The 139,340-nt window shown below is 35.2% G+C and overlaps 1 protein-coding gene across 2 annotated transcripts; it reads left to right on the top strand.

The window, feature by feature from the left end:
• Positions 1 to 49,035: 49,035 nt before the first annotated feature.
• Positions 49,036 to 132,970, top strand: LOC100368723 (uncharacterized). 2 transcript variants are annotated; one of them, XM_078008508.2, is made up of 3 exons: positions 49,036 to 49,170; positions 73,001 to 74,154; positions 130,153 to 132,970. In XM_078008508.2, exons 2-3 carry the CDS (start codon positions 73,056 to 73,058, stop codon positions 131,376 to 131,378), a joined length of 2,325 nt encoding a protein of 774 aa, XP_077864634.1. In that variant the 5' UTR covers positions 49,036 to 49,170; positions 73,001 to 73,055; the 3' UTR covers positions 131,379 to 132,970. The 2 variants fall into 2 exon arrangements, with proteins under 2 accessions (XP_077864634.1, XP_085360534.1); XM_085504408.1 differs by lacking the exon at positions 49,036 to 49,170 and adding an exon at positions 68,772 to 68,982.
• The last annotated feature ends 6,370 nt before the right edge of the window (positions 132,971 to 139,340 follow it).

The following is a 139,340-nucleotide window of genomic DNA, read 5'->3' as shown; positions in this document are numbered from 1 at the left end:
TAGTAAATCTTACACTTGTATTCATATAGTGATAGTGAATCTTACACTTGTATTCATATAGTGATAGTAAATCTTACACCTGTATTCATATAGTGATAGTGAATCTTACACTTGTATTCATATAGTGATAGTAAATCTTACACTTGTATTCATATAGTGATAGTAAATCTTACACATGTATTCATATAGTGATAGTAAATCCTACACTTTTTACACTTGTATTCATATAGTGATAGTGAATCTTACACTTGTATTCATATAGTGATAGTAAATCTTACACCTGTATTCATATAGTGATAGTGAATCTTACACTTGTATTCATATAGTGATAGTAAATCCTACACTTGTATTCATATAGTGATAGTAAATCTTACACTTGTATTCATATAGTGATAGTAAATCTTACACTTGTATTCATATAGTGATAGTAAATCTTACACTTGTATTCATATAGTGATAGTAAATCTTACACCTGTATTTATATAGTGATAGTAAATCTTACACTTGTATTCATATAGTGATAGTAAATCTTACACCTGTATTCATATAGTGATAGTAAATCTTACACTTGTATTCATATAGTGATAGTAAATCTTACACCTGTATTTATAGAGTGATAGTAAATCTTACACCTGTTTTCATATAGTGATAGTAAATCTTACACCTGTATTCATATAGTGATAGTAAATCTTACACTTGTATTCATATAGTGATAGTAAATCTTACACCTGTATTCATATAGTGATAGTGAATCTTACACTTGTATTCATATAGTGATAGTAAATCTTACACTTGTATTCATATAGTGATAGTAAATCCTACACTTGTATTCATATAGTGATAGTAAATCTTACACTTGTATTCATATAGTGATAGTAAATCTTACACCTGTATTCATATAGTGATAGTAAATCTTACACTTGTATTCATATAGTGATAGTAAATCCTACACTTGTATTCATATAGTGATAGTAAATCTTACACTTGTATTCATATAGTGATAGTAAATCTTACACTTGTATTCATAAAGTGATAGTAAATCTTACACCTGTATTCATATAGTGATAGTGAATCTTACACTTGTATTCATATAGTGATAGTAAATCTTACACTTGTATTCATATAGTGATAGTAAATCCTACACTTGTATTCATATAGTGATAGTAAATCTTACACTTGAATTCATATAGTGATAGTAAATCTTACACCTGTATTCATATAGTGATAGTAAATCTTACACTTGTATTCATATAGTGATAGTAAATCCTACACTTGTATTCATATAGTGATAGTAAATCTTACACTTGTATTCATATAGTGATAGTAAATCTTACACTTGTATTCATATAGTGATAGTAAATCTTACACTTGTATTCATATAGTGATAGTGAATCTTACACTTGTATTCATATAGTGATAGTAAATCTTACACCTGTATTCATATAGTGATAGTGAATCTTACACTTGTATTCATATAGTGATAGTAAATCTTACACTTGTATTCATATAGTGATAGTAAATCTTACACATGTATTCATATAGTGATAGTAAATCCTACACTTTTTACACTTGTATTCATATAGTGATAGTGAATCTTACACTTGTATTCATATAGTGATAGTAAATCTTACACTTGTATTCATATAGTGATAGTAAATCTTACACCTGTATTTATATAGTGATAGTAAATCTTACACTTGTATTCATATAGTGATAGTAAATTTTACACCTGTATTTATATAGTGATAGTAAATCTTACACCTGTATTTATAGAGTGATAGTAAATCTTACACCTGTTTTCATATAGTGACAGTAAATCTAACACCTGTATTCATATAGTGATAGTAAATCTTACACTTGTATTCATATAGTGATAGTAAATCTTACACCTGTATTCATATAGTGATAGTGAATCTTACACTTGTATTCATATAGTGATAGTAAATCTTACACTTGTATTCATATAGTGATATTAAATCCTACACTTGTATTCATATAGTGATAGTAAATCTTACACTTGTATTCATATAGTGATAGTAAATCTTACACCTGTATTCATATAGTGATAGTAAATCTTACACTTGTATTCATATAGTGATAGTAAATCCTACACTTGTATTCATATAGTGATAGTAAATCTTACACTTGTATTCATATAGTGATAGTAAATCTTACACTTGTATTCATATAGTGATAGTAAATCTTTCACCTGTATTCATATAGTGATAGTGAATCTTACACTTGTATTCATATAGTGATAGTAAATCTTACACTTGTATTCATATAGTGATAGTAAATCCTACACTTGTATTCATATAGTGATAGTAAATCTTACACTTGAATTCATATAGTGATAGTAAATCTTACACCTGTATTCATATAGTGATAGTAAATCTTACACTTGTATTCATATAGTGATAGTAAATCCTACACTTGTATTCATATAGTGATAGTAAATCTTACACTTGTATTCATATAGTGATAGTAAATCTTACACTTGTATTCATATAGTGATAGTAAATCCTACACTTGTATTCATATAGTGATAGTAAATCTTACACTTGTATTCATATAGTGATAGTAAATCCTACACTTGTATTCATATAGTGATAGTAAATCTTACACTTGTATTCATATAGTGATAGTAAATCTTACACTTGTATTCATATAGTGATAGTGAATCTTACACTTGTATTCATATAGTGATAGTAAATCTTACACCTGTATTCATATAGTGATAGTGAATCTTGCACTTGTATTCATATAGTGATAGTAAATCTTACACTTGTATTCATATAGTGATAGTAAATCTTACACTTGTATTCATATAGTGATAGTAAATCTTACACATGTATTCATATAGTGATAGTAAATCCTACACTTTTTACACTTGTATTCATATAGTGATAGTGAATCTTACACTTGTATTCATATAGTGATAGTAAATCTTACACCTGTATTCATATAGTGACAGTGAATCTTACACTTGTATTCATATAGTGATAGTAAATCCTACACTTGTATTCATATAGTGATAGTAAATCTTACACCTGTATTTATATAGTGATAGTAAATCTTACACTTGTATTCATATAGTGATAGTAAATCTTACACCTGTATTTATAGAGTGATAGTAAATCTTACACTTGTATTCATATAGTGATAGTAAATCTTACACCTGTATTTATAGAGTGATAGTAAATCTTACACCTGTTTTCATATAGTGACAGTAAATCTAACACCTGTATTCATATAGTGATAGTAAATCTTACACTTGTATTCATATAGTGATAGTAAATCTTACACCTGTATTCATATAGTGATAGTGAATCTTACACTTGTATTCATATAGTGATAGTAAATCTTACACTTGTATTCATATAGTGATAGTAAATCCTACACTTGTATTCATATAGTGATAGTAAATCTTACACTTGTATTCATATAGTGATAGTAAATCTTACACCTGTATTCATATAGTGATAGTAAATCTTACACTTGTATTCATTTAGTGATAGTAAATCCTACACTTGTATTCATATAGTGATAGTAAATCTTACACTTGTATTCATATAGTGATAGTAAATCTTACACTTGTATTCATATAGTGATAGTAAATCTTACACCTGTATTCATATAGTGATAGTGAATCTTACACTTGTATTCATATAGTGATAGTAAATCTTACACTTGTATTCATATAGTGATAGTAAATCTTACACTTGTATTCATATAGTGATAGTAAATCCTAAACTTGTATTCATATAGTGGATAGTAAATCTTACACTTGAATTCATATAGTGATAGTAAATCTTACACCTGTATTCATATAGTGATAGTAAATCTTACACTTGTATTCATATAGTGATAGTAAATCCTACACTTGTATTCATATAGTGATAGTAAATCTTACACTTGTATTCATATAGTGATAGTAAATCTTACACTTGTATTCATATAGTGATAGTAAATCCTACACTTGTATTCATATAGTGATAGTAAATCTTACACTTGTATTCATATAGTGATAGTAAATCCTACACTTGTATTCATATAGTGATAGTAAATCTTACACTTGTATTCATATAGTGATAGTAAATCTTACACTTGTATTCATATAGTGATAGTGAATCTTACACTTGTATTCATATAGTGATAGTAAATCTTACACCTGTATTCATATAGTGATAGTGAATCTTACACTTGTATTCATATAGTGATAGTAAATCTTACACTTGTATTCATATAGTGATAGTAAATCTTACACATGTATTCATATAGTGATAGTAAATCCTACACTTTTTACACTTGTATTCATATAGTGATAGTGAATCTTACACTTGTATTCATATAGTGATAGTAAATCTTACACCTGTATTCATATAGTGATAGTAAATCTTACACTTGTATTCATTCATATAGTGATAGTAAATCTTACACTTGTATTCATATAGTGATAGTAAATCTTACACCTGTATTTATATAGTGATAGTAAATCTTACACTTGTATTCATATAGTGATAGTAAATCTTACACCTGTATTTATATAGTGATAGTAAATCTTACACTTGTATTCATATAGTGATAGTAAATCTTACACCTGTATTTATAGAGTGATAGTAAATCTTACACCTGTTTTCATATAGTGATAGTAAATCTTACACCTGTATTCATATAGTGATAGTAAATCTTACACTTGTATTCATATAGTGATAGTAAATCTTACACTTGTATTCATATAGTGTTAGTAAATCTTACACTTGTATTTATATAGTGATAGTAAATCTTACACTTGTATTTATATAGTGATAGTAAATCCTACTCTTGTATTCATATAGTGATAGTGAATCTTACATTTGTATTCATATAGTGATAGTAAATCTTACACCTGTATTCATATAGTGATAGTGAATCGTACACTTGTATTCATATAGTGATGGTGAATCTTGCACTTGTATTCATATACTGATAGTAAATCTTATACTTGTATTCATATAGTGATAGTAAATCCTACACTTGTATTCATATAGTGATAGTAAATCTTACACTTGTATTCATATAGTGATAGTAAATCTTACACTTGTATTCATATAGTGATAGTAAATCCTACACTTGTATTCATATAGTGATAGTAAATCTTACACCTGTATTTATAGAGTGATAGTAAATCTTACACCTGTTTTCATATAGTGATAGTAAATCTTACACCTGTCTTCATATAGTGATAGTAAATCTTACACTTGTATTCATATAGTGATAGTAAATCTTACACTTGTATTCATATAGTGTTAGTAAATCTTACACTTGTATTTATATAGTGATAGTAAATCTTACACTTGTATTTATATAGTGATAGTAAATCCTACTCTTGTATTCATATAGTGATAGTGAATCTTACACTTGTATTCATATAGTGATAGTAAATCTTACACCTGTATTCATATAGTGATAGTGAATCGTACACTTCTATTCATATAGTGATAGTAAATCTTACACCTGTATTTATATAGTGATAGTAAATCTTACACTTGTATTCAAAGAGGGATAGTGAATCTTACACTTGTATTCATATAGTGATAGTAAATCATACACCTGTATTCATATATGGATAGTGAATCTTACACTTGTATTCATATAGTGATAGTAAATCTTACACTTGTATTCATATAGTGATAGTAAACCCTACACTTGTATTTATATAGTGATAGTAAATCTTACACCTGTATTTATATAGTGATAGTAAATCTTACACTTGTATTCAAAGAGGGATAGTGAATCTTAAACTTGTATTCATATAGTGATAGTAAATCTTACACCTGTATTTATATAGTGATAGTAAATCTTACACTTGTATTCATATTGTGATAGTAAATCTTACACCTGTATTTATATAGTGATAGTAAATCTTACACTTGTATTCATATAGTGATAGTAAATCTTACACCTGTATTTATAGAGTGATAGTAAATCTTACACCTGTTTTCATATAGTGATAGTAAATTTTACACCTGTATTCATATAGTGATAGTAAATCTTACACTTGTATTCATATAGTGATAGTAAATCTTACACTTGTATTCATATAGTGTTAGTAAATCTTACACTTGTATTTATATAGTGATAGTAAATCTTACACTTGTATTTATATTGTGATAGTAAATCCTACTCTTGTATTCATATAGTGATAGTGAATCTTACACTTGTATTCATATAGTGATAGTAAATCTTACACCTGTATTCATATAGTGATAGTGAATCGTACACTTGTATTCATATAGTGATGGTGAATCTTGCACTTGTATTCATATACTGATAGTAAATCTTATACTTGTATTCATATACTGATAGTAAATCTTACACCTGTATTTATATAGTGATAGTAAATCTTACACTTGTATTCATATAGTGATAGTGAATGTTACACCTGTATTCATATAGTGATAGTAAATCTTACACTTGTATTCATATAGTGATAGTAAATCTTACACCTGTATTTATATAGTGATAGTAAATCTTACACTTGTATTCATATAGTGATAGTAAATCTTACACCTGTATTTATAGAGTGATAGTAAATCTTACACTTGAATTCATATAGTGATAGTAAATCTTACACTTGTATTCATATGGTGATAGTAAATCTTACACCTGTATTTATATAGTGATAGTAAATCTTACACTTGTATTCATATAGTGATAGTAAATCTTACACCTGTATTTATAGAGTGATAGTAAATCTTACACTTGTATTCATATAGTGATAGTAAATCTTACACTTGTATTCATATAGTGATAGTAAATCTTACACCTGTTTTCATATAGTGATAGTAAATCTTACACCTGTATTCATATAGTGATAGTAAATCTTACACTTGTATTCATATAGTGAAAGTAAATCTTACACTTGTATTCATATAGTTTTAGTAAATCTTACACTTGTATTTATATAGTGATAGTAAATCTTACACTTGTATTTATATAGTGATAGTAAATCTTACACTTGTATTCATATAGTGATAGTAAATCTTACACCTGTATTTATATAGTGATAGTAAATCTTACACTTGTATTCATATAGTGATAGTAAATCTTACACCTGTATTTATAGAGTGATAGTAAATCTTACACTTGTATTCATATAGTGATAGTAAATCTTACACTTGTATTCATATAGTGATAGTAAATCTTACACCTGTTTTCATATAGTGATAGTAAATCTTACACCTGTATTCATATAGTGATAGTAAATCTTACACTTGTATTCATATAGTGATAGTAAATCTTACACTTGTATTCATATAGTGTTAGTAAATCTTACACTTGTATTCATATAGTGATAGTAAATCTTACACTTGTATTCATATAGTGAAAGTAAATCTTACACTTGTATTCATATAGTTTTAGTAAATCTTACACTTGTATTTATATAGTGATAGTAAATCTTACACTTGTATTTATATAGTGATAGTAAATCTTACACTTGTATTCATATAGTGATAGTAAATCTTACACCTGTATTTATATAGTGATAGTAAATCTTACACTTGTATTCATATAGTGATAGTAAATCTTACACCTGTATTTATAGAGTGATAGTAAATCTTACACCTGTATTCATATAGTGATAGTGAACCTTACACTTGTATTCATATAGTGATAGTAAATCTTACACTTGTATTTATATAGTGATAGTAAATCTTACACTTGTATTTATATAGTGATAGTAAATCTTACACTTGTATTTATATAGTGATAGTAAATCTTACACTTGTATTCATATAGTGATAGTAAATCTTACACCTGTATTTATATAGTGATAGTAAATCTTACACTTGTATTCATATAGTGATAGTAAATCTTACACCTGTATTTATAGAGTGATAGTAAATCTTACACCTGTATTCATATAGTGATAGTGAATCTTACACTTGTATTCATATAGTGATAGTAAATCTTACACTTGTATTCATATAGTGATAGTGAATGTTACACCTGTATTCATATAGTGATAGTAAATCTTACACTTGTATTCATATAGTGATAGTAAATCTTACACCTGTATTTATATAGTGATAGTAAATCTTATACTTGTATTCATATAGTGATAGTAAATCTTACACCTGTATTTATAGAGTGATAGTAAATCTTACACTTGTATTCATATAGTGATAGTAAATCTTACACTTGTATTCATATGGTGATAGTAAATCTTACACCTGTATTTATATAGTGATAGTAAATCTTACACTTGTATTCATATAGTGATAGTAAATCTTACACCTGTATTTATAGAGTGATAGTAAATCTTACACTTGTATTCATATAGTGATAGTAAATCTTACACTTGTATTCATATAGTGATAGTAAATCTTACACCTGTTTTCATATAGTGATAGTAAATCTTACACCTGTATTCATATAGTGATAGTAAATCTTACACTTGTATTCATATAGTGATAGTAAATCTTACACTTGTATTCATATAGTTTTAGTAAATCTTACACTTGTATTTATATAGTGATAGTAAATCTTACACTTGTATTTATATAGTGATAGTAAATCTTACACTTGTATTCATATAGTGATAGTAAATCTTACACCTGTATTTATATAGTGATAGTAAATCTTACACTTGTATTCATATAGTGATAGTAAATCTTACACCTGTATTTATAGAGTGATAGTAAATCTTACACTTGTATTCATATAGTGATAGTAAATCTTACACTTGTATTCATATAGTGATAGTAAATCTTACACCTGTTTTCATATAGTGATAGTAAATCTTACTCCTGTATTCATATAGTGATAGTAAATCTTACACTTGTATTCATATAGTGATAGTAAATCTTACACTTGTATTCATATAGTGTTAGTAAATCTTACACTTGTATTCATATAGTGATAGTAAATCTTACACTTGTATTCATATAGTGATAGTAAATCTTACACCTGTATTCATATAGTGATAGTAAATCTTACACTTGTATTTATATAGTGATAGTAAATCTTACACTTGTATTTATATAGTGATAGTAAATCTTACACTTGTATTCATATAGTGATAGTAAATCTTACACCTGTATTTATATAGTGATAGTAAATCTTACACTTGTATTCATATAGTGATAGTAAATCTTACACCTGTATTTATAGAGTGATAGTAAATCTTACACCTGTATTCATATAGTGATAGTGAATCTTACACTTGTATTCATATAGTGATAGTAAATCTTACACTTGTATTCATATAGTGATAGTAAATCCTACACTTGTATTCATATAGTGATAGTAAATCTTACACTTGTATTCATATAGTGATAGTAAATCTTACACCTGTATTCATATAGTGATAGTAAATCTTACACTTGTATTCATATAGTGATAGTAAATCCTACACTTGTATTCATATAGTGATAGTAAATCTTACACTTGTATTCATATAGTGATAGTAAATCTTACACTTGTATTCATATAGTGATAGTAAATCTTACACCTGTATTCATATAGTGATAGTGAATCTTACACTTGTATTCATATAGTGATAGTAAATCTTACACTTGTATTCATATAGTGATAGTAAATCCTACACTTGTATTCATATAGTGATAGTAAATCTTACACTTGAATTCATATAGTGATAGTAAATCTTACACCTGTATTCATATAGTGATAGTAAATCTTACACTTGTATTCATATAGTGATAGTAAATCCTACACTTGTATTCATATAGTGATAGTAAATCTTACACTTGTATTCATATAGTGATAGTAAATCTTACACTTGTATTCATATAGTGATAGTAAATCCTACACTTGTATTCATATAGTGATAGTAAATCTTACACTTGTATTCATATAGTGATAGTAAATCCTACACTTGTATTCATATAGTGATAGTAAATCTTACACTTGTATTCATATAGTGATAGTAAATCTTACACTTGTATTCATATAGTGATAGTGAATCTTACACTTGTATTCATATAGTGATAGTGAATCTTACATCTGTATTCATATAGTGATAGTAAATCTCACACCTGTATTTATATAGTGATAGTAAATCTTACACCTGTATTTATATAGTGATAGTAAATCTTACACTTGTATTCATATAGTGATAGTAAATCTTACACTTGTATTCATATAGTGATAGTAAATCTTACACTTGTATTCATATAGTGATAGTAAATCTTACACCTGTATTTATATAGTGAAAGTAAATCTTACACTTGTATTCATATAGTGATAGTAAATCTTACACTTGTATTCATATAGTGATAGTGAATCTTACACTTGTATTCATATAGTGATAGTAAATCTTACACCTGTATTCATATAGTGATAGTGAATCTTACACCTGTATTCATATAGTGATAGTGAATCTTACACTTGTATTCATATAGTGATAGTAAATCTTACACTTGTATTCATATAGTGATAGTAAATCTTACACCTGTATTTATATAGTGATAGTAAATCTTACACTTGTATTCATATAGTGATAGTAAATTTTACACCTGTATTTATATAGTGATAGTAAATCTTACACCTGTATTTATAGAGTGATAGTAAATCTTACACCTGTTTTCATATAGTGACAGTAAATCTAACACCTGTATTCATATAGTGATAGTAAATCTTACACTTGTATTCATATAGTGATAGTAAATCTTACACCTGTATTCATATAGTGATAGTGAATCTTACACTTGTATTCATATAGTGATAGTAAATCTTACACTTGTATTCATATAGTGATATTAAATCCTACACTTGTATTCATATAGTGATAGTAAATCTTACACTTGTATTCATATAGTGATAGTAAATCTTACACCTGTATTCATATAGTGATAGTAAATCTTACACTTGTATTCATATAGTGATAGTAAATCCTACACTTGTATTCATATAGTGATAGTAAATCTTACACTTGTATTCATATAGTGATAGTAAATCTTACACTTGTATTCATATAGTGATAGTAAATCTTTCACCTGTATTCATATAGTGATAGTGAATCTTACACTTGTATTCATATAGTGATAGTAAATCTTACACTTGTATTCATATAGTGATAGTAAATCCTACACTTGTATTCATATAGTGATAGTAAATCTTACACTTGAATTCATATAGTGATAGTAAATCTTACACCTGTATTCATATAGTGATAGTAAATCTTACACTTGTATTCATATAGTGATAGTAAATCCTACACTTGTATTCATATAGTGATAGTAAATCTTACACTTGTATTCATATAGTGATAGTAAATCTTACACTTGTATTCATATAGTGATAGTAAATCCTACACTTGTATTCATATAGTGATAGTAAATCTTACACTTGTATTCATATAGTGATAGTAAATCCTACACTTGTATTCATATAGTGATAGTAAATCTTACACTTGTATTCATATAGTGATAGTAAATCTTACACTTGTATTCATATAGTGATAGTGAATCTTACACTTGTATTCATATAGTGATAGTAAATCTTACACCTGTATTCATATAGTGATAGTGAATCTTGCACTTGTATTCATATAGTGATAGTAAATCTTACACTTGTATTCATATAGTGATAGTAAATCTTACACTTGTATTCATATAGTGATAGTAAATCTTACACATGTATTCATATAGTGATAGTAAATCCTACACTTTTTACACTTGTATTCATATAGTGATAGTGAATCTTACACTTGTATTCATATAGTGATAGTAAATCTTACACCTGTATTCATATAGTGACAGTGAATCTTACACTTGTATTCATATAGTGATAGTAAATCCTACACTTGTATTCATATAGTGATAGTAAATCTTACACCTGTATTTATATAGTGATAGTAAATCTTACACTTGTATTCATATAGTGATAGTAAATCTTACACCTGTATTTATAGAGTGATAGTAAATCTTACACTTGTATTCATATAGTGATAGTAAATCTTACACCTGTATTTATAGAGTGATAGTAAATCTTACACCTGTTTTCATATAGTGACAGTAAATCTAACACCTGTATTCATATAGTGATAGTAAATCTTACACTTGTATTCATATAGTGATAGTAAATCTTACACCTGTATTCATATAGTGATAGTGAATCTTACACTTGTATTCATATAGTGATAGTAAATCTTACACTTGTATTCATATAGTGATAGTAAATCCTACACTTGTATTCATATAGTGATAGTAAATCTTACACTTGTATTCATATAGTGATAGTAAATCTTACACCTGTATTCATATAGTGATAGTAAATCTTACACTTGTATTCATATAGTGATAGTAAATCCTACACTTGTATTCATATAGTGATAGTAAATCTTACACTTGTATTCATATAGTGATAGTAAATCTTACACTTGTATTCATATAGTGATAGTAAATCTTACACCTGTATTCATATAGTGATAGTGAATCTTACACTTGTATTCATATAGTGATAGTAAATCTTACACTTGTATTCATATAGTGATAGTAAATCCTAAACTTGTATTCATATAGTGATAGTAAATCTTACACTTGAATTCATATAGTGATAGTAAATCTTACACCTGTATTCATATAGTGATAGTAAATCTTACACTTGTATTCATATAGTGATAGTAAATCCTACACTTGTATTCATATAGTGATAGTAAATCTTACACTTGTATTCATATAGTGATAGTAAATCTTACACTTGTATTCATATAGTGATAGTAAATCCTACACTTGTATTCATATAGTGATAGTAAATCTTACACTTGTATTCATATAGTGATAGTAAATCCTACACTTGTATTCATATAGTGATAGTAAATCTTACACTTGTATTCATATAGTGATAGTAAATCTTACACTTGTATTCATATAGTGATAGTGAATCTTACACTTGTATTCATATAGTGATAGTAAATCTTACACCTGTATTCATATAGTGATAGTGAATCTTACACTTGTATTCATATAGTGATAGTAAATCTTACACTTGTATTCATATAGTGATAGTAAATCTTACACATGTATTCATATAGTGATAGTAAATCCTACACTTTTTACACTTGTATTCATATAGTGATAGTGAATCTTACACTTGTATTCATATAGTGATAGTAAATCTTACACCTGTATTCATATAGTGATAGTAAATCTTACACTTGTATTCATATAGTGATAGTAAATCTTACACTTGTATTCATATAGTGATAGTAAATCTTACACTTGTATTCATATAGTGATAGTAAATCTTACACCTGTATTTATATAGTGATAGTAAATCTTACACTTGTATTCATATAGTGATAGTAAATCTTACACCTGTATTTATATAGTGATAGTAAATCTTACACTTGTATTCATATAGTGATAGTAAATCTTACACCTGTATTTATAGAGTGATAGTAAATCTTACACCTGTTTTCATATAGTGATAGTAAATCTTACACCTGTATTCATATAGTGATAGTAAATCTTACACTTGTATTCATATAGTGATAGTAAATCTTACACTTGTATTCATATAGTGTTAGTAAATCTTACACTTGTATTTATATAGTGATAGTAAATCTTACACTTGTATTTATATAGTGATAGTAAATCCTACTCTTGTATTCATATAGTGATAGTGAATCTTACATTTGTATTCATATAGTGATAGTAAATCTTACACCTGTATTCATATAGTGATAGTGAATCGTACACTTGTATTCATATAGTGATGGTGAATCTTGCACTTGTATTCATATACTGATAGTAAATCTTATACTTGTATTCATATAGTGATAGTAAATCCTACACTTGTATTCATATAGTGATAGTAAATCTTACACTTGTATTCATATAGTGATAGTAAATCTTACACTTGTATTCATATAGTGATAGTAAATCCTACACTTGTATTCATATAGTGATAGTAAATCTTACACTTGTATTCATATAGTGATAGTAAATCCTACACTTGTATTCATATAGTGATAGTAAATCTTACACTTGTATTCATATAGTGATAGTAAATCTTACACTTGTATTCATATAGTGATAGTGAATCTTACACTTGTATTCATATAGTGATAGTAAATCTTACACCTGTATTCATATAGTGATAGTGAATCTTACACTTGTATTCATATAGTGATAGTAAATCTTACACTTGTATTCATATAGTGATAGTAAATCTTACACATGTATTCATATAGTGATAGTAAATCCTACACTTTTTACACTTGTATTCATATAGTGATAGTGAATCTTACACTTGTATTCATATAGTGATAGTAAATCTTACACCTGTATTCATATAGTGATAGTGAATCTTACACTTGTATTCATATAGTGATAGTAAATCCTACACTTGTATTCATATAGTGATAGTAAATCTTACACTTGTATTCATATAGTGATAGTAAATCTTACACTTGTATTCATATAGTGATAGTAAATCTTACACTTGTATTCATATAGTGATAGTAAATCTTACACCTGTATTTATATAGTGATAGTAAATCTTACACTTGTATTCATATAGTGATAGTAAATCTTACACCTGTATTCATATAGTGATAGTAAATCTTACACTTGTATTCATATAGTGATAGTAAATCTTACACCTGTATTTATAGAGTGATAGTAAATCTTACACCTGTTTTCATATAGTGATAGTAAATCTTACACCTGTATTCATATAGTGATAGTAAATCTTACACTTGTATTCATATAGTGATAGTAAATCTTACACCTGTATTCATATAGTGATAGTGAATCTTACACTTGTATTCATATAGTGATAGTAAATCTTACACTTGTATTCATATAGTGATAGTAAATCCTACACTTGTATTCATATAGTGATAGTAAATCTTACACTTGTATTCATATAGTGATAGTAAATCTTACACCTGTATTCATATAGTGATAGTAAATCTTACACTTGTATTCATATAGTGATAGTAAATCCTACACTTGTATTCATATAGTGATAGTAAATCTTACACTTGTATTCATATAGTGATAGTAAATCTTACACTTGTATTCATAAAGTGATAGTAAATCTTACACCTGTATTCATATAGTGATAGTGAATCTTACACTTGTATTCATATAGTGATAGTAAATCTTACACTTGTATTCATATAGTGATAGTAAATCCTACACTTGTATTCATATAGTGATAGTAAATCTTACACTTGAATTCATATAGTGATAGTAAATCTTACACCTGTATTCATATAGTGATAGTAAATCTTACACTTGTATTCATATAGTGATAGTAAATCCTACACTTGTATTCATATAGTGATAGTAAATCTTACACTTGTATTCATATAGTGATAGTAAATCTTACACTTGTATTCATATAGTGATAGTAAATCTTACACTTGTATTCATATAGTGATAGTGAATCTTACACTTGTATTCATATAGTGATAGTAAATCTTACACCTGTATTCATATAGTGATAGTGAATCTTACACTTGTATTCATATAGTGATAGTAAATCTTACACTTGTATTCATATAGTGATAGTAAATCTTACACATGTATTCATATAGTGATAGTAAATCCTACACTTTTTACACTTGTATTCATATAGTGATAGTGAATCTTACACTTGTATTCATATAGTGATAGTAAATCTTACACTTGTATTCATATAGTGATAGTAAATCTTACACCTGTATTTATATAGTGATAGTAAATCTTACACTTGTATTCATATAGTGATAGTAAATTTTACACCTGTATTTATATAGTGATAGTAAATCTTACACCTGTATTTATAGAGTGATAGTAAATCTTACACCTGTTTTCATATAGTGACAGTAAATCTAACACCTGTATTCATATAGTGATAGTAAATCTTACACTTGTATTCATATAGTGATAGTAAATCTTACACCTGTATTCATATAGTGATAGTGAATCTTACACTTGTATTCATATAGTGATAGTAAATCTTACACTTGTATTCATATAGTGATATTAAATCCTACACTTGTATTCATATAGTGATAGTAAATCTTACACTTGTATTCATATAGTGATAGTAAATCTTACACCTGTATTCATATAGTGATAGTAAATCTTACACTTGTATTCATATAGTGATAGTAAATCCTACACTTGTATTCATATAGTGATAGTAAATCTTACACTTGTATTCATATAGTGATAGTAAATCTTACACTTGTATTCATATAGTGATAGTAAATCTTTCACCTGTATTCATATAGTGATAGTGAATCTTACACTTGTATTCATATAGTGATAGTAAATCTTACACTTGTATTCATATAGTGATAGTAAATCCTACACTTGTATTCATATAGTGATAGTAAATCTTACACTTGAATTCATATAGTGATAGTAAATCTTACACCTGTATTCATATAGTGATAGTAAATCTTACACTTGTATTCATATAGTGATAGTAAATCCTACACTTGTATTCATATAGTGATAGTAAATCTTACACTTGTATTCATATAGTGATAGTAAATCTTACACTTGTATTCATATAGTGATAGTAAATCCTACACTTGTATTCATATAGTGATAGTAAATCTTACACTTGTATTCATATAGTGATAGTAAATCCTACACTTGTATTCATATAGTGATAGTAAATCTTACACTTGTATTCATATAGTGATAGTAAATCTTACACTTGTATTCATATAGTGATAGTGAATCTTACACTTGTATTCATATAGTGATAGTAAATCTTACACCTGTATTCATATAGTGATAGTGAATCTTGCACTTGTATTCATATAGTGATAGTAAATCTTACACTTGTATTCATATAGTGATAGTAAATCTTACACTTGTATTCATATAGTGATAGTAAATCTTACACATGTATTCATATAGTGATAGTAAATCCTACACTTTTTACACTTGTATTCATATAGTGATAGTGAATCTTACACTTGTATTCATATAGTGATAGTAAATCTTACACCTGTATTCATATAGTGACAGTGAATCTTACACTTGTATTCATATAGTGATAGTAAATCCTACACTTGTATTCATATAGTGATAGTAAATCTTACACCTGTATTTATATAGTGATAGTAAATCTTACACTTGTATTCATATAGTGATAGTAAATCTTACACCTGTATTTATAGAGTGATAGTAAATCTTACACTTGTATTCATATAGTGATAGTAAATCTTACACCTGTATTTATAGAGTGATAGTAAATCTTACACCTGTTTTCATATAGTGACAGTAAATCTAACACCTGTATTCATATAGTGATAGTAAATCTTACACTTGTATTCATATAGTGATAGTAAATCTTACACCTGTATTCATATAGTGATAGTGAATCTTACACTTGTATTCATATAGTGATAGTAAATCTTACACTTGTATTCATATAGTGATAGTAAATCCTACACTTGTATTCATATAGTGATAGTAAATCTTACACTTGTATTCATATAGTGATAGTAAATCTTACACCTGTATTCATATAGTGATAGTAAATCTTACACTTGTATTCATTTAGTGATAGTAAATCCTACACTTGTATTCATATAGTGATAGTAAATCTTACACTTGTATTCATATAGTGATAGTAAATCTTACACTTGTATTCATATAGTGATAGTAAATCTTACACCTGTATTCATATAGTGATAGTGAATCTTACACTTGTATTCATATAGTGATAGTAAATCTTACACTTGTATTCATATAGTGATAGTAAATCTTACACTTGTATTCATATAGTGATAGTAAATCCTAAACTTGTATTCATATAGTGATAGTAAATCTTACACTTGAATTCATATAGTGATAGTAAATCTTACACCTGTATTCATATAGTGATAGTAAATCTTACACTTGTATTCATATAGTGATAGTAAATCCTACACTTGTATTCATATAGTGATAGTAAATCTTACACTTGTATTCATATAGTGATAGTAAATCTTACACTTGTATTCATATAGTGATAGTAAATCCTACACTTGTATTCATATAGTGATAGTAAATCTTACACTTGTATTCATATAGTGATAGTAAATCCTACACTTGTATTCATATAGTGATAGTAAATCTTACACTTGTATTCATATAGTGATAGTAAATCTTACACTTGTATTCATATAGTGATAGTGAATCTTACACTTGTATTCATATAGTGATAGTAAATCTTACACCTGTATTCATATAGTGATAGTGAATCTTACACTTGTATTCATATAGTGATAGTAAATCTTACACTTGTATTCATATAGTGATAGTAAATCTTACACATGTATTCATATAGTGATAGTAAATCCTACACTTTTTACACTTGTATTCATATAGTGATAGTGAATCTTACACTTGTATTCATATAGTGATAGTAAATCTTACACCTGTATTCATATAGTGATAGTAAATCTTACACTTGTATTCATATAGTGATAGTAAATCTTACACTTGTATTCATATAGTGATAGTAAATCTTACACTTGTATTCATATAGTGATAGTAAATCTTACACCTGTATTTATATAGTGATAGTAAATCTTACACTTGTATTCATATAGTGATAGTAAATCTTACACCTGTATTTATATAGTGATAGTAAATCTTACACTTGTATTCATATAGTGATAGTAAATCTTACACCTGTATTTATAGAGTGATAGTAAATCTTACACCTGTTTTCATATAGTGATAGTAAATCTTACACCTGTATTCATATAGTGATAGTAAATCTTACACTTGTATTCATATAGTGATAGTAAATCTTACACTTGTATTCATATAGTGTTAGTAAATCTTACACTTGTATTTATATAGTGATAGTAAATCTTACACTTGTATTTATATAGTGATAGTAAATCCTACTCTTGTATTCATATAGTGATAGTGAATCTTACATTTGTATTCATATAGTGATAGTAAATCTTACACCTGTATTCATATAGTGATAGTGAATCGTACACTTGTATTCATATAGTGATGGTGAATCTTGCACTTGTATTCATATACTGATAGTAAATCTTATACTTGTATTCATATAGTGATAGTAAATCCTACACTTGTATTCATATAGTGATAGTAAATCTTACACTTGTATTCATATAGTGATAGTAAATCTTACACTTGTATTCATATAGTGATAGTAAATCCTACACTTGTATTCATATAGTGATAGTAAATCTTACACTTGTATTCATATAGTGATAGTAAATCTTACACCTGTATTCATATAGTGATAGTGAATCTTACACTTGTATTCATATAGTGATAGTAAATCTTACACTTGTATTCATATAGTGATAGTAAATCTTACACCTGTATTTATATAGTGATAGTAAATCTTACACTTGTATTCATATAGTGATAGTAAATCTTACACCTGTATTTATAGAGTGATAGTAAATCTTACACCTGTTTTCATATAGTGATAGTAAATCTTACACCTGTATTCATATAGTGATAGTAAATCTTACACTTGTATTCATATAGTGATAGTAAATCTTACACTTGTATTCATATAGTGTTAGTAAATCTTACACTTGTATTTATATAGTGATAGTAAATCTTACACTTGTATTTATATAGTGATAGTAAATCCTACTCTTGTATTCATATAGTGATAGTGAATCTTACATTTGTATTCATATAGTGATAGTAAATCTTACACCTGTATTCATATAGTGATAGTGAATCGTACACTTGTATTCATATAGTGATGGTGAATCTTGCACTTGTATTCATATACTGATAGTAAATCTTATACTTGTATTCATATAGTGATAGTAAATCCTACACTTGTATTCATATAGTGATAGTAAATCTTACACTTGTATTCATATAGTGATAGTAAATCTTACACTTGTATTCATATAGTGATAGTAAATCCTACACTTGTATTCATATAGTGATAGTAAATCTTACACTTGTATTCATATAGTGATAGTAAATCCTACACTTGTATTCATATAGTGATAGTAAATCTTACACTTGTATTCATATAGTGATAGTAAATCTTACACCTGTATTCATATAGTGATAGTAAATCTTACACTTGTATTCATATAGTGATAGTAAATCCTACACTTGTATTCATATAGTGATAGTAAATCTTACACTTGTATTCATATAGTGATAGTAAATCTTACACTTGTATTCATATAGTGATAGTAAATCTTACACCTGTATTCATATAGTGATAGTGAATCTTACACTTGTATTCATATAGTGATAGTAAATCTTACACTTGTATTCATATAGTGATAGTAAATCCTAAACTTGTATTCATATAGTGATAGTAAATCTTACACTTGAATTCATATAGTGATAGTAAATCTTACACCTGTATTCATATAGTGATAGTAAATCTTACACTTGTATTCATATAGTGATAGTAAATCCTACACTTGTATTCATATAGTGATAGTAAATCTTACACTTGTATTCATATAGTGATAGTAAATCTTACACTTGTATTCATATAGTGATAGTAAATCCTACACTTGTATTCATATAGTGATAGTAAATCTTACACTTGTATTCATATAGTGATAGTAAATCCTACACTTGTATTCATATAGTGATAGTAAATCTTACACTTGTATTCATATAGTGATAGTAAATCTTACAATTGTATTCATATAGTGATAGTGAATCTTACACTTGTATTCATATAGTGATAGTAAATCTTACACCTGTATTCATATAGTGATAGTGAATCTTACACTTGTATTCATATAGTGATAGTAAATCTTACACTTGTATTCATATAGTGATAGTAAATCTTACACATGTATTCATATAGTGATAGTAAATCCTACACTTTTTACACTTGTATTCATATAGTGATAGTGAATCTTACACTTGTATTCATATAGTGATAGTAAATCTTACACCTGTATTCATATAGTGATAGTAAATCTTACACTTGTATTCATATAGTGATAGTAAATCTTACACTTGTATTCATATAGTGATAGTAAATCTTACACTTGTATTCATATAGTGATAGTAAATCTTACACCTGTATTTATATAGTGATAGTAAATCTTACACTTGTATTCATATAGTGATAGTAAATCTTACACCTGTATTTATATAGTGATAGTAAATCTTACACTTGTATTCATATAGTGATAGTAAATCTTACACCTGTATTTATAGAGTGATAGTAAATCTTACACCTGTTTTCATATAGTGATAGTAAATCTTACACCTGTATTCATATAGTGATAGTAAATCTTACACTTGTATTCATATAGTGATAGTAAATCTTACACTTGTATTCATATAGTGTTAGTAAATCTTACACTTGTATTTATATAGTGATAGTAAATCTTACACTTGTATTTATATAGTGATAGTAAATCCTACTCTTGTATTCATATAGTGATAGTGAATCTTACATTTGTATTCATATAGTGATAGTAAATCTTACACCTGTATTCATATAGTGATAGTGAATCGTACACTTGTATTCATATAGTGATGGTGAATCTTGCACTTGTATTCATATACTGATAGTAAATCTTATACTTGTATTCATATAGTGATAGTAAATCCTACACTTGTATTCATATAGTGATAGTAAATCTTACACTTGTATTCATATAGTGATAGTAAATCTTACACTTGTATTCATATAGTGATAGTAAATCCTACACTTGTATTCATATAGTGATAGTAAATCTTACACTTGTATTCATATAGTGATAGTAAATCCTACACTTGTATTCATATAGTGATAGTAAATCTTACACTTGTATTCATATAGTGATAGTAAATCTTACACTTGTATTCATATAGTGATAGTGAATCTTACACTTGTATTCATATAGTGATAGTAAATCTTACACCTGTATTCATATAGTGATAGTGAATCTTACACTTGTATTCATATAGTGATAGTAAATCTTACACTTGTATTCATATAGTGATAGTAAATCTTACACATGTATTCATATAGTGATAGTAAATCCTACACTTTTTACACTTGTATTCATATAGTGATAGTGAATCTTACACTTGTATTCATATAGTGATAGTAAATCTTACACCTGTATTCATATAGTGATAGTGAATCTTACACTTGTATTCATATAGTGATAGTAAATCCTACACTTGTATTCATATAGTGATAGTAAATCTTACACTTGTATTCATATAGTGATAGTAAATCTTACACTTGTATTCATATAGTGATAGTAAATCTTACACTTGTATTCATATAGTGATAGTAAATCTTACACCTGTATTTATATAGTGATAGTAAATCTTACACTTGTATTCATATAGTGATAGTAAATCTTACACCTGTATTTATATAGTGATAGTAAATCTTACACTTGTATTCATATAGTGATAGTAAATCTTACACCTGTATTTATAGAGTGATAGTAAATCTTACACCTGTTTTCATATAGTGATAGTAAATCTTACACCTGTATTCATATAGTGATAGTAAATCTTACACTTGTATTCATATAGTGATAGTAAATCTTACACCTGTATTCATATAGTGATAGTGAATCTTACACTTGTATTCATATAGTGATAGTAAATCTTACACTTGTATTCATATAGTGATAGTAAATCCTACACTTGTATTCATATAGTGATAGTAAATCTTACACCTGTATTCATATAGTGATAGTAAATCTTACACCTGTATTCATATAGTGATAGTAAATCTTACACTTGTATTCATATAGTGATAGTAAATCCTACACTTGTATTCATATAGTGATAGTAAATCTTACACTTGTATTCATATAGTGATAGTAAATCTTACACTTGTATTCATATAGTGATAGTAAATCTTACACCTGTATTCATATAGTGATAGTGAATCTTACACTTGTATTCATATAGTGATAGTAAATCTTACACTTGTATTCATATAGTGATAGTAAATCCTACACTTGTATTCATATAGTGATAGTAAATCTTACACTTGAATTCATATAGTGATAGTAAATCTTACACCTGTATTCATATAGTGATAGTAAATCTTACACTTGTATTCATATAGTGATAGTAAATCCTACACTTGTATTCATATAGTGATAGTAAATCTTACACTTGTATTCATATAGTGATAGTAAATCTTACACTTGTATTCATATAGTGATAGTAAATCTTACACTTGTATTCATATAGTGATAGTGAATCTTACACTTGTATTCATATAGTGATAGTAAATCTTACACCTGTATTCATATAGTGATAGTGAATCTTACACTTGTATTCATATAGTGATAGTAAATCTTACACTTGTATTCATATAGTGATAGTAAATCTTACACATGTATTCATATAGTGATAGTAAATCCTACACTTTTTACACTTGTATTCATATAGTGATAGTGAATCTTACACTTGTATTCATATAGTGATAGTAAATCTTACACCTGTATTCATATAGTGATCGTGAATCTTACACTTGTATTCATATAGTGATAGTAAATCCTACACTTGTATTCATATAGTGATAGTAAATCTTACACTTGTATTCATATAGTGATAGTAAATCTTACACTTGTATTCATATAGTGATAGTAAATCTTACACTTGTATTCATATAGTGATAGTAAATCTTACACCTGTATTTATATAGTGATAGTAAATCTTACACTTGTATTCATATAGTGATAGTAAATCTTACACCTGTATTTATATAGTGATAGTAAATCTTACACTTGTATTCATATAGTGATAGTAAATCTTACACCTGTATTTATAGAGTGATAGTAAATCTTACACCTGTTTTCATATAGTGATAGTAAATCTTACACCTGTATTCATATAGTGATAGTAAATCTTACACTTGTATTCATATAGTGATAGTAAATCTTACACTTGTATTCATATAGTGTTAGTAAATCTTACACTTGTATTTATATAGTGATAGTAAATATTACACTTGTATTTATATAGTGATAGTAAATCCTACTCTTGTATTCATATAGTGATAGTGAATCTTACATTTGTATTCATATAGTGATAGTAAATCTTACACCTGTATTCATATAGTGATAGTGAATCGTACACTTGTATTCATATAGTGATGGTGAATCTTGCACTTGTATTCATATACTGATAGTAAATCTTATACTTGTATTCATATAGTGATAGTAAATCCTACACTTGTATTCATATAGTGATAGTAAATCTTACACTTGTATTCATATAGTGATAGTAAATCTTACACTTGTATTCATATAGTGATAGTAAATCCTACACTTGTATTCATATAGTGATAGTAAATCTTACACTTGTATTCATATAGTGATAGTAAATCCTACACTTGTATTCATATAGTGATAGTAAATCTTACACTTGTATTCATATAGTGATAGTAAATCTTACACTTGTATTCATATAGTGATAGTGAATCTTACACTTGTATTCATATAGTGATAGTAAATCTTACACCTGTATTCATATAGTGATAGTGAATCTTACACTTGTATTCATATAGTGATAGTAAATCTTACACTTGTATTCATATAGTGATAGTAAATCTTACACATGTATTCATATAGTGATAGTAAATCCTACACTTTTTACACTTGTATTCATATAGTGATAGTGAATCTTACACTTGTATTCATATAGTGATAGTAAATCTTACACCTGTATTCATATAGTGATAGTGAATCTTACACTTGTATTCATATAGTGATAGTCAATCCTACACTTGTATTCATATAGTGATAGTAAATCTTACACTTGTATTCATATAGTGATAGTAAATCTTACACTTGTATTCATATAGTGATAGTAAATCTTACACTTGTATTCATATAGTGATAGTAAATCTTACACCTGTATTTATATAGTGATAGTAAATCTTACACTTGTATTCATATAGTGATAGTAAATCTTACACCTGTATTTATATAGTGATAGTAAATCTTACACTTGTATTCATATAGTGATAGTAAATCTTACACCTGTATTTATAGAGTGATAGTAAATCTTACACCTGTTTTCATATAGTGATAGTAAATCTTACACCTGTATTCATATAGTGATAGTAAATCTTACACTTGTATTCATATAGTGATAGTAAATCTTACACCTGTATTCATATAGTGATAGTGAATCTTACACTTGTATTCATATAGTGATAGTAAATCTTACACTTGTATTCATATAGTGATAGTAAATCCTACACTTGTATTCATATAGTGATAGTAAATCTTACACTTGTATTCATATAGTGATAGTAAATCTTACACCTGTATTCATATAGTGATAGTAAATCTTACACTTGTATTCATATAGTGATAGTAAATCCTACACTTGTATTCATATAGTGATAGTAAATCTTACACTTGTATTCATATAGTGATAGTAAATCTTACACTTGTATTCATATAGTGATAGTAAATCTTACACCTGTATTCATATAGTGATAGTGAATCTTACACTTGTATTCATATAGTGATAGTAAATCTTACACTTGTATTCATATAGTGATAGTAAATCCTACACTTGTATTCATATAGTGATAGTAAATCTTACACTTGAATTCATATAGTGATAGTAAATCTTACACCTGTATTCATATAGTGATAGTAAATCTTACACTTGTATTCATATAGTGATAGTAAATCCTACACTTGTATTCATATAGTGATAGTAAATCTTACACTTGTATTCATATAGTGATAGTAAATCTTACACTTGTATTCATATAGTGATAGTAAATCCTACACTTGTATTCATATAGTGATAGTAAATCTTACACTTGTATTCATATAGTGATAGTAAATCCTACACTTGTATTCATATAGTGATAGAAAATCTTACACTTGTATTCATATTGTGATAGTAAATCTTACACTTGTATTCATATAGTGATAGTGAATCTTACACTTGTATTCATATAGTGATAGTAAATCATACACCTGTATTCATATAGTGATAGTGAATCTTACACTTGTATTCATATAGTGATAGTAAATCTTACACTTGTATTCATATAGTGATAGTAAATCTTACACATGTATTCATATAGTGATAGTAAATCCTACACTTTTTACACTTGTATTCATATAGTGATAGTGAATCTTACACTTGTATTCATATAGTGATAGTAAATCTTACACCTGTATTCATATAGTGATAGTGAATCTTACACTTGTATTCATATAGTGATAGTAAATCCTACACTTGTATTCATATAGTGATAGTAAATCTTACACTTGTATTCATATAGTGATAGTAAATCTTACACTTGTATTCATATAGTGATAGTAAATCTTACACTTGTATTCATATAGTGATAGTAAATCTTACACCTGTATTTATATAGTGATAGTAAATCTTACACTTGTATTCATATAGTGATAGTAAATCTTACACCTGTATTTATATAGTGATAGTAAATCTTACACTTGTATTCATATAGTGATAGTAAATCTTACACCTGTATTTATAGAGTGATAGTAAATCTTACACCTGTTTTCATATAGTGATAGTAAATCTTACACCTGTATTCATATAGTGATAGTAAATCTTACACTTGTATTCATATAGTGATAGTAAATCTTACACTTGTATTCATATAGTGTTAGTAAATCTTACACTTGTATTTATATAGTGATAGTAAATCTTACACTTGTATTTATATAGTGATAGTAAATCCTACACTTGTATTCATATAGTGATAGTGAATCTTACATTTGTATTCATATAGTGATAGTAAATCTTACACCTGTATTCATATAGTGATAGTGAATCGTACACTTGTATTCATATAGTGATGGTGAATCTTGCACTTGTATTCATATACTGATAGTAAATCTTATACTTGTATTCATATACTGATAGTAAATCTTACACCTGTATTTATATAGTGATAGTAAATCTTACACTTGTATTCATATAGTGATAGTGAATCTTACACCTGTATTCATATAGTGATAGTAAATCTTACACTTGTATTCATATAGTGATAGTAAATCTTACATCTGTATTTATATAGTGATAGTAAATCTTACACTTGTATTCATATAGTGATAGTAAATCTTACACCTGTATTTATAGAGTGATAGTAAATCTTACACTTGTATTCATATAGTGATAGTAAATCTTACACTTGTATTCATATAGTGATAGTAAATCTTACACCTGTATTTATATAGTGATAGTAAATCTTACACTTGTATTCATATAGTGATAGTAAATCTTACACCTGTATTTATAGAGTGATAGTAAATCTTACACTTGTATTCATATAGTGATAGTAAATCTTACACTTGTATTCATATAGTGATAGTAAATCTTACACCTGTTTTCATATAGTGATAGTAAATCTTACACCTGTATTCATATAGTGATAGTAAATCTTACACTTGTATTCATATAGTGATAGTAAATCTTACACTTGTATTCATATAGTGTTAGTAAATCTTACACTTGTATTTATATAGTGATAGTAAATCTTACACTTGTATTTATATAGTGATAGTAAATCTTACACTTGTATTCATATAGTGATAGTAAATCTTACACCTGTATTTATATAGTGATAGTAAATCTTACACTTGTATTCATATAGTGATAGTAAATCTTACACCTGTATTTATAGAGTGATAGTAAATCTTACACTTGTATTCATATAGTGATAGTAAATCTTACACTTGTATTCATATAGTGATAGTAAATCTTACACCTGTTTTCATATAGTGATAGTAAATCTTACACCTGTATTCATATAGTGATAGTAAATCTTACACTTGTATTAATATAGTGATAGTAAATCTTACACTTGTATTCATATAGTGTTAGTAAATCTTACACTTGTATTTATATAGTGATAGTAAATCTTACACTTGTATTTATATAGTGATAGTAAATCCTACTCTTGTATTCATATAGTGATAGTGAATCTTACACTTGTATTCATATAGTGATAGTAAATCTTACACCTGTATTCATATAGTGATAGTGAATCGTACACTTGTATTCATATAGTGATGGTGAATCTTGCACTTGTATTCATATACTGATAGTAAATCTTATACTTGTATTCATATACTGATAGTAAATCTTACACCTGTATTTATATAGTGATAGTAAATCTTACACTTGTATTCATATAGTGATAGTGAATCTTACATCTGTATTCATATAGTGATAGTAAATCTTACACTTGTATTCATATAGTGATAGTAAATCTTACACCTGTATTTATATAGTGATAGTAAATCTTACACTTGTATTCATATAGTGATAGTAAATCTTACACCTGTATTTGTATAGAGATAGTAAATCTTACACCTGTATTCATATAGTGATAGTAAATCTTACACTTGTATTCATATAGTGATAGTAAATCTTACACTTGTATTCATATAGTGATAGTAAATCTTACACCTGTATTCATATAGTGATAGTAAATCTTACACTTGTATTCATATAGTGATAGTAAATCTTACACCTGTATTTATATAGTGATAGTAAATCTTACACTTGTATTCATATAGTGATAGTAAATCTTACACTTGTATTCATATAGTGATAGTAAATTTTACTCTTGTATTCATATAGTGATAGTAAATCTTACACCTGTATTCATATAGTGATAGTAAATCTTACTCTTGTGTTCATATAGTGATAGTAAATCTTACACCTGTATTCATATAGTGATAGTAAATCTTACTCTTGTGTTCATATAGTGACAGTAAATCTTACACCTGTATTCATATAGTGACAGTAAATCTATTTATTTTATGAGCTCACATTCTTGTATAGTCACCAACATGTTTGCCTTCATCATTCCCGTGATTGCCCTGATATTCATCACAATAAATGGAATGACATCTGCCACCAGCAACATAGTGGTCTTCGTCGCCATCAACGTGGTGACTTCAATGGTCATCATTCTAATCATAGTGGTAGGCTACTGTGATAGGTATTTTTGATGGTTAAAAACCTTTCACTTAGGTAACCGGGGTTCGGTTGTTTCCACGCTAGGCTAACAAAAGACACACACAAGCTTCGTTCATGTTCCCAAAACGATTCTCTGCCAAGTCCCTGGTTTTCACCCGAGACAGCATTAAATCCATCTTTATTTCTTGTCACCCCTTAACCAATTACAATCAGTATAAGAGACTCCAAGGCCTTGCCTTCAAACAAACAACCAATCACATGAAAGTTTTACACATCATAATCAATTAATTACTCGTCAAGCTGTCTGGAGAAAACATTTCTATACATTGTCAACGCCAACTAATATTGATGGGGTAATAATCTCGCACTAACATTCCACAAAGATACCACCTTAGTTAAACTCGCAAACAACATTGGTTTAGAATTACAGCTACTGTCTTGTATCTTAAAAACTGCAGAGTCATAAGATGTTTTTGGTTGATTTCGACCAGCTCGCCATCTGGTCTTGTCATTAACCTTTATCAGTATATGTCATGGCAACCACTGTCAAACTGACTGAAATATAAATCATGATACTACACCAATATCGGCTGTGGTGGCCTCCACCTCCTTTCACATTGTGGTCTCTATACTTTGAATACGATGGCATCTGTCGTCATAACTATCGTAACATGTGTGGTCGTCTATATGTGGCCTCCCGTTTCATCACCAATAATTAATCTTAAATGCACACTGAATACATCCAGTAAGCGTGACCTCTGCAAACTTAAGTGAACAAGTGTGTCAGGAAATGTCGGCATCAGATTTTTGAAACAAGGACAGCTGGTTAGAGTGGATGGTGCTATAACTTGAACCATTTAGATTTGTATGCGAGACAGTACATGGCTTAATATTCTAGTACATGGCTGTGTTTTGTTTTATTGTATCCCATGTCTTTGTTCTGCATTTCTTACATCAATATGTTTCGTGTTAATTTCTCGGTTCGCTGCGATTCGCAATAATGTAATGTGCAATATGCGTTCTCATTACACTAAGCCTACTCTTCGCATTTTTCACGCACTTCTCAAATATTATATATATTATAAGGAAGAACACGCGTTGTCCTCAATCTTCAGCGGTCAAAGGTCATCGTATCCCACATGTACGTTTCCATGAGAAAAGTGTCACACTAATAGCTGATTAGGCTTTCAAATATAGTACCATTGCCGGCGTACAGTTTAAAGGTCAGTCTTGACGCTTCGTCATAAACCAATAAAATTCAATAATCGTTTGTGCTTTCGGATCACGTAATTGGGAACTGTGTTGTACCTGCCACTTTGTCTGTTTTTTTTTTCTAAAAACTGCTGCGCTCCTCCACTTTTAAGATTGTACATGATTGACGGAAGATTACAATTAACTAACAACAATCTGCAGGCCAATAACCTGGAATAACCATTGTTCATTTCGTCTGAGAATGTAGCCTTTCAGCGTAATTAAAGTTAGGCAGACATATATCAATACGGTTTACAACTTCGAGTTACACCTCGTATCATTAAAATAAATGAACTGAAGCCACGAAAACACGAACAACATATATTATTTAGTTATTTAAAAAAAATTACTTCACGATATCAATAAATCGGTAAAATATTGATACATAATCATTTCGAAGTTTATAATTTGTTCGTAAATGTGATTGCACGGGGGTTATATATCGAAACTCATAACCAATATAAGTAGTCGAAAGAGCATTTCCTTTATAACAGCGTTAATTATAAAAAGACACATTGTAGAAATTTACATATATAAACACCCTAAAGTGATGTGGAAATTGAAAGACAATGTTGCCGTTTATATGTATATAGTCGTTCTTAACTAGCAAATGATATATGTACCAAATATATGCGTCTCGTATGTGTGCAATGTGTATGTTACAGGCAGACGAGTCACACAAATGTATGGAGTGTATGTGTTCTATGCATATGTATCAGGGATGCGTACCTTCATTCTAGTTTAGAGAAAATCCTGAGTACAACGAAAGCAGATGGCGATGCAAGCGTTGGTTTATTGGTATATTTGCTAATATAACGACGTGTGTGTTTTTTTTTTCAACGCCATTGCTTTGGTTGTAACATTCAAGCCACTCAAATGCCTGTTTGAAATTTAAGGCAAATAGTTGTTATTAAAGAATAAGATTAAAGATGTATTACCCGTTGTCACAAAGTACTTTTAAATATTAATCAAGTTCATTGGCAGAATCGGGATAACCCCATAAGCGATATGCATCTACATATGCCAACTATATAGCGCTAGCCTGGGGGTAGTATTTATAAATATATTATTATATTTCTGGTTTCAATTGGTTTTTAGTCACTCAAACCGATGTGTTCCTTTTTTATTAAAGGGCGTTAAACCGATACGGCGCACATTGAAAATGTTCAAAGATGATGACCCAGTGTGGAACGCTTACAGGGTAAGCAGAATAACCGCGCTGTAGCTTTTCGTGCAACGTTTCAACGTCTGTGGAGATATTGTCTTGCCGGGAGTCTTATTCACTTTGGAAGGTAAGAACCTATATATATGTAAATTCTAACTTCTACTGAAATAATTAAAAATGCTAATTTTTCATGTTGATTTGCGGTAGTTGACTGACAGAGCTCGCATGCTATAGGGCTTTTTCTGTACGTAAACATTGAAAAGATACGCCTACACGTGTATTCACTTGAGATGTTTGGTACCTCATTAAAACTCTTGTATTGATTCGAATAATTATTGTATACGGAATCTGTTATTTTGCTGTCGCTTGGCTACTTTTATTCATTGTTCGACACGATCGATGGCCGGGCGGTGAACGTTTCTCTCGCGTGAAAAAAACGGCGTATATTGTATACGATTACAATCATTGTATTCGAGGATACGGGAGTTCGTAAACCGATATCGGCTCATGTCTATTGAAAATAATGTCTGGAACTGGAAAGCAATGACACCGCATATAAAATATCATTTACTATATCAGTGACAGCTTTCTACCGTAGTTTTGCATTTTCAAGAGAGATATTTCATAATACTGCTGCTGTCTCTTAAGTACGTCAAAAAATACTCGGATTTTTGGCAGATATAGTTTCCAGGCTTTCAAGCAAAATTACGAACAGACGAGTTCATTGACATACTCAGGTTTCCATAGATTTGGTGACAGCCGCGAGTTTCTTATCAATTTCCAGAAAACAAAATGCGTTATTTACAGGTATTCTCGCTTTTGATGTTTATAAGTATTAATGATGTTGATAATATAGCAACAAAAACTATGTGATTGACCCAATAACTTGACATGCATAATGCCACATTCGTGTTGTATACGTCGGGTGGGACTCACATACGAACACGATTTAGAATGACTACTCCGTCGCTTTAACAGAATGCGCTACATGATGATGCAATGTCATATTTCACTACTACATTTATTAACATTGCGCATGGTAGATATCATGAATCGAATACCCTCAGATACGTACATCAATGGCGACAACGTGCGTACAAACTTCATTTTTTTCTTTAAAATATCAAATCCCTATGGGCCATAACTACGTCGAGTGGCCCCGTTACCCTATATACAAGCCACTGGAATATCATGACATATTTTCCAATTATGGCGTACAATGCAATACGCCATCAGTTGTTTTTAGTCTCGTTCGCAGACAATCTTACAGTGATCTCTAAAATGTCTCAAATTATCTATACTACTTAGGAACAAATTTTTAAATCTGAAATGCAGAAAAATCATGTGATAGTTGTAGTATGTTTGCCAAATTCTGTGCATACTAGATCTTGTGAACAAGCCTGGAACGAGGCTAAAATTTACTAACGTAACCAAGAAGCTACACACAGTCTACCATATGTGTTTTTTTTTCGTTACCGGGGTACTAGTATCACAGCTTTCTTTCCTTTTTCTTTTATGAAGTTATAGTTTACAGTTTTTAGTGAATACAATTGTCGATTGTGTAAAATGCGTGTGGTATCAATGAATATTTATTATCCATACCTTGAACGCAGTACGTTTTAATTAGATTCAAAATGTCATTAGAAAACGTCGCATTTCGGTTAAATATAGGTTCAACTAAGATGTGCGTATCTAGTATGTGTCCTGAGCGAGACCAGACATGAATACATTGACAACATCTATGCTCTATAGTACATACAGATAATTTTGAGCTTTTATAATAGTTCTTTGGGGCAAATACATTTCACACTTATTGCGCAGTGTCCTCCGTTACCCTGATCACTTAGATGACTACCCAAGTGATAGTAAATGAATTAGCGAGTTCCGAGTTACGCATAAAGCTGGCAGCCATATTGAATAATACATACACCTTTATGTCGCACTGAAGGCTATATCATTTTTGGAAGCATTTGCATCGATGCACGGTGGAAATCAACACGGGTATCACGTGTACTAATTACAGCCCGAGGTCTAATCAGATCTGCTTGCGATAGTAGGTCTATGCAGCGTGAAACAGGCTGCGTTATATTTCCAATGCAACAGTCCATTCAATGGCGCTTATGAAAGCTAGAATAAGCGTCAAGCGTCGAATGAGTTATTTGCATCACTGTCTTATCAATGAAACTGCACAATACATTCGCATTTGGATTCCATTTTAGATTTTGGTGGATTTATATGATTCTTTTAACGTGCGCACTGTTTTCGTTCGAAGAATAAATATCTTTTCATATTCCGTATAAAAAAAGAACCTGTACATTTAATTGCAGAAACTAACACTTAGTCATTGATATGGCTTCATCGCCGATTACCTGTCAGATCCATATACACCAAATATAGACAGTCATTATGTAGTTTGAGCAGCTAGGTGTGATTGGATTGTGTAATCGTGATTACTCTTTTCAATTTCCATGCCTTAGGGAAGTTTTCACATTAAAATCAGGTGTTTTTGTTCCCACAATTGAAAGGAGGGTGTATTTCTTGTGTATTGATTATTTGTTTATATTCGCAGAGAGTATACCTGCCAATGGCATTACATGGCATACGTGTCGAGCATTTTTTATCACAGCCAATCGTGTAATCAACGTAAAAACTTTTTTGAATCAACTAATCGCAATCACCGCAGCCTGTCATCATTTCACCCGCGTGTACATACTTTATTCCCAGCTGCCTCTAATTCAGTCGATCCGCATTGCACCCGAGTGTCTTGTAAAAACAAATCTATAGGTCTCCCTTTACAAAGTGGCGTATGCCTCGGTCTGGGTTATGCGACATGAATAAATTAAGCTAAGGATTATTTTATAAAGTTTGTCAAGCTGAAAAGCGGGGGATTTTCTCCATGGAATCATATAGTTTTCAGGAACGTCGATTTCAGGTACAACTTATTTATTACTAGTGTTTGCCATACACGGAGACACGGAAGATAATGTGACGGTATAGAGTTGCACATCACTGATATATTTAGTTTATCCACCACACAGTTCTACGACTCGCAAGTAACAGATACACGTGAACTAGATGTACACTTATGCGTCGAAGTTAATATCCGAAGATCCTCGCCGATTAAAAGATTTAAATTCTACTTCACGCCAAGTTCCATTTATAATTGAGCCTGATTCGCTGAATCCCAAAGAACTTTCTGCAATATTTACACCAGCGTGATAATAATACTCATAAATGTTCTGTTCTAATACATGAAATGCGAGGTTTTTTTTTTTCAATTACTTCAAATCCATGAAGTTAAGCGCTATAATTAGGTTTGTGACACCAAATATGTTTAATGGAAATGGATTTTTTTGTTCGAACAACAAATAATTTTCTATCTGTCTGGATGTTGTATCCTGACATTTGTCCCCATGTGTGTACATTTGGTACCACCGCGGGTTTTTGAGGCGGGGGTTCAGGATTATTTGTATTAATTCGTAAAAAGTATGCACAAACACAGCTTGCAGACATGCAACTCCCCTCAACAAGGATTTCCATGCAATAAGCATTAGATGTCACGTCAGATTACGTTTAGGTGACACGTGCGTAGGCGATCGCTAGATGCTTTAGGCAGCGATTCACTATACAAAACCTCTGAGTTGCATATAACATAATTTCAAGTTTGTAAATCGCAATCTTCTCCAGCAATGACACTCGGTTTACAAACAATTTATTAGCGTAAAAAAGCACAATTAAATACAAATACTTTCAGTTAACGTCTCGTTTGCTTGGGCCACGTGGTAAGAAGTAGAGCTCGGTGTGGTTAATGGGTAGTGGTGATGAGAACACGACAATTGATTTCAAGAGAAGTACGAATCTTGTCTTCAAGACGAAACTCTCTGCCTCTAACACACCGACTGTGTCATCGACAGACGGTGCATTCACTTCAGAGTATTAATCTCTATCAAATATCTGAACATCCGTTATGAGATGTGTAGTGAACACTCCACGGAGCACTAGAGGGCAAATTTGGTTATGTAGAATGCTGATTGGGTCTTTGACATTTCAGCGCGGTAGAGATGAGATTAGAGCAGAGCGACACAGTCATATTGAGTTCATCTTGTTCTTTGTCAGAATTACATACTTTCGTAACCTGAGCTGGGTTCTTGAAATTGGAAATATAAAGGGAATTAAGTAGACTTTATGAGATTCCGTTTACATTGCATACCAATATCTGTCTCATTGATTGTTAAGTTAATGTTGAAAACATTGCAATTGACTGAAGTGGCGTCTTATGTAGTCTATCTGCCGAGCCGCGCAGCATGTATTATTTATGGCAGTAAGAATTCCGTAATAGCGGCTCAGTCACGCTTGTATGATCTGGAAACGAAGCATTGTATGTGCTAGAATTATAATATGTATTAAAAACTCAGACTTAATTGCGACGAGACTTCAGGTCATAGAATTCCCGTGTACGCGAACACAGCATGCTGGATTTTAATATGAAATAATGTGTTTTACCTAGTCTAGGACGGTATGTAATACAGGTAAACAAAATCCACTCGCGTATAATCATGAAATCGTGCGTAGAATGAACATTTGTGTCTTTTTGTAACTTGTTTTCGAGAGTGATATAAAGTGAGAATAAAAGTTGTTAAAATTCATCATTACGTCAAAGGTGAAAAAAAAAAAAAAACGTAAACGTGACTACGCTTTAATCGGGCCAATAGAACACACATTTTCAACTGAACGGTATTTGCCCAGCGTGGACGAGTCTTGTGAAATATGCGATATGTCCAAAGCATTCAACGATGGGTTAGTAGTAGAATCGGGAAAAAAGTATTTGTTTATCAGACGCCAACTTCCGCTAAAAAAGAAACTTGTTTAATGATACTATTCTCGTTTACCACCCCCGACGATGTCAGCAGACGTATCCATGTAGGTGACCCGAGGAATTCCATTTATTTCTAAAATACAGAGAGGTCTTACAAGATCGTGATTACACAACGTTTTAAAAATAAATGTAGTCAACGCTTGGTATTCTACTTCTTGGTCATGTTAATACGTTCTCCGGATGTAAACGTAAGAATGTTATATAGCGTGATAATGGTTTAAATATATTGACAGCAGTTTTTTTTTCCAGGAATTAAAGCAGCAGCCCATTGTATATTTCGGCACGTGCTTTGTACACATACGTTCCATGCAATCACACGTATTTACAAGCGAGGTTCTTCGCTTTTATGATTATTTAGTTCATTCGTACCAATAGGCAACTGGAAGATAATGAAGATTTCTAACACAGTTAACGTAAACTCCATCATGTCTATAGCGATAACATGTAATCACGGGCTAACGAACACAAATGTATAAGTTACAATACTTAATACGGAATTCGAAATCGCGATAATTGCCTCCCCACGTGCTCTCTTCCACAAAGCCACACTGCCTTGCCAGAAATAGAGCAACTAAAATGGCATATATTGGTTACGGCTGCACAGTAACTAGGTGGAAAAACACTCGTTGATTTGTCGGACGTAACAAACAACATATATATTACGTATAAAACTACACACACACGCGTAAGCCATGCGCTCATGGTTCAGTACAAACCTATACAGTTAAGACTGCTCTTGGGGATAATTCTGTCCATCAGGTAACTATCACTGTTAATAATTAATGTAATTACATGCAGACAAATGAACATAAAGTCGGCCCACCACCAGTGACCTTCACTGTGAATATTTAATGCAAGAACAGAAAAAAACGATCAAACAACATTGTATTCCGAGATTCGAATTGGCAATAATGACAAGCGCCTCGTCGCCGCAGAAAGACGTGCTCTCTACCACAAGGCCACGTTGACTGTTAAAAAAAGTATCACATTCGCGTGTTTTATAGAATTGTTCCCATCATGCATTTTTTTTATAATGTGGACCACATAGAAATGTATTTTTAGTATATACAACAATGGAAAATAATCGTTTGTTTCTGTTTTCGGTGATATATTTAGGGTTTTAATTAATGTAAAATTGGGAAAAACACTCTGGGGTGGATATTTAAGTGTAGAACTTAAATGCATTCCACTGTATCTTTTTTGGGTTTTACTTCGATGACGAGATTTTACCAATCTATCATTTGGTCTAACACGATTGTAAAAGGCGTGTTTAAGTTCACCAAAACATAGTAAATGCTGTACCGGCTATGTGACAATCGTAATTCACGGTCAACCAAATGTGTAATATTCGCTTTTCTTCCATTTTCCCCGATTCATGTGGAAAGCGGCTGAAACAAATTAACCAAAATATACAAATTTCAGGTTGTTGAGATATTGAGTAGGATATTGAGAATTACGTGGGTTGCTTGCAATTTCGCACTATGTAGGAAATTAATACAAATTGACACAAAGTTGTGAGAATTTCGAAAATAAATAAATGAATGTTTACGTTGATTATTTTTGTTTTCGTTTGTGTTTTTGTCATTCAAACTTAAGTGTATGGTGAATTACAATCGTCAAAAATGAAAGTACTGTATTTCCGAAATATCAAGTTTAAGTGACCATATTGCAAATACAAATATGGCAAAAAATATCAATATTGAATGGGTTATATATTAGCGTGGTTGTAAAATATCACGCTTTACTGTGATTTATCAAAAACAGAACACGCGGTTCTTGAATCACTCAACTGAGTAGTTATTCAAATAAATAATGGAATTCTCTAATGCACATGCGCACAAGTTATTTTGGTACGTACAATAACAATTACTGCACATGCGTGAATTCGTTTTTTCATTCATCGAGTACTGCTGTGTGTCCTATAAACGTAACAGTTTTAGTCTATAATGAATCGTAATCCGATTTGGTCTACAAGATGGCGTATTAAACAACAACATTAGAAAATACGTTTGTTCGACAACATTTCATCTGCAAGGACGAATGTTTATGAGAAATATCAGGGTGGGTTGCACTTAAAAAAAAGACCGACGTTAAAATTTGCATGTTTGTCATAGAAATATGAAATGTTAAGGATTGGTTGCCCCATCCAAACAAAAGCCATTTCACGAGACCCGGTTGCCATGGAAACGGGAATTTGGGAAAGGTTTATTCACCATTGCAAGATGACTCAACATATTAGGACGAAAATGTATGTACTATTTAGGAGGCTTGCCTTTGCGAAAATTATCAATCTATTAAATTATGGAGTATGTTTTTTGACATGTTTTTTTAGCGTGAACAGAATAACTCAAAATTTGAAATATTGAAATATTCTTCACCGCTGACAGACAAGTCACAAAGTTGTGAACGAATTTTAATGAAATATTAGGGGAGGTTACCCCAGAGACAGGGCATGGTCAAGTAGAATTTGAGAAAGATCTGAGTTCGATTTCCATGTAGACTGTCGTATTGTTGTTTGTTTGTTTGTCTGTCCGTCCGTCGTTTTATTTGTCTGTATGTGAGCATTATAATTAAAAAGTTATGGACAATTATTATGAGGTTCAAATGAGGAGATACCATACCAACACATATGGTAGAGATATACTGAGGATAAGTACTTTACAGTTGTGAAGGAGGTTTATGCTCCCGTAGTGTTTACTTACCGGTGAAGTGGTTTTGTGCCTAAGTTAACTGTCTGTATGATATTATAAACGCTACTTGTGTTATCGTTTTGATTATATCGAACATCCACAAAATCAAATATAAGATTCCCGAGAGTCGCGTGTATCTAAGTTTACATAATGGACAAGCAAAGACGTGACTCATGAGTGAACGATACTCACCCCGAGCGCACTGTAAGCTGTTGATGCGTGTACGTGTTATTCTACAAATCAATATAATCCTGGATTTATATCGGATATTAAGTTAACTTTAATCACGGAAATCTAGCGACGCAAGCTCTTGAATTTCAAAAGGTTGAGAAAAAACTGAAATATAGTTAGTTATGTCAAAATAATGGGTTTACCAGTCTTTAGTGATCTCATCAAATCAAAACGTCGTCATTCAAGCAGCCAAATTAAACAGATTTTAGATCTAGTTTCAAAATATATTGCTTGATGTCTCATTAACTAATATTCACTATATTATGTTACCCAATTACCAAGTCTGAGATTATGTTACCCGATTAACCAGTCTGAGATTATGTTACCCAATTAACCAGTCAGGGATTATGTTACCTGATTACCCAGTCTGAGATTATGTTACCCGATTAACCAGTCTGAGATTATGTTACCTGATTACCCAGTCTGAGATTATGTTACCAAAATACCCAGTCTGAGATTATGTTACCCGATTAACCAGTCTGAGATTATGTTACCCGATTAACCAGTCTGAGATTATGTTACCCAAATAACCAGTCTGAAATTATGTTACCCAATTACCCAGACTGAGATTATGTTACCCGATTAACCAGTCTGAGATTATGTTACCCGATTAACCAGTCTGAGATTATGTTACCCGATTAACCAGTCTGAAATTATGTTACCCAGTCTGAGATTATGTTACCCGATTAACCAGTCTGAGATTATGTTACCTGATTAACCAGTCTGAAATTATGTTACCCAATTACCCAGTCTGAGATTATGTTACTCAATTAACCAGTCTGAGATTTTGTTACCCGATTAACCAGTCTGATATTATGTTACCCGATTAACCAGTCTGAGATTATGTTACCAAATTACCCAGTCTGAGATTATGTTACCCGATTAACCAGTCTGAGATTATGTTACCCGATTAACCAGTCTGAGATTATGTTACCCGATTAATCAGTCTGTACAATAAAATACAATAAACGGCGTTTTTTGTTATATATTTCGCTGCCATGGCTTGAATTGTTTTATTACTTATTTTGTAGCCTCGCTGAAAAACCACATTGCGCTTCAGATAATGTATTATGTTTACGACTCCAGAGGTCCAAACATGTATTTAAGACTATTGTTAAAATCTTTTTGTTACAGATAGAAGGGATATTGTTATTGTTCACATCCGAAAGATCATCCAGTTTATGTAGTGGTGAGATAATGGCGTTACACCAAGTTACGACTTGAGAGTATGTTATTGAATAAAAGCGTTAAGACAGAACAGATGTGACGGTGTCCAGCTATGTTTAAATAGCTCTATTACAAGGCCATCGTGACCTGAATTCATGTTATTTGGCAAGCGCCCAACATACTTCTCAATTTTAAATATATTTGCATTTAAATATTGCTGCACATTGTCAAAACATAGTTCTCGTCGTGTAGTTTTAGGTTCCAATTAAAGTTTTTTCTTCTCAATTCATTGGCAGGTGAGCTTGGCCAGGCCATATAAAACAGTTGCGCCATCGATCAGATTTAATTTCATTGGTTGAGGGCGCTTTATACTTAATATTTCGCAAAAGACTTTTTCATAGAATCTTGTTTTGCCTTTAAAACATTATGTTCTAATTTGTCTAGGAATGACCATTTCTTATTTCGACATATTACTGAAACTTTTTTAGCAAATCTATAAGTGGTCAAGTCACTTTTGTGGGGACTTTATATTTGTCTAGTTCAACACGTTGCGCTCTTTATCCTACCACGGTTGTTGGTATTGGTTCTAGACTCGAGATCGATTAGTTGACTTCATTTAAAGCGGAAGGGTCGTCACACGCACACGCGTGTGAATTGAGTCCCAAGCGACGATAACAACACACTCTAAAAACGCAGAGGCTCATGGGTAGACATTGACACGCTATGGCCATCTGACGCATGCGCAGTTGACGACACTCACGCTTTACATTGTGGCTTGATTTAGATGCTTGTGCAAGCTGATGTGTGAACTCGTCTTCCGTACGATTAATGAATAATTCAAGACCGCGTGGGTTGACAGATTTTTTAAAAGAGTGAAAACATCCTGCTCCATATGTGGCACTTACCCGATTACCCAGGCTAAGAGTATGTTACCCAATCACCCAATCTGAGAATGTGTTACCCGATTACCAAGTCAGAATATAGTATACCCCGTGATTTATAAATCTTAAAGATGACCCAGTCTGAACAAATACCTAACCCGATTAATCAGTTTGGAAAGTATTATACCTGACTAACCATTCTGTAGATATATTTACCCCATTACCACGTCTGAAAGTTTGAGTTACAAATCTTCCTGGTATGCCTATCTGATTAACCAGTCTCAAAGTATATACATTACCATAATAATGTGTATAAAAATAGTAAATATACGTGATTACCCAGTCTGAAAATACTTTACTTGAATAACCATTTTCAGACTATGTTCTCTGATTACCCAGTCAGAAAGTTTGTTACCAGAATGAGAGTATGTTACTATTTTGAAAATACTCGGTTAACCTGTCTGAATGTATTTCATCTGTTTAACCAGTGAGCCAGAGAATACAACAACCTGAGAGTATGTTACCTATTTAACCAGTCAGAGGGTATTTTACTCGATCAACCAATCTGAGAGTATGTTACCCGATTAACCAATCTGAGAGTATGTTACCCGATTAACCAATCTGAGAGTATGTTACCCGATTAACCAATCTGAGTGTATGTTACCCGATTAATCAGTCTAAGAGGATGTTACCTGATTAACCAGTTTCTAATTGTTTTGAAAATGTGACCAGGTGCATCGGTGTTTGATTAATTAGTATCGAATGATGATGCCTATTTAGTTAGCAGGTTATAAAGACGCTGCCTCACATCCAATCAAACATTTCCTTTTTGATATTAACAAAATTCCTATGATTTACTCTGGTTAACGCGTCCATTTCAGCGGATTAAAATTGCGATAGATTTTGCTGCTTTTGAAATATATACTTCAGCTTACATGTCAATCAAACTGTTATTAGCATTATGTTGCTATGGCAAAACCAGGATTTTGTTCTTAGCAACTACCAAATACAAAGCCGTTGTATAACGGAAAGCGTTTATGAGATACAACAGACTGTAGTTGACCAATGTTCATTCTTGTGTATCTTACCGGAGCAAGCTGGCGCGCAGACAACAGCTATTTTAATACCACAATAATTAAAATTTCACTCACGTTCACCAGTTAGTAAATATTCTGATTTTTTGTGAGCTCGAGGGGGAAATGGTGTTTCATAACTGTGTACATGTGTTATTTCATTGCGAGGTAGGTATAAGATTTTTATTTCCAAGTCGGGTAAATGTAACTAATACGTATATATATATATGTATGTGTGTGTATGTGTCAGAATGTGATTGTTTTGAAGCGCAGTAAAACGACATTAGCCGCATAAATGCGTAGAATTCAACAGCTGTGTGTTAGTGCGTGTGGGGAGTATGGAGCAGAGTAAACAGAACCGCGTCATATATTAAGTGAACACTGATCACACCATTTGATTTAATGGCACGGATATAAAACAAATGTCGTCTACAATTCTCTCGGGTATTAAAAAAATGTTAAAATCATACGTAATAGTGTATATCAAACTCGTAAAACTATTCTTCTTTTGGTTAAATAGCATCGAGTCAGCTGCCTTCTCCATAATGTTGTAAAAATATATAAGATATTTATCACTCGTGTTCGTGGAGAAAAAAAACGATTGTGTTCAATGAATATTAAATATTTACTAGTTCGTGATACACTTTGTTATTAATATATACCGACCGCCAGAGTAATGGCCTTAGAAGGTCATCCTGTTAAATTAATCAATGGCGAAATGGCGAACTGCGTCCTGATAACAAACGTTGCCATATATTTGCGTTCAGAAGTAACAACTATGTGTTTTATTTATCTGATAATAACTAGATAAATGAGACTGTATGAATTTCTCTGAACTACAGTATTAATGTCACTTTTAAGGATGCGATGCGTTTTCTAACCAAAAAGATGATATTTAACACATGCCATACCCTGGGTATGATAGTTTATTTGAAATGCTGTTTATTTTGTAATTCATGCAATGGGCTTCAGTTTTGCTTTAAAACCTGTTGGGTCAAACGTTTTTTTTTTTATTAGATTTGGCGCTAAATAGTGTTATTTAAAATATAAAAGATAACAATTTTGTCGGGATAAGTTTGTATATTTTCTGTCGTTCTGGTACAACAGTCAACGGACGTTTTGCATAAATTACACCTTCTTGTGTGTCTTACGTCGGTTCATTCTTATCGTACCTTTTAAGATATGAAAAATGCAGACATTAGACACATGAGGAGAACACTAAACACTAAAAACACTAAACAAGATGCGTTGAAGATATTTCAAATTGAATTTCGTATTGAGTATCCGTTATTAATTTGTATAATCATTCTCTTTTGTTCAATGTATAGTTTAAAATTGTGTCTGTTTTTAAACTGGGTGACGACATTACTCATACTTCTTTTCAGCCCTTATTAATTATGCAAAACACATGCAGCTATGTATACAAAGTTTTTTAAAAATTAACATTTGTCAATAAAAACGACTTGTTTTAATTGTGCTCCATAAAGTTCAAAGTGCTCACAGCATAATACTCTTCAAAATGTGAATTTTAAAAGTTCCCAATAAGTCACTTCCTTAATGTAAATATCAAACTGACCAATTCGTATATTCAAACATACATATGGATTGAATCTCGCGTTTGAGATATGTGAGTTTGTTTGCGCTAAGTATAATAGACATCTCCGACATAGCGGTGCCATTGGAGTCGTATCGTATTTATCGTGGCTCTGAATTGACTGGACGTTAGTATCTTGCTCATCCTAATAAAGGAAGGTGTTTTGAACAATGTAAGGTGGTAATGCACGTACAGTTGAGATGCCATTATGGTGTCAATGGTATCAGTTAGTCGTAAGAAATTTGGGTCAAATCGAGTTATGTTATAATTTCATAATAAGTAGGTCATGGTTACAAACATATGTATGGCGTATGTTTTCTCAATAATATACTGGGCAAGTCTCTTTTGGAAACAATATCCAACAGTAATAAACAGATCGACTACTCAAGGCAAAACAGTGCGTATTCTGTTATTACATTAACACGTCGAAAGTAATTGTGTATTGTACTGTTTCGTACGCGGGAGATTGATGCGTATTGTCGTGTTCAGACCTGTAGCGACAGTCTGTATGGGTCGAAATATTGCGATATGTATACTTGTCGTTGCAAGTGCTTGCCACGTCTAGATGAGCGTACTTTTCGAAACAAGTAGCGACAGTGTGTCACGAATTGAAATATTGTGATTTTGATACAAGTGTTGGATTTACCTGTGACAGTACGAATTCAATACATGCAAATATCATCGTGTGATAGATTGATACGTTATTTTTCCCAACAATTGGTGAAAATATGGCCCAATTGTTCTCTGGTCGACGACCTGAAACTACGTATTTTTGTATCAGTACGCGCAAATTAAACTCGGATTAAATTCCACGTAGGCGACAATATTAAGACACTTGAATACACAATGATTCACGTGTGTTCGCCATTTCAATTTCTTTTTGTAAAATTTTCACTCACAATGTTCATCGTATTCTGCTATCATGTCTAATAACAAAAATGAAATACAGGCAAGCCGTCGTTTGTGAATAGGTGTTTTGCAGATAAAGGGTAGCATTAGTTACGCGCCCTGATAACAGTTACAAATGTAATGTTAAACCTATACATTATATATAGTAAACAAGACAGTTTTTAGAGGTAGAATATTTAATAGTTCAAATTGAGTATTATCATTCATAATACAATCATTTCCATTTACGCCTGGGGTGACCCCCTGTGCCGTAGACGTGTTGGCAACTTTATATACTTATAATATGTGTTATCACAGTGGCATATGCTGGATTGCAGCGCTAAACATTGTTTTTACAAATGTAATTGCTTTCTCCAAATTGAAAAATATCGACCGGGAAATCACGTGTTTTTTGTGTAATTATTCATGACATTCTCTAGAGCACGTGTATAATTTATATAAATGTGCCATATAAAGTCAAAATTATCACATTCGAGGTAACGCTTCGTACATGCGAGTGGTCCTGCAAATATTTGACTCTGACTCTGAATCGCTACCTAACTAAGCATTTATGAATTCATCAACCCCGAGGATTGCGTTACAAAATTGCTTGAATGATCCTGTGATCTCATCAATAAAATGATTGATACAAAAAATTAAAATTCCGCTTGGCTTGTTTGATTCATTTGAAGAAAAAAAACTTGTTTTCATTTATTGATACGCCAGTCACAGCTGATTCAACTCATAGTGTTGTGGTGCTGTTCAATTTACACATCAATCGACCACCATTGTATTGCAGTATCCCGTGGCAGTAATAATGTGCAATCACGATGTTCAAAGAGGGGGCCATATTTCTAATATTCAACTCTGTAAATGAAAATGTTATTGATGATATCAGACGTGCACATATTGCGAAAATTTCATTTTGGCTTTTCAATCATTCTTCATTAAGCACGGTATAATGCCCGAGAGCGTGGGTTTTGATTGAATTCTTGTAGTTCAAGAAATCATTGATGAAATGAGAAATCATTATCAAATATCATAGTTTGCATCACGTAGGTTTCATAGAAAAAAATAATATTAAAAAAACAGAATGAAAACTAATACGGAATCTTGCGTTATATACGGAAATGGTATGAGCAGCAGGACGAGGATGAAGTAGCAAAATCACTTGATTTAAAACATATGTTTGGGTAATATAACAGATCCTCAAATCGTCCTTCCAAATTCCGAGACATGCCGCCATGTTTACGCTTACTGCGTATTCTGTCATTCAGATGATATATTGTCACCTCGCGAGTAAGTTTGATGTTCAACATTCATAACGTTATACGCTGGTGGTATCAGATGACACGACGTTGACAAATCCATTATTTTTGCCACTAACCATATATATATCGTACAATCTTCGGATCTGCCAAGTTAACTAAAGACTAAACGCTCGCAAACAGATACTCGCTGCGTGAGATAATGGGATGTCTGAGCATTAAATCAACTTTGGCAAATGAACACACATCAAATTGATTTTATTTGTGTAGAAGTATAGTAATGCTGACTGATACTTCCAGGAGTATCTCCGCACGAAATGAATATATTCAACAAAAGAATATGTCTGTCAGACCAATATAAACTGATTGTGTATAATTAAATAGCACAACATCGCCTGTAGATATACTTGCTCCTGTTTCCTAGATTTCTGACCCAATTTGTCTCCTTTGATTCACGAGGTTTGCGAAATGTAAGGACTAGAGGTTGCCTCTTATAAAGACAATTTTAAAATGCAATGTTTAACAAATGAAACAATTATTACAGAATTGTGGAAATGAGTTCTCATTGCATTCTTTCTTTCTTTTCTTTTTTCTTGACCTAAAGCCCAATCTTTGAATGAAATTACATATAATTTGATATGATATTAAGGCATTTCATTGACGGGACGTTCCAAGACAAATACTCGGGTAAGTGATATTTATTTGTTTATATTTATTTTCACTAAGAACATTTGTGAATACGTTTACAACAATATTAGCATGTTTCATTCTCAGATTCGTAATTGCTATTGGTTTATATTGCTACTGACTTATTGTTCACTTTATTAGTGATAAATAAATTAACAATTTTAAATCGCTGGTGTCTTTGACTAAAATGCTATATGTTAGTAAAATGCCCTGTTTGCATGATATGTGTAGTGATTGATTCACGCAGTTAGACTTTTCATCAAAACAAAATGCAAAATAATTCTAATTGTGTTGAATCCTTAGTGTCGAAATCTTTGTTAAATACGTTGATGTATTACATGTATTATGATGTAACCTGAGTTTAAAACCTTGCATTCACTATTCACATAGAAGAATACCGCTACCAACACATGACGTAAGTGTATATATTTGGACACGCCCTAAATACGTGATTGAAATACGCGATTCAGCAATTAGTATATTTCATCGAACGCTCTCGAAATAGAAACGAATCAATCCTCAGAACTTTGTTAACGGTAATTTCTTAAACATATCTACATTTACCATTATGTAGTGTTGTATATTTTTCAAAGCAGTAGTGTGTAAGTTATTGCTAAATGTTTTCACATCTTGCTAAATTGATAATGCAATTTAATAATTTACGCAAATGACGAAATGTGATGCGGCTATCGCTGCTTTTATTATCACTACAGTATTCCCATGATGCCTCTCTTGCGTTTTGCGCTCAATATACCTTAGAAGTAAATGGCCGTCGAGATCTCGTTGACAGTTAGAGAGTTGCGAGATTGACTTCCATTTTCTCCCGTCATCATATGCACTGTTCCTCTGACCAATGTAACAGGGAATGCAACACTGTTTGAAAAGCAACGGCAAGTCTCGCGGCCCTCTCGTTCATGGCGAGATCTGAACGGCCATTTGCATTTAAGATCTATACTGTTATATGAAAGACAATGTAGTGTTATATATGAATACTTCTTTTGCGTTTCTGAGTATAGTGGTTATAACATTTCTCTATTGTCCTCATAAATACACTATGAGAGATATTTAAGGTAGTAACAATGGAAAGACGAGATAACAAATAATATCTGATTCAGACATTCTTTAAAAGTTACTGAGTATTCTACAATTATAACAATATATACATCATCTGAAAACATACATATGGAGGTATGGAGGTTACCTGCTGCTATTTTTGTATGTCAAAGAAATATAAAGTCTGTTTTATGCTTTGTGAGGTTTTCGGCTCCAAATTCAATCTGGATTGTTGCTTTTTGTGAGCAGTTTGTTCGTGATAATGCACAAGAAATTTCCAATTTTGTATGTATGCTTCAATTTTGTAATGACTACAGCCTGTCAAAACTGCCCAACTGTTCAGTGGATTGTTGCTATTTGGAGATCGCTATAAAAACAATAGCAGATAAAGAAGAAAAAACGAGACGCAATATATAAGACATTCGCGTGAATGAAAGTGTTAGAACAAGGTATTTTCATTAGTCGGTATATCCAAAAACGCCAGCAGCGAAATAGCCTTCAGGTAATCCCCTAGATATACATTGGTACGTATGTACTACCGTATTCGCATATATCTAAGCTTTCAGATGTTATATAGATTGTTATAGTGATATACTTGGTACTTTAGCAGGATGTCTGAATTACATGTTATATTTTTCCCCTATCATAGTTAGACATTTACAATGAAGTTGTTGCATGTTTCCTCCAATTATAATATATTCAGAGTACATTCACCTACACGCACAACTTCTTTGACTCGATAGGCTTGAATGTGTTCACGGCGGTCGAATGGCAACGTGACGAACTTACTTCTCAATGTAAAAAGTCTACTACATATGGTACTCGATATTTTTCAGAGAAAAGATAAATGATTTTATTGATCGCGTTAACTCGTCCCCATATGGATAACTCATTAAATAGCGTTGAAATATATCTATATGTGACGCTGTCCTTGAATATTATCGCTGCCATATTTCAAGACCGGACTTTATATTCACCTGCAAAACATGATTGACTACGGTCGATGAATTACAAAAGCACTCTCGTGACCTTCGTGGCCGTTGTTTTGTCCTTCCGTCGTTGTTCTATCGCCAGAGTAAGTTATAACAATGCCAACAAAAATGATACATTTAGAGAAACCATTAATGGGTAATTACTTCATGGTCCATTCTTGCAACAATAAGGTTAGTAGACGTCATGTCGGCGTCATGTTCTATCCTGTTCACCCAAATCGTTTTTCGACTGAATCAGCACGTATTTTGGACTATGCCGTCAGTATATATAAATACAGATCGGCGTGATTTATCTGACAATTGTGTTTTTTGATTTGGCGTTAGCCACGGTGGTGAGCAAAGATTACATTTGACACGTGATTCGTGGTATGACACGTGATTCATTAGCCACGCTCATTACCATCTGATTATATCACTAGGATATCCAATTTATGATCAGAAGGGACAGAAGTATATCGGGTAAGTTGTGTAAGAATTGTGTTACGTCAATCAGCGTTGACAGGGGTAATCGAAGGGCATGGGAACGACGTCGTGTTGTTTTAATGATATGCTGGTGCGAACGGCATTTAGTTTGAACAATTGGGTTATGGGGAAATTTTAATTTAACGGATTTCGCCGTACAATCTCATCAAAATATATCATATCTCATTATATATTCACACATCATGTCCAATACCGCATCAAATGCATTGATAGCAAGTATCGTGTTTGCGTGACTATAAATCTTATACAATTCTTTCTAACCAACAAATAGATGCCTTTTGGCCTAAGAATATAAACTGTTTTGTTTGGTTTGGATTCAGTTGCCCACGCCTTAAAGATAAATTATTTATTCACCTGTGCAAAGTCAATATGAGGTTATTACGAGGACACCGAAAAGTATGCACGAAGACAGTACAACGGGAGTATATGCGCGGCGTACTGTCTGAGAAATAACCTTATCGTAATAACCTCATTATTATACGTCTTTTCCTCCCAAGGATACATCATGGGAATGCCGAAATACAAAAAGTTTAGAACAGATTGAGCGAGCTTCTTTGTATGGGGTCCGGTCATACCCTGGAGGTTGCCATGTTTGTTTTTATTAATAGAGGGCGCTTACGCGCGTAATCGTTCCATATTTGGAATTCGAATTTTCTAATATGGTAGAATGAAAATACCCAGTGCAATAACGAAAAATTACGGCACGCTGTAACTTATGGCGTTTCAGTGACAGATATATAATAATGTGTGTTATGGTGAATAAAATAGCATGGCATATTTTATGCCTTCTTTTGTACATCAATGTGCTTACATCGGACAGGAATTTACATTTCAAAGGCGTTAAGCAACGGCGTAAATTTATTGTTTCGAAAAAGATATAAAATGCATATTAACCGCCGAATATACAATATTGACGATTGATCGACAACGCCACCCCAGAATTACGGGTACCAGCGTCCCATAGATGGTCCGGGATGCAAAAACGATTGTTTTAACTATATGCACTGACAGTCGCTGTAGCATATTCTGTGCTTCTGAATATTCTGTTCAAGTGCTGAAGTATATCCGTGTGGAGATGGGTTTTCGGACAAAATGGAAGGTAAGTTCTCAAATCATAAGGAATAATTAAATTCGGCGCAATGTGTCCAATTTGACCGACGTGAATTTGAGTTATAATATTGATAAAAATAGACGGCAATATATTGAGAGTGCAATATAATGCCAGTCAATTTAAATGTCGACCACAAGGCCCCCTTTCTCCAAAACAACTGCAATGTAAAATCGCCAAATCTTCCTTTTATGTTTCCAGTGATATTTGAGTTTGAGTGATATTTGTTACTGTTGTCGCTGCTGATAGAAAACATTTGCAATGTGGTCATACCAGCTGATATTGGGATACGGGAATTGTTAACTCAAGCTTGTAAACACTATTCTAGGCCTCTACTGGTTCCGACGTTAAGTTGGGCGTTGCATCGCCCGGCACATCAAATATCAGCATATAGGTATTTAGTTCATTATTATCATGCACTAACCATTTATACTTCATATTATATCATTTTACTGATCAATAATCAAGAAGGGTTTGGTTTTATAATGAAACAGATGAACTCTGCGTGCTCCTTGTTAACTTTTCAAACAATTTTGATGATGCGTATGGCTGCATTGGTGTTTTGAAATCATATGTAAAGTAAAAATCACCGTTGACGTGAAATTAATCTATTTTGACATGTATTTATGATATATTCCTGATGTCAAATTTCGTACCATGAACATGGAGTTGCGAATTCACCGCTGCACGTGTGTAAGTGTGTGTGTGTCATGACACACATGAATTTGTTTTTAGAAACGAGTCAAGATGGCCGTATGATGGCCATTGTAGTGTGATGGGGTAAATCTCTCTTTCTCTCGGGTTCTCCACACTTGTCAGGGGGGGGGGAACTCGTCTCGTCTCTATATCTCGTCCCCTTGAGGTACGGGATCGGGAAAGTCACTTGTACTTTACAGTCAAATAAGGCACACACAACGAAATACGTTTCAGCTCTCGTCTTAGTCGATCTTTTGGAGCACTCTATAAGACACAGCGCCCTGGGGAAAAAATCCCCAAGACTGTCGCAAGGCTGACCCAAGACTCTCCCAAGACTGGACTGCGTCAAGGCTCGCCCCTGGACTCTCTCGGACTCTGTCTGTCGTGGAGTATTCGCCAAGACCAACTCAAACTCTCTTTATTCATTTTCAAAACTCTAACCAATTACAAAACAGTAAAAGACTCTAGGGCGTAACCTTCAATCATAAAGCCAATCACACTAAGTACTGAATACGTCATATCTTTTGATTAATCGTTCACTACATTAATAACTATGGATGTAAACTGTCAGAATGAGTAGTCTAAAAAGTGGTGGTTATCTGGTAATTAGTTCCAAATCACTGAGCCAAGTTCCGTCCAAAACTTCAAATAGACCTAAACGATGACAGACATAACACAGCAATTCGCTAATAATCAGTTAATTAAGTCGGTCAACAGATACGCGAAAACAAATTCATGACAGTAGTATTAAAATGCATAAACAATCAAGTTTTTCTGCAATTCTAGAATTAGATTTCATGGAGGCATTGATGCTCTCATATTAATTACATTTTTTTTAAATAATGATCGAATGGTGTTTTGTTTAACGAATGCTAGTTTTCAGTCATATATCTATCTGGAACGATTTTTGCGATACCTTTCAAGTTGGCTTGTGCTAACAAATCCAGCAATTTCTGTGTCGTTCCAGAACTGGATCTCGGTCGTACAAGGATAGATTTTATTGATATTTTATATCTATCGTGGCAGCTTAATACTGACATGCCTATACGAGGTTAGATAAGTGGTGAGAAACGTTTCGCTAAAAAAATTAGAAAAATAATACTTGTCGCCTTTGCTTCGGAATAAGATTAAGAGTTGACTATTTGAAATCAAATACATTTCACAAGAAAACTTTTGCTCACCGTTTAGAATAAGAATTTCTTATATGATATAGTGAGTAAAATTTGGGTTCAATGGCCATCTGTTCGGGACAAGTTGATCTGAACAGTGTTGGTAATTTAATCATTAATGTGGATGCCGGTTTGTTACCAACAATCTTGTTCCATTTAAATATAGTTTGAATTGTGGCTGTTATACCTCGAAGTAGGACTCGAAGTTATATGTAACGTCCACTCCGTGTTATACTTATTTTGCCTGACCGCATTCATTTTTGTCCAAACCATGCCCACTTTTACTCATTTCAGAGTGGCAAACAATTGTAACTCGAAATTCATAAAAAACATTTTTGCTACTTTGGTTTAGTAACTAGAAGCTCGTTAACGCCATGTCGTGGTTCGCTAACGCCCTTGTGTAACTTCGTCACTTATCTTGATTATTGTTTCATTTATGATTTATTAACCAGTATCCCGCCATTATAAACACACGTGATTACTTTGTATTGTTGTGTTTATATGGAGTAAAAAACTATACACTAAAATCCCCGCCATCGTAACTGTGACACCACAACCGTTAGCCTGTAATCCAACCATTCTGAATACATTCAAGAATGGCCTGGTGAATTGCTATGCAACTACACAGTCGGCACATAATTCTGTACTATCACTGATTGGCTGTCTTCTAACTTCAGTACATTACCATGGGATTACACACGCGAAGACTGACCTGTACGTAAGGTCCGCCCACTACATTTTTTCAGATAAAGTCTCACGAATCATGGACGGCATTTAATCTAAAAAAATCTTCAGCTATACAAAATACACTCATTGAATCAAAGCCTTGAAAAACCAGAATGTTTTTTCACACAACTAATCTTTTGTTTAATAAATATGTAAATTGTATGCAACAAAAATGCAAATTGGTCTATTCAACTACAAAAACAGTATGCATGTAACCAGGCTTTAACCCATCTGTTAAGCGAAAACTGCAGTCAGAATATCAACAAATCATGCTTATGACAAAAGTTATTATGCAAATTGGTTAATTAATATTCACAGATTAGTACTAAAACCTAATCAGATCTGGTGCTCATCACAAAGTATGTGTGTACCAAATTGCTTTAAAATCTTTCCAGTGGTTCTTGAGATATTGGTGAAACAATATTTGACATACCCCCCCCAACCTCAATTCACGATTGATTCGGATGTGATCAGTGATTCTGGAGAGTGACTGTGGCTGAAGTAGTCGACTCATTCTATGAAAGCAGCAATCATTTAAATCATCAGAGAATGATAAAAATAAACATCTGAACAAATCATGCTAAATATTAACGTTTATTCACTTATGTTAACACTAGCAGTGAACTTGAAATCATTTTTCCAATTCAAATGTCTGATACTGTATCCACGTGTTCCATCTTATATTATATTCACATTGTTAATGAAATACGGTAACTTAAAACATTTTATAATATATGCACTATTTAATATGTGTGCTCTAACCGACACTATTAGAAAATCCCAAACGTGCCAAGTGTATTTATCAAAACATGTCCATTTGTTTTTTCTGAATATGAACTTCATAAGATTATATTTTTAATGTTGAGTTTTTGGTATTACTACTTTTGCTGCCATTTGCTGATAACCTCCCTCCCCATCGTGCAATTTGCAATATGTAAAGTCTACGCCTTTTTGAATGAATTTTCATACAACCTGTGGCCATTGCATCTGAAAATATTTCTCGGTTTTTTTTTTTTGGGGGGGGGGGTGTTTGACTGGAAATGTTGATAACAGCAAAAGAGTATTTTGTTGTGTGATTATATCACAATAAGTCGGTGACTTGTAGTAGTTACTCCTATCCTGGGTGGATGTAGTGTATATAACGACAATTGTACATTGGTGGGATTAAGTTAATATTTTGTTTACGCAGCTGATGCAGGGGAGCTATTCTTGGACACTGAATAAAGATGTGGGCTAGGTCATCTTTCTCCTGACAAATGACATGTGACAGGTGCCAATCTGGATTTAAGCACATAACCCTGGTGGTTACAAAAATATGTTTCATTAAATTTGAAATTCCAGATAATTCGTCTTGATTATATTGTCAGTTTTAATCTATCTGAAATAATATTCAGAAATCGCTATTTTTATAACAGTTCCAGTACATTGTAAACCCCTAATTTAATTTAATTTAATTTATTTTATTTGGGATAGTATCCTATCAGTCACGAAATATAACTTGTTCAACCTATATCTTACCAGTCAACATTATTATATGGCTTAATATTTCCACCATCAGAAACAATCGTGAAAATGTTATGTTACTGGCAAAAATGGCCGCCGTTCACTAAAGTACCGGTATATTTTTTTTAAATTGACTGGTGACCCGGAACTGATTAATTCAACGTCCCTAAATTGATACAATTTACTGCCAAGTGGATAAATTCTAGATATTTTTGTTTACGATTCCACCTTAATGAATGTTTCCATGTTTTGTTTGTTGTATGGCCTATACATTATTAAAATTAGTAAAATTGTATGTTAAACTTCTCATTTAATCAGTTATAAGTTATTTGTAGACTATCAAATGTCTTATAAAGATAATTCCAGGTTATTTCCTATTTTGTTCGCAATAAGAGTTACTTGGGTATAGTATAGTAGGTATAGGTGCCGTCTGGAATCTGACCCTATTTCGTCAACATTTTGTGACTTCAACCCTGTTTTGTACCTCAACAATTATTCATATCCGGCTTGGTTGTACTGTCATGAAATCCGGGTCAGTGCTCAACTGGCATAAAAACAATAGGCCGGCTAGATTCAATTGAGTTCACTTACGTGAATGCCCTCGATTTGACACGGTCCGGATGCCCGCGGGATGGGTTCTGTCCGCTCATTGCATTTTTTCGGTTTATGGATTTATTTATTTTATAAAATGGTTCATAGTTGATACATGACTGGCGGCCATATTTTATCCTAATAGCCTAAAAGTCTACATTTTATATGTGTGTAGTATTTTCTCCGAGTTGTTCTTGCCCCTATATTGGTAATACCTGTTGACAGCCATTTTGTTTGTCAAAAGTATTTATTTTTGGTTCTTTTTTGCTTGAGTATTTTAAAATGCAGTCACCAAGAGTATTCAGACCGTGTACAGAAGCAATATTTTATTTCACAGCGATGCAAGTGGGTTGTTGTCGAGATCTTATCCATACTGGCAGCCATATATTTTTTCCGTCTATTTTTGCACAATTACGCTTATATCGTGAATTCACACTTGCTCGTTAGGTTCAAGCCTGGTAAACACGTGAATGGGTTTTAGCACATCAATAAAAAAATCTGTGTCGCAATTTTAATTCAGGGTGATTGACTTGCAGCCATTTTGTGCGACAAATATTGGCTATTTTTATTGGCTTTTCTCGAACAATTATGCTAATATTTCATATTTACAAGGTCAAAGTAAGTCTGAACTTGGTATACAGACAATTTTCGTCTAGCTCATGAAAGAAAGATGGTCTGTATTGAAATCCAATTCAAGGTGACCGTCATTTTTTTTTCATTTTTCATTTTGCCAACTTGAACATTAAGAGACATCTGTTAGATTACCTAGCAGTCCGAGGCATTAAGTTCACTGCGTAAAACTGGTACAATACATGCAATTGTACAAAAAGAAGTGTATAAATGCTAACATTGCACTTGTATAAGAGTAGATGATAAGAATCAGACATTGCACGTTAAACTTGACTTTGCTGTATGTTTTATTTGTGCACGCTCTCACATTAGGTGCGTTATACGTGCATTTTGAGGTAACGTACGTGCTTGTCGCTGCGGAAATTCAACCGGTTTCGACCTGTTATGTGGATTGATACAATCAGATCATTGTAAAACCGGACATGTAACTCACAACCCGGGAGAATAATGAATAGCCAATAAAACAACATGCTACATGCAATTTGTAAATCAAATGCTAATATTGTAACTTCAGTGTATATTCCTTGCACCCCACATGTTAATGATATCACAATCAATTCGATAAATCGAAGACTGTTCTTTCGACGCCCGTGTCCACATCAATTTGTCTAGACTTACTCGTTAATTATCCTTTGTTGGTCCGTGCCTCTTTGAAGCATGTAGGTGTAGATGCATCGCATATAAATGTGTTGGGGAGCGATTCGCCAGGTGATATTTTTTTTCTTCTTCTGTTATTTTTTTCTGTTCCTCCTTTAGCCTGATCGATGTACTTTGCAAGGGGGTTATTATTCTGTAGACCACTGTTTGATTTATTGATTTCATATTTGAAATGATATGGCACAGCGGGCGGTGACTTGGAGAGGTTGGCCGCCTACTTGGTTGTTTTAGTATACACTGCTGGTAGTCGCATAATGTCGTCCATGTTAAGCTAATAGTTTTGAGCAGTTGATGCGGTAGCACTAACTGAATCCTGGGCACTTAGTGAACGTGTTTGTAGGCCAGGTCATATATCTCATGGCAAAAAGACGTTACCTGTGTTAATCTGTTTTATGTACATAGTCACATGATCAAATACACGTATTTCATCATATTTTTTACAACTTTGTGAATCGTCATGATTATATTGCACGAAGTTATATTAATGAAACCTTTGTTCGCGCGTCAAATGAGGTTTGAATGTTTTCAAAAACTCACTAGTATTATCGTAACATTGTTCGGGTGATTTTTGTTAATAGAAAGTCACGGCGATATTTGTGTCACTAGAGATCGTTTTGGCGTGTTTTGTTTTCGAGAATGTGACTTTATTCTTATTTTGGTTTGTATGGATGTGCATTGAAATTCATGAGTATCGCCTTAACAAACAACCATCAGTCAGATATAACTGTTGTTGCGATGTGTCTGATTCATCGTCTCTGATAGTGTATTCAGTAAAAGCAGTATTTGCTGTCTGTGGATGCTTGTAAACATTTTCAAACAACCATTTACTTTTCTTCTTTAAATACACTTCGATGGCAATGACTTTCGTCAATATTGACGTTTCGTACCTTCAAATACGTAGACAAGAGATGTATAAACACACGTCAGTCATAAGATCACCTTTCTATATATATGCTTATTTAGGAAACCGTATTTTAAAATGTGCTACTTTCAAACTTTCCTCATATCCAAATCTAATTGTATCAATCGATGCGTCAGATAGACCTCAAATGACCGTCGAGATCTCGCTGTGAGCAAGAGAGCAGAGAGATTTGTTTTTGCCCATTCCATTCCCTCCAGCAATCGTCTGCTGTTTCCCTGATCGCGGTATTTGGAACAGCGGACGTGACAATGCGATAGAATAAAACACTATTTGATGTAGACAAAAACATGCGTCGTAGCCCTCTCGCCCTCAACGAGATCCCGGCAGCCATTTTCGATCCATTCAAACGACGTATCAATAAATATAATATAACTGTTCGCACCACTTGAAAAGAACGTTACACTGGAAATAAATCGCATCATATCATTTTGATACTGATCTTTGACCTTGATAATGAACGGCAAATACAGCGTTTGAACTTGTGGTAAATATGGAATACTGCTCAGCCTGGAACACCTCTCGCGGCTATATACTAAGCAATGATATGCAATACAGTAAGGTTAAGGTGAACTGAATAGACCATTTCTTATTTTCTGTGTGATGCAGTATGACGAATAAATCTTAATTCGCCGCTATTTTGACGTCATAGCTCGCTAGTGATGACTACCTTGAATTCCCGGCAATGCGCAGTCGCTGTGTACACATCTGGGTCGGCGTGAACCGTTGACGGTGCGCCTGCAGTGTTGCTTACTTAATCGAACAGCTTATTAGATGCAATTGAAACTCGAAACAATTGAAACAAAATAAGTTTATTTATTGAGATTAGCAAAAACTAACATTCATATTATTATTGAACAGCATATTCAACTGAAATCAAAAAAGGTAAAACATTCTAGCCTATGTGAAAATACCAAAATGTGACAGGCTGGAAATATCTTATCATTCAATCTTTTCAGATATCAACACATCATACGGCAACACATTTGGTCCGAGATGTAATCTACTTTCGTTTGACAGGTGTTCGATATCTACTACGATGGATGTGTAGTTAATTCAGAATGTTGATGCAAAGAGAATTATTAAAGTATATATAGTTTTATACTATTTGACATCGTTGATGTACATTCTGGAAGAATGTGTATATCCAGAAACCACATAATGTGCGTTACTGTTTCATTTGTTTAATCTAGGAGAGTTGAATAATATGCCAGACTCCAACTTTGAGAGTGTTCCTGTGCAACCTTGATCTAACATTCTCGAAGAAAAATGTGTGATTTGCTTTTATTAATTAAAAAAAATGATCATAACAGAAATTGCATAATTTAATTAGTCTCTTTTGTTCGACAAATCTCAACGTTTCGAATTATTGGACTATGGAAATTTAATATAAAACCGCTGAAAATTGTAATCTTTATTAATATCTGACTTAATATTCTTTTCAACAAATTTCAATTTTATTAAGTTGGATCCAATTGTAATTATAACACAAACACTGATAACATTGATATATTGAATATACTTCAATCAAGCAATGTTGGTCTCTATCGCGGTTCATCGATAGAACAAGTGTCACAAGATTTTGTTCCATCTAGAAAAAATAATAATCGTTTAGTTAACAAATGTACGATCAATACCAGAATAAAACAATAAACGACTCGATCCTTAAAATCGGTTTACACATATAAAACCAGCTACTGTAACAGCTTGTTTCAGTATATCACGCTTTATACCGTGTGCTGTTAGTAATGTGCTTGAACTAGCCTTACTTTGTATTTTTGAACTTATGTACAGTAAATGAGGAGATTAAATGCGCTTTCCGGGAAGTATGATTGATTTGTATAATAATCATCGCCTTTTATTACATTCTATTATGTTTATTAGTGTATGTATTACTACACAAAACACACAAAGCTAAAAATTGTGTTGCTCCCGATTACGGGTAAACCGATGTTCTATTACCCTCGAGCATGCATCCCAGCAGCATCATTGCTGGGACACCCATCTCTAATGTTCGCACGTCACTAAAATATAATATATGTGCTATAAACAAAAAAAACGATGCGATACGGAAACATTATCTAGGATCGTCAACAGCTTGCACAGAGGACAACGTTCTTACTACTGTGACATCTTCACAATAGATAATGAATCGGCTTGGTCCAGTAACCTTGAACCGCTGTGATATCAATCCACCAACGACAGATCTCATTGTTGACTATTAAACCTAATTATGTGACATTTTCTTTTTACCCCCTCGTTAATCTCATCAATCTTCCCAACCTCCCCTCCAGAAATGTGTGTTTACCCTAATGGAAAAGAAAACATCTATCATAGTCTTCTAGTCTAAATGACGGCAGCTTAATTTCATCAAGGGTCTTTTGATCAAAATAGATCTTTCTTTTTTTTAAATACACAGGTTTGCGTTTTTTTAAAGGGTGGTGGTCGTCGGGCCGCGCATATGCAACATTGAGTTGATAAACATTTATTTCTCCTAATCCAATGCGCTCATTCAACGAGTACGATTTGACTAGGGTACAACTTGCAGTAATTACCGTCGGTAAAAAAATGCTTAATTAAAGCTTGATAACCTCTCATGTTGTACTCGTTGGTGTGCGCAACAGTCAAAGGCGTCATCTTTGTTTATATGAGACCCATATCACGCGCTTGCGTGGCTCGACGACCACCATGCTTTAAGTAATACATGATACAATCGCAATATATGTTATTTTAAAATATACACTCGTATTTACTTACACGTGTGGCTGCTACGCTATATAATATTCGTGTTTTTTGTTACTCTGTACTAAATTTGTGGAAGTGACACTTTAATACATTTTTATTGTTGTTACACTTGCTGTATTACATTTTTAGTAGTTGTTGTTACACTGTTATACATCTGTGGTTGTAACACTGCAATACATTTGCGGCTGTTTTTACGCTGTATCACATTTGTGGTTGTTACAATGTAATCATGATACATTAGTGTTTGTTGATACAATTGTTGTATTATATCATGTGTGATTATTGTTACAGTCGCTTAATCGGTGCTAGTTACACTTGTATTACTTTTCTTGCTTGTTGTAGAACGCGGATTACATTGCGGTTCAATTTACGTCTATTTGTAACCAACAATCAAGTGTCATTTGCATATTACGCTTACGTGAAAATTGAGTAATGAAATTCAATATTACTTGAATGTGGCTGCCGTACAACACACCTTCCAACTATTACTCAAGCTACCAGCCTACCATGACCCTGGTTACTCACAAATCTGGAATTTCTCTTAAGATTTCGCCTCCACGGTCATTGAATAATCGTGACGTTGATTGGCTGAAACATATAGTGCGATTTAATTTGATTATGTTAATGAACAATTGATTACACTTATACGTTTTCTCCACGCCATACATCAACTGGTAGTACTGTTGCCATATCAACGAATGTAATTCTTTATTACGTTGGGAATAAATTTACATAGTTGACATGAAAGGTCTGTTGCGGAGAAAGAAAGATACCAGCGGATCCGTGACGATAGAGTAGTTCCCAGACTAGTAAACCATGGACCGTAGAAATATGTGTCTAAGGTCTGCATGGTATGCATCGCAAGGGACCCATATTGAACGCCTTGGCGGAAGTCGGCCCATGAATCTTATATGAACGTTCTATCTACAGATAATGACATGTCATTATTTTTTAGTAAGGGATACTATCTGTCACATGAAATGTACCCCCCCCCCACCATGTACATATTCGATTATACTCATTTTATTTCAACAAACACTTGTTTTTGTTACGGCCGATTATATGGGCATGACATTTGCGTGTTTGTTTGATGTAGTGAATCGAAGCGAAGCAAAGGAAGATCGTCATCAAATAGCCCAAGGGATAAGCAAGATTGCCTCGCAGTAAAAAAACGCGTGTTTTATATCAGGCTAATCATCACATAACGAAGCAGGGGAATATCTATCTCATATTACAGCAAAGTTTTCTTAATCTTCACGAAATTGAATGCAGATTTTATTAGTTACTAGTTTCCTGGCATTACTACATGTGTATGATATCTGGCGTGCCCACAAAGGTAGAGACTTCCCATAACATCTTCTCACTGCAAACTACAAATTGTTGTGAGCTGAAGGTGAATATCCAATAAAAAGTACAGGCATGTTTGGAACATATTAACACGCAATACAGGAATCGAACTTATGTCGTCGCTAAAGCGCCTTGCCACTGTAAGCGGACGCGTGTTTGACTTCGCCAAAGTAAAGGCGGACACCTTTTTCATCTATTACTCTTAAATAAATACCGCAGACGCCGGATAATCCATTCAATTTATTCAATGGTTAGCAGACAAGGTACTGACAATAGAACATCGTTACTATTTGTATTTCTTTTATTGAAGATTCTGAAAAAAATAAATTACAATTTGTTCAGATCAATTGAAATGCTGGCGTAAAGAGTCATTGAAGTTTTAAAAGATTGATTACAGCTCTAACACAATCACATAATGATTGGTTATTTCTATGTAAACAGTTTTTCTGTAATTTTCTTTCGGTCAACGGATTACTGGTATTGCTCTCAGCGTGACTTGTTAAGTGCAGTCACCTTTCTTCGTGACACCTATTATTTAGTCGCTAGTATATCAGCGACCTTTATTCTCAAATATACTAAATGTGTATGTATGGAGACTAAAGTACGTGACAACATGGTAACAACAGGAGCCTCGCAACTAATGGGCCAAATGGTAGTAATAATAATAATCATTGACACACGCGGATTTAAAAAAGTACAGCAGCGAGGTCTAACAAAAATGTCAAATGGTAAAAAGCAATCATGGAGTAATATTAAATTAGAAGAAAAAAAAACGCGGATTTACCATATCGTGAATTGGTTTGTGTTGCTGTCTAACACTAAAGCTGTTCTGTATAAATGTGGCTACTGGAATAGCTGAACAGTTGATGTTCATTAGAATTCAACTTGGTATTTGGAAAGTGTGTCACGTCCAGTCTTATGACTATGTTTCATTATCTGAAATATACAAAATCGTTAACACAACATCACGTTTGCAGGGTTGAATAGATAATGTTTTCTATGTTTGTTTTGAGTATTTATTTATCTACTTTTTTTTCATCATACATTTTATTTTGCCATTGTTTTCTTCAAAATTCTATTTTGAGTTAGTTGTGATTGTACACTTTTATACAATTTGCTATTTATGCGCCTATTTATGTGACCTGTTTCACTTAAGACAATGTTGTTGGAAATGATTACACGGTTGAAATAGTTGATCATTTGTTTTTTAATGAGAACATTCAGCGAATATTTGCTTTATTCCCCATAGATGCCCATCGCTTCTAGCGCCACCTGAGAGATAACGACAATACTGAGTAGAGTGTACCTGCTCTATAATTGAATTGTAAGAGCTTGAACTTTCATGTCTCAAGATATCACTACCATATAACGAAATTGTGCGAATAATTTTGTCAAAAAAGGAAAAGTAGTGTTTTTATATTTATGTTTTGTTGAAATCCCAATTTATTTTTCAGTGAGAATAAAACTTTCCTTACGTTTCAGGTTAATTGCCCCCCCCCCCATAAATTCAATTCAAATGTTGCCACGGTGTCTTGACACATGGTATAAGCTTTGAAAAGAATTTATTAGATGCGTAAATGAATGCCGTGGAACAAAGAAAACGTAGATTGTCGATATATACATAGCAAACGCAATTTCAGTTTTAATAATTGTGTAAAATATTGTCGACACGCTTGAGATTAAATAGATTAGGACATCTTTCACGCTACACGAATACCACATACCGAACGGGTCGCGGAAGGTAGTGATTCCACGATTGTATGAGATTTAGGTTGTCAATTACAGCAATTACGCTTGCATAGTGAAATATACTTCGGCTATAAAGGCGCGGACTACTATTTTCAATGGACGAAAACTGTCAATATATAGGATTAGAAAACGCTATCAGATTATCCGCGACAATTACCATGAATACCATCATAATACTGCGATCGCAGACACCGTGCCAAGAAGAATTGTTTTACGGGAATTATCAGTCTCAGCGTTTCCATTGATACAATAAAGACAATTACATGAATTAATATTCAAATTTGTCTCTCAATGTTTGTTTTTTTTATTTATGAAGGGTTACGTGCAGGTTTAATTACATTAATTTCTGAAGATGATGATGATGATAAACAATACTTCAATCAATAGTACGAGTGAATAATGGTATTGGCCCTCAATTACTGACGAGGAGTCGCGAGGAAATTAAATAAGGATGATCAACTTTTATTCACTTAATATTGTTGAGACGACCATTTCCATGGCAACCATAACCTGCCTACAGAATAGTATAATAATATTCATCTGGTAAAAATATGTATGTAGAAAACGTACCATATTGGTACAATCAAAAATATAATCTTAGATAATACGAATAAATATATTTCCCGAATTCACACTTTCATCATGTTAATACATTTTACTCCATTTCACGTTTTCTATAAGTTGAAAATCGGTTTATTCTACTCCGACGACGGCGATTTCCGGCCACGCCAACTTTATATAACATATATGTATTTTCCACGCGTTGTATATGTTGTATATTCAGGGGGTCTTATATCAAACGCGACGAATCACTTTAATAGATTAGAAATCAGAATAGTCGTCTATTCAACTTTTTATTCGACTTGATCTGCTCGAATAAACATGCAATATAGCAATGAGTAGAACGTGTGGCCGATCTCTAGACTGATATCGTTGTAGTTTTGACAAGTTACTGTTTCTGTCGTGACAGCTTATATTTCGTCTATTGAGCCTGGATGATTGGAAAATTGAAATAAAGATAATGATCATGGTAAGCGTTTGCGGTAATGACCGCTTTTAACCTTGCCTGTAGAAACCTGTGCTGTTTACGCCGCGATTTGTCATTGTGTTTCAGCCCACTTTAAACTTGAGCTATGATTTTACATTTACCAACATGAAAGATCTTCGCCGTTGGCAGGTTGCGTTAAGATCGCGGAAATTCTGTATAATAGATGCGTTTTATTAAAATAGAAACAAGACTGTAGACAAAGAAACATTAAATCGAGCTGTTTGTGTAAGCGACACACGTGAACATATTCCTAAATATCATAATTAATAATAGACCCAGGAACAAATAAACAAATTGTTGGTCAAGGACGCTTGTTCGTCAAAGGGAGTGATTATATTTTTAAATCGTTTGACCAAAACTGGAGTTTGTCGGGTCATAACATATGTTGGAAGGTCAACACTGAATTTTTTGTAAACGTAAAAAAATTAATTTATTTGAATGAATAATTGACAGATTGAAATAGACACTCAATAAATTTTCGCTGACCATACTTCATGCACAGCTGTCAAATTCGGAACTGATACAGGTCAAAGGTCAATGAGCAGGCTCATTGATTTACACACCTCTTCATTCCCCTGTTGACATTTTGGTTTGGTGCCCCATTTATTACTTTTAAAAGAGGTCATCTTTAGATATCCACTTTTCTTTTCGGAAAAAAGTACGATAACTTCAGTATCCAGGAAATTCCACGAAGTGATTTGCCCTTTTTTTAAATCGAACAGTTTTCAGTCGCGAGCTTACCAACAACTCCGACAAACATGGATAGGCTCCGTCAATCAGAGAACACGAGTTCAATGATGTCGGCAGCTGTCTTGGCGTTTGCATTTAATAAGGACCCCATGACTCCACGCTGATTATGCAATGTCAAATCGATATACGTTCCGTGCAGCCAACAATAGCGCGAGAATTGAAACAATAAGTGTCGCCTCACGTAATAGAAATGTATCATCATGCATTATCCCGGAATAATCACACATTACATCCGTGAGGTAATATCATTTCTTGCTTAATTGATTGTCTTAATTTACATCTTATTAGTTGGCCAAATTCAATTTCCTGCCATAATATGTGGGGGTTATTTTGGGAATGAGTATAGCCCCTTTCTTTTAATAATTTGTAAATCGTCAAAAAATCATTTCATTCGGCAGACGTGTAAAATACATTGTTTGTTTACATGAAATTCGCAACGACCACCGCCCTCTAAACGCACTTCATAGCAAGTTTGTTTTAGTTACGCGTATTCAGGTACTAATTCAATGAAAATAAATGAACAGGTACAAATACAGTACCAAGGTAATCGAGGTGACCGCCTGCTGGTGAATGTTGTCATCACAACAACAATAAATATTTCGTCACAGACCCAGGCCATGGCATGTGCGTTAAGTATCGTATTTTCAAACGATGTATTTTTTTTTATATAAATAAAACCAGATGTCAGATGGATATGATTATTTTATCTATAAATAATGAATTTGAAATAAGATGGTCATTTGTAAATAATCATAACATATTGACTTATATTTATATTATGGTTGAAACGTTTGAAATACGACAAATTAAAATGCAGCATGAAATGGAGCATACCTGCTAATGTTCATTACTATATTATCAGGACCGCTCCCCAATCACGTGATATCATCTTAGCCAATCAGCAAGCGTCATTTTGATCACGGAAATCGCTTGGACCGCATTATAATTGTAAGTACATTAACCTAATCACGCCTTTCGGATGTGGGCGGATTTCGAATAAAATAAATTATAAAAAAAAAGGGTGTTTAAAATTTGAATGATGTTGCAAATCTTTGTTTCAAATAAATTAAGTCTCAAGTTGATAGAACGTTGTGGTTCCGAAACCATTCGATATGTGTTCATAACCGTGTACTTTGTTCATATCATACCTATTTACAAATCAGGAAGGACAATTGGAATCTTCCAGGTGTGCTTGTGATTTACATAACAAAGAATGTTTACGATCTACTGAATTGCCTACGTGAGACCACATTCTGATTGGCTCCTGTGGGAACCCAGATGGTGTACTTGAATCTGGGCCACTTATGCCTATAGATAGACTAGACTGAGGACAGTCCACCATTTCAATTGCGTACTCTGTTGCTGCGATATTGTGAGACAAGTGATACAGGCTACAATCATCGTTCTGTGAGACTTGTATGAACTGATCTGCGATCTCCTGCTATCAGCGGAGCCCTCCAGAATAACAGCGTTCCTCTGCAAGTAAGACTCTTGTATTTCTTCGTCGTTGTGTTCCAGAAACCATTGACTGTCCTCAATTTCCATACTGTCCTGGGCACCCCCCTCAACGTCCGTATTAGAACCAGGGTGTTAAATATAACTTCAAAATGTATTCTTCAATTACGAGCCAGAAAATGTTCATATTGCCCGAAGACCACGCTGACTGGGAAATAGTGATGAAATAGTGATGAAGATACCGACGAATCCTAACAAACATAATAACAGACAGTTGTAACGGCATGAGGTTGGACACCCCACCCCCACCCCACCCCACACACAACTCCACATTGTCAGTTCATGTCAGTAATAACTGAAGACAAATCTTATTCATGACTGGCAAGAAATATTTAAAGCGCGGTGGTCGTCGCGCAGCGCGTGTTCGAATTTCATGTAAACAAACAATGTATTTTACACGCGTTGTATACGTCGCTATGAGTCCCATATCGAACAGGACGCGGCACGACGACTGTCGCCCTTTAATTGGACGGTACTGGCTAATATTAGTTATAGCTGGCAAGGGAGCTTTAATTGGGCAATGGAGATCAATATTATCTGTAGTGCTCGCTAGAGGATTCTATTTGGACAGAACTGACCAATATCGGGTATAGCCGGCTAGGGGCTTCTTTAATTGGAAAGTACAGATCAGTATTTGATATAACTGGCTAGGGGGGGTTAAATGGACTATGCTGTCAAAATGTCAAGATCTTGCATATTTATCGTATTGGGTCGCTTCTTAGAAAATAAAATAGCTAGATTACATACTAGTTTACTGGTAGTAAGTTTCTTGAAAAAAGTACTCGTTAACTCCATAAATCAGCTAGGGTAGAGATCAGTATAAAAATAGTCATGAAATGTTGGACAGATAAAAAACTAAAGTGAAAATCATCCTCGACTACATTATTTGAGTAGTATTAATCATTGCTGGCTAGGGAGCTTTAATTGGACAGTATTAATCATTGCTGGCTAGGGAGCTTTAATTGGACAGTATTAATCATTGCTGGCTAGGGAGCTTTAATTGGACAGTATTAATCATTGCTGGCTAGGAAGCTTTGAGTGAACAGTGCAGATACAGTGTAGTAAAGTTGGGTTTATCTATTATGAGAGCGGAATCAAATCACATTTGTTTTTGTTTTGTTTTTACGTGTCATTCAAGGACGATGTGACAATTATTACAAAAACATCCACCAGTTGAATATAGCACAAGCCCATTTGACTGTGATTGCGAGAGTATGTTAGGGTTATGAAAATTGCTTCACTTGGAATCTATCTGGTATTGGGCAATTACTGGGTCATCGTTTACCTACGCGATGCTATCTAAGATATAAAATATTAATAACCCAAATGACCCCACCATATACAATGTTTGCCATGAAATTCATCAAGGTCATAAGAGCTCATTGGTATTCATGAATTTGAGCCAAACGTTGGGGTATGATTACTTTTCGAATATCGCGTTTGTACCGAAGATGAGTTGGGACTGTTTTAACTTGCAGTAATTATGAAATGCATGAAATCTTGAGAGGAAGGGCAGAGATCTTATCTGAAACAATTATAAAATGTTCACGGTCCAAGTTTTAATTTGATGTATGACACTTATAATCAATGGTTGATGACATAGAGTTGGTATGAATTCCAGCAATGCGCGTTTGAAATGCGCTGAATTTAGAAAATCAGCCAGCGATTCAAACTGTTATAAATCTAATAACATGTTAGCGTGACAGCCGTATTGTAAATCGGACACTTAAATGTCCCTGAAATGTGACTAAGCCTATCCTGAATTTGTAACATTGAATGTCGAGAGAAAACGGAAACTATCAGTTAGTCCCAACTTCTGTGAAATGACATCTTATTTATTACAACAGTGTGTCGCCTTCTCCTTGAAAACAGAGACGCGGATGAATACCCACCGCGGACACAATAAACTGCCCCCTGAACGTGTGCGCTTCAAGGCGGACGCTTTGAACTGCCATTAAACTGAGAAAAATATGACACGCCACCACTCAGCCAAAAGTGATGTGTCCTGCCGCGTTGCACTGCGCCGGAGTACGTGACCCCCAACAATGCGATTACGGCGCCAACGAACCATTCAATCCTGAAACCATTAAATAAAAAAAATTGGTTAACAAATAACCACTCTCCATGAGTATACTTGGATAATATTCCAGCCACTGATATCGCCATTGAGAACATATCAAATCATAACTACTGTCATTTTTTGTAGTTTCGTTTGTTAAGGCGAAGATAAATGTTTATTTCAGATAGGGCGGATATATACAACGAATTGTCTCCCCTGGTGCGGGTACGTTATGATACATTTCGTTGTCAGTAGTGTTCGAGCCACAACCAACCGTGACGGATGCGTTGAAGTGTGACGTCACTACTAAGCCCTAAATATGCATATGAGGTTGCTGTATATTGGTTGGTGAGCGAGACCAACTGCGGACCGTCGCTGCTAGTAGCGTACGAGTACTGAAGTGCTCGAGAGTAGAGCACAGCGTCTTTTCGAGTGTAGCGAAGTGTGTAGTTCTTTGCGTGGAGTGTCCGTGGACACGTTAATGTCGACGTGCCAATATGTGAACAGTACATGCTTAGTGACTAGGGATCGTTTTCACATTATCTGCTGTCGAGAGATTTATCTCGTACATCCATGGTGAGTTCATAACTTTCGTTGATTTACCTGCTAAGTATAACGTTATTATTGTTGGGTTCGGTTTACGATATACGCGAAGGAGTACGGAATCGTTATCTATGTACCACTCGGTTCTCTCAACCGCATAGTAAACAGCTTTAACTCAAATGCTATTTTAGCGGGTCTTGCTGTGATCGTGTAATTTTAAGGTCGGGTAACATTCCCATGGAGGGGGTTTGGTGACTGTGAAATTATGTTTAAAATGCCGGCACCTGATATTTGTTTGTTCGGAAAATACTGTTGTAAATCTAAATGCAATTTATTGTATAGTTGTCACAGCATCTAGCAGTGCGTTATTACAAAAGTATATCCGGGGACCACTAAAATAGGGTGATATTGGCTATCTCTAATGCACGGCGTGCTTATAACCTCTTTCGTCAATGTTCTTTATAAATAACCATTGCATCACAGACTTCATTATTACTATTTTTACTCATAAACACTTCGGTAACACGAGTGAGTATTATTAATTAATGAGACGCGTATATAAGGTCGGTCAGCTAACAATATCGGAAATTACCAATTTCGCGATTAGTATTTCTCTTTTAATAAAGCATGCGCTTGTGTCTCGGTGGCCATTCGCTCACCAGCTGATGAGTGTGCGAAGCCGCTCCATCGCTATCCGCAAAATCAGCATTAATTGTCATTAACGCGATAATGTGTGCAGATGTTACAGCCTATGGCACAATTACTGCATACGATTGAACTATTACGCAGTTTGGGGTATCGCTCCATTCAATCTGCTGCTTAAATGTTTTAAAGAGCCATACAGTGGAAAAAACAAATCACATTCAAAAGACGCTTACACATAACCCATTACTATTACTACTATCGCTTGCTTTTGACAATTGAGTTCCATTTAATGACTTTTTTTTTCTTTTCTGTACACGGCTATGACATTACTATGACAAGGTGGACTATATATATAGATGGTTACGTCTATTATTTTTAAGTGACCTCTGTTTGTGTGCGCATGCATGCGTGCGTGTCATTCCTGGAGGTCATGACATTATTTATTTATGGGAATAAAATCGCCGCTGTCATTGTCATGTTATTGTAAACATACTTAATATATTTATGTTACGAATTTGCGCGCCTCAAATTAAACCTTGTAACATAACATTTCATCTTTTAATATAATGCCATTAAGATTATTTTTATTTTGAAAACTCATCTTTGTCTTTACTGAGCTATCGAAAAATAATACACGCTATAGACGGTCCAATAGTTAGTAGTAACCGTATTCAGTTAGTAACGTAATTAGTAGTAACCGTATTCAGTTAGTAACGTAATTAGCAGTAACCGTATTCAGTTAGTAACGTAATTAGCAGTAACTGTATTTGACCAGCAACTAATTAACAGTGGTCGTATTCAGTCAGTGACCTAATTAGAAGTAACAACCAGTGGCGTAATTATGGTATTCGTATTAAGTATGTAGTTTACGTAACAGTAATCGTATTCAGCCAGTAAATAACGTAATTAATAAAGGTAGGCCTATTTTGCCAGTAAAGCAATTTATAGTAACTGTATCCAACCAGTGATATTAATAACAGTAACCGTATTCTCCAAGTAACTTGAATAATATTTATTATATGCAGCCGTTAAATCAAATTTATCGTATTCAACATTAACGTAATTAATAGAAACCATATTTTCAACCAGTAATGAAAATAAAATAACTGTGTTCTGACAAGAACGTAGTTACCACTGGACGTAATCAACCAGTAACTTAATTAATAGTAACTGTATTTAGGCAGTCAGTCACGTAATTAATAGTAGCCGTATCAAGTAAACCGAGTAATAGTAACTGCATTCAGCTAGTAACGTATTAGGAGTAACTAAATGTAGTTAGGGGGAATCGCTCCTTTTTGTGGCGGATCCAGCAAAATGTATTGGGGGGGGGTCCAAGCTTCGCTTAAAATTTACGGAGCGTAAATCGCAGAGAAGCTATGCGTAATCCAGATGATGTGAATGATCGTTTGGGGCCACCACCCCCCTCTGGATCCGCCACTGGCTCCATTCGAGCTGCTGCTTAAATGATTTAAAAAGTCATAGCGTAAAAAAAATCACATTTAAAAGCCGTTTACACCTAAAACATTACTAAAACTACTGTCGTTTGCTTTTGACAATGACGTTTTTTTTTTCTCTGTACACAGGTCCACTATATATATACATGGTTAAGTCTATTCTTTTTAAGTGACCTCTGTCTGTCTGTGTGCGCGTGCATGCGTGTGATTCATGAAGGTCATGGCATTATTTATTTATGGGAATAAAATCGCCGTCGTTATTGTCATGTTATTGTAAACACACTTATTAATATGTCCATGTTGCGCGCTTCAAATAAAACTTTGCAATATAACATTTCATCTTTTAATATAATGTCATTAAGATTATTTTTATTTTGAAAACATCACGTTGTCCTTATTGAAGCTATCGACAAAATATGGCCCGCTATAGACGGCTAGTAGTAACCGTATTCAGTTAGTAACGTAATTAGCAGTAACTGTATTTGATCAGTAACGTAATTCATAGTAACCGTATTCAGCCAATTTACTAATTAATAAAAACTGTATTCAGCTAGTGATCTTATTAGAAGTTACAACCAGTGGCTTAATTATGGTATCCGTGTTCAGCATGTAGCATAAATAGTAACCGTATTCAGCCAGTAACGTAACTAATGAAGGTAGTCTTATTTGGTCAGTAAAGCAATTTATAGTAACCGTATCCAACCACTAGTGGTATTAATGGTAACTGTTTTCAGCCAGAGACGTAATTTTATAAGAATCGTATTCTCCAAAAAACGTGAATAACATTTACCGTATGCAGCCGTATTCAACTAGTAACGTAATTAATAGTAACCATATTTTCAACCAGTAAGGAAAATAAAGTAATTGTGTTCAGACAGTAACGTAGATATGACTGACCGTAATCAACCAGTAACTTAATTAATAGTAACTGTAGTCAGTAAGTCACGTAATTAAATGTAGCCAAATTCATTAACAAACTTGAGTAATAGTAACCGCATTCAGTCAATAGCGTAATAGTGGCAATTACATGCAGACAGTGTTCGCACCGGTATTCGTGTGGATCCAGTTAAAGATAGATGGGATTGTCGCTAGTGATATATTCGTATTTTTGTACATGAACATGAGTAATTTTGTACACCCCCGCCCTTTATATATACATATAGACAGTCTCTGCTATTGCTCCATGTGTTCACAGCGCCACTCTGGATGACAAGAGATATTGCTGTATTTAATATAAAACGCGACGTTGGTTTTTTTACGTCACACTGACTCGAGGTACAGCTATAACATACAGGATTACAGAAAAACGCTATCGGCTTTGAATCATCGTTATCCATGGAGTGGTTCCATAGTTACTATCCATGGCAACTAGTGTTGCGCTGCGCAAATAACACTGTACATTTATGGTCACCGTGCGGGTTAGGCACTTAATGGTACTGTGATATTGCATATAAAATATAGCCCGGAAATATCCATTGTAATATTGGTATCCATGTTAATGAAACAAATCTAAAACAAACAATAGTAATAAAAATAATTTGGGAAGGTTTGCTTTTTAATTGTTTGTTAATTAATTTTGACTGACTGAATGTGTTTGATTATTTCTGCATCCAAATGCGTTTTTTTTTTTTTTTTGTAATTTAGTCTGGGCGATGCCTCTGTTATATAATTCTACCAAGAAATAACTATGCTCGGGCTATTATGTGGTTATGTCATTCGTGTCCATCGATTGCAATTACTAAAGCTGGATTAGATTGGAAGAATAAACGCGGCCATTAAAAAAACAACGTGATTTTTATTTTGTTTGAAATAGGTCCGAATTCTGGTTTTGAAAAGAGTTCGAATGATCCACTCGACAGAGCATCCATTGTGGCGCCCCAGTACCTGCTGTGACGTCATGTGGCGGTAGCAATAGAATAACAATGTATTTTTTTTATTGTGCTTTCTTGTAGATATATTATCAAGAGCGACCAGAGAAAGAATCGTCACTCTTGTTAATGCTCTACGATGGAGTGGTTGCCGGAACTAAATACCAGTAATGGATTCGCCGAAATAGACATGCTATCGAGTAGGCACACTACTGACATCGCTAACGCAATCACGGAAATAAATGGTAGTTTAATCCCGAGTGGGAGTCACGTGGTTTACAGTAGCGTTGAACCGGAATTAGGAAATGTGTTCACGATGTACCAAACAACGGTGCCCAATACCACGATTGGGTTGGACGAGATCCCGGCTTTGCCGCCAACTCTGTTTATTGTCCTATCTACGCTTGCACTTAGCATGGTCGTAATATTGACTATTGTTGGGAACGTACTGGTTTTATTAGCTGTGGCAATGGAACGATCTCTCCGATCTGTCACCCATTATTTTATCGTTAACTTAGCAGTTGCCGATCTGTTGCTTGGGACAACAGTTTTACCATTCTCAGCAACCTATGAAATAATACCGTATTGGCCGTTTGGACCCGCTTTCTGCGATGTATGGGCGGCGGTAGATGTACTGTGTTGCACTGCCTCTATCAACAGTCTGTGTGTGATCAGCATAGATCGATATATTGGGGTGACACGTCCGCTGCAGCATAATATGATAATGACGAAAAAACGAGCTGCCATAGTAATGGCACTGGTTTGGATCTTTTCCGTAGCTATATCGGCCGGACCTTTATTTGGTTGGAGACCCCCTACAAAGGATCCTAATATATGTCCTCTCACAGACTCACTCGACTATGTTTTGTTCTCAGTTGCTGGGTCATTCTACATTCCATTGATAATTATATTGGTCCTCTACTACCGCATTTACAGGGAAGCCATTATTCAGACCCGGAGTCTCATGGCAGGAGAGAAAAGCACCGGGAAAGGTAAAAATGACATAACGCTGAGAATTCACACCGCCCAGCCAAGAACAATAAACAATGCTAGGAAGTTTGGTAAGACCCAAGAAAACAGCTCTCTAGTGTTGAGAAATAGGAGCAAGTCGCAGACTACAGGTCTCACTCAGAAACTACAGCGGTTTAATAAGGAGAAAAAGGCGGCAAAAACGTTAGGAATTGTGGTCGGAGTATTCATCGTCTGCTGGCTTCCATTTTTTATGCTACTGCCAATCAGTAAGTGGGTTTATTTATTTATGTATGTATTCAACTATGATATCAATGTGTATAATCTACAATTTCCCGCCAACGCAGCCAGGAGCGTATTTACCCATTAATTTGCAATGAGATACTGTAAAATGACTAATTTTCACTGGGTTTAAATTTCACTGATTTACCATTCCAAACATATTCAGTGGGTTTTGAATTCACGGTTTTATCATTTAGACAATGTGTTCTATGCTAAATTTTACATATTCACTGGGTTTTAATTTAGCGCATTTTCCAGTCAGCGAAATAAGCCAAATTAAAACCCAGTGAATAATTAACCCCTTTACAGTAGATGGAACAGATAATGTACCAAACAAACAAACATACATACATGCAAACAAACATACAGAATCACATACAATTATACATACAAAGACAACAATAGTCGGTAGTGTTGTTTTTATCAAGCCACAGCTTTTTCTCACTAATCGTGATCGAGCACCTAATTTGTCTTCGTTCAAAAACAATGACTTTCCCCTCCCCGTCATAAAAAATACACAGATGCCGCATCAAATAATCGCGTTGTCCATATATTAAGGCACGTTTTAGTGTTCACCGTGTTCTACATCAACGCAACTACAAAAGAATCGGTGGGGGAATGATGTATATTTATACTGTTGAGGTGTTGAGGGACTGTGATTTAGGAATACGATACAAAGCTGTCGCAGTGCCAATTATGTAGAGAGTCGCATCATATACTAATCGTGCTTTTGACTCTAAAAAAGCAAATACTGACAATCCTATACAGCGAATGTTAAACATAGCATACTAGTATCTTCCAAACTGTATTAAACATAGCTGTTTTGTGTTTTCAGCTGGTTGGATCTTGTTGCATTGATTTATATTTACATTCAGCGTTAATTCGTGAGCTCGGTCCTATTATTTGGTAAATCCTGGCAATATGTTGGCTTATACACAATGACGCCAGGTCCCAATTTTTTTTTTTTATTTTCCGACAAATTTGAATTGTTTGATCATGAGCCCGGGCACGCGTCCGGTGGCGAAATAGCTTACGACTGCGTTCTTCAAACTTGTCTAGAGACGGAAGAATTCTCGAATAATGAAATACTCGTATAATTCGCTCCATGCAAAATATGCAATACTTGAGTTTCAGTCGTTGGGATAAAAACGCCATCTTTTAATAAACTCCAGTCGCGTGTTCTACAGGTGCGCTGAACAGTGCTTGAATTGAACAAAAGACTTACTAGTGTATTTTGTGTTTACATTTCTATGTCACTGTATTTCTGATTACATAGATTATGAGGAGAACAAAGGTGTCATCACGTGCCGGGTTCACATATGTGCCTTGTGACCCTTTACGCCGACGTAACTTACGTCGACGTAAGAGAAAACCAGATGCGAACACTTCACGTATCGGCGTAAAGGGGGTTTAATAAGGTTAAGTTAAACATTGCCTATCTACGAGTCAGTGCCACTGGCCTCCATTTTCACACCCCTTGTAGAGTACGGTAGAGCATGGAACTACAAACAATGTTTGTAGTTTGTAGTTCCATGGGTAGAGTGAGTTTGTGTGTGGGGTAGTGAACACAGCATCATGAGACACTTATCTTTTCAATTGCCAGGCGCAACTTAAGCCGCCGTAACTTTTTCTACTGGAATCACGGTATTCACAGTTTGTTTTATCATAAACCTTAGAAAACATCTTTTCTAAGGTCTACGGGTTTTATCTACTTGTTGGCATACGCTTATAATACAGTGTTCACATGTGCAGTAAAACATGTACAGGGTTCGATCCAGAGTTAATTTTAACCAATGTTGAAAAACAGATGTCACCCGGGGTAGTTTAGCTCGGAGTCAGAGGATTGGTCTCGACCCAAAGTTCCGTACTCAACTGAGATGAGACACGTGTGAACAAAGTCTCGGGGTTAAAACAACGCCCTCTTGCACCAACCCAATAGGAGGGATATGTTAGATCAGTAAGCAGGTTTAGCCCAATGATAAGAAATATTTACAGTGGGAGCTAGCCCTCTGTTTGTCAGCACAGAGTAAATCATAATATCAAGCTATGGGTTCGTCTTCATGTTCTTATGTGCTGGCATAATATAGGACACAGAAACTATAAATATCTTTAAAATGGATTCTGCGCACCATCATGAGTAGGATTTTTAGAAACACTGCTCGTAGGTAGTTTCAAAAGCAGGCAGTGTTTACACCTCCATTGTTTCGATGTCGCCCACGAACTTCACGTGACGCATCGTCCAAAAACAGCTTCTGTTGTTAAAATGACTGTTATATATCCCTCGCGATTATCTAAACTTTACATCAAAACCCGTAAAATCGTTTTTGTAGACAACATACATGCACGCACCTTACATTCTGAGAATTAACCAGTACTAGGTTGTTGAATACATAAATAATATCCAGAGAAAAATCCGCACGGACACTTATATGTAAGGGTTGGAACTCATAATGCTACGTCATACGGCAACCGAATACACGATGCATCAATTCGCACTGAAACACTAATATGCGGTTACCTTGACAATCCGTCCGACGTGTGCTGGTATATTACGTAACTGCCGCAGCTAACATTACACATCCAGATGCTCATCAATTTGTTATTAAATTCAATTCAAAAAACTATGCGATGAATGAGCATTGCTGCAGCACATTCTGAATTTTGCGCATTTTGAATTTTTCTCGCATGAAAGCACAGATTATTCCAGCTGGCAGTCACAAGATATATAAAGTCGTACTACGTTTATGGAAACGCGAAAAAAACCTCCCAAAAATTCGGTTCCAGAAAACGACCAAGTGGGCATCACTCATATCACGCGTTCCTCTGAAATGTACAGTTTGTGTCTAGGAAGCTGGAATATGAAATATACATAGAATTGTATATTGTAAATTCTTTCGAAATAGCAATGTACTATATCAAATAGATAAAGGTGACACAATGAGGATTCATAAATCCCCACAAATTATTTCTGACTGGTGCCTGGTTTCTACTCTTTTTAACAACCAATCAGTTGATCAATACTGATATATCGTTACTCACAACAAAATGTGAGTTTATTACTTCGCAATAATCTTTGACTCGACACGCTGGGCATCTACGATTGAATGCGGCACTGTCGGCACCAATCAAAACCGGGTGCATCAGGGATGTGTTCTCGCATTACGATCGACGCGCCCACTGTGAATAGTTCCAATCATCAATGAATACTTAACACAATTTCAATTTAAGAAACCATGTTGGTATGAATGTCGATGAAATGAAACATATGCGCGTCTGCTCATGCGTACTTAGTAACACTATTTGTGAAAAAGTGAAAAAATTCCATCACGATAATAGAATTGCTGTTTTTATTTTCTGACGGTAGCACATTCCCACCATAAGTTGTGACAACATTCGATTTAAAATTCATTCTCGTGGCTATAAATACCTCAATCGGTATCGTTTCATAATTCAATCCACGTAACATCGACTGTGTTTTAATAAGGGATATATCGTCACCCTTATTGAGTTACATGAAATCACGGAGTTGTATTCATATGCATATTTATTAATTTTAGATACTTGGGCTATGCATCTATGTTATCTAGATGCTTTGCAGAAACAAAACAGAAACACAAATCTCCCAAACTAAATACGACAGCGGAGTACGGGAGCTGCCACTGTCTGTGTCTGAGTTTTGCGCCAATTAGTGTAATCTTATTTTATACCGACATCACGTGAAAGATGATTTAATTGTCTGTCGCGGATCAGAACCTAATCATCTTCCAGCCACTTACTGACGTGTTGATATTTAGCATATATTTTGAATGAAATGTGACGTTAAGGAGTTGGCCAATAGAAATGTTTTGTTGTTTGCTGGATGGGGAGGGGGGTCATTCATTCTACACATATGACTTATAAACACGTTTGAAAGTGAAAAGCTGACATTAAACAATAACATCTTCCTGAAATAGTCGCAATTCAAAATAAGCAAAGAAGAAAATACACACTTATTTTTTTATTACCACCACCCTCCCGGAGTTTTTCCAATGCTCAACACTAATTCTTTGTCTACGGTCTCCCGCTGCTGTGTGAAATGTCAAATTAATATTAAGAGTCAAAATACGGGCGATGTTCTAAATAATTTTCGAGTCCCACACTATACAGCTTGGCTTATAAGGAATGCTTCAATCTAGCTCAAGGTGTTGCGTTGGTTTATCTTTAATACACTACGAGTTATTGCATACGATATGATAGTGTTGCTTCAGTACGGCTGGGATACACGTAGTTATGCGACTGCGATTCAATATCGATTACGGCCACTTTACGTGCGTTGTATGTGTTCTTGGTTATTACGCAATTTAATTTAAATTCCTGATAAAAAATAAAACAAGCACACATACTTGACCCCTTATGTCGCCAGTAATAGAACCTGTAATATTAGATATTACTAAATACTTGATTTCATATAGACAGGCGGCATACTGTTCGTATCGATGCTAAATAGTCTTATTTGCTTATGACGTCATCGATGTCTCATATAGACTAATCTCCTTATGGCTACTTAGCTTCTATCCCAGGTAAGACTGAATACCCGGGTTACGTATATACATGCCGGAACGTGTATAGTGTAGCTTTGATTTCTTATAGAGATTTCGACTTCTGTATACTGTATGTACCGATGTGACATGCACCCTCTCCGTTCATTGTTCATTGTCTGAAACGTTCCAAACTTGTTTGACGATAAAATACACCGACAATAATTAAATATTACTCAGGAAACGGAGATATCATGGAAAAAATAAATAATCAATTTGTTTTAGAACGAGAATATTGGTTGCATGAAATATTATCTTCGTCTATTAAAATGTGTGTCTTAATCGGTTTTATGTGTACGTGCTTTGGTGCAAACAAGTTTTTGTATTATGTTCACTCCATGCCATCTTGCTTATGTCGCTCCAAACCTTCCACGGTACAATCCGTTTCATTGGTCCCATCAAACATGGAGGAGACACGCTGATTGGCACACTTGCAATCCGTTAAAGAACAGCGGATGTAACCATGACATCCCAAAGAAGAGGGCGTATTCCACGACGATCGATGTGTTGCTGGTGGTCGTATTTTGAGTTTACAGCCACCTCTAGTGCGATCACTGGCTATGTAATTGATTTAATTATATAGTCATTGTTGTTAATGTATTTTGTGTTTCGGAGGGGCGATGAACCGAAACAAGACGAGGTGAATCGTAGCCTCTGGGGCGTGTTAGTATTGAAGGCTGAATAGAGGTGTTACGAGTAATCAGTGTTTTCTGCAGGTGTTCTGAACAATTATATGAAAGAAATGGGAATAAAAGGTACAGGAAAATAATGGTAAGTTACTCATACATTACCCACACTTTATTATACGATACTAAGTACAAGGCCCGTTCTCTAACCCTTCATTTCACGATACTTAGCAACGTACCAACATTTCATGTGCCACCAGAAGCGTACTTTTTAAATTCTATTTCAGTCTGTCACTAGAATCAGTATAATCTGACATGACCGGTTCACTCAATGACCCGATTTACTGGAAGGACCATACGTTGCTATGGCTACTGATGTATGGGAGCTTTGTATGCTGTGAATTCGCTGAGGCACTCTAGATCTGTTCGCCCAGTGCAGTAAAACACCGTGAAAATAACTACTGCATGTCTAGTACAAGGCACGACAGAAATTGTTGACCAACCGTCACTCAGATTTGCATTGTCGAAAAGAAAGATTAAAAAAGTATCTTATGCCCTTCCCAAAGGCGTTCATTTGAGCGTATTCCCGTTACCCTCGGGTCAATGACGGTTTAATCATGACGCACACAACTTGTCGCTATTTATTTTAAAATATTCTTATAAAAGTGTTTATTAAATAATTAACAATGATATCAATGTAGTTGGGACACCAGCCATTATGATCGATCGAACAGTCTCGGTGTACCTAGGGTTACAAAAACCGAAGTGTACCAAAATCGGCAAGCTCACGTTGATACGGCGCCAACATTTATTACGTTAGTCACACATACACTGATACAAGTTCCGCAATCGTTACGTTATCTACAGATACATGTCTACATTCGTTACGTTAGCCAAGTGTACAATGATACATGGCAAACGGCCATTACGTTAGTCAAGTGTACAAGGATACATGGTAAACGGCCATTACGTTAGTCAAGGGTACAATGATACATGATAAACGGCCATTACGTTAGTCAAGTGTACAGTAATGTATGGCCAACAGTCGTTACGTTAGCCAAATGTACAGTGATATAATGTAAACGGCCATTACGTTAGTCAAGTGTACAGTGATGTATGGCCAACAGTCGTTACGTTAGCCAAATGTACAGTGATATAATGTAAACGGCCATTACGTTAGTCAAGTGTACAATGATACATGGTAAACGGTCATTACGTTAGTCAAGTGTACAATGATACATGGTAAACGGTCATTACGTTAGTCAAGTGTACAATGATACATGGTAAACGACCATTACGTTAGTCAAGTGTACAATGATACATGGTAAACGGCCATTACGTTAGTTAAGTGTACAGTGATGTATGGCCAACAGTCGTTACGTTAGCCAAATGTACAGTGATATAATGTAAACGGCCATTACGTTAGTCAAGTGTACAGTGATGTGTGGCCAACAGTCGTTACGTTAGCCAAATGTACAGTGATATAATGTAAACGGCCATTACATTAGTCAGGTGTACAGTGATGTATGGCCAACAGTCGTTACGTTAGCAAAATGTACAATATAATGTAAATGGCCATTACGTTAGTCAAGTGTACAATGATACATGGTAAATGGCCAGTATGTTAGCCGAGTGTACAATGATACATGGCAAACGGCCATTACGTTAGCCAAGTGTACAATGATACATGGTAAATGGCCATTATGTTAGCCGAGTGTACAATGATACATGGTATACGGCCATTACATTAGCCAAGTGTACAATGATACATGGTAAATGGCCATTATGTTAGCCGAGTGTACAATGATACATGGTAAACGGTCATTACGTTAGTCAAGTGTACAATGATACATGGTAAACGGTCATTACGTTAGCCAAGTGTACAATGATACATGGTAAACGGCCATTACGTTAGCCAAGTGTACAATGATACATAGTAAACGGTCATTACGTTAGTCAAGTGTACAATGATACATGGTAAACGGTCATTACGTTAGTCAAGTGTACAATGATACATGGTAAACGGCCATTGCATTAGCCAAGTGTACAATGATACATGGTAAACGGTCATTACGTTAGTCAAGTGTACAATGATACATGGTAAACGGCCAGTACGTTAGCCAAGTGTACAATGACACATGGTAAACGGCCATTACGTTAGTCGAGTGTACAATGATACATGGTAAACGGCCATTACGTTAGCCAAGTGTACAATGATACATGGTAAACGGCCATTACGTTAGTCAAGTGTACAATGATACATGGTAATCGGTCATTACGTTAGTCAAGTGTACAATGTTACATGGTAAACGGCCATTACGTTAACCAAGTGTACAATGCTACATGGTAAACGGCCATTACTTTATCCAAGTGTACAATGATACATGGTAAACGGCCATTACGTTAGTCAAGTGTACAATGATACATGGTAAACGGCCAGTACGTTAGCCAAGTGTACAATGACACATGGTAAACGGCCATTACGTTAGTCGAGTGTACAATGATACATGGTAAACGGCCATTACGTTAGCCAAGTGTACAATGATACATGGTAAACGGCCATTACGTTAGTCAAGTGTACAATGAAGCATGGTAAACGGCCATTAAGTTAGCCAAGTGTACAATGATACATGGTAAACGGCCATTAAGTTAGCCAAGTGGAAAATGATAATGGTAAACGGCCATTACGTTAGCCAAGTGTACAATGATACATGGTGAACGGCCATTACATTAGTCAAGTGTACAATGATACATGGTAAACGGCCATTACTTTATCCAAGTGTACAGTGATACATGGTGAACGGCCATTACATTAGTCAAGTGTACAATGATACATGGTAAACGGCCATTACGTTAGCCAAGTGTACAATGATACATGGTAAACGGCCATTACATTAGTCAAGTGTACAATGATACATGGTAAACGGCCATTACTTTATCCAAGTGTACAATGATATATGGTAAACGGCCATTACGTTAGTCAAGTGTACAATGATGCATGGTAAACGGCCATGACATTAGCCAAGTGTACAATGATACATGGTAAACTGCCATTACGTTAGCCAAGTGTACAATGATACATGGTGAACGGCCATTACATTAGCAAAGTGTACAATGATACATGGTAAACGGTCATTACGTTAGCCAAGTGTACATTGATACATGGTAAAAGGCCATTACGTTAGCCAAGTGTACAATGATACATGGTAAACGGCCATTACGTTATCCAAGTGTACAGTAATACATGGAAAATGGCCATTATGTTAGCCAAGTGTACAATGATACATGGTAAACGGCCATTACGTTAGCCAAGTGTACAATGATACAAGGTAAACGGCCAGTACGTTATCCAAGTATACAATGATACATGGTAAACGGCCATTACGTTATCCAAGTGTACAGTAATACATGGTAAACGGCCATTACGTTAGCCATGTGTACAATGATACATGGTAAACGGCCATTACGTTAGCCAAGTGTACAATGATACATGGTAAACGGCCAGTACGTTATCCAAGTATACAATGATACATGGTAAACGGCCATTACGTTAGCCAGGTGTACAGTGATGTATGGCCAACATTCGATACGTTAGCCAAGTGTACAGTGAAGTATGACCAACAGTCGTTACAATAGCCAAGTGTACAGTGATACATTGCCAACAGTCGTTACGTTAGCCAAGTGTAAATTGATACATGGTAAACGGCCAGTACGTTATCCAAGTATACAATGATACATGGTAAACGTCCAGTACGTTATCCAAGTATACAATGATACATGGTAAACGGCCATTACGTTATCCAAGTGTACAGTAATACATGGTAAAACGCCATTATGTTAGCCAAGTGTACAATGATACATAGTAATAGGCCATTACGTTATCCAAGTGTACAATGATACATGGTAAACGGCCATTACATTAGCCAGGTGTACAGTGATGTATGGCCAACATTCGATACGTTAGCCAAGTGTACATTGATGTATGGCCAACAGTCGCTACAATAGCCAAGTGTACAGTGATACATTGCCAACAGTCGTTACGTTAGCCAAAAGTACAGTGATACATTGCCAACACTCGTTACGTTAGCCAAGTGTACAATGATACATGGTAAACGGACATTAAGTTATTCAAGTGTACAATGATACATGGTAAACGGCCATTACATTAGCCAAGTGTACAATGATACATGGTAAACGGTCATTACGTTAGTCAAGTGTACAATGATACATGGTACACGGCCAGTACGTTAGCCAAGTGTACAATGACACATGGTAAACGGCCATTACGTTAGTCCAGTGTACAATGATACATGGTAAATGGCCATTACGTTAGCCAAGTGTACAATGATACATGGTAAACGGCCATTACGTTAGTCAAGTGTACAATGATACATGGTAATCGGTCATTACGTTAGTCAAGTGTACAATGTTACATGGTAAACGGCCATTACGTTAACCAAGTGTACAATGCTACATCGTAAACGGCCATTACTTTATCCAAGTGTACAATGATACATGGTAAACGGCCATTACGTTAGTCAAGTGTACAATGATACATGGTAAACGGTCATTACTTTATCCAAGTGTACAATGATACATGGTAAACAGCCATTACGTTAGTCAAGTGTACAATGAAGCATGGTAAACGGCCATTAAGTTAGCCAAGTGTACAATGATACATGGTAAACGGCCATTAAGTTAGCCAAGTGTACAATGATACATGGTAAACGGCCATTACGTTAGCCAAGTGTACAATGATACATGGTAAACGGCCATTACTTTATCCAAGTGTACAGTGATACATGGTAAACGGCCATTACATTAGTCAAGTGTACAATGATACATGGTAAACGGCCATTACTTTATCCAAGTGTACAATGATACATGGTAAACGGCCATTACGTTAGCCAAGTGTACAATGATACATGGTGAACGGCCATTACATTAGCAAAGTGTACAATGATACATGGTAAACGGTCATTACGTTAGCCAAGTGTACATTGATACATGGTAAAAGGCCATTACATTAGCCAAGTGTACAATGATACATGGTAAACGGTCATTATGTTAGTCAAGTGTACAATGATACATGGTACACGGCCAGTACGTTAGCCAAGTGTACAATGACACATGGTAAACGGCCAGTACGTTAGTCAAGTGTACAATGATACATGGTAAACGGTCATTACTTTATCCAAGTGTACAATGATACATGGTAAACAGCCATTACGTTAGTCAAGTGTACAATGAAGCATGGTAAACGGCCATTAAGTTAGCCAAGTGTACAATGATACATGGTAAACGGCCATTAAGTTTGCCAAGTGTACAATGATACATGGTAAACGGCCATTACGTTAGCCAAGTGTACAATGATACATGGTGAACGGCCATAACATTAGTCAAGTGTACAATGATACATGGTAAACGGCCATTACTTTATCCAAGTGTACAATGATACATGGTGAACGGCCATTACATTAGTCAAGTGTACAATGATACATGGTAAACGGCCATTACGTTAGCCAAGTGTACAGTGATACATGGTAAACGGCCATTACATTAGTCAAGTGTACAATGATACATGGTAAACGGCCATTACTTTATCCAAGTGTACAATGATATATGGTAAACGGCCATTACGTTAGTCAAGTGTACAATGATGAATGGTAAACGGCCATTACGTTAGCCAAGTGTACAATGATACATGGTAAACGGCCATTACGTTAGCCAAGTGTACAATGATACATGGTGAACGGCCATTACATTAGCAAAGTGTACAATGATACATGGTAAACGGTCATTACGTTAGCCAAGTGTACATTGATACATGGTAAAAGGCCATTACGTTAGACAAGTGTACAATGATACATGGTAAACGGCCATTACGTTAGCCAAGTGTACAATGATACATGGTAAACGGCCAGTACGTTATCCAAGTATACAATGATACATGGTAAACGGCCATTACGTTATCCAAGTGTACAGTAATACATGGTAAAAGGCCATTATGTTAGCCAAGTGTACAATGATACATGGTAAACGGCCATTACGTTAGCCAAGTATACAATGATACATAGTAAACGGCCAGTACGTTATCCAAATATACAATGATACATGGTAAACGGCCATTACGTTATCCAAGTGTACAGTAATACATGGTAAACGGCCATTACGTTAGCCATGTGTACAATGATACATGGTAAACGGCCATTACGTTAGCCAAGTGTACAATGATACATGGTAAACGGCCAGTACGTTATCCAAGTATACAATGATACATGGTAAACGGCCATTACGTTAGCCAGGTGTACAGTGATGTATGGCCAACATTCGATACGTTAGCCAAGTGTACAGTGAAGTATGACCAACAGTCGTTACAATAGCCAAGTGTACAGTGATACATTGCCAACAGTCGTTACGTTAGCCAAGTGTAAATTGATACATGGTAAACGGCCATTACGTTATCCAAGTGTACAGTAATACATGGTAAAAGGCCATTATGTTAGCCATGTGTACAATGATACATGGTAAACGGCCATTACGTTAGCCAAGTGTACAATGATACATGGTAAACGGCCAGTACGTTATCCAAGTATACAATGATATATGGTAAACGGCCATTACGTTAGTCAAGTGTACAATGATGAATGGTAAACGGCCATTACGTTAGCCAAGTGTACAGTAATACATGGTAAACGGCCATTACGTTAGCCATGTGTACAATGATACATGGTAAACGGCCATTACGTTAGCCAAGTGTACAATGATACATGGTAAACGGCCATTACGTTAGCCATGTGTACAATGATACATGGCAAACGGCCATTACGTTAGCCAAGTGTACAACGATACATGGTAAATGGCCATTATGTTAGCCGAGTGTACAATGATACATGGTAAACGGCCATTACATTAGCCAAGTGTACAATGATACATGGTAAATGGCCATTATGTTAGCCGAGTGTACAATGATACATGGTAAACGGTCATTACGTTAGTCAAGTGTACAATGATACATGGTAAACGGTCATTACGTTAGCCAAGTGTACAATGATACATGGTAAACGGCCATTACGTTAGCCAAGTGTACAATGATACATGGTAAACGGTCATTACGTTAGTCAAGTGTACAATGATACATGGTAAACGGTCATTACGTTAGTCAAGTGTACAATGATACATGGTAAACGGCCATTGCATTAGCCAAGTGTACAATGATACATGGTAAACGGTCATTACGTTAGTCAAGTGTACAATGATACATGGTAAACGGCCAGTACGTTAGCCAAGTGTACAATGACACATGGTAAACGGCCATTACGTTAGTCGAGTGTACAATGATACATGGTAAACGGCCATTACGTTAGCCAAGTGTACAATGATACATGGTAAACGGCCATTACGTTAGTCAAGTGTACAATGATACATGGTAATCGGTCATTACGTTAGTCAAGTGTACAATGTTACATGGTAAACGGCCATTACGTTAACCAAGTGTACAATGCTACATGGTAAACGGCCATTACTTTATCCAAGTGTACAATGATACATGGTAAACGGCCATTACGTTAGTCAAGTGTACAATGATACATGGTAAACGGCCAGTACGTTAGCCAAGTGTACAATGACACATGGTAAACGGCCATTACGTTAGTCGAGTGTACAATGATACATGGTAAACGGCCATTACGTTAGCCAAGTGTACAATGATACATGGTAAACGGCCATTACGTTAGTCAAGTGTACAATGAAGCATGGTAAACGGCCATTAAGTTAGCCAAGTGTACAATGATACATGGTAAACGGCCATTAAGTTAGCCAAGTGGAAAATGATAATGGTAAACGGCCATTACGTTAGCCAAGTGTACAATGATACATGGTGAACGGCCATTACATTAGTCAAGTGTACAATGATACATGGTAAACGGCCATTACTTTATCCAAGTGTACAGTGATACATGGTGAACGGCCATTACATTAGTCAAGTGTACAATGATACATGGTAAACGGCCATTACGTTAGCCAAGTGTACAATGATACATGGTAAACGGCCATTACATTAGTCAAGTGTACAATGATACATGGTAAACGGCCATTACTTTATCCAAGTGTACAATGATATATGGTAAACGGCCATTACGTTAGTCAAGTGTACAATGATGCATGGTAAACGGCCATGACATTAGCCAAGTGTACAATGATACATGGTAAACTGCCATTACGTTAGCCAAGTGTACAATGATACATGGTGAACGGCCATTACATTAGCAAAGTGTACAATGATACATGGTAAACGGTCATTACGTTAGCCAAGTGTACATTGATACATGGTAAAAGGCCATTACGTTAGCCAAGTGTACAATGATACATGGTAAACGGCCATTACGTTATCCAAGTGTACAGTAATACATGGAAAATGGCCATTATGTTAGCCAAGTGTACAATGATACATGGTAAACGGCCATTACGTTAGCCAAGTGTACAATGATACAAGGTAAACGGCCATTACGTTATCCAAGTGTACAGTAATACATGGTAAACGGCCATTACGTTAGCCATGTGTACAATGATACATGGTAAACGGCCATTACGTTAGCCAAGTGTACAATGATACATGGTAAACGGCCAGTACGTTATCCAAGTATACAATGATACATGGTAAACGGCCATTACGTTAGCCAGGTGTACAGTGATGTATGGCCAACATTCGATACGTTAGCCAAGTGTACAGTGAAGTATGACCAACAGTCGTTACAATAGCCAAGTGTACAGTGATACATTGCCAACAGTCGTTACGTTAGCCAAGTGTAAATTGATACATGGTAAACGGCCAGTACGTTATCCAAGTATACAATGATACATGGTAAACGTCCAGTACGTTATCCAAGTATACAATGATACATGGTAAACGGCCATTACGTTATCCAAGTGTACAGTAATACATGGTAAAAGGCCATTATGTTAGCCAAGTGTACAATGATACATAGTAATAGGCCATTACGTTATCCAAGTATACAATGATACATGGTAAACGGCCAGTACGTTATCCAAGTATACAATGACACATGGTAAACGGCCATTACGTTAGCCAGGTGTACAGTAATACATGGTAAAAGGCCATTATGTTAGCCATGTGTACAATGATACATGGTAAACGGCCATTACGTTAGCCAAGTGTACAATGATACATGGTAAACGGCCAGTACGTTATCCAAGTATACAATGATACATGGTAAACGGCCATTACGTTAGCCAGGTGTACAGTGATGTATGGCCAACATTCGATACGTTAGCCAAGTGTACAGTGAAGTATGACCAACAGTCGTTACAATAGCCAAGTGTACAGTGATACATTGCCAACAGTCGTTACGTTAGCCAAGTGTAAATTGATACATGGTAAACGGCCATTACGTTATCCAAGTGTACAGTAATACATGGTAAAAGGCCATTATGTTAGCCATGTGTACAATGATACATGGTAAACGGCCATTACGTTAGCCAAGTGTACAATGATACATGGTAAACGGCCAGTACGTTATCCAAGTATACAATGATACATGGTAAACGGCCATTACGTTATCCAAGTGTACAGTAATACATGGTAAACGGCCATTACGTTAGCCATGTGTACAATGATACATGGTAAACGGCCATTACGTTAGCCAAGTGTACAATGATACATGGTAAACGGCCATTACGTTAGCCATGTGTACAATGATACATGGCAAACGGCCATTACGTTAGCCAAGTGTACAACGATACATGGTAAATGGCCATTATGTTAGCCGAGTGTACAATGATACATGGTAAACGGCCATTACATTAGCCAAGTGTACAATGATACATGGTAAATGGCCATTATGTTAGCCGAGTGTACAATGATACATGGTAAACGGTCATTACGTTAGTCAAGTGTACAATGATACATGGTAAACGGTCATTACGTTAGCCAAGTGTACAATGATACATGGTAAACGGCCATTACGTTAGCCAAGTGTACAATGATACATGGTAAACGGTCATTACGTTAGTCAAGTGTACAATGATACATGGTAAACGGTCATTACGTTAGTCAAGTGTACAATGATACATGGTAAACGGCCATTGCATTAGCCAAGTGTACAATGATACATGGTAAACGGTCATTACGTTAGTCAAGTGTACAATGATACATGGTAAACGGCCAGTACGTTAGCCAAGTGTACAATGACACATGGTAAACGGCCATTACGTTAGTCGAGTGTACAATGATACATGGTAAACGGCCATTACGTTAGCCAAGTGTACAATGATACATGGTAAACGGCCATTACGTTAGTCAAGTGTACAATGATACATGGTAATCGGTCATTACGTTAGTCAAGTGTACAATGTTACATGGTAAACGGCCATTACGTTAACCAAGTGTACAATGCTACATGGTAAACGGCCATTACTTTATCCAAGTGTACAATGATACATGGTAAACGGCCATTACGTTAGTCAAGTGTACAATGATACATGGTAAACGGCCAGTACGTTAGCCAAGTGTACAATGACACATGGTAAACGGCCATTACGTTAGTCGAGTGTACAATGATACATGGTAAACGGCCATTACGTTAGCCAAGTGTACAATGATACATGGTAAACGGCCATTACGTTAGTCAAGTGTACAATGAAGCATGGTAAACGGCCATTAAGTTAGCCAAGTGTACAATGATACATGGTAAACGGCCATTAAGTTAGCCAAGTGGAAAATGATAATGGTAAACGGCCATTACGTTAGCCAAGTGTACAATGATACATGGTGAACGGCCATTACATTAGTCAAGTGTACAATGATACATGGTAAACGGCCATTACTTTATCCAAGTGTACAGTGATACATGGTGAACGGCCATTACATTAGTCAAGTGTACAATGATACATGGTAAACGGCCATTACGTTAGCCAAGTGTACAATGATACATGGTAAACGGCCATTACATTAGTCAAGTGTACAATGATACATGGTAAACGGCCATTACTTTATCCAAGTGTACAATGATATATGGTAAACGGCCATTACGTTAGTCAAGTGTACAATGATGCATGGTAAACGGCCATGACATTAGCCAAGTGTACAATGATACATGGTAAACTGCCATTACGTTAGCCAAGTGTACAATGATACATGGTGAACGGCCATTACATTAGCAAAGTGTACAATGATACATGGTAAACGGTCATTACGTTAGCCAAGTGTACATTGATACATGGTAAAAGGCCATTACGTTAGCCAAGTGTACAATGATACATGGTAAACGGCCATTACGTTATCCAAGTGTACAGTAATACATGGAAAATGGCCATTATGTTAGCCAAGTGTACAATGATACATGGTAAACGGCCATTACGTTAGCCAAGTGTACAATGATACAAGGTAAACGGCCATTACGTTATCCAAGTGTACAGTAATACATGGTAAACGGCCATTACGTTAGCCATGTGTACAATGATACATGGTAAACGGCCATTACGTTAGCCAAGTGTACAATGATACATGGTAAACGGCCAGTACGTTATCCAAGTATACAATGATACATGGTAAACGGCCATTACGTTAGCCAGGTGTACAGTGATGTATGGCCAACATTCGATACGTTAGCCAAGTGTACAGTGAAGTATGACCAACAGTCGTTACAATAGCCAAGTGTACAGTGATACATTGCCAACAGTCGTTACGTTAGCCAAGTGTAAATTGATACATGGTAAACGGCCAGTACGTTATCCAAGTATACAATGATACATGGTAAACGTCCAGTACGTTATCCAAGTATACAATGATACATGGTAAACGGCCATTACGTTATCCAAGTGTACAGTAATACATGGTAAAAGGCCATTATGTTAGCCAAGTGTACAATGATACATAGTAATAGGCCATTACGTTATCCAAGTGTACAATGATACATGGTAAACGGCCATTACATTAGCCAGGTGTACAGTGATGTATGGCCAACATTCGATACGTTAGCCAAGTGTACATTGATGTATGGCCAACAGTCGCTACAATAGCCAAGTGTACAGTGATACATTGCCAACAGTCGTTACGTTAGCCAAAAGTACAGTGATACATTGCCAACACTCGTTACGTTAGCCAAGTGTACAATGATACATGGTAAACGGACATTAAGTTATTCAAGTGTACAATGATACATGGTAAACGGCCATTACATTAGCCAAGTGTACAATGATACATGGTAAACGGTCATTACGTTAGTCAAGTGTACAATGTTATATGGTAAACGGCCATTACGTTAACCAAGTGTACAATGCTACATGGTAAACGGCCATTACTTTATCCAAGTGTACAATGATACATGGTAAACGGCCATTACGTTAGTCAAGTGTACAATGATACATGGTAAACGGTCATTACTTTATCCAAGTGTACAATGATACATGGTAAACAGCCATTACGTTAGTCAAGTGTACAATGAAGCATGGTAAACGGCCATTAAGTTAGCCAAGTGTACAATGATACATGGTAAACGGCCATTAAGTTAGCCAAGTGTACAATGATACATGGTAAACGGCCATTACGTTAGCCAAGTGTACAATGATACATGGTGAACGGCCATTACATTAGTCAAGTGTACAATGATACATGGTAAACGGCCATTACTTTATCCAAGTGTACAATGATACATGGTGAACGGCCATTACATTAGTCAAGTGTACAATGATACATGGTAAACGGCCATTACGTTAGCCAAGTGTACAATGATACATGGTAAACGGCCATTACATTAGTCAAGTGTACAATGATACATGGTAAACGGCCATTACTTTATCCAAGTGTACAATGATATATGGTAAACGGCCATTACGTTAGTCAAGTGTACAATGATGAATGGTAAACGGCCATTACGTTAGCCAAGTGTACAATGATACATGGTAAACGGCCATTACGTTAGCCAAGTGTACAATGATACATGGTGAACGGCCATTACATTAGCAAAGTGTACAATGATACATGGTAAACGGTCATTACGTTAGCCAAGTGTACATTGATACATGGTAAAATGCCATTACGTTAGACAAGTGTACAATGATACATGGTAAACGGCCATTACGTTAGCCAAGTGTACAATGATACATGGTAAACGGCCAGTACGTTATCCAAGTATACAATGATACATGGTAAACGGCCATTACGTTATCCAAGTGTACAGTAATACATGGTAAAAGGCCATTATGTTAGCCAAGTGTACAATGATACATGGTAAACGGCCATTACGTTAGCCAAGTGTACAATGATACATAGTAAACGGCCAGTACGTTATCCAAGTATACAATGATACATGGTAAACGGCCATTACGTTATCCAAGTGTACAGTAATACATGGTAAACGGCCATTACGTTAGCCATGTGTACAATGATACATGGTAAACGGCCATTACGTTAGCCAAGTGTACAATGATACATGGTAAACGGACATTAAGTTATTCAAGTGTACAATGATACATGGTAAACGGCCATTACATTAGCCAAGTGTACAATGATACATGGTAAACGGTCATTACGTTAGTCAAGTGTACAATGTTATATGGTAAACGGCCATTACGTTAACCAAGTGTACAATGCTACATGGTAAACGGCCATTACTTTATCCAAGTGTACAATGATACATGGTAAACGGCCATTACGTTAGTCAAGTGTACAATGATACATGGTAAACGGTCATTACTTTATCCAAGTGTACAATGATACATGGTAAACAGCCATTACGTTAGTCAAGTGTACAATGAAGCATGGTAAACGGCCATTAAGTTAGCCAAGTGTACAATGATACATGGTAAACGGCCATTAAGTTAGCCAAGTGTACAATGATACATGGTAAACGGCCATTACGTTAGCCAAGTGTACAATGATACATGGTGAACGGCCATTACATTAGTCAAGTGTACAATGATACATGGTAAACGGCCATTACTTTATCCAAGTGTACAATGATACATGGTGAACGGCCATTACATTAGTCAAGTGTACAATGATACATGGTAAACGGCCATTACGTTAGCCAAGTGTACAATGATACATGGTAAACGGCCATTACATTAGTCAAGTGTACAATGATACATGGTAAACGGCCATTACTTTATCCAAGTGTACAATGATATATGGTAAACGGCCATTACGTTAGTCAAGTGTACAATGATGAATGGTAAACGGCCATTACGTTAGCCAAGTGTACAATGATACATGGTAAACGGCCATTACGTTAGCCAAGTGTACAATGATACATGGTGAACGGCCATTACATTAGCAAAGTGTACAATGATACATGGTAAACGGTCATTACGTTAGCCAAGTGTACATTGATACATGGTAAAAGGCCATTACGTTAGACAAGTGTACAATGATACATGGTAAACGGCCATTACGTTAGCCAAGTGTACAATGATACATGGTAAACGGCCAGTACGTTATCCAAGTATACAATGATACATGGTAAACGGCCATTACGTTATCCAAGTGTACAGTAATACATGGTAAAAGGCCATTATGTTAGCCAAGTGTACAATGATACATGGTAAACGGCCATTACGTTAGCCAAGTGTACAATGATACATAGTAAACGGCCAGTACGTTATCCAAGTATACAATGATACATGGTAAACGGCCATTACGTTATCCAAGTGTACAGTAATACATGGTAAACGGCCATTACGTTAGCCATGTGTACAATGATACATGGTAAACGGCCATTACGTTAGCCAAGTGTACAATGATACATGGTAAACGGCCAGTACGTTATCCAAGTATACAATGATACATGGTAAACGGCCATTACGTTAGCCAGGTGTACAGTGATGTATGGCCAACATTCGATACGTTAGCCAAGTGTACAGTGAAGTATGACCAACAGTCGTTACAATAGCCAAGTGTACAGTGATACATTGCCAACAGTCGTTACGTTAGCCAAGTGTAAATTGATACATGGTAAACGGCCATTACGTTATCCAAGTGTACAGTAATACATGGTAAAAGGCCATTATGTTAGCCATGTGTACAATGATACATGGTAAACGGCCATTACGTTAGCCAAGTGTACAATGATACATGGTAAACGGCCAGTACGTTATCCAAGTATACAATGATACATGGTAAACGGCCATTACGTTATCCAAGTGTACAGTAATACATGGTAAACGGCCATTACGTTAGCCATGTGTACAATGATACATGGTAAACGGCCATTACGTTAGCCAAGTGTACAATGATACATGGTAAACGGCCAGTACGTTATCCAAGTATACAATGATACATGGTAAACGGCCCTTACGTTAGCCAGGTGTACAGTGATGTATGGCCAACATTCGATACGTTAGCCAAGTGTACAGTGAAGTATGACCAACAGTCGTTACAATAGCCAAGTGTACAGTGATACATTGCCAACAGTCGTTACGTTAGCCAAGTGTAAATTGATACATGGTAAACGGCCAGTACGTTATCCAAGTATACAATGATACATGGTAAACGGCCATTACGTTATCCAAGTGTACAGTAATACATGGTAAAAGGCCATTATGTCAGCCAAGTGTACAATGATACATGGTAATAGGCCATTACGTTATCCAAGTGTACAATGATACATGGTAAACGGCCATTACATTAGCCAGGTGTACATTGATGTATGGTCAACAGTCGCTACGTTAGTCAAGTGTACAGTGACGTATGACCAACAGTCGTTACAATAGTCAAGTGTACAGTGATACATTGCCAACAGTCGTTACAATAGCCAAGTGTACAATGATACATGTTAAACGGCCATTACGTTAGCCAAGAGTACAATGTAACATGGTAAACGGCCATTATTATTGGCGGATATAGATGGGGGCCGAGGGGGCCAACTTATCGCCCCCCCCCCCTATTCCAGAATCCTAGATCCGCCCCTGATTATGTCAGCCTCGCAGCGGCGCATGGCCAATATTCGTTACGTTTGTCAAGTGGGAACAAATGCAACACGAGCAGTCGTTACACTGGCCGAGCGCATATTGCTACAAGACAAACAGTCGCGTTGGCCAAACATACATTGATACTTGGCTCATACGTGCTCTTCGCGTTTAGCTTACAAAACATTTTTTTTAGCAGCCCACATTCGTTACGTTAGCATTGCAGCCATTCATACCATGCCGACAGCCATTAGCCGAGTATACAATGACACATGACACACAGTCCTCACGTTGTTGACTGGCAGCGATGCACGTCATTACGTATTCGTGGACACGTACGTGTAAATACAGAATTATACAACAATTGTTTTTCAAGTTTGTTTAGATCACTTTAAGTGGGTAAAAGTACCTCTACTCAGTTACTGTTCAAACATAACTCGGACATGTTCTGCTCTCTTTCTTTCACAATTCTGTGATCACTGGAAAGTTTAAAACTACGGAGAAATGTTGATATTGGTCAAGGTAATCAGACAATATGAATCTTGAATATTCAAACAATCTTCTTGTGTACAGATAGACCCTGTCTATCTGTATGTATTTGTGTATGTGCGCGCAGTTTCTAGTCACATGTGGCCGATTTCAATCCCACTATTATCTCACGCACTCCCTTGTTTTGAATCTTTGCTTACTCTGTTGCTTATGTGTCGACAGTGGGGTCAAGAGGCAGTTAGTCTGTAGATATACCCGACCAGTTGTCATCGCGTACGTGGATCGGGCGAAAGGTCTACGGAACTGACATATAGAACTGATGTTAATTACTAAACAGGATGTGTCATCGGTATAAGCGGTATTTGTTGTTGATGGACTCAGCACAAATTGTACATCTCATAATGACTATTGGACATAACTCTGAATATTCTTTTTTACACAATTTTATTAACTAGGGATCGCGACATTGTAGGGTATAAATAAAGATTTCAGGGTGTACGGGTAGCAAAATCTTGTGTGTGTGTATATATATATATTACACACTGTTAGCTTTTAAACAGGGCGTAATACAAATGTGATATACAAATATTTTAACTGGCGCCAAGCCAAGCTGCGAGTGCTAACAAACCTACATTTCTACAATAATTGGAGACTTGAAGGTAAATTATTGTGGGTTATTTTCCTAACCCTTCTGGAAAGAATTCGTTAATAGTAAAGAAAAAAGTGTTGAAAACATACAAATTCAGTATATGTGTATATGTATAACACTCAATCGCATTTGTATACATTCGAATCACAAACATTGTGCCACACTATATTTGGATGAAATGAAACAAGACGTCAACATACCAACATGGCCGCTAATTATATGGGTACTATTCAAATATGTTTGTCTCTTGTAGTAAAAGGAGACACATCAAATAACATGTTATTAAATGATTATGGGATTTAAAGACATATTATCTGTAAACAGACGTGTCACACTGCTCCAAATACCATAGTTACTTAGCTAAGTGGAACAGTTGGCGCGAAAACAAGGGAGAATGGACCACTGATTGAAGGGAAAACATATCTCTCGGCTTTCTCGTACTCAACGTGATCTTGCCTGCCATTTGTGTCGAAGGAATACTAGTATTTGGAACTTGTTTTATTGGCGAGATGCGTAGTCATTGCTCACGATTATACATAACGCAACTACGACTACATTTCGGTTCTGGTTCATTTGAGATTTTGTTTCTGTCAGAGTGCGTTTTTTTTATATTAGGTTTCACAAGTGTCCGCTAAATCATGTCCCAGTTCTAAGTGTATAGAGACAGTGTATAGTTTATAGTTAACATTTTGGAATAATTAGATTGCATACACTATTAGGAGTATGACAATTTACAATCTACAAAAGTACCTCTTGGTTTAATTAATTATTAACATTCTGGAATAACGAAATAAGACATACTTCCGATAAGATTGAACATTGCTAAATGACGTATATTTGCTGTAACGCACGTTCGTTGACCCCATAATACCCCCAAACGACAGCACCGCAAACAACTTTTGACTGGTATATTCTCGTTGTGAAGAATTCATACAATTGGTAGTTCGAGTGTGTGTGGTTATGCGTCCATTTGACCTTCGTGAACGTTCTATTGACGTATCAAAGTGTCTGTTCTGAAGGATGTGTGTATACTTGTCTAAATGCCCCCTTTTCGCATTGACACAGAAACAACTGAATTGAATCGAAATTGAAATTGGAATTTAACATATTAACTATCGCAATTTGCCAGAAAAAAAAATGCGCATTGAACATACTGAGAAAATGTCATTTCTTTCAAGATTTCAGTGAAACGAATAATACGTTCTCAATAAATAAACTTCAATAGTAGCAATGGTACATGCAGACTGAGCACACCGCGGCTCAATGTGAAGCCTAAACAATTACTAGAAAGCCGTGTTGACAGTCGATATCAGAATCGATCTATTCATCCTACAAAGGAACAAAAGAATCGCATACATCAAGTCAGGTACTCTATCAACAATGATCCGAGACAACGTAACGGGTGGGTGCTTACGTGTCTCAAAGGAGACACCTACAGACAATTCATCGCCTCGCCACTTCAATTATATCCATCAAAATTTCTTTTCACTGTCTTTTCACAACTGGCAAAATGCCGGTAATTGAAATTGTTAATGTCGGTGGGATAAGTTTTGAGACATGGGTGTTATAACAAAGCAAACCATTGTATTGGGAAGGTTGCTATTTTTAACGTCATTTGAAGCTGGTAAACAAAACCTTCGATTTCTTGATCTATCGCTAAAATATTTGACAAGGCTACTATGATGACTACTAATTCATTTTTTTTTTGCGATTCAAATGCAATTTACGAATCTGAACTTGAGTTCACCCCCTTCCGTCGGTGCATGCTGAATTCATTCAAAATATGTTATGATGCCGCGAAAACGGTTTTTAACCTTATCCGCGTTTCCAGTTGTAATAAATGGTTTTATTTATTATTATTGAACCATTTTCGCAAGATTATCAGACTTGTTACCTGTCAAATAAATAATGAATTATAATAAAGAGTGGTATGTGTTTGGCTCACCGCAGAGTACACGATTTGTTTTAATTAATTAGCGTTCCGTCTGACAGTTTGTACGGCTGCTTGTCGGCATTTCTCGAATGTACCTTGACCGTTTTCATTACAAGGTTTGTACAAGTCCAATACATAATGTTTTACATATGCGAGGCAATTAGTAATATGATTCTATCCAATTTGGAATACTGACGGCCATATTACTCAGTCTTAATGATATTATTCATTTAAATGTCGACTGTTTTCCATACACACATATGACATTTTTATTTTCTGTGAAGGCCGTGCATGCATGAATGCTTGTAGATGGATTGCAAATACGTGTTCGCTTTTTATTACAAATTATGAACTAACAGGGGCGACAATGACTTTTCATTCTGCGCTGCAGTATTGCCAGTAAACCAAATAATTGTCATTTCATAGAAGGGGAAAAAACTATGCCGATTTCTGTTGCAGGAGGACTAGTTAAGATAATAAATTAAATAGAAAATAAGAAAACGAGAGATCGACGTTCATGGATATGTGATACGTATTCTTACAAAGGAGACACCGAAGTTTAACAACAGAGACGGCAGTTTTATTCTCAGACAAGGCATCTACGTTTATAGCACTTTTCAAAATGTGTAACAAGATACGATTGTTTTGAGCACTTCACCGACCAATTCTCATCATTCCCTCAAGAAAACGCTTCAAGTCCGCTTCTCCTCTCTCTTATCGCCGAATGCGTTTGTTTGTTTATTTTTCTTTACGTTTAAGTAAAAGCCCTGGCATATCTGCAGCGAACGTCCTCACACTGGGAATACACTCACACTTGTAGTAATAAATATCGCATGGCGGAAATCGTGCTGTGGTTCAACTGTGAGCGTCAATGACCACACCTCTTTGCATCTGGTCGAGCTGAAAGACGCCGAGTTTGCCAAGCTTGACCTTTGCCTACGAGGTAAACGTGCTTCATCGGAGATAACTGTGTACGCAGGTGTTGTCATAACATTCAGTTATATTTAGACTGCAGGTAAATAAGCCAAGTTCATGTGTTGTTCAGCACGTGTCGAAAAAGGTGTAAACCCCTATTACTAGTAGTTGGCAAAAGGATTATCATCGTTCTTGCGGAGAGACTGCGTGACCTACTTTGCTCGAGCTATGCTTGCACAGACTGGTTTTGTTTTTTGATTGAATAAAAAAAACTAAAACATCGCATAAATGTTTCTGTTTGAATAAAGAAAATCGTGTGTGAAATTCATTCGCAAGTATTTTTTTATATTGTAGACAAAATACGAGATGATTTGTAGAAATAATATAGGCTATAACATTTTTTAGCTCCGCTGTCGACTTTGTCGAGCGGAGCTTATCATATGAGTGATTGTCCGTCGTCGTCCGTCGTCGTCGTCGTCCGTCGTCGTCCGTCGTCCGTGTCAATGTTTTACTTTTTCGACTTCTTCTTGAAAACTACAAGCCTGAATGCTTTGATACTTGGTGTATATGTACCTTGGGTAGACCTCTCTCAGATTTGTTCATTTCATGATGATATCTTCAATTCTCTAATTTTGGTGAATATTTTTTGTCATTTTTAGTAAAAAGTGATATTTTCGACTTGTTGTTGAAAACCGCAAGTGCAATTGCTTTGATATTACATATATAGATACTACATGTGGACCTCTCTCAGATTTGTTCATTTTGTAATGATATCTTTAATTCTCTAATTTTGGTGAATATTTTTGTCATTTTTGGTAAAAAGTGATATTTTCGACTTCTTGTTGAAAACCGCAAGTCCAATTGCTTTGATATTTACATATATAGGTACTACATGTCGACCTCTCTCAGATTTGTTCATTTTGTAATGATATCTTCAATTCTCTAATTTTAGTGAATATTTTTGTAATTTTTGGTAAAAAGTGATATTTTCGACCTCTTGTTGAAAACCGCAAGTACAATTGCTTTGATATTACATATATAGGTACTACATGTGGACCTCTCTCAGATTTGTTCATTTTGTAATGATATCTTTAATTCTCTAATTTTGGTGAATATTTTTGTAATTTTTGGTAAAAAGTGATATTTTCGACTTCTTGTTGAAAACCGCAAGTCCAATTGCTTTGATATTACATATATAGGTACTACATGTGGACCTCTCTCAGATTTGTTCATTTTGTAATGATATCTTTAATTCTCTAATTTCGGTGAATATTTTTGTAATTTTTGGTAAAAAGTGATATTTTCGACTTCTTGTTGAAAACCGCAAGTCCAATTGCTTTGATATTACATATATAGGTACTACATGTGGACCTCTCTCAGATTTGTTCATTTCATGATGATATCTTTAATTCTCTAATTTTGATGAATATTTTTGTAATTTTTGGTAAAAAGTGATATTTTCGACTTATTGTTGAAAATCGCAAGTCCAATTGCTTTGATATATTATACATATAGGTACTACATGTGGACCTCTCTCAGATTTGTTCATTTTCTAATGATATCTTCTGTTCTTTAATTGCCATGTGCATTGCTAACAGCGGTGCTATCTCAGCCGACAGGCTGCTTGTTTTTGCATCAGGACGCGTCTGTGCCGATAGGACGGGATGACGTGTTTCAAGTGTACAGCTACATGCAAACGTTGCACTATTGCCGTGTGAATAATGAATATTTTGGCGAGCCGCAGAGTACAGCAATATAGCATGTTCGCGAATAATTCGTCTCAAAACAAATCAATAAAGTAACAAATGTACGTTGAGTAACATCTTGTATGGGAAATCTAAATATGTATTAAAAATACCGCGATGAAAACGATTATGGTTAAAGGGCGGTGGTCGTCAGTCGCGCTGCGCATGGGCAACATTCGTGTTGATAAACATTGATTTTCCCACTATACATTGCGTAAGTATGAGGTTATATCTGGGCGCGACTTGCACTAATTACCGCCGGTGACTCCTTCGATACCTTCCAATCACCTGAAGAACTAAAGCTTTGTAGCGTCCCAGTTTGTACTTCTTGATCTGCGCAACAGTCAAAGTCGCTATCAGACCCATATATCTCGCGCATGCGTGTCGCGACGACTACCGTCCTTTAAGTTTGTTACCGTATTCCGTACGCCTATAATTCGTTAGTACAACACTAATAGAGGTAGGTGGCCAGCGGTCTCTGAATGAGGTAGGTCACCAGTAAAACTCGTTGTTTACAAAAAAAATCGATCAAACTCTGTAAATACATTCGTTTCTTCAATACTGAACCAAAACGAGTTGAGTCTTCTGATGAACAGAACTCGGGTTAATTTTCGGCTCGTCGTGTCAGAGCGTGCATGCGTTCACATGATTGCACTACCACGTGGACCACATCACCGTGAACAAAATATTTAGCTCAAAACTCTGTGAAAGAAAAATAAAAGCACATTTTTCACCTACATTTCACTCAGAGTTTCTAATGGTATACCTTTAAATGTCCACCCATATCTGCTGTGATTCTATGTATATATAGAATGGATGTAACGCAAAGTATCTCTGTATTTTGAGTTTTTTGTTCGTCTCTGTGTAGTGGTGTATTATGGGAAACCGGTGCGCCGGATGTGATGTCATCATATAAAACAACGACGCGTGGATTTCAATCATACGTGTTTTTCTCGTTCTTGCGTGCACAGCAAATATTTATTAATTATTAAACTGCGTCACATAGATAAGTAATATTGTAATTACAATATCGTTGAGGAATTGCATAAATTGCCTTCAGGGAATAGCTTTTTACGTGTGATAAATGGAATGCATCTGCACACGCCAGACTCAGCTGCGCATCCGTCATTAAGACAATTATCCTGATCATCAGGAACGATTGATCAAGCACTCACACGTGTAAATACTGGAAAACAAGTATGTTCACCTCAATCTAATTTACTCTAATTATAAAACTTGCTGATGATACAATCAGTTCCCATTCAACGCGTCGCGTCGTGTTCGATATCATGGATCCCATGGCGATGCGGCGGCTGTGGCGTTATATGAGTGGATTTCACAAGTAACCCGTGGAATCATCAACGTGTATTTGCGTCTTCGCTTTGATTATCGGTGGAAATAAATACCAGTATATGATAAAAATAGAGTATACCAGATTGTGACATCACATCTTCCGCTCCGACCTCAATTATACATGCTCATTTGCATATTACATCATAATATATGGTATCCCTCTGAAATCAACTTTCTCGTACTCGTGGAATTATAAAGGAGGAGTGCTAGGACATTTTTCACGTACCAACTTAGTTGTTAGCTATTACAGAGTACGCTGAGGCTTCTAATAGTACATGGTATATCATGATAGTTCACGCTACTAATTAGGAATGCGCCCTAAAGCACATGATATACTCACATTGTTATCTAGTTCAGTTTAGCAGCGTGGCGCCCAGTCACTGAGAGAAAACATACAAGTGTCGCCATGTGTGCTTTTCTCGTTCCTATCCAAAAAATTTATGTTTATAATTGGATAGTATTGTGGCATGGCTGTTTAATGGGATATACATGCGGGACCTCGAATCGGCATCCAGAAGTTTGCGTTCCTTTTGGACAAACCTCAAAAATTTTCAAACTGTCAGCAAGAGATGTGCACGTGTAATGCATCCACATTTAATTAAAGTTATTACCCTACAAGTGGAATCCTCAGGCTCAGGTAAAAAACTGAGGAAATTACTCTTGCCATGTATAACAACAAATTTGCCCCCAGGTCAAATATTCCAGATGCCCATATGACCAATTTCCGTTCAGAAAATCAGAATCACTTCGACCTTGACGAATGAATAATGAATGAATAATGAATATTTAATAATGTTGATCATTGCATAGAGAATAATTAAATATGTCTGATATATTTTCCGACAATATATCGGCTACTTGATTCAATGTAACTTTTTCATTACGTCCTTTTTTAATTAAATCGTGTAATCAAAGGCTTAATTATTTTTTAGGAGTTCACGAACATAATGGAATCTTGACTATACGATTTTAGCGCAATGTTGGAACTTTAATGTTTTTCCCGGGTAGGGTATCTCAGCAAGGAGCGCAACTAAACATAATAGGCAATACCAATACCAATGCGTTCATGCTAAGTCACGGGGAATAATAGCCTTCTACACACACGAAGATCGTTTCCATCTCGCGTTGTTTTGTTTAATCGTGTTATAAGTAGTAGTCATATGCCTCGCGCTGTATTTATAAGCCAATCACATTTTGTAATACTAGAATGATAAAATGATATACTAGTAATTACATGTTAAATGAATTGCACCGAATGCTGTTACATTTTCTCGATATTGCCCTGTAATTTTGTTTAGACGACAAACCCGTTTAAGCTATCCGTCAATATCAATCCATAACAAACCCGGTCACCATCACGTAATCAGTTATTCCAACTGAAGTAGAGAAAAAAACGTGCGGGCGGGCTGTCTTTTTGTGAAACATGCAGGCTTATGGAGAAAGACGCCGCGAATCTTACTTATCTACACACACATATTGAGCGTTCCTTTGAACATGCTGCCCCGTCCCCGCCCGTGGTTCAAAAATGAACATATGAATGAATTCGCCGATAAATTGATTTAAATATCACGTTTGAATCCATAAATACCGTTGTTCAATTGCATCACACATCATGCACACCTTCACTTTTTTTGGTGAGTTAACACCCGTTAATAATCGATTAGTCGTATTATATACATATATTTTCATTATCACCAAATCCTCGTATATTGTAAGCATGTACCTGTTTCTACTGGGCTGTATATTATCGTTTGTTTACATACACAGCGTAATATAGAAAGTACTCGCGGTGACAACGGATATTTGTATGCAAATAATGGTTTAACCCAGACACGCAATTAACAGTGTAGCATATGCACGCTCTCGTTCACAGCGAAGACGGTAAGCTTTGTCGCGTGTTTTGGCATATGTTAATATGTTAATATTCTAACAGAGTGTTTCTGTAGATGAATAACATCCTTTTTCTCTGGAAAACAACTTAGAAAATTAGAATTAGAAATGTTATATACGAAATGATCAAAGTACCTTATTCGTAAGTGGCTACCGAGATCTCGTTCAGGGCGAGAGAACCACGAGAATCGTTTTATTGCTCGTTTCTCTAACGTTATCGCGTCTACTTGTTCCCCTACCTATGTAAACCGTGGTATTTGGGTGCTTTATCGGAATGGAATACGATTGGAGGGGGAGCAAAGACACGTCTCGAAGCTCCCTCACTCTCAGCTGTATCCCATTTGTTAATGAGATCTATTGAACCGCGGCAGCTGTATTATGAATAATAACGTCTGCTGATCTGTTGATTTTATATTTAATATATTAGTTTTTAAATAGCATGCCAACCACGCTGTAATCGGTATGCTACAAACACTTGCGGCGATTCGGCCGTTCAATTACGCACAGCCGCTGATATCAAAGTGCATGAAATATATTCTCGTAAATCCAATCACTCAAGTAAATGTTTTGATCTAGTACGCCTGACTCTTATACGATATCTAGGTGCGATATGCATGTACGATATCCATATACGTTACCCAAACATGACGCAGTCCTCCTTTTTGTGTAATAAATTTCTCTAGGAGATAAAAGGAACAACGCTGTTATTACTCTACACGCATATGCAATCTATATCAACAAAAGAACTAAATGGAAAACATTTTCACTCAATGCAATTACGTGTTTCTTTTCATATGCATAAAAACTTAATATTGATACGCGCACTTCGGTCGACTGTTAGAAATGATATAGTAGTGAAACATATGAGCTCTATAACTCCCTAAGAAGATATGGCCACGCTCCCGTTCACAAGATTATGCGACGGTTTTAGAAAAAGATTACTGAATGTCAGTTACCGTTAAAGCGCGGTGGTCGTCACGTAGCGCGTGTTCGGGTTTCATGTAAACAATGTATTTTAGACGCGTTGTATACGTCGATATGAGTTCCATATCGAACAGGACGCGGCGCGACGACCACCGCCCTTTAACAATGAGGTTTTTTTAAGCTCTTAGATAAAAATGTAGCTAATAAAACGAAAGGGAATTTTGCATCAATCCGGCGGTTGGATGCGACCTGATCCAACACTGTATTACTTTATTTTCGCTTGGAATTAATTATCGCTGAAGGAGTGATTCAAAAATCAGTGAAAATAAATTCCATACAAAACACTCAAAAAGTCTTTTCAGCAAAAATTAATTCCAGCTACATTTGTAAAATATCTTATAGTGTGAGAGAAAATCGTGTAAATAAAGGGGGAAAAATCATAATAAACAATAAACGCCAGTGACATTTTATTCAATCCGTATTATTATTTAATCAACAGATCGGCTTTCATTAATACGTTCATTAGCCTTAGATGTGCAACGCTACTTATATTTATGCTCCGCCATTTTGATTTAACCATTGGTAGTGCGGAGCCTAATGTCGGGTTGGATTATACATAATATTTCTGTCTATATTTAGTGATGAGATTATCAACATTTCATTTTATTTCTACGGTTATGTTCAAGTCCATGTTTTGTTTAAGTACAATGACAAGAAAAATGCTGTAAGGAAACTAGACAAATACAATAATCGTCTGTCTCACGATTTCTCGCGCGATGTCAACTTTAATGAGATCTGCGTCGTACGTCAGCTAGCTTTGGGTACTCCCATGCAATCAGCACTTATAACTATATATACGCAATGGCTATGTATCTTCACGCTTAAACTAAAGCGATGTAAACTACAGTGTCAATCAAAATAAACAACTGTCATGTAACTAAACCGTACTTATAGAAACTAATCTGTTATCGATGAAATAACTGTAGCCAAACGTGCATCGTTGACGTTTTCTCGGCCCATGAGCATAACATTCAATTTTGCAATTGATCGGGATTTCACGTAGCATCTGTTGTGGAATTCATCATGCGAATTGCAATGATATTTGATCCATTTTGGAGCTCCCACTCACGTAATCAGTGGCACACGTAGAAGTACTTCAATCAGGAAATGGTAAAACCCAAGAGTTTTGGCATTTTCTTTTTCTTGTGTCATGACTGTAAACATCTAACAGCGAATGTAATCAGATCGCTACAGAGGGTAATGCGGAATTCACGTGATCGCGCCGCTGTGTACAAATGCCGCACGGTGCCGTGGTTCTCAAAGTAGTTTAGGTATACAATTCTTGAGTATGCCCATAATACTGCTGAAAGGGAGTAAAGTGTACTCTTTAAAAGATCGCCTTAAATTCCTAATACACTACGTTTTACGGAGATTTTCATGCGCAGTTCAGGGCACAGTTTATATAGTCACCTGTATAGTTTGAGTGATAAAGCCATTTCAGTCAGATGTTAGAGAAATCAAGTCTGATATGTATGATCAATACTAATGGTAAGCCGCAACGGCTTAATTCTGATGATAGCTGCAAAGTTAGCAATGTGTTAATATCTATGACAAGTTGTAAGGTCTAAATATGCAATCGTAAAACTACCGATGGTAAGATACCACGTCTCAAATTACCTATATCAATAGCAGTTTTGACAGAGAGTCACTTTAGAAGTTGCTTAGGCACAATGGGGTCCCCTTGAAGTTTGTCAGAATGATCCGTAACTCGTACGAGGGAATGACATGCAGGATATGGTACATGGATGAAAGCTTACAGATAGTTTTGAAGTGAAGACAGGTGTCAGACAAGGCTGCTTACTCTCACCATTTCTATTCCTGCTTGTCATTGACTGGATGATGAAGAAAGTGACAAATGACAAACGAAATGGTATCCAGTGGACATTATGGACACAGCTTGACGACCTGGACTTCGCTGATGACATTGCCTTCCCATAATTGTCCCATAACCACAAGCAGATGCAGGATAAAACCACCAACAACTTCTGCCAAGTTTGGTCTAATCATCCACCAAGATGAGACAAAGGTCCTGAAAGTGAATACTATGAAAGAGGACCGCATCAGACTATGTCCTCTACTTACCTTTGCAGTGTTGTGGATAAACAGGGTGGGACGGATGCTCGGATGTCAAAATCCGGATTGGCAAAGCAAGAGCTGCATTCTTCCAACTAAGGAACATTTGAAACTCCAGAATAATAAGAAGACACACCAAGCTTCGTTTGTTCAATACAAATGTAAAGTTTGTCCTGTTATATGGAGCAGAAACCTGGCGTACCACAAAAGCAACAACCCACAAAGTACAGACCTTTGTAAACAGATGCCTGTGGACAATCCTAAAAATACATTAACCGGATAAGATCAGCAACCTTGAGCTCCTGAAGCAAACCAGGCAGCTTCCCATGGAGGAAGAGATCTTGCGGAGGAGATGGGGTTGGCCACACTTTGCGTAAGCAACCATCCAACATCCCCAGACAAGCCTTGCCATAGAATCCACAGGGAAAGCGGAAACAAGGAAGGCCAGCTTGAGACTGCAGCACGGGACTAGGACCGCACACGCTGGAGAGCTGTCGTCGATGGCCTATGTTCCACGAGCGACAGTCCAAACAACAATATTGATGACAGACTGCAAAGTCTGATGTTATCAATTTACTAATATCGACGATAAACTACAAAGTCTGAATATATCATTGTACCAAAACCGATGACAAGTTAACAATCCTGAACTTATAAATGTATCAATATAAGCTGCAAAGACGTTGCTTACCAATGTATCAATTCCGATGATTTTTTTTCTTACAAAATACTGTAACCTGGACGTGGACGAATCAATTTTGGATTTTCGACTACTTTATCAAACGTTAACAAGAGTCATAAGACTTTTGATAAATTAGACCAATATGTAAAATACGGTGTCGCGATTTTTAAATATGGATTCTGCTTTTCATTTTTCGGCAGCTGTTTTTGCTGATATTATTTATAATTAGTGTAACACGTTTATGGGAAAATTGTTCAAAATTTGCTTGAAAATGTATATTCCCTTTTAATGATATTGTTTCGAAGCGGGTGGAATAATATTATTAATATTAATTCAATATACTTCTTTATTTTTGAAAAAAAAAGGAACCAATTCCTGCAATCAAAACAGATGCAAGACACGTAGCCAATAGGGAATTATGCCCATTTGGTCCAAAATTCAGAAAAAAAAATAAAAAATACAAAAAATCAGGCAAAATCTGAACTCAAAAGATAATGGCGCTCAAAGCATTTTTTTAATCAAGATTCAGACCTAGACCAATCACACACTGTCTGAATAATTGTAATGTACATTGGGTAGTAAAGGCGTGTCACTGTTAAATTAAGTAAATTGTGTTGAAAGGTTTCGAAAGAAACATGACAGCTACGAGTGGTCAATTGAACAAAGCTGATCAGAACGATAACCTCCCGGTATGTAGAGTGTATTTTGTCGTCGCCAATTTGTTCTTCGTTGTTTTGTTTGGCATGCATATGCACTTATTTGAACATTTCAATGCCAGTGGCACTACTCCACTAATATGGTTAATGCGTTAAATTATAGAAGTCGGTGGAATTCTAAGATCCGCATTTAAAGATGCTTATATCTAAATTTAAATCTAAAAAGCTTCCAATTCTCGTCGTGTTTTCTCCGTGACTAGACTCTAGCTGATATCTGACTGCTATTAATCTATAGTGATGGCTATCCGTTTACAAATCACATTCGCATTCATTTCCCCCTCGGTTGCGTTCATCTGTGATTTGTTTTTTCTCTTCGAGTAGGCAGACTAATTTTAATGTTTTATTGAAATGGTTGTCAGTAGTTTCTGAAATCTGTGTCTTCGCTTGCCTATGTGTTTGAAGGAATGTCAGGTGGTAGGAATGCACTTGCGCAATGCCCCATGTTATGTTATAGAAAAAAATATTTGCTCCTTGTCTGATAATAGAATCACCAAACAAAATACAAAAACCTTTTTTTCTGACACTTTATCTAATTTGCAAGGTTGTAGTCTAATTCGGTTTAACAAGCAGTGGCATAATCTCTGTACCCAATTACCATACATAACTTATTACAAAACATGAATCGTATTTAATTATAATGTCGGGAAATGTACACGGGGTGAATGGTTACGAAAGTCATTCATTCATTTCTTCCAATTTGTGTTTTACGGTTGCCGAAAGAAGTGCAAAAATTATCTCAGCTATTTGTTTATGTACAAAAACGCGTCTAGTGTTTGGAATAGTGGATATTGTGTATCATATACGCAATTTTGCTTCCACAAGTATTTTTAAATTAATAAACAGTGATAAACACAAAAGTAACTTTTCAATATTGTTAAATCATCATTTCATTTTCTCACTTCTCACTGCAGTCGTTATGCAGCGCTCTTTCTAAGTTTTCTGAAATATTTTTTTACAGTCGTTCATAGGTCGCATGCAATCCATATCGACACAATATGGCGCCAGGAATGTGATGCTTTAATTTACAAACAATAGCTATAATGGGTTTGCACGTGGCTGTGAAAGTATTGGGCGGTCACATTGGTCCCGTGTAATACAGGATAGTGGGAATCATCTATATTTTAGTGTATCTTTTTCAACTATATTTATAGTGTTCGAGTTTCTTGCATAATGGTTTACATTCATACATGATAGTCTTTTTGTAGATCCAAAATACGAACATGGTCATATAATATATATATATACACACTATACGTCACTGAAATAAGGGGTTAAACGAGTTTGGTGCCATCCTGTCGAAAACCACCATCTTGCGGATTGTATAATATCACGCGGTCCTTTTCATTTCCCTCTGACATTATCCATACCTCAAATTGCGACTTTGACGGCGTCGAGAGTCTCTCTTTGATCATTGAGAGCTACATGTCCTGTTACTTGTGCGTTATATCCCCGTCATCAGAATATCTAGAGTTTCTGTTAAAAAGATCTTTATTTCCTTCTTTATGCACGTTACCGCTGTCAACGACGCCGGAAATGAGTGTCTGTCTGCGATGTAAATCATTGTGCTTCCCTATTACAGCTCTAGATGTCCCAGCTCAATCAAATTTGTCCAATTTGCTTTGGATTTGGTCTAGACCCGTATCATATTTACATTATTTTTCACTGATATTCTAAAACCGTCGTTGTGTTGTGTTTGTGTAACATCGACACATGGACAGCGTTGCCATCTACTCTAAGGTACTTTTAAACTAGAAACTAGAGCCAAATGCGATGAGATCTCGCTTACCGATTGCCAAAACTATCCGATACTATCTGCGGTTTAGATCACAGTCCCAATCAACTGGATTATCTAAATTTTGCGTTTTGTCGTCTAATTTGGGCACTAATCTCTCCCGACTGTTTGAACATGATGTTGATCTTGGTGATTGTGACGTCTGTGTCGGAATAAAGATAAATCAAATTTATTTTGACAGCTTGAATGAATAAGTGATTAAAGCGGGGGAGTCGTCACCTGCGCATGCGTCAGATGGCCATAGCGTGTCATTGTTTATAAACAAGCGTCTACCCATGAGCCATTGCGTTTTAGCGTGTGTTGTTATCGTCGCGCGTGCGCAGGTGACGACCCTCCCGCTTTAATCGTTCGGGTAGTATGATAAAACGTTATTGCAACCTTGTTGTTGGACGCATTGACGTAATTATTATACATTTATCATTAATATCATACGTCATCAAATATATAAAAGCGTGACTTACGGATTTATTTTTACAAATAAACATTTAATATCATGTATGTTTTTGTTGCCGCGCGTACAAAAAACGAATATTTGGTACTTAGATTAAACTACTGGTCACAATTTAACATGGCGTTATAACTTGAGTAACTTAACGTAATTATAATGTCAGTAACACACGTGAGCTTATTGTCTCGTTAAATATTCAGAACATATATAAAATGGAGGTGAACCGATTGCGACAATGTCACTTTCGAAACAATTTATCACAGTTTGTCATTTTAGAGAAATATCTGAACTTAAACAGCTGTTTGTGTATATTTTTGAAAATGTTCCTGCAATATCGGCAGTATTAAACTATTTTCAACTCATTTAGTTACAGTCCAGTGACCTGCGCAACCGTTCCGGGTATCCCTTGTTATAATTTGTGTTATGAATTGGGAGTATCTGCATTTGTTCGACGTGCTGTCTATGGATCGACAGCTGTGGTAATGTTTGGTAATTCAAAGTAGATCAGCCAATTAATTACTGAAACTCTCATCGGAATGATTAAACAAGCAAATTGTTAATTAATAGTTCGCGTGATACTAAGTATGGGGATTATATTTTTTGAATATATTAATCACTCAATCAATTACAACATAATTACTACGCATCTGAAAAATCTATTTCGTCTTTATCTATGCGTAATTAAAACATAAATGAACAGAAATTGAGGTGAACAGTTTACTTCAGCGGCGGTCGTCAACATCACAGTTGCTAACGATACGACTGATTGCGGTCTGGTCATCAGTAGTTCAGTAGAACGCCGATTCCCTGTGGTGCAGAGGGACATTTTGAAGGAATGTTTGCAATGTTTTGAAGACAAGGTATTTTTCGTGGTGCATCGAGGTATTTAGCTGCCTTTACAACTTATCGCCCGATTGTCCTTTACCACATGGTTTTATTTTGTTCACAAAATCATTAAATCCAATCTTTGAAGAGCATGATAGATCAAGTCTCAAAATTTAAATTATTCGTGCTAAGTAAAAAAGATCCACAAATTCGTCTGAATCAACAAACTTATAACACTTTTTGAGCTCGTTCCATATCAGAATCCATATATGCACATACTAGATGTGGTAAATTAGACAGGAATGCTGCTAATAACACTATCCCTACTTTCATTAGGGTACGCAGTGAGGACGACGTTGTGATGCACCTGGTGGTCAACACGAATCTGACATACGTAACGACATGTGCTATTGGTTGTTGAGACCAGTGCACTATGACGTCATTTTGTTTACATTTTTTGCCAACTATCATGCCATTGTTTTGATAAAAAATGTTGCTCACTGATCAGTACCAGCACGATCGCAATCAGCTGTGGAAACGTTGACCGTACGTTGACACCCGGACACATACGTGTATATAACATGTATCCATTAGGGGAATTCCAGTAGTACAGCACAGCGCTAGAAACGAAATAACAGTGTGTCGAAAATTACGTGAGCAATCTTTCCCCAAATCGGTTTCTATTGTGTATGAGAAATTATCTATGAACTGTTCACATACACAGCAACAACACTTGAACAACTTCGTGCCGTCTCCTATCAAAGCTAGAATGGCGACAACTGGAAATTGCGTCTACGCATCGCGATGAGTTGATATCGTCAGTGATCAATTAGGTTACTTTGACAACCCCACTGTCCCGGAAACCTCATGTTTTTCTTCATCCGGTACTTTTGCTTGTGTTTATTATCTCGGTGAAAATATGTCACTTCTAACAACCTCGTCAACTGTCTGACATGGATATGTGTTCTGGCAGCAAGCTACCAATTTCCGTCTGAACGGGAGGTGCTTTTTTGTCTGTCTGTTCTCCAGTCGGCCTAATTTATGCGCTGACGAGCAAGACGTGCCGGTGAAGCGGGAATACTGTTATCACGATAAAATCGTCGTTACATGGATTTGCTAAGAATCCCGATTGTTAATTGAATGTTTGCTTCTTAATTAGTTACTCATGTATGAAATAAAGGGACCAACCATTTGATAAATGGGGGCCAGCTTAAACACAAGACACTTATTTCGTGTATACGTTCGTGCCCTTTGTTCGACATTTGTTGATATATGTCACCTCTACCGATATTTTTTATCAATAAAAAAATGTACACTATCGTAAGTAGCATACGTGTATCTGGCTCTCAATATGTTATCGTTTCATATTTGACACAATTATAATTATAATACAAAATTAAACAATCTATACGCCATGAAGACATGTGCATGTATGCAATTTTGGTATAGAAAATTCTATTCACGTATTTACTACATTCAATTTAATACCAATGACATTGGAGTTATTAATAATTACTGAATATGAAAGCGAAACCAAATCACTATACTACTTAGATGAATGTGTCATCAACTTTACGTATTTTTGCCACTCACCCATCTTATGTTTTAATTTTGCATCATTTTCCCATGTAACGGTACGAAATTTAGCATTTTCCTGGATGTTTGATCTGTGTTTTTAATATCCGGATTTTGTGAACAGCATGAAACAAAACCACAGTGTAAACTTCAAGGGAATCTGATCATGTGTGTTAATAGCACCAACTACGAACACATCCAGAACGTTAATTCGTTGCAGCTTGGTTTTGTTTCTCTGATTCGGGTGTTTTTTTTGTATAATTTTCTATCTGAAAAGTACACCAAACCGCTAACACTTTTGTGTATGTATATGTCACGGTTATGTGTAAAATAGCGTGGTGTACACGTCGTATGAAGTTTACAGAGTTGTACATATATGCCATGGAAGGTACTAACTAGAGTTAACGTAATACGTTTGACACCATACTGCTATTTGCATCTGGGATAAATTGTGAATATATATCTTTGGAAAACATTCCTGTTTTTTTTCATGTGTCTATGTTTGTAGTCGCCATCGAAAGGTTTTGAGTTTCGTTCAACTATTCATCCGACATCGGTTCTCAGACTCATTTCAAGATTGTATTAGAATACTTAATAATATTAATTTTCGACCCACAAAATTCCAATCACCAAATGTCAAAAGGACATCAACTGTTCCCCGCGATGGCCCATTTCATTCACATTTGTCACTTTTCTTTATGATTTACTGATGCCTGTCATTTTGTTTCACCATTTGACATTGATATTGACTGGGTAAATGAAATGTTGACACTGCACAGTATAATTTAACATAGTCTGTAATTTAAAACGCCAAGAACTGTGTCCAGTGTAGTTCATGTTACGCCCATACGTGTAATACTCGCCATTATCACAAGCATGACTGTTTATTCTATATAATGAGTGTTGGCCAAAAAATACCAAAAATCAAAGAAGCGACATGCATTCAGATAGGGCATTATTTGGACTCATGTGTTCGTGTACGGTTTGATTTATAATATTTTTGGTCATCAAATTTGTTGTTGCCCTACACATCTTTTGAAGATAATTTTTTTCATAAAATAAGTTAGCTCACAATTTACTTTTTTTTCAAAGTAGATCCTTGCAACACGAATTTCCTTTCCCATTTTGATTCCCCTTATTTATTGAATGCCGTATTGTTCAGTCATTCTCATGTTTGGTCAAGCAATGCTAGAAATATACGTCGACAAGCAGCGTGCGTGTGTCGGGAAAAAAAAACATCGTTTTTATTTAATTTTATATTGAATCAAACTATATCTGTTTTGATTCGGTTGACAATGAGCTGTACGGTCTATTGATCGTCGAACAGTTTACGATTAAAGTCACTTCTCGTCGAATTGATGTGTAGTTTATTGGTCGCTACATATGCGGTATGAATTAACCATGGAATTAAGATACACTAGTCTACCTGACTGTCAGTTGTCACCAATAACATCATCGCCATCGCGTGGGAAACGACTGCATCCAAGTCACAAAGCTGTAATTACTCACGACGTCCCTGACATCAGGTCAACGTTGACAATTATATGTCAGTACTCAAGTAACTTACACGTACAATCAAATGGATTGAGTCGGATCAATGAAAACATTTCGACAGACAAAGTGGCATTTGTGAGTGTTCCGGGTTAAATGAAGGTTATTCGAGATAACCTGGGTCTGCATTGTTTATGTTGTAAATTTAAGAGGAGAGGAAAAGAAACAAAATCACGTAGCATGTGACTGAAACATAATCATAAAATTCGTTAAGAAGCGGAAGAAACTATTTTTAGAATGTTAGATGATTTCTATATGCGAGGTCGTGATGTCATGCAGTGTTTAAACACTTTGTTTTCCAAGAATTAATATAGGCTGACCAGATTTATATAACACAAACACTTATTTCATCCATGTCGGGAACCTGAAAATAATAACGCATTTTCGCAACTGACATTTATTCAAACACCATAAAATTCAGCCTTTAGCAGTAATGTTTGATTTTAACAGTGAATTCGATCGAGGATGACCTTTGACCTTTCTGTCAAATAGAAGTAACACTTGTCGAAAGAGATTAAGATTACAGTAAATAATCTTGAAGATTGAATCTGCGAAATGACCAGTTTGTTTTGTGAGCATCCACTCTTCAGCGCTTTCAAATCATTATGAGGTAATAGCATATATCACAGAGCAAGATACGAAGACGACTACTTGATCGTTACTTTTCCAACGTTGATAACAAATCAAGTGAAGCCCTATGTTAGGGTACAGTACTGTTATCGTGGTTATTACACACTAAGAATGTGCACACACTGTTTCCCTACTTTAGAAAATGAATGACCTACCGGGATGTCGTCTGTTATTGAATTTTACAAGAGTCGTATTCATATGTATCTTTTCAGTTCACTGAACACACAATGGTTTTCTATAACCCAAACACTTTATTCTGAATATGCTATCTACCCATGCCAATTAGACTTGCAATATCTAAGCAGAACATAGAATGTGTGTGTTCCTGAATTATTGCAGCTAACCAACTCAACACCATTAAACCCTATTCACCAAGAGAAACAGGCAACAACATTTAGTTTACTCAATTGATTCAGTGTGTGCTCTATTGTATTGTGACGTTATGCTGCACCAAGAGTGGTTTTCAAGGAAACGGATTTCCGTCTGTTATAGCATTATATAAGTTTGTCTTGGGGGCAACGGATTGGGATCTATTATTAGCGGCTTTTATTCAGAAATCGAGCCATACTCCTTAAGTACGTATTCAAATGGCAATGTAGTCCTACTGCTACATATCGCAATCTCATAGCAAGATGATTTCATCCATCGTAGTATGTCTACCATAATTCTGGCAAAATCATGGCTAGGAGGGGTAACCTCGTATATCAGTATCTCTGCTCCGAAGAAGCTTACGTCATTAATTTCGAAACATAGATCTATGAGATAAGAGTGCTGACATTTGGTCGAACCAGTGATTTCCATGATCATAGTTTTGATAATTATCAAATATATAAATTTGTCGTAATATTGCTTATGCGGCATCGGTTACGGTTGTCCCTTGTGAATGGCGTGTTCACGCTGCCAGGGAACGAACACAAAATAAGGAAACGTCAATTTAAGTATGAAAAGTCGAAGAGAAGGTCGCTCATTCGCAAAAATGCATAACCTTGATATGTGAATGACTCGCCAAACCTCACGCCAAGTTACATACGAAGGTGCATGCGTCTGAGGATTTTTCTTTTTTAATTTTAACGACTGGGTATCTTTCGGGAGTTTTTGTCGAGCGGAAATTAGAGCCATGATGCACTAGTTTCTTCAGGCATACTGGGTAATACATATTTTTTATTTGATTAAAAAAAGAGAAAAAAACAAGTTTCATTTGGACATTAGTCGCATCTACACCTGCCTGTGAGTTACGGATTATGGAGATCCACTCACAGTAACTCGCCATCTTTTGGAATACACATATTTCCGGTACACATGCAAGCTAATGAAATAAAAAAAAACTAAATCTTCTTACGGTAATTTAGAAACGCATCCTTCTAAAATATAACAAAAATCCACCTGTCTGAAAGGACTACAGACAGCTACTAAGTCTTTTATGTAACAGTACCCGAGAGGAATTAATTTTGGTGTCAAATATCTCACGCAAACTCGCACTCGAGTATTAATGGCGAAGTCTCAAATGTTGGTTGATGTCGTATATGTGTGCAGACGGTACTTTCACAATACAAGGTGTATACAACATAGTAAGTCGATACAACTATCAAACTATAATCCGCGGAAAGTGTAAAATGTATCTATAATTCAGCTGGAAATATTTCTAACGAGAAAATTGTGTTGCCCTTGACTACTGGAAATTGCACTTTGAACCGTAAAGGTGATATTGGAAAAATATGAATGCCCATATTCATCACGATAGGCTTTTATGCTGTCCGTTGCTATTGGCTACCGTGGTTGTAGTATTAATTACGAAAGTAACGCTACGTGAAAACAAACTCAATTCCGTTATACGTCGAATCCTACTGATTAGGAACTAATTCGCTGACATAGTATGATCTAAAGTTACTTTAGCGATTTCTGAAGCTCAGTCAAGTCAAACCACATAGATATCCAAAGATTATTTCTTCACTAGATATGAAGTAGAATTGAAATGAACGTGCCTGTACAGATTTATTCAATTTTGAATATTCATGTATTCTCGCAATTATATCTAATTTGTTTTCATTCATATAGCATGGACGCGCCACTCGCATCGCCTAACTGCGATGAAGATTATTTTATTGCTTTTGTTGTGATTAGTCTAGTTAGTCGCACGATAATTGTCATCCATCGTAGGGTGTGCAGAAAAAGAAAATCCCGATCAAACCATAAGTTTGGTACTGTATTCCATTAATGTGAGACATGCGAAGTGTGTTTATTATCAAAACACGATCCATAGTGAATAGTGAAGTGAGTACCGAGATGAGTTATATTCCCACATATAGTGATAGTGAGCAGCAAGATGAGTTATACTCGCCACAGAAAGTGAACAGTGAGATGAGTTATACTCGCCGCAGATAGTGAACAGAGAGATGAGTTATATTTACCACAGATATTGATCAGCAAGATGAGTTATATTCGCCACAGATAGTGAACAGCATGACGAGTTATATTCGCCACAGATAGTGATATATTCGCCACAGATAGTGAACATTGAGTTAAGTTATATTTGCCACATATAGTGATCAGCGTGATGAGTTATATTCGCCACAGATAGTGAACAGAGAGTTGAGTTATATTCGCCGCAGATAGTGAGCATCAAGTTGTGTTATATTCGCCACAGATAATGAACAGCGAGACGAGTTATATTCGCCACAGATAGTGAACAGCGAGTTGAGTTATATTCGCCACAGATAGTGAGCATCGAGTTGAGTTATATTCGCCACAGATAATGAACATCGAGATGAGTTATATTCGCCACAGATAGTGAACAGCGAGTTGAGTTATCTTCACCACATACAGTGAGCAGCGAGATCAGTTGTTCGTCACCGATAATAACTATCGAGATGAGATATTCGCCACAAATAGTGAACAGCGAGATGAGTTATATTCGCCACAGATAGTGAGCATCGAGTTGAGTTATATTCGCCACAGATAGTGAACAGCGAGTTGAGTTATATTCGCCACAGATAGTGAGCGGCGAGTTGAGTTATATTCGCCACAGATAGTAAGCAGCGAAATCAGTTATATTCGCCACAGATAGTGAACATCGAGTTGAGTTATATTCGCAACTGATAGTCAGCAGCCAAGTTGGTTGTTCGTTACAGATATTGGGTACTTATATTGCTCGTAGATATTTAGTATAGACAACTATTATTCGTCATAGACAGTGAGATGAGTTGTATTTGCCGCAAGATGTGAACATCGAATTGAGCAATATTGGACGTAGTTAGTGAGGTCTGAGCATCGAGTTGAGTTATTCGTCACAAATAGTGAGTATTGAGATGAGTTATTGGCTACAATGAGTAGCTACAGGAACTGAGCACACAACAAGTTTTCGTACCATATAGTGAGTATCGAGATGAGATATTCGCTACAGACTGTTAGCAGCGATATGAGTTATTCGCTACAGGGACTGAGCAGCAAAACAAGTTATTCGTCCCATATAGTGAGTACGGAGATGATTTATTCGCTATAGTTAATGAATATCGATATGGGATACTTGCTACAGATACTGAGATAGTAGGTGAAACAGGTTACCATTGCCAACAATAAAATTATGTGGTCTTAAAAATCGAATAAAAGACTTTCTTATGGCGCTAAATGCATGCCGTCCTACGGGAGTCTTCCGTGAAGAAAGACAATTAAAAACATATGTTCTGAACTCTAAACGTGAACTCTAGCAGTTGGTAATGCGTGGAAAGTACAGATGACATTTGACCGGCATTGATTTTCTGGCAAACATTCTAATTAGATCAAATAGTATTATTATAATTTAATGGCTTCATAATTACCCATTTAAGCCTACTCAAGTTGGATGAGGAGTAATTAGTATTATAATAATAGCAAACCTGTCACAATTCACAGCTGAAAAGTTGTAAATATACTAGACAACAAAGATTGCCTGTCAAAATTCGAGTGATTACTCTCACAAGGACAGGGACAAAGGATTCCTCGATAGAGTAGTTGTTCATGCAAAAGAGTATGAACTTTTATTTCTGCGTTTGCGCATTCACGCATAACGAAGCGTATATCAACTAGTTGTCGACACTAGAAAATATAATTTACCCTTCATGGTTCAGTTGTATTCAACAATTTACACTTATAGAATCGTGTTAGCAGGTCACGTATAATTGTAATGATTTTGACTGTTTTTATATATATATACATACCTCGCTCAATTTGATAAATATCGTTGTCGTGAATTGGCCAAACATTCATATCACGAGATCTTTGCGAACAATTTTGGGGGAAAATGTGCCACTATCTCTAAGGGCAACACATTGCTCTGCCCGCTAAGCTTTGAAGTGGAGATCAAACGCGCCACCGCCATCTGTGTTTCTTTTTCACGATGAATGATATTTTATCTGCCTTCGAGGCAACAACTTGAAGAACTCGTGTGTGTCGTGTTTTTTACTTAAGTACACCCACTCAATCCCAGCAGTACATCGGAGCATTTATTTCCCCCAACGAGGGAGTCTTAACGTCCAATTGAAATAGTGCGAAAACCAATTTGTACCTGGTTGGCGATGAGTCGTCTTTTAATTTATCGCTACAACAGATGACTTCCTTGCGTTGCACCATCATGTTTTAGCCTGCGTCCCGTGGTGACATATTTCTGTTGAATATTCATTGTATATGTTGACGTATTGGTGTTATATACTGGCCTCATTTCACATACTGGTAACTTGATTATATTCCTATTGGCAATGACATTCTGCTTAGTGAAAATGCTGACAACTGTGTAGATAACATGATTGATGTTGGTAGTATATAAAGCAATGCCATCACGATAACACCAAACAACGACAGTGACATAACCAACTGCACCTCAATCACTACATCACCAAGAACAATGCCAATACTAATAGCACTGCAATCACTACAGCACCAAGAATAATGCCAATACTAACAGCAATACAATCACTACAGCACCAAGAACAATGCTAATAATAACAGCACTGCAATCACTAAAGTACCAAGAACAATGCCAAGACTAACAACAATGCAATCACTAAAGTACCAAGAACAATGCCAAGACTAACAGCAATGCAATCACTAAAGTACCAAGAACAATGCCAAGACTAACAGCAATGCAATCATTACAGTACCAAGAACAATGCCAAGACTAACAGCAATGCAATAATTACAGTACCAAGAACAATGCCAAGACTACCACCAATGCAATAATTACAGTACCAAGAACAATGCCAATACTAACAGCAATGCAATCACTAAAGTACCAAGAACAATGCCAAGACTAACAGCAATGCAATAATTACAGTACCAAGAACAATGCCAAGACTACCACCAATGCAATAATTACAGTACCAAGAACAATCCCAATACTAACAGCAATGCAATCACTAAAGTACCAAGAACAATGCCAAGACTAACAGCAATGCAATCACTAAAGTACCAAGAACAATGCCAAGACTAACAGCAATGCAATAATTACAGTACCAAGAACAATGCCAAGACTACCACCAATGCAATAATTACAGTACCAAGAACAATCCCAATACTAACAGCAATGCAATCACTAAAGTACCAAGAACAATGCCAAGACTAACAGCAATGCAATCACTAAAGTACCAAGAACAATGCCAAGACTAACAGCAATGCAATAATTACAGTACCAAGAACAATGCCAAGACTAACAGCAATGCAATAATTACAGTACCAAGAACAATGCCAAGACTAACAGCAATGCAATAATTACAGTACCAAGAACAATGCCAAGACTAACAGCAATGCAATCATTACAGTACCAAGAACAATGCCAAGACTAACAGCAATACAATCACTAAAGTACCAAGAACAATGCAGAGACTAACAGCAATGCAATCATTACAGTACCAAGAACAATGCCAAGACTAACAGTAATGCAATCAGTAAAGTACCAAGAACAATGCCAAGACTAACAGCAATGCAATCACTAAAGTACCAAGAACAATGCCAAGACTAACAGCAATGCAATAATTACAGTACCAAGAACAATGCCAAGACTAACAGCAATGCAATCATTACAGTACCAAGAACAATGCCAAGACTAACAGCAATGCAATCACTAAAGTACCAAGAACAATGCAGAGACTAACAGCAATGCAATCATTACAGTACCAAGAACAATGCCAAGACTAACAGTAATACAATCAGTAAAGTACCAAGAACAATGCCAAGACTAACAGCAATGCAATCACTAAAGTACCAAGAACAATGCCAAGACTAACAGCAATGCAATAATTACAGTACCAAGAACAATGCCAAGACTAAGAGCAATGCAATCACTAAAGTACCAAGAACAATGCCAAGACTAACAGCAATGCAATCATTACAGTACCAAGAACAATGCCAAGACTAACAGCAATGCAATCACTAAAGTACCAAGAACAATGCCAAGACTAACAGCAATGCAATAATTACAGTACCAAGAACAATGCCAAGACTAACAGCAATGCAATCACTAAAGTACCAAGAACAATGCCAAGACTAACAGCAATGCAATAATTACAGTACCAAGAACAATGCCAAGACTACCACCAATGCAATAATTACAGTACCAAGAACAATGCCAATACTAACAGCAATGCAATCACTAAAGTACCAAGAACAATGCCAAGACTAACAGCAATGCAATCACTAAAGTACCAAGAACAATGCCAAGACTAACAGCAATGCAATAATTACAGTACCAAGAACAATGCCAAGACTAACAGCAATGCAATAATTACAGTACCAAGAACAATGCCAAGACTAACAGCAATGCAATCACTAAAGTACCAAGAACAATGCCAAGACTAACAGCAATGCAATAATTACAGTACCAAGAACAATGCCAAGACTAACAGCAATGCAATCATTACAGTACCAAGAACAATGCCAAGACTAACAGCAATGCAATCACTAAAGTACCAAGAACAATGCCAAGACTAACAGCAATGCAATCATTACAGTACCAAGAACAATGCCAAGACTAACAGCAATGCAATCACTAAAGTACCAAGAACAATGCCAAGACTAACAGCAATGCAATAATTACAGTACCAAGAACAATGCCAAGACTAACAGCAATGCAATCACTAAAGTACCAAGAACAATGCCAAGACTAACAGCAATGCAATAATTACAGTACCAAGAACAATGCCAAGACTACCACCAATGCAATAATTACAGTACCAAGAACAATGCCAATACTAACAGCAATGCAATCACTAAAGTACCAAGAACAATGCCAAGACTAACAGCAATGCAATCACTAAAGTACCAAGAACAATGCCAAGACTAACAGCAATGCAATAATTACAGTACCAAGAACAATGCCAAGACTAACAGCAATGCAATAATTACAGTACCAAGAACAATGCCAAGACTAACAGCAATGCAATCACTAAAGTACCAAGAACAATGCCAAGACTAACAGCAATGCAATAATTACAGTACCAAGAACAATGCCAAGACTAACAGCAATGCAATCATTACAGTACCAAGAACAATGCCAAGACTAACAGTAATGCAATCAGTAAAGTACCAAGAACAATGCCAAGACTAACAGCAATGCAATCACTAAAGTACCAAGAACAATGCCAAGACTAACAGCAATGCAATAATTACAGTACCAAGAACAATGCCAAGACTAAGAGCAATGCAATCACTAAAGTACCAAGAACAATGCCAAGACTAACAGCAATGCAATCATTACAGTACCAAGAACAATGCCAAGACTAACAGCAATGCAATCACTAAAGTACCAAGAACAATGCCAAGACTAACAGCAATGCAATAATTACAGTACCAAGAACAATGCCAAGACTAACAGCAATGCAATCACTAAAGTACCAAGAACAATGCCAAGACTAACAGCAATGCAATAATTATAGTACCAAGAACAATGCCAAGACTAACAGCAATGCAATAATTACAGTACCAAGAATAATGCAAGACTAACAGCAATGCAATCACTGAAGTACCAAGAACAATGCCAAGACTAACAGCAATGCAATCATTACAATACCAAGAACAATGCCAAGACTAACAGCAATGCAATAATTAGTGCGAAAACCAATTTGTACCTGGTTGGCGATGAGTCGTCTTTTAATTTATCGCTACAACAGATGACTTCCTTGCGTTGCACCATCATGTTTTAGCCTGCGTCCCGTGGTGACATATTTCTGTTGAATATTCATTGTATATGTTGACGTATTGGTGTTATATACTGGCCTCATTTCACATACTGGTAACTTGATTATATTCCTATTGGCAATGACATTCTGCTTAGTGAAAATGCTGACAACTGTGTAGATAACATGATTGATGTTGGTAGTATATAAAGCAATGCCATCACGATAACACCAAACAACGACAGTGACATAACCAACTGCACCTCAATCACTACATCACCAAGAACAATGCCAATACTAATAGCACTGCAATCACTACAGCACCAAGAATAATGCCAATACTAATAATTATAGTACCAAGAACAATGTCAAGATTAACAGCAATGCAATAATTACAGTACCAAGAACAATGCCAATACTAACAGCAATGCAATCACTAAAGCACCAAGAACAATGCCAAGACTAACAGCAATGCAATCATTACAGTACCAAGAACAATGCCAAGACTAACAGTAATGCAATAATTACAGTACCAAGAACAATGCCAAGACTAACAGCAATGCAATCACTAAAGTACCAAGAACAATGCCAAGACTAACAGCAATGCAATCATTACAGTACCAAGAACAATGCCAAGACTAACAGTAATGCAATAATTACAGTACCAAGAACAATGCCAAGACTAACAGCAATGCAATCACTAAAGCACCAAGAACAATGCCAAGACTAACAGCAATGCAATCACTAAAGCATCAAGAACAATGCCAAGACTAACAGCAATGCAATCATTACAGTACCAAGAACAATGCCAAGACTAACAGTAAGGCAATAATTACAGTACCAAGAACAATGCCAAGACTAACAGCAATGCAATCATTACAGTACCAAGAACAATGCCAAGACTAACAGTAATGCAATAATTACAGTACCAAGAACAATGCCAATACTAACAGCAATGCAATCACTAAAGCACCAAGAACAATGCCAAGACTAACAGCAATGCAATCATTACAGTACCAAGAACAATGCCAAGACTAATAGTAATGCAATAATTACAGTACCAAGAACAATGCCAAGACTAACAGCAATGCAATCACTAAAGTACCAAGAACAATGCCAAGACTAACAGCAATGCAATCATTACAGTACCAAGAACAATGCCAAGACTAACAGCAATGCAATCATTACAGTACCAAGAACAATGCCAAGACTAACAGCAATGCAATAATTACAGTACCAAGAACAATGCCAAGACTAACAGCAATTCAATCACTAAAGTACCAAGAACAATGCCAATACTAGCAGCAATGCAATCACTAAAACACCAAGAACAATGCCAAGACTAACACCAATGCAATCGCTAAAGTACCAAGAACAATGACAATAATAACAGTAATGCAATCCCTACAGTTTGTATTGATGTTGGTAATGGCATTGATGCTATTGATTACACTGTTATTGGTGATGAAATTTCTGTTTGTGGTGTATTGCTGTTTGTGGTGTATTGCTGTTTGTGGTGTATTGCTGTTTGTGGTGTATTACTGTTTGTGGTGTATTGTTGTTTGTGGTGTATTGCTGTTTGTGGTGTATTGCTGTTTTGGTGTATTGCTGGTGATGATATTGCTAGCGATGGTATTGCAGTGGATGATGGAACTGCTGTTTGTGATGTATCGTTGTTTGTAGTGTATTGCTGATGATGGTTACATTGCTACTGGCGATGTCACTGCTGTTATTGAGTGTTATGCTGGTAGTGGTATTGTGCTGCTCAATATTCACCGGTAAATTCTACAAACTTATTTGAAAGCCTGAACATTTCCTTTAAATGGCTTGATTATGTGTGAAACCATATTATAAAGGTCTGCCTACATCGAATTGTAATCAGTTTGTTGCTGTTATTGCCGCTGATGGTGATATTACTATGGTGATGACATTACTATAGTCATATCATTATTTATCCCCTATTTCCATTCTTTTAGAATGATCTAAAAGTTGCACAGTCCTTCCTCCCCGCCCAACTTTAATTTTATGCCACAATAAAACATTAAATGGCATATAACATTTTAAAAAATCATTAAAATCAATACCATTTTGTTGAAAAGTATTCGATCGCATTTTATTATTTCTACTTAGCGTTTACATTATTAAAACGGTTATCACAAAGCGTGAACATTGTTAAACTCAGTATTATTTTTCGGTAATTGAGCCACTTGAGTCATTCGCCTTTAAGAAAAGGTTATCTGGCTGTCGTCTGAAATGTGTGTATATAGATCTGTACAACTTACCTCATTTACTTGCACTTTATTCTTTTATTTGAGAAAGTCAGTTGCGTACATCTTATCATTTGGCAAGGGCCTAACGAAACGAAACAAATCCGCCACCTTTACACAGAGTGTGCACGTAGACCAAACCGTCGCATGATATAAGCTAAACTATTATAAACTGCAATGCGAATCAGAAATTGCAAAGTGTACAGTTGTCTAAAAAATTGCTAAAACCACAGCAATTTGTTTCTTTAATTACAATAAGTGTATTTGAAAGTGCTACATGCTGTAGAGATGTTATTATTTCAAAGAAAATAAAAGAAATCTGTGCATTCAGGATATGAAATATTTTTGGTCTGCACATGCTGCTGTGTGAGCAGTGCAAATAAGCGCCCCAGGGTCTCCAGACAAATAAGTAGTTCTTTGTGATATTTGCCTTCAAAGAAATCGATGTATATATCATAAATGAATTCACGTCACCAATAATGGCATGGACATAGAAAACGTAATATACATCTTAAAAAGTGATATTTCACCAAACATGTGAATAGAATTCCCAGTTGTAAGGGGGAAGTAACTTTAGTTATTCGTTGTGAAGATTTAATTATTTTTTTTATAAATCTGCAATGCAATACCTTTAATATATATAGTGGAAATTGCTGCAACTCTTGACAGACATCCTTAAATAACATTAGGATGGAAGCACATTGCTATGGCAACCCGACTTGTTCAAATGAAACCCAGGTGCGCAATCGTCACACAAAACAAGATGGAGTGGTTACGACCATTTCAATGTAATGTCTATTGTCGACTAAGCAGTGCATTACATTGATGGCAGCGGTGGAATTATTAAGACACATCACCAAGTGCAACAACAGGAAATTAAAACACCTTCCAACTGTTGCTAAGCCTTTAGAACAATACTAAATGTGGTTCAATCACTTATATATTTGAAAATTATCATAGATTTGCACTGTCGAAATTGATGATGCCGCTAACATCTCGTTAGTGGGGGTATCAAGGACTCTGTGCAGTCTCAAGAAACATGTAACGAGAACATTCACGGGATAATGAGTAGGTCGTTGAAAAAGCGATAAATGTATCCGCTGTGCATTCTGGGATACTGAAGTGCAGTAAGATTATTTCTAATGCTATATTTCACTTATCGAATGCCATTGTGTCTGTGTGTTTTGTTGCTATGGGTTTCGGTAACACTAGTTCATGTACTTTCTCATTATTGGGATTTCAGCCAACTTGAAGAACAACATAGCGAAGATTAGGTTGTCAGGTAAAACATCGTTAAGTGCTGAAATTGACATGCTAGGTATCGCCATTAATTAAACCACGAGTTCCAAACAAAAAACCGTGCTGTCCAAAGTTACCAATTAGAGTCCACCTACACAATACACGTTAGACTGTGGAACTAACAACATATACTAGGGGCTTGACGTCTTCATCAATAGATCAAATAAAAACTCGCTGTCGATCGTGAGTTGTTCGTTGGAGGGCACTCCACATGTTTTCATTAAATGAATAAACGTTTTGACAAGTCACTGTTCCCAAGCCTTGCACTTTTCATCGATGTCATTGCACTTATGGAATTGAAGTTTTCTGTTGACGTGATCGTGTGTGCAGTGTTATTCTCTCTACTTGGCGTTTTTGCTTTGCAGGATAAGAAATATACGACTACCAGTTTCAAGGCATACATCACGCGGTTCGACAAATACATAGAAACACACACAGAAGTGTTTATTCTGATATTGTTGAACGTATAAGGATCTTCCCTGGGGTGTATTTAAAAAATCAATGTGAAATAATTTCCAACTTGACCTTAGTGATTTGAGACACCGGGTTGTAATTTCTGATCCGTTTCGGGGTCTCACAGTAATTGTTCTCATTCGTCACGTTGTACTCCAATGTGAATAGCAATTTAATGTTTTTAGTGCCACATTCACCACACAGTACGTGATCTAATTCCATGTGAGTATATATATACAAACGTACTGTACACGTCTTCCTCGCATGCGACCACGTCGACTGTGGCGTTATATATACCATGGACATACAAGTACTAGTACGTCCATGTATATACCCACACCGCAATCATATCTCATTCAACGTCCGTCTGTTTGTTTGTTTGCTGTTTGTTTGTTTGTTTGTTGAGTCGCGTCGCAGCCCTTTGCGCATAGGTTTTGGTCACACATGTCTACATAAACACGCTCATTTATAACTAGTTAAAGCGAGAGGGTCGTCACCTGCGCACGCGCGGGAATTGAGTCCCAAGCGACGATAACAACACAAGCTAAAAACGCAAAGGTTCATGGGTAGAAGCTTGTTTGTAAACAATGACACGCTGTGGCCATCTGACGCATGCGCTCCCCCGCTTTAAATAATCGCTGCACCTGTGTTGCTCATGCGCGTCTGATGCGTGCAATAAAATGCGATATTGTAAATAAGGCAGAACGTCGGCACGGATCGGGGTTATGGTAAATGTTTTCAAGTTAGCCTGTTATATTTCTCGTGCTTCGTTTTGCAAACGCGTTGTATATGCTGCATGGATCCCATGTGGCCCGTATTGACCGAAACGCGCGCGCCCTTGAAATATTTATCCAAATTACTAATACACTAATATATTGTTTTTCACGAAATGCTAATTGCACACGATTCCGTTGAGAAAAAATACGCCAAATAAGTGACGTCACTCAAGCACTGTTACATGAATGGTCTATGTCAAAGGTTATCATTTGATATATACCCCGAATGTTCTATACAGAAGTTGAAGAGTATGTTAAGTAAATGTAAAGCACATGTAACCATGGTTAATGGTCTATGGTATAACGCACTCAAACTGTAACAGAAAACGCCGTCACATACAATTGTATACATTAAACGCACGTAATCACATTGCAAAAGAAGATGTCGTCACATTAAATGACGTAATTATATTGAAACATAGCTTGTCAGCAGCTCACGCCATATATAAGTAATCATATTGTAACACGGGACGTCGTCTCATTAAATGCACAAAATCACATTGCAAAAAAAGACGTCATCACATCAAATGACGTAATCGCATTGACACAGAGCTTTTCATCACATGCAATGTACGTGATAACATCGTAACACGACACGTCATCACATACATAACAATGAATAATATAATTTAATACTTGACTGATCACGGTACTACCTTTAGAAGATTGTGACAACAATTTATTTTAAATACACATTATTCAGCCAATATTTGTTGACAGATTTTTTCGCATATACAAATTTGCCATAAAATGTTGCCTTTCTTCGCATAACACATACAGGGTAGGGAAGGGCTCACTTGACAACATATGTGAATGTAAACCACGTGACCACTCCACCGGCTCTGTTCAGTTGACTGCTAGATGTTTTGAATGTAACACAACCAATTCCCACTGATACTGTACACTAGTAATGTATGTTTGTTTTTTCCGTATTATCTCGTTACATTGAGTGTATTCAGTGTCTACACAGAAATGAAATCGACTCGAGAAAGCATTAAGCACGCGCGTCACGACATACCAATTTGTATACTGCATTGTACTACACTTTAAGTGCTTCACAGATACACGTTGACTTGGAAACAAGGATTCGTCCACAATGAGTGTTTCGTGATGCATGGTGTCTGAGGAAACATGGGTACGAACAATCAACGATCAAGATAACATCACGCATTCGCTATGAACATGCCGGGGCCTATAACTATTTACTATTTTATACGTGATGTTATATATATATAAATACATGCTAAATAGAACATTATAATTGTTTATTTTTTTCTAGTTCTGTTAATGGGTTTGCCCGTTGAACAGTGTCTTGAATAAATAAATAAATAAAATAAATAAATAATTACTGCAATATTACACTTGTGATAAGGGAGTGCCCATTAGAAACATTTTAGAAGAAGATAGATTCGGAAAGAATAATTCTACAATAAAAACTATTAATCAACAAACGTAAACTGCAATCACAATTTACATCAGCCAGAAAAATACCACCACCCCCTCTCCCACTACCACTACTCATAGGTTAAGATTAGAATTGGAGCTATTCGGACGTTTTGGAAAGTATTGTCTTACTTGTATTGCTGCACTGTAAAATATATATTTCACAGTTCAAAAGTTAAAGTTCAAATCAACAATCTCGTTAACAAACTATTTTCTGTTTACATTTCAGCTTCCATCTGCGGAAAATCGTGCTTCCCACCGGAGTTGGTTTTTAAAATAGCATTCTGGTTAGGATATTGCAATAGCTGCCTGAATCCCATTATTTACGCGCTATCGAACAGATCGTTTAAAAGAGCCTTCAAGAGAATCCTCACATGCCAATATGGACGACGGAAGCGCCGCTTGATGTATCGCGACCATTATCTACGAACCTCCGGTAAAAACCTTATTCAATATCAAAACAGTATTAATGGCACAAGGGGCGCCACCAACCGGCGGTTTCGCAAAACTAGTACAAGTGGTTATGAATTGACAGAGATTTCAGTGACCCCAGCCACACCGAGCCCCTCCAGTGAAAATTCACGAAGCATCGAGGGACTAAAAGAGGAACTGAGGCAACATGGTCATTTCGAGAACAGATTTAAGCAGACCAATATGAACATCGTCACGATTACGGGCGATGAAAACTGTAATTCCGAGTCTCAAAAGCTTTTGATGAGTGCTATTCGGGAGGATGACGTCAAATCCCGCGAGTCGCAGGATGATGACCATGTAGTTTCCAATACAGACGTCATAGACGAGATATTTGTAGAGAAAGAAGTAAACCAAACTTCACCTGTAGGTGATCCTTCGTTAGAGTATGAACTTTGTAGTGCATGTAAGACAAAATTCAAGAAAGCTAATGAGCCCTCCGCAGATGGCAACGGCCTTCAGCCAAAAAAAGACAGTTCGTCTAAACCAATACATCTGACTCCGACACGTGGACATGAACGCCCACATTTGGCGATCTGGGAGCGAATGTCATCCCTCGATAGTGAAACGACAGACACGTGTAATGATAGCCTGAGTCTGAATAAATCCAGGGAGAGTGTGTTTTCTTTGCAAATCGTAGAAGAAGGCGATATCCCACTTACCATTTCAAGTCGAGAACCTAGGCGTAGCCCAGTGAGGAGAGAACTGCCACACATCCATGGACAGACAACCCACACTGACGCTGGGGTACAGACGACGGACAGTCTGTTGTCATTGGACTTTTTGAACGAATGCTTACTGAGAAGAAACAAGAACGTGACGCAGTCTTCCCTATCTACCTGCAAATGTGAACAATCTAACTGTGCATTTTCGTCCTACCAAAACCGCAATGTTGTCGAGGAAAAACCACATCAGTCGTTAGTCATAGATCACAACCAAACATCGATGGTTGCTATGAGTCAAAAACTTTCCAAATTACAATAGCGCCACAACCTGCTATGTTATGACCATCCCTTTCAGTTTTGACAGATTCCTATATTAATTAGATTTCTTTTTAAAATTATCTTCCTTTATCCAATCATTCAATGCCACCTATGACGCTGCTTTACCCGTGAAACATTCATGGACACTTTTGTTTCACTGAAACTAATAACTGTGCGTCACAGCCAAATTATATTACCTCATAAGTGTGCCACACTTCTTCCAGTTGAATGCGCACTTTATTGTTTCACATAGCATGCATGGTTGTGGCATTGTTGCTGTCCTTATTTAACAATTCGGATATGATGCCATTTTGTTTAATTTATAAACATATAACTGCCATGTTCGTCATGCCCTAGGACATGTCCCACATTCTCCTGCAGTCACTATTTTCAAGTCCAGGTCTTCGATAGTCTCTAGACATGAATGGCCGCCTAGATCTCATTGAGAGCGAAAGGTCTAATGGGTCAGTTTTTGCCCCAAAAAGTGTTCCATTCCCTCCCGTCACAGACATCCCGTCAAAATACCAAGTTTTTATAAGCCAGATAAACAGTGAACGCGATGGCGAGAGTGAATTAAACACGTTTGAGGGCAAGCCTCGTTGCGTTCTCCCTTTCAACGAGATTTCGGCGACCATTTGCGTCAAGGCCTATTGGATGGCATTTCTGTCCATAGGCCAAAATACGATCGTATATTCCGTCCAGAACCGATAACTAGCGCACGAAGCATATTTTGAAAAGTTATTATATAAATGATAACAATAATGATTCTCAGTGAGTGATGATTGTATAAACACCGTTGCGCGTTAACTGTGCATCGAAGTGTTGCTAATCAACAAAAGGTAGAACCGCCAAAGCTGAAGTGACTGCAAAATGTAGGTAGAACGTAAACTCTAGACATGAACCTGTGATGACAGTACAAACAAACGTTCAAAAAAACCGATATTCTCATCTTTGTTAAGAGAACAATTGAATATACTAGGGGGCGTAATATGTGCCCTGTCATTTACAAGCTATTTGGAGGATCTCCATAGATCGGAAGTCAAAGTGTGAAGTTTACACAAAAGATGGCGACCGTGTATTCACGTTTACGATACAAAACGTACTTAATATACACAATGAAGATTTTGTTAGCATTTACGTGATATTTACAGAGAAGTTTCAGTTTCAAAACATCAGATAGTGATATAATTACCAATTGAAGTAATTATTCAAATTATTGTTATATGCATGGTGTACGTATACATGTGAGTAGATAACAATGCGATCAATTGAAATAGTACGCTGGTTTTATACACGAAACTACTCGACGCTGTTAGTGTGTACGTTCAGTAAACAATATATATATATTCGAACCCATTTTCTTATCCCAAATCCGACGGTGGTATGCTGGTAATTTTACACCGTTGGCGGAGTAAGTAAGCTAAGTTTAACGATGCCAACTATCAGTTCACAAAAAAAGCTTTACATACTACTAGCACGTATTGGAAACAAAATCGATTGCGTTTGTGCGATTTCCTCTTGTTACTGATATTGCTATATTTTCGAAAAATTGGACATGCTTTCATTAATAAATAAACGTTTTTACTGGTTGAATGATGTACGTATTGTTATATTTCTATACAACAGCCGGTATACATGTACACACCTTAATGAGATATAAGCGATTCGGCTCGGAGACATGGCAGCCTAATATTGGAATTCGAAACAGCACATGTATTATAATATTTCAACAGCCTCGCCCTGACTATTTAGAGCGACCCTTCAACGCGAGTTGCAGGTCGCCACATCGGCTTAGGTAAATGCCAGTGAGGTTTGACATTTACGATTAGCAGATTTGTTTACACCTTGGCATTTAGAATGTGTCATTGTATGTTGTCCACGGTGCAGATTATCAAACTGAAGCAATAAAATTGGCTCATTATTTAGTATTAGTTGATCTAAGCGTTTCGTGCATACGTGTGATTATGACTATGAGTGCAAATTGTAATTTTACGAGAGATTCAAACTTTTACTTAAATAACATTAGAAGCAGTTATTACCTTGCCCGTACCATCAAAGATGGAAGGGAAAGGTATATTAAGGGAAAGATTTTGTCCGGCGTTGTCGTCGTCGTCGTCGTCGTCGTCGTAGTTGTCGTCGTCGTTAATAATTGTTATTGTGTGCATGATAACTTTACTAATTCTATTCCAAACTTCATCAAACTTGGTCACCTTGTTCATCAGTATAAAGTCTTCCCTGAGTTTGAACAACAGATGTCCTGTATGAAAATATCATGCAAAAATTGAGAAAAACTGATAAAATATTTCGACTGTTTCTACTTGACTGATCACTGGTGATACACATCAAAGGTCACTGATCTCAGTGGAAATATGCATTGTTGTATGTGTTCAATGAAGCAAATGAGTTATCTTGTAATAATATCCTTGGTAATGTATCTCAGAATCCCTTACTGGGTTTCAAAACCAACTCATGGAGAGATTGCACAGTCTGATACACATTTGCAAACCTACCAATAAATCTTTACAGAAAACAAGATGTCAGAAAATCAATATAAGCACTCCTATGAACTGGGTGCCAAACTTTGATCAAGATCTGAAGCTAATAGAAAATCTGTTTAGTTCAAAGTTATCAAATCAAAAACAATACATAAAAAATACATAAAAAGCAAAACATTTCATCCACATTTTAAAAAGAAAATTGTTCTAAAATATATGTATTCTGTATTTGACAAACAGTTCATTCGACAAATGAAAACTCACAGGAATATGTTTCAGCTATTAGAACAGAATGATAGAGTTTTTATAATACTGGTTTAAAAACGCACTTCAAAGATTGCAGTGTTTGAAGATGTAGGTTCTCAGGAGGCAACAGTACTGTTTACTTCTCCCTCCACTGGACACCAACTAACTATTTGAAGCAGAGCTTGCAACATGATAGCTATTCATAAAGGGTGTTTTTTTTTTTACTTTTCATATAATACAGTAGTCACACAATGAGGCAGTTCATATTTGTCTCAGTGAATCATTAATTTGTGACAGACACCTGTACAAAATACTTGGACAAAAGCCAGCTAAGATTTTCTGTTATCTTGCATGTTTTATGAATCTATGCACGTCTAAATGCAGCACTTTTCTTTTGCAATGAGGCATTTGTTTTTATACTAAAATATCTGAATTACTTTGAATAAAGCTGGAAATTATGTCCCTTAAAATAATTAAACAAATAAGGCACCAATGTTTTTGTAAGATATTTACATCTTTAAAGGACATTCGGTAGACTGATTCCCCACTGTTAGTTCAACCCCAAAACTTTTTTGTATTCAAAATTAATTATGACAATGTATATTTATATTGAAACAAACTATGTTAAAGGGAATTATATTATATAACAAAGGGCAAGGTCACCAGAGTTCAACTATGTTATTAGTATAATAATGATACACAAAATATCTGAATAGTTGAGCTCTCTATAAATATGACATCGGATTCAGTTTGCATGTGGAAAGATTCGAGTGTATGTTTATTAATAATAATTCAATTAAAACTTCGACAAAATGATAGAAGTTGGCACATATGACTTTGCCTCTCCAATAACACAACACAGACCTGCGATCAACAATACAGCTCATATGACGACCAATACCTTTGCCCATGAACATGAAAACCTGACCATGGTAGAATCATCCTCGCTGACCGCTATAGGGATAATATGAGCAGTCAGTTCCCATGGCAACAAGTCATAGCCTACTCGGCGTATTGAGGTATTAGAGCGTCGCCATTGTTGTTGTTGCTATGAACAATACCCACTTTCCTCGTGAAACACCACAACTAGTATGGAAACGAATTTACGCATTATAATAGTAGTATTTAACATAATTATGTAATTAAAGTATTTTTTTGTTTTTTTTTCGGTTAGATGATGTATACGAAATTTGTATGTTATTTTTCGATTGCAACTATTTAGTTTCATAATCACCTCTGAACTTTAACCGCGATATAGCAATATCTATATTCCTCAGTACCGAAAATTAGATTGTAGCGTTCAGGGCGGAATCCCACATAAGAATTGCCCTGGTTAGCCTACGCTCATCCAATCTAAACTCCGTTTCAATATCGAAGCATAAAAGTATATTAATGTTTCTACGTATACGTTGAAAGTACGGCTTTATTAATCAGAGAGAGATACGTCTGCACTTGTAGTGGTATGGGTTCTTCATATTACCATACATCTTGCAAAATGCGGTCCCCGTTAAATAAATCTAAATCACACCTTGCTGCGGCTGTACAGCGTACACCATTTTGAAACTGGCAACATCTGGCGACAAGAAACTGTTATTCAGGCATGATTTAAAAGGTTCAAATCATATATAATATATACAATAGAAATAATCGCACACGTGTACAGGATTAAGTGTACATTGTGGCAGTTGAGCAAACGTAGACAAAAGAAATGTGCCGTACTACAGTAAGTATATCTCTTCATTGTAGTAAGCTGAATATTTACCTATTGCCCATGAATAAATGACATACTCTTTTCTTTATATAAGATTAGGCAAACAACCAAATAACAGAAGACGGTGTGCAATCGCTACATCTAATCAAGACCCATCTGTACGCAAATATACAGAGTCAATTTACTGAGTAAGAATACCATAACAGGTATTCTATTATTTTCATAAAGCATGGCAGCTCAAAATTGAGAATACAACAAAATATAATGCTGAAGATAAATGATGTGTGATAATATTTACACTTTCCATTCAGTCGAAAAAAATATTATTTATTTGCTGCTCTAAAAAAACTGGGAGAGAGGTTACGTATTGCTGTACAGGGAGAAAGATATAACAACGCCGTGTGAATACTCGGAATGAAATTCCCTCTGCATCGCAAGAGCGATAGCAATAGTGTAGTTGAGGTCACATGTGTGGACATCTATCCCGTATATGAGGACACGTTCAACTGATACCAGTGACAACATATCTACTTAACAAGATGATTTTTTTTTTCGCGAGTTTGATGATGTTGCTGTACGATTATTTAATGTTAGACGCCGTTCAGTTGAAGCTGGCGCGTTTTCAGGGTTGTGTTGTAGTTGACTTGCCAGGCTAACTGATTGAAGTGTTCCATGTGAATTGCACCGTAATTTTCTGTTTCCCCCGCAAACGTCGATTTATGTGTAACCTGATTTCAATGCAAAATGTATTGTAGTGTAATTTAGTGTAGTGTAGCGTGGCGTGGCGTGGCGTGGCGTGGCGTGGCGTGGCGTACCGTGGCGTGGCGTAGCGTAGCGTAGCGTAATGTAGCGTAATGTTGTGTTGCGTGGCGTGGCGTGGCGTGGCGTGGCGTAGCGTAGCGTAGCGTGGCGTGGCGTAGGGTAGCGTAGCGTAGCGTAGCGTAGCGTAGCGTAGCGTAGCGTAGCGTAGCGTAGCGTAGCGTAGCGTAGCGCAGGGCAGTGCAGTGCAGTGCAGTGCAGTGCAGTGCAGAGCAGTGTAGTGTAGTGTAGTGTAGTGTAGTGTAGTGTAGTGTAGTGTAGTGTAGTGTAGTGTAGTGTAGTGTAGTGTAGTGTAGTGTAGTGTAGTATTGCGAAGCATTGAAATGATGTGTGGGGTGGTGCAGCAGTTTGTGGTGCAATGTAACAGTTTGTAGTCACAACCGATATATTCGCTGCAATATTTAAAGAAACTATTTGATCGTATAATCTAATCCGAATTTAATTGAAATATTCAACACTTTGAATAATTACAATATTGGTATATATTATGTATTATTAGTATTATATATATATAATATTTCACAAATTAAACAACATTTTTACTGTTGACGTAATAAAGAAAACTGAGATGTCTGAGCAGTATGCGTGCCGTAATTTTGCAGTATTTTTATCCTACCATATAAGGAAATGCGAGTTCCAAATATGGAATGATTACGCGCGTAAGCGTCCTCTAATAATAAAAACAATATGGCTGCCACCAGGGTTTGACCGGAATCCACACAAAGAAGTTCACTGATTCTGTTCTAAACTTTTTTTCGGTATTCCCATGATGTATCCTTGGAATGAAAAGATGTGTAATAATACGGTTATTACGAGGATACCTCAAAGTATGCACTCAGACAATACACCGTCGCATCGACCTACGCTGCGCGTTGATCGATACACCCGATGTACTGTCTTTGTGCTTACTTTGAGGTATCCTCGTAATAATCTCTCATTATAGTATGATGTAGAACTCATATTGAACCAGGACTGGATAGTGTTCACTCTCACTATAATTAGTGAAGCAATTTATTTCTGCCTAAGTCTCCAGCACAAAACAGTACGTATGTGACAGAAATCATGATAATCTATTGTCATTGGGATAAGACTTGCGATCGGAACTTGTTAATTTAATGTTGTCAGGCGCTGGCTGGAGTCTCCCCACCATTATGTCATTAAAATGTTTTCTTCTCGATTTATGACAGTTTCGATTTTACTTGCGAGGTCCAATTTATTAGAATATATAGCTACCACTTGAATTAGTCAAAGAAACTAAATGTCTTCGTGGGAATAGCTGACGTGCCTGTCAATTTATCGTTTTACAATGGTCCTCATAGAAGCTTGCTTCTCTTTCAGACAAGACTCATCCTTGCCAGGTTGTTGCCACTGCCAATCATCTTCATAACCGTCTTCATCGGGTTTGACAACTTTCAAGGTTCTTCTGATAAGTATTTTTTTTTAGCAATCATTAAATGTTTTGTTTGCTTACTCAAAGCGAAAGGTATATTATTCAATTATTTAAATGTGCATAACTAAAGCGATGTATATATATATTTTATAGCGCATTGAATGTATGTATTCGGCTGTGAGTTGTGTTGTGGGTTATTCAACTACTGTTCGATGTATTAAAAAAAACGTGGTTCCGGGTGCATTGAATATAAGATTGAATGCTGTTTAAGCCTACTTTGATGACATTCGAATCGCACGGTAGATTGCATTTTAAACTCATCATCGTATTAATGTGGCGTAATGGAAATCGTGGTTATTATGGATTATTGACACGGAAGTATTCCAACATTTTGGATGAATTAAATTGAAAGTTTCAAGTAAAAACTAGGGATACCTTATCTCGTTTTTAAAGGGATGGGGGGAAAAACTTTTGGTTTTGTAGCATTGTCCTAGTCTAAACTTGAGTACATTCGTTATTCCGTTACAGTCAGCCATACGTAAGTGTGTGTGTGTTTATGACATGAATGCAGGATGAAAATTAATGGCTCGAGCACACAATGGTTCAATCTACGGATACATGCTGTATGTCGTCAGTCCTCGGGCTGCAAACGTCGCTCTGATGAACCTATCACAATTCAGCAGCTCAGCAACTCCAGGGGCCAGTTACGTCCCAAAGGAATTGTCGTCATATTAATTACTTTAGCAGAATGGTACATGGGTGGTTGCTATGGTTACCTTGACGCACATTTCGAAACAGATTGTACGCAGCAATTCACGTTATTTAATAATAACAAACAAGTAAATGAGTCATAGCTAGGAATGAACTTATCCCGGCTTCCCTTACTTCCGGAAAAACTGAAACGGGACATTAAATTGGGGCGTAAAACTAAACATATATAATAACACTGATTACGTGTAAAAACATATTTATAAAACATGCATCTCGGGGGAAAAATCATAATTTTTATCCAAAAAATATATGCTGCATTCATATCGGCACTGTGATATAGCTTAAAGCGGGGGAGTCGTCACCTGCGCATGCGTCAGATGGCAATAGCATGTCATTGTTTACAAACAAGCTTCTACCCATGAGCCTTTGCGTTTTTAGCATGTGTTGTTATCGTCGCTCGGGACTCAATTCCCGCGCGTGCGCAGGTGACGACCCTCCCGCTTTAAATATAAATCATCACAGTTGTCGCAGGTAGCACCTTCGTATAACTGTATATAAACAATAATTCCAAGTTACCGACACGTTGTAGAC

This window comes from Saccoglossus kowalevskii, chromosome 10 (assembly GCF_978046115.1).
Source record: "Saccoglossus kowalevskii chromosome 10, keSacKowa6.1, whole genome shotgun sequence".
NCBI lineage: Eukaryota > Metazoa > Hemichordata > Enteropneusta > Harrimaniidae > Saccoglossus > Saccoglossus kowalevskii.
Note: the sequence above shows the minus strand (reverse complement) of the source record. Positions and strands in the feature narration are given on the sequence as shown.

Bases quoted from the DNA above. Each gene is read 5' to 3' on its own strand.
- LOC100368723 (XM_078008508.2), top strand. From the start codon at position 73,056: ATGGAGTGGTTGCCGGAACTAAATACCAGTAATGGATTCGCCGAAATA. The intron at 74,155-130,152 runs GTAAGTGGGTTT...TTTACATTTCAG, and splicing joins TTTTATGCTACTGCCAATCA to CTTCCATCTGCGGAAAATCG.